Here is a 144179-nt window from a genome sequence, read left to right on the forward strand (position 1 = left end):
AGAGTGAAGACTAATTCCATCAATGTCAATGCCATTACAACATCATAAAATTGGCATAAGTTAGGAAAAAAAACCCTAGGCCTGCTGCACTGAGGTTCTTTCATCTCCTCTGCATGTTCCCTAATTTGTCATTACTAGAATAGTTGCTATAACTATCCTGGTGAAAATATAAAAGATAGACTTGCATGGCCCATAAACTCAATGAACCATTAAATAGGTGACAATAATCTTGATAGAAGTTTGGAATATTTAATTAGCACAAAAATGCACTTAGTGAGTGAGTTCAATTGCTACCACGGGTACTCCTCAAAATAATAGCCAAAGATTTTATGTGTCCATGAAATGCCTTAGAAGACATTTTAAAAAAGAAACAGACAATATTTCATGTATTAATTGAGGATCAGACGTATCTGTAAGTGCCCAGCCATAAACATTTCCAGGGAAAGTTAACCTAGGTCTCCTGGAATCCCAAAGGTGACTTCGTTATACACGAAGTCAAATAATTTGTTGGCAACTTTTCAGTAGCAGCAGCTCGTAAAGACACAACAGAAGAGCAAATATTTCACCTTTCCAACAAAGCAGAGCCAGCCTCACAGCCAAAGATTTTGGAAAGAAGAAAGGCAGGGGGGCGGGGGGGAGGAAAAAAATCATTGGAGATGATATAGTAATTTCCCATTTTAGGAACTTTCTTCCCACTTGAAATTGCTTAACAGAAGGTCTCTGTTCATGCAAACTCCGTACTCCATATAATTTTCAGTAGCTGGGAGCTGTTTATGTACATATTTTCTTCCCATGTGGCATTGCCTCCTTCATTGGTTATGATTGTAAAGACTCGTGTACATCTCGATTAAGGAGTAGAGAGTAGAAGCGTGTTTATAATAGCTCTCTCTTTGGCACTTGTGCTGCCACTCTTGAAATATCACATCCAGATTTTGGCATCCACAGCTGAGGTTGTGTCTGCGTTAAAAACTAGTTCACAGAAATCAGAGAGGATCTGTACAATGAAATGCTTAATGCACGGCACCCGGTGTAGCCTTAGCAGTTGGGGCTCGTTGGGGTTGGAGAACTGTTTCTCACTTAGTTTTGTCCAGAAAAGAAGTCTGCTTAGGTCCATCTGAGATAGCTGACAGGGTGAACTAAAGTGAGAACAAATGTGAGACTTCCTTCAGAAATACTCTCCCCATCTGAACAAAAGCGTTAGTATAGATGCACCCTGAAGGGACTGACGAATGAGGGGAGGTGCTGCTTTAGAGAATAGCCCATGAATGAACAAAGGACTGCAAAATGGTTTTGAGATAGAGACTCTCAAGGAGCTGTTGGAGACAAGATAAAAGCATTGACTTGCTCTCAGTCAAAAGGGAGTGGGTGTAAGTACTTTGTCAAGTACCAAATACTGCTACTTTGGCTGGAGAGTGAAGATAGACAAATTTAGACTAGAAACATGATACATACATATATATATATATGTATAAAAATATATTTATACATATACTTTTGCAATGAAGTTAAATTTTAAAGTGGAATAATGGGTTTTACTCCAATTATAGCCTCCATTGCCTATTACTAAATGAGATTTTCACATTAAATTGACCTCACTTCCATTCCCCTTCTGTCATAACCCTAAGTTAGCTTTAGCTGTTGGACTTGAAACAGGAAAAGAATTCAAGGAAATTTTATGACCTCTGGTAAGCCAACTAGCAGAAAAGAGAACTGCAGTGGGTTTTTTGTTGTTAACTTCTATGAATCTGTCATTCACAGGCTGCAAGCTGAAAGCTGATACCGCATACACTGCACTGACCATTCTAGGGCATCTCTCCTAACAGATGTTTCTATTCTTGTCCAAACACCTTCCTTCAAAGTTCTGTTCTTGCTGTGACCTTCATACCATGACTTGTTATCTTTCTGGCAATGTTTCCAGAGTAGTTTCATGGACCAAAGCTGCTAAAATGATTTAGATACAGGTCAGATAAAATATTCATAGATGTTTACCTGATTGTCAGTAATAGAACACTATCAAACTTCCTGATGATTTGCCTCCTCTTGTTGCAATAGATACAACATCTGGGCAAAATCTCTTATTTCCTCCATCTCCTCAGAACTGCATGGACTCTAGAAACCCAAAGTAATTTCTGTCACAGACTTCATGGTAAGGAGAGACATCTCACTGATGATTGACCTTAACTGATTATTTTTAACATGCTTTCTTGTTTCCCTGGGATAGTACTGAGAGCTTTTACTCTCCTTTTTCTCCTGTGCTTGCTGTCACTGTGCAACAGTGAACCTGAAGCTTTTGCCTGACATTTGGTGGTCCAGATGCTCATGTTGCTGCCTGACCTGTGGGTGTTCTTATCTTTGGAAATAAATGAGATACCATGCTAATGCGTGCGTCATCTTCCACATGGAGTTAGCAAAGGCTCCTCTCAATGTGTCCTAGTGAGCAGGAAAGGTCTGTCTTACAGGGAGTCTCGTGTGGCACAATTACGTCCCCAGCATGACTAGAGGGTAGCATGGTGGCTTTCAAACCTTGGTGATTTCCATCTGGCTTTTTGACTGTTGAAATTTAGACCACCAAGCATTTGTGTTAATGCAGTCAGACTTTATTTTGTGAGGGTTTTCTTAGATGCCAATGGATTTTTTTTCTCTGAAAAAAACAATCAAACAAAACAAAAATAAAACCGGGAAGAAGAGATGGAAAACAATTTTGACTTAGCAATAAAATACTGCTAGAGAAGCAAGAGCCTGTTTTAGTTAAGCTAGTCACACTTGTGTTGCTGATGTATTCATCTGAATTTACTTTTATTCAAGGGAAAAGAAAGTGCTTGACCATGCAGCTAAGAGGTCACAACCATACAGACCTAATCATAGCTTTTCATGATTGGAAAATGTTTGGCCTAGATTTAGCTTCTTAGAGTCATGTTCTTCCACAGGCCTTTGGTAGCCATCTATGCACCATGGATAAATACTTTAGGAAAGAGGAGTTGAACGGCTAACCCTGAAACGATCTTGAATCTCCGCTAATGGCCATGAGATCTGGAGAAAGAAATGGCCACACTTTATGTTCAAACCAGGAGCTGCAGCCGTGGGAACAAACAGCAAGTAATAAACACTTGAATCAAAGTTTGTGGGAGTTTCATTATTGACTTTGAAGTAAGTAACTCTAAGGACTTTACTGTGGAAGCTGTGATTCTATTTGTGGTGGTATTTTTAATAGCTAAAATATCCCACGGTCAGCTTGAGAGTAAGGATTTCATTCTTGGTGTTGAGAAGAAAGGCATGAGGGAGAATTCCATATTGTTGTGCAGCCTGGCTTTTATTTTGAAGGGCATTAAAAAAAGAAATGAAAAATGGTGTCAGTTGTGTGAAGAGTGCTGTGTTTAGGAAGAAAAAAATAAGGTCCAAAACCCCACGCATGATTGATCTGAAGCCTGCTTGCCCATCCAAAGACAACACAGCACGGCAGTCAAATATACATTTTATGGGCTTTTGTCTGGTTTGCAATAACAGTGGAAAGCATTCTTTAATTAAAATTTAAAACCGTAACTGATTAATTTTCTGTGTAAACAATCCCTGTAAACATGGAAAGTCAGCATTTTAAGGGCACGGCGGTATAAATTTTGCTTCCTCTCCCAGAGCGCTCAAGGGAAAGATGGCAAGAGGGGAGGGAGAGGGCAGGAAGAGACTCGGGAGGGGGAAAAAGTTCAAGGCCTTGGTGTTCTGTACTCGGAGTACACCAGCTGCAGGATCTCGCCTGCTGCCCATTTCTCTGTGCAGGAATGTTGGCATGGGCTCCCAGCTCTTGCTGGGCTATGATTTATCCTCACTCAGATGCCGGAGGCCCGTTTTCAGAGCACCCATTTCCCCACAATGCGACACTAGAGTGGCAGCGAGCTGTGCAGAAGGATGGGTGGCTCTTGCAAGACAGGAAGAAGACTCTTAGCGTGTTCTCTACAGCCATTTCCACTTCTCATAGTGACAGTCTTAAAACAAGATTAATTGCTGCTCCCTTCTTGCTTCTCTCAGCTTTCACTGGAACTTTGTTATTATCTTCCATAGGGCATTGGTGGAAAGCTTGACAAATGTTAAAGGCTAGGTTCTCAGAGAGATTTAAGTACCCACAACATAAGAATTTGGTTTAAGTTTTGAAATTCTTATGGGTAGGGTCAGCCCTGTCCCTCCCTGTGTGAGAAAAACAGGCCAGTAGCTAGCTGGTAGGAGTGGAGCGCTGAAAGCTAGGTTCTTCTGTTGGCACTGTGGGTAGGGGGTTTGTCCTTTGAGAAGAGATCTTGACAGACAGCAGAAGTGGAAGGTCTTCCATCAACAACAGAAGCATTAGATCTAACACTTAGAATCCACTTCACCACCTTCACAAAGTAAGATAATTCTTCATACAGCTTTAGCCATATCAGTGGCCAATGGCTTCAATGCTTCTCCTCTGGAGTAAGATAGCACTCCAGAAGCAGCGGTGGAGCAGTGAGGCTATGTTGATATTTTGGAATTTTTTTCACTTGTGGGTTTTTGGTTGTTTGGTTGGTTTGGTTTTGTTGGTTTTTTTGGTTGTTGTTTCAGGGGTTTTGGTGTGGGTTTTTTTGTTGTTGTTTTTTTCGGTTTTGTTGGTTTTTTCCTTCAGGGACTAAAACCCATGCATGAGCATATGTGTGAATATTTTATCTGTGTCTTTGCTCAGCTCTTGTTAAATGGGAGCACACTTGAAGCAATGATTCAAAAGGGTCAAGTGAAAGCTCTGTGGGTGAGATAAGTTGCAGGCTTTCTCTCTTTTGCACAAGTGCCTTCCCATATATTGTAACATAGATGCCTAGCAAAATTAATAAGCTGCTATAAATTCTCCTGCTGCTGCTACTGCTTTGTCTGTGGACTTAAAGGAATTTTATCAATTATTGCAGGTTGCATTGCTGTCTGAACAAAGTAAAAGTGAATTTGAACCAAAACACAGCTCTGATCTGACTGGAAGACTTTGCTGGCACACATGAAAATTATTCCATATAATGTATGAGCACTTGTCACCTTGGCCATCCCAACTCCCTTGCCACAGCTGAGCATGAAAGTGACTTTTCCTCACACTTTCTTTAGTTTTTGTCAATTTACAGAAATCAAAATGCAATATTCCTGCCTGATAACACTCTTTCCTGCCGCTCCCCAAACACAGATTCCCAAGAGACAAATTCCTCCGGAGGTGCAGCGCTGTGAAACATTCACGAGGATGACTCCCACCACTACAATCTTGGAGAGAATCCTGCCACCTCACACAGCCCCTGCGGTCGTTTGGTGAAATGGATCCAGCTAAAGTCAGTGGTAAAACATCTGCTGGAGTTTTACCCAGCAGCTTTAATGGAGCCAGGATATCAGCCACTGAATTTTGGCACTGTGCAGTAGACAAATATTGTGATCTGAGATTCTCAAGACAGCTGGCCTCTAACCTTTCTGTCTGCACACTAGAAATAATTTCAGAGTTTATCAGCCCTGTATCACAATCAGTTCATCCAACCATAAAACCTGTTGGCCTCCTTTTTTAACCATTTACCTACCACTAATATGGCTGTTAACTTCCTACTCCCATCAGTTATATTCTTACCCATATAGGCTGAGTATAAAGGAAGGACACTTCATGAGTTAAGTATTTGCCACCAAATAATTTTCCCCTAGAGTTTCTAAATCTTCTTTTCTTTACTACCGTTGGAAAAGGGTCAAAATGAAACTCGGGAGACATACGCAGAAGTTCTTTTGTTCACTGGGAATATAGATAATATTCAAGGTATTCTGGGGAGCAGTTCAGTTAAGTGTATACAGTGACATGTCCAAGTGCTCCATTGGCAATTTCTCTTGCTCATGATCACACTCCTGGCATTCAGAAATAATAGAAGAGCACACAGGCCAACGGGAGTGGGGGAGTGGGGGGGGGTGGGGGGGTGGGGGGGTGGAATATTGGAAAGTCCAAGGAAGAAATGGTGTCACTCTCAAGGTATGGCTTCTCCAGGCTGAAAGTGATTTACTGTAGCTGTTGTAAAGGCTGTTTGCTGAGAAGGAGAAGATTAAACAGGAGACCCTGTTCAGAGATTATGGTCGCTCAGATCTTGGAAGCATTCCTGGAGAAGGACCAGCCAGCTGAAGCTCAAACTTCACCTTTCAAAGCCATCCCCATCACACACAAAACCACCAGGATCTGTTCCCATTCTATACTCAATTCAGCACAAGTACTATTTTAAATGAAAGGAACATCAGCCAGCCACGGAACAAGGACAATTTCATTACAGTTTTGAACTAAGAAGCCAATCTTTTCGCATTGAAATGAAACCTGAAAGGCAGAAGCAAGGAGGGGAGGGAAAAAGACGGGGAAAAAGGTCTAGGGGGGGACAGGACTGAGATGTGAAAAAAGGAGACTTTAGAAGCTCCAGCATTTGCTCAAGAGCCCTTGTGCCTCTGAACGGTGCTATTTCTCTCATGCTACAGAGCCAAAAAGTTGTTTCCACCCCTACCCACCCCCCTTCCCCTGGCAAGACGAGCAAGATCATAAACGTCAGATGCAGCCTTGTCGCTTTAATGGTCTCATGGCTATGAATAAAAATGGCGCGGGAACAGATTTGTTAATTGACTTTATGTGCAACTGGCATACATTAGGCAGCTCCGTTAGCGCCGCTCGCGAAGCTGGATGTGTTGCTGCTCTCTCCCACCGCCGGCAAATTAAACTTTTAACAGTTGAGAGACCAGAGGGTTAAGCCTAGGAGGCTGGAGTGATATTTTCCCTGCCTTTGATGACACACTAAAATACAGAACGTCTCATTTTGCAGCAGAACATTGAGTCTGCGAAGCCGAGGTACATGTGGTTACTATTTGCAGAATTTGGCATTTTCTATGAATAGCATAAAGCAGGCAGTGGATCAGCTGTCATGTTTTGACAGGGTTGTCCTTTTTTCCTTTTTTTTTTTTTTTTTTGAATGCCATTCTTTTCTCCCCCCCCCCCCCTTCCTTTCTTTTTTTCCCCTCCCCTTTATACCATATATCCACCTTTATTTTTGGTTGTTTGGTATGGGTTTTTTTGTCCCCAAAGCAAACTGATGAACGATATATTAAAAGGACAGGCTGGCCATGAGTCCAAAGGTATGAGAAACCTTCTACCATGACAGATTGTGAACTCCAGGGTGAGGGGAGAAGGGAATAATGCTTGTGCATATGGACTGCTATAAGGGATTTGATCAGACATCAAGTTTTCAAATGCAGATTGCATCAGGACTCACATACACCTGAAAAGCATCATGCCATGAGGCATGAGTTGTCTTGAGATGTGCCTTGGGATCTCTGTTTCAGTCCTACTATTCTTCAGTCTCCTTATGCCAAATGGACTTGCCCCTTCCTTGAGATTAAGAATTCAAGACTATTTTTAACATAGAAATTTGTGAGTTCTTCCACAAACATTCCAGTTTTGATACTTTGCTTTCAAAATGATGAGATGTTTCTTCCCACAGCTCTACAGTGATTGTTGAGTTAAAAAAAATAAACATGCCACAACCAGACTTTATCCTGGAAATTATTATCAATGCATTTCTCCAGTCACAAAATATCAGGTTGACCTTTCTAACTTGCTTACTCCAGAGAGACATAAAGGGGTGGAAAGAGTGGCTAGAACATGCTCTGTGCACTTGGTTGTGCTCTGGGTAGACTTGGAGAGCTATTCACTTATCAGCAGAGACTCTGTGTGCACTTGCCCCACATTGCACACCCATGGTAGAGTAGGTCAGCTTTGCCAGCAGCCATGGCATTTCATGTGACAGGCCACCCGGTGTCACCATGTGATCAAGGGCTCCAGGAGAGCCAGGAAAGAGGGAAGGAGATGATCTAAACAATAGAGCTATTGCTTAAGCTCTAAGCACTCTCGCTCCCATCTGTTCGCTTTCACCTCCTAGGCATTGCCTTCACCTTCACGCACCGCAGAGGCTGGCTGGACTCATTCTCTCTTGAACACATTCATGTTTTGAGATGCCAGATCCAGACATTTGTTACAATTATTGGCAGTCTACATCACACCCAGAGACGAAGGTCCCTGCCTACTCACACTTTCCTCTTTCTTTGCTCGCTCTCATTCTTGAGACATCCTCAGGTTTGACCAGATTAAATCTCCCAGCATACAGATGTAAACAGGGAAATTGCTTTTTCTGTTTTGATAGTCAGCTACCACATCATGCTTTTTCATGCTTCAGGTAATCAATATTTGATAATCAATGGACTGACCAGGCTCTGCTGCCCTCAAGGCTATTTCTCAGCTCTGCTACTTCTCTTGGAAACTCCTGCTCACTGTGTCCTACAGTGGCTTCAGGAAGCAAAAGAATTTAAACTGGCAAATGGTGAGAGAAATATAAAAGGAAATAGTCGAATATGAAGTTACTTTTCCTAGTGGCACCTTTGAAAGCAAGACAGTTTCTTCCATACCAGGGACAGAGGCACCTTTAAGCTTGAAAACCATTGTGTAAAATGTCTGAAACTAGAACTGTGTTAGAAATGTTTCATTGCAGTCCACCCTTTCGCCCCACAATTTTTGATGCTTCCTTGTCACGTTTCTTTCTCTTTTAAATTTTCTAGATAGCTTGCCTTGATAAAAGCATATTTCAGGTCAGATACAGACTGATCATGGAAGCTTTTAAACTCTCTTGCTGACCCGGAATTAGTAGATTCATGCAGCTTTCCACCAAACCCAGTATACCATAAAATAAGTGTTTTACACTACAGTGGTATTGCTGGCAATGCATAAAATAAATGTCCTGTATGTGCAACACCATAACTTCAGTCTAAAATACTATCTACAGATTTAATAGATGGATAGATATTGCTTTAGTGTCTACATTTAGCATGTATCTAGTGCCAAGCTATAGCAGTTACTCTATCACTCCATTACACCTCCCCAGCAGAGAAGTGGGATCAAGAAAAGGAGAGAAGGCCTACAGGTTGAAATTAAAAGGGATTTAAAGAAACAGTCAAACTGACACCAATGTCAGTACAAAGTATATAAAGTTATATTCAGCCCAGAAAAACTACAGGAGTCACACTAAACAGGAATGCAGGGTGAGAGGAGGGGCCCAAGAAAGGAGTCTGAGAAGAAGGCTTTAACAGGAGACTCCCCTCTCTTCAGCAAACTTCCCCCTTTACACTGAGTGTGAGCTCAGTGTCTGGGATATACCTGAAGCCAAATCCTGTCAGATGTCCTGGCTGACTCACAACCGCTGATGGCCTGCAGCTCACGGCCAGCCTGGGATTCTCTCCCAGCACAGCCAGGACATTTGGTTGTACAGTGTCTAACACAGTACATTGTTTCTTCTTTCTTGTTCTTATGCATTATTGAGCTAAATAGATTTAAAGATAGTGAACAGACATCTACATGGATACATACACAGTGAAATTCCACAGCCCCATGACATCCCATTCATTCATCTCCCAAAGCCTCATAATGAGGCTTTATTTGTTTTCTGTAGGTAAGATATACACATAAGCAGCAAGTATCTCAGCTATCATGCCTACAATTATATTCCTCCTAAATCAGGTTTCTTCCCTTCCCAAATATGCTCAGCCCTTGTGGATGCTGCTGGTTTAGCCACAGATTATCAGGGTAATTTTATATATATGTATATAACTATGATATGACTATTATCAGCTCAAAATGTATTTCAGTACAGTTCAGTATTTCAGTTGTCCAACCTACAGTTGACCAACTGAGTAAAGTGAGTCAGCCCTTTGCAATTACATTTTACTGCAGCAGTTACGCCATTGCTCCATTGAGCAGTAAAAGCAAACCACTGGCTAGGAAGGGCTTCTCTCCTTCTTTCCCAAAGATATGGAAAAAGGTAGATGGCTGTTTGCAGGCTTATTGGAATGGAATGCTTCTGGAAGAGGAGACAGTTTTGCTGACGTTCTGATCCGTGTAGGAAGTGTTGTAATATTCCCTTTTAACATTCTTCCAGAATGAAACCTTTGGAAGTAAGGGGTTTCTTTGGATGTGTGGTTGATTCTGAAACTTTCATGCTTCAGATCATGTCTTTGATGGTACAGTTTTTGAATCTGAAAAGGTAATAAAATATTTCCATTTTCTCACTAGTTTTCATTTGAACCAGAGTGAGGTTTTTTTCCATACAAACAATAACAAAATATATCCCCAAAACCTAAACATGGAAAACATTCAACCTTATGGTTTTATTGAGGATCCAATGGAAATAAATTTGAAATCCTACATCAGTCTTTATTTTCCTCCTTACCACAAGCCTCCTTGTACCATAAATCAAAAGCTGAAAGTATCCCCCTTTTCAGTCTTTGATCTACAGCTCAGGGAAAGGCCAAACCAGGAGATTTTTTTTCTACCACACTGAGCATGCTTTGTTAAATGAAACTCTCTGTTGGCTTACTTCTTCAGCTGGAATTGGCCTTCTAAGCATAGCTGGATTAGTAGACTAAATAAGAATGTACCTGAAAACTAACTGCATGTATCCTGTGTTTAACAGAAATAAGAGCCGGTCTGTGTCCTTCTTTCTTCTGATGGGGAAAAGCAGAAGCCTGGCAAGCAAGAGCAAGAGAGGAAGGAGTTCATTCTACATAGAGACTGAGTTGAGCTTAGGTGGCATTTGCATTGTCCCTCTCCTGTGTATTCAAGTTTTGCTTTCTGCTCCCACTTGATATTACCATGCAAAGATTGTTGCCCTTTCTTGTCTGAAAAAAAAAGGCATACTTTTTGTTATGCTTTTAGGGGCTTTTTTCCTGCTTCACCTGGGGGTCCAACTCAGGCAGGAGTGGAAAAAGACATGGAGTGGGGAAGAATGCGATGATAATGAGGGAAAGGAAGAGAGCACATGGGTGTGGGGGGATGTGGTGTCTTCCAGAGAGGCAGTTCCTCTTAGGGAGATTACAATGGCTGTCATCTGAGTGATCAAAAAGGAGGGAAGCACTCTATAAAGGATGAGTTTCCACCACTGCCCTTGGTCTCTCACCGTTGTTACTCTCTCCAGAAAGAGAGCAGCAAAAATCCCTGCAGAAACTTGCACAACCTGGCTGCCCTTACCCAGGCACTGTGGGCACAGCGGGGCTGCCCAGGCCAAAGCACAGACAAAGACCACCCACCTCCCCCAGAAGCAAGAAGTTTTATCCTCCACATCTTTATTTATTTATTTATTTGCTTCTGCATCGCAATTATTCTTTTTAACAACAGAATATTTGGGAAAGGAACAAGTATTGCTGCAGAAACAATAAAAAAAAAACCAACAAACTCACCACCAACAACAACCAAAAAAAAAAAACACACCACAAACCACCAACAAAAAAAAAGTGTTTATGAATAATGGAACATTTCAAATCCATCTGGTTTCCGAGACATTTTTTAGTTTCTTGCTACAGCCAATTATATAGCATGCTTGAGTGATAACTGGTTTTATCCTCAGGCTCATTCTGCACACTAATTTCTACACTGATAGTTGCTACCAACCTCTGAGGTTAGTAGCCATATGGTAGTCCAATATGGCACTTAATACTACACTTGTTATACAGTAAGCAGTATTCCTGCAATCATAAATCCACATTGTAGTAGGCACTGTAAAAAAGCTGTGAGTCCTTTTCTGAGTTTTGGCAGTGATGGCTATTTTTAATTTAATTTCAAGGACATTATAGAATCATTTGTGACTCTTTTTATTTTTTTTTCCCCTTCTCTGTTTTATTGCTGATGAAAGTCAAATTGCTGGCACCAATCCTTCCTGTAAATGGCAAAGACAGTGGAGAGCGATAGTTCTTTTCCTAGCAGAGGATCTCCTGATACTGATGCTTCTGTCAAATTGATCCCATCCAGTAGGAATTGGAAAGCCTCCTCCAAATTGTGCTCTGTGTTGCTAAACAAATGCCAGTCACTAGAAATAGCAAAGTGGCATTTTGTGGGCTACCCATCTTGCAAAATAATAACCAACCTTAGCATTAATTCAAGGATTTTATCACGCTGCTTGTTAAGGCAGGGCTGGCCATTTTTGTACCTATCACAAGCATCAGAGGCACAGGAAGATAAACTGAATCACCAGAATAAATGTGAATCCCTTCCAAACTGGGGAAGGGAACGTAGGTGTTCTGGATCCTGTACCTCTCCAAGCGTTAAGTCAAAGACTTTTGCCTGAGGGAGGGGGGAAATACTCACATGCAAATGTACAGGAAATTGCATAGAAAACAAATCCATCCTTTCATCAACCCTATTCTCATTTCAGCACCATATTTCCTATGAGGTTGGAAAATCTGCTGCCTGAGAGCATATGTTTCTTCAAAACTCATTTCAGATGTAACTTTTTTTAGGTTTCACCTCCTCTTTGTGCTTTCTTTCCATAAATTACTTTCCAGGGCTGTTGTTTTTCCTATTTATTTGCTCAGCAGTTGTTAAGAACTATCTGACTCAAGGAGGGTTTTTCTCCAACTGTGTTGAATAGTGTAACAGGTAATCTGGTGTAAGAAACCAAGTTGTTATTTTCACCTCTATTAATAAACCACAAAACAAAACCAAAAAACAACTAACACAAAAGAGTTGTCCTATATTTATACCTCTACCTTCCTTCCCCAAACTAAGAAGATCTTGTCTATTACCTCGTGCTTCTAGTAATTAATCAGTAAATATTAACTTCTAAGGGAGTTTTATGGTGCATGGACTGCAATCTACTTGGAGGGAAAGTTATTCTACACAAAGCTCAACTGGAGGAGGCAGACTCTAAATTTTATCTGTGACAGACAAGTAGACTAAGGGGTTTAGGGAAATTGATATGATGGTTAGGGCCAGCCTGACCCAGTGGCCTGAAAGAGGATGGAGAATTAGCTGTTTCTTATCCCAGATAAAGTCTGAAAACAGAGGACACTCAGAACAGCTATGAAGTGGACCTGATTTCTTGATAGAATGATATTATGTTATCTTAACTGCTAGCTACAACCACAGAGTTGTTAGAGTGCTAAGAAATGTAGCTACCAAGTTAAAATTGTACTCACAGAAAGAAAGGAAAACTTAGAGGGTAAAGAGAACAATCATGTCCTCTTATGCTTTGTGCTTCATTATCTGAGGCTGAAGAACCTGTTGTCAGAAGTCTTGAGCATCTTTTCATGGGATCTTTATAGTGCAGTCTTGAAATGTAAAGTGGAAACAGTTCCTGTAATGATTACACTTGACTCAAGAAAGAGAAATAAAATCAACCCTATGGATACCCTTGGTTTGCTTGTAAGGGTGTTAGTGTCACAGCCCTGTTTGTAATTTTCTAGACCTCTTTTCATATCATGTGTACTAGGCACTCCACTATCAACTTACAACAACCTGAATTTGTAAACAGGCTACCTGGCCCTTATCTTAACACAGAAGTGTGCAAGTTATCTGACCACGAAAGTCAGCACAGAGATATGTATTTTGGCTGTGAAAACAGATCTTGACCTTTGAATTCAAGTCACTCATTTCCAGAGCTACATGCAGAGAAGAGGATAAATCAGGGATGTAGCTTCTTCCTTCAGTAAGTTACTGAACTCAAAAAGGTGTTGAGCAAAGCGTAGGTCACCTTGAGACAAAAGGGTTTGCTCTTATCTAAGAGTATCTATTGCTGAACAAACTGATGTTTAATTTTTACTTCATCTCTGCAGTAAAGACATTTTGCAGACTTCTCTCATGGCTACTTTGCTTGTGTTTCTCTGCCTGGATGGAAAAGGGAACTCAGACTTTTTCTTTTTCTCTTTTTCTTTTTCTTTTTCTTTTTCTTTTTCTTTTTCTTTTTCTTTTTCTTTTTCTTTTTCTTTTTCTTTTTCTTTTTCTTTTTCTTTTTCTTTTTCTTTTTCTTTTTCTTTTTCTTTTTCTTTTTCTTTTTCTTCTTCTTTTTCTTTTTCTTCTTCTTTTTCTTTTTCTTTTTCTTTTTCTTTTTCTTTTTCTTTTTCTTTTTCTTTTTCTTTTTCTTCTTCTTCTTTTTCTTCTTCTTTTTCTTCTTCTTTTTCTTCTTCTTTTTCTCTTTTTCTTCTTCTTTTCTTCTTTCTTTTTCTTTTTCTTTTTCTTTTCATTTTTCTTTTTCTTTTTCTTTTTCTTCTTCTTCTTCTTTTTCTTTTTCCTTTTTTTTTTTCTTCTTCTTCTTATTTTTCCCTTTCCCTTTCCTTTTCCCTTTCCCTTTCCCTTTCCCTTTTTCTGTTTCCACAAAACAGGAAATTCCTCTCTGGGTTCATCTATTTGGATGTTTATCAATAAGATTTTCCCCTTAGTTAGTTTATTCCACCTGCAAACTCAGCTGATTAAAAGGCAATCCATAATAAGAGTGTACATACAAATGAGAGGCAACTAGGATCTTCTAAATGCTCTAGAATCCCTGTTAGTACCTTTTCCAGTGTAAAGCAGCTTTCAGGAAAATCTAAAAGGAATGTTTTGTATTTCAGGAAAGCAAAATTCAGGACTTGAAAGCATTGTGGTAGCCTCAGCTGGTAGCATCTCCTTCTATTCTCAAACCTGTCCTCTTTTCCTGCCTGTCAAGTGCCACAGAATTATTGGGGTTTGTTTTTTTTTCATATACAGATACCTTCAGTAGTGACTTCTGGGATTCATTTAAGTAGTCATCAGCCAAGTAGCCTATACCCAAATCTGAAGACAACTTGAATGGATGAGCAGTTGGAATATTCCCCAAGAAACAAGACCCTGTGGGACCTCTTGCTGGGAAGAGGCTCTACTCTGTCTGACACCAGGAGGAAAGTTAAAAAAGGCACAAGGAATCTGAGTGAATGCATTTGAAAACTAAAAGGCAAAGAAAGAGAAAAAAAATAGAAAATGTTTAAAGAAAAAAAAAAAAAGGAGAAGAAGAAAAGAAGAGATATTGAGAGAAAAGAGCTTTCAGTATTCACCGGCTCTCCTCATCACTCCAGCCCAGGGCTTTGGAATGGACCCAGCGGAGGTCAGCCTCCTCTCCACATTTCTGACAGACAGGGCATGCTGCTCACCTTTCCTGCCATCTAGTTTGTGTTTTGACAATTCAGTATGGAAACTCCAGCAAATGTATGCAGGGAGCGAAGATCCTCGGCTCCCCTTCTCCTGCCGAGGAAGTTAGCCAGGCATTGCAGAAATGTGATGCGTGAATAACAGAGAGTCTAAGCAGAAAATGAGTATGTTTTAAACAAGTCCACTGGAAAAGAATTAGCAGTGAATCTGAAAAGAGCCATATGCCAATAAGGGGGAAAGTGACTCAAAGTGACACGCTGTAATAATATAATTGAGTTAGGATTAAATTGCAGAAGGATAAAAGCAAGGACAGAGCTAAAAAGGTAGAGACTGCGACATGTGCTGCCTTGTTAAGTGGGAGATGGTCAACAGGAGGGGATTCTCTTGCCGTTTTCCTTTCATTTATAATTAGGTAGTGAAAGTACCAGGGGCATGTCAAGCCATTTGAGGGTTTAAATAAAACAGCACTTCCCTGAACCATCATGGCTCAGTTTCAGCATCCTCCCATCCCCCACGACTCCTTGAAAGCAGTGGGAGTCTACAGCTATCTCCTCCTGTGGGAAACCCTCCCTAGCAGACAGCATCCGGACCTTCTCGGTCTCCCACCCTCAATCTTTATTGTTAAGGGAAAGGGGGAGGTGGGAAGGGTGTGAGGCACCCTTAAGAAATCCCCTGTTTATTTAAGTTTTTGCAGGCAGGGGTATGGGGGAGAGAGTCTTTTTTCCTCCTCTGAATTCTCCTCTATTAATATATTCCATTTAAATTGCTCACGGCACCATGTACTAATTAGGACTAGAATGACAGTTTGAGGAGAACAACTGAACCCACTTAAACTCTTGGAGTTCAGAGTTCATGCACATATGGGAAAAACATCTTCCCATTTATTTCTGCAAGTACTTTGCACGTACCATGGAAAACATAGGTGATATGGACAGAGCTGATCCTGAGGTCTCCTGTAGATCCTTCAGATTGTAGCCAGCCAGATCTGAAACACTCCTTTAAAGGCAACAAACTCTGAACTGGTTCCATTGATGATCACACAGAGTTGCACCGATTTAAATGAAAGTGTTAATCTGATACCAGTTTAAATCTAGCAGTACAAAAGCACAATGGATGTCCTAAGGCAGGTTTATTCCAGTTCACTATAAATCAATGAAGCAGAGTTTTTAGCTACACTAAAACAGGAGTGCTACATGGAGCTGTGCACCAAATAAATAAAACCAGAGCATTTTGGGGTGCAGACAAGGCCTTTGTGTTAGTTTAGCTCAGAGCAGACACCTCAGCACTTGCCTTCAGTCAAAAGTCAGTGATTTTTGCAACATTCGTGCAATAATAGCAATACTTAGTGGTTGTAAGCATATAACTTACAGCATTTTAGCCAGGTGTGTAAATTGTACCAGGTGCACACATTGATTTCACTTCCCAAAATCAATTTTCTTATTTTGATGACTCTTCTTTTGTCTGTTTAAAAACTAGACTTTAGGTGCTGGCTTTGAGCCACTTCCATTCCCAGTACAGAGCATCCAAATATTGACTTGTACCAGCTTAATGAAATTGATTTTGACTTCTCACCTTTTATTATTTTGGTGGGAGGTTGTGTGCAGACCAACTCTATAATGAAACTGGATGATTTACTCAATACCACACAGCAAATCAGTGCCACAGCTGGAGACAAGAGCAGACTTCTACAGAGAACCACCATACAAATTTGACTACTGGTCTTGAAAAGCAGCATGCTTAGATTACCTGAAAACTCCAGCTAAGGAGAGGTTTCTATGAGAATAACTTGCCTGAAATATCTGTCCCTGACCTATCCCTATCCTTATGCCTATCCTTATCCCTATCCCTATCCCTATTCCTATTCCTATCCCTGTCCCTATCCCTATCCCTATCCCTATCCCTATCCCTATCCCTATCCCTATCCCTATCCCTACCCCTATCTTATCCTATCTTTTCATTTTCACAGAATCACAGAATGAACCAGGTTGGAAAAAAACTTTGACATGTCCAAGTCCAACCTATCACCCAACACCATCTAATCAACTAAACCATGGCACTGAGTGCCTCATCCAGGCTGGTTTTAAACACCTCTGGGGACAGTGACTCCACCACCTCCCTGGGCAGCCCATCCCAGTGGCCATTTTCTATTATGCCTCGTAGTGACCACATCAATTTGGTATCTGTGTGTGACATAGTAAGGTAATTAGTTGTTATCTGTCCCACGTGGCTTATTTGCTCTTCTTTGCTCCCATATTCTCTCAGCCTGAGGAGTTTAGGAGAAATGCTAATAGTTTGGTGGAAGCTTGTTGAAGGTCTTTGGAGACACAAGCAATTCAAAGCCAATCAATGCATCTATAAATCCCTGTAAAACTCACATCCTGAATACCTGGTTACTCTTTCATTATGCATTGACCCAACAAATGAGGCTGGAGTATTCCTAAGACACTCTTCATTTTTCACTCTGCACTCTGTGTTATTTCTCCATGGCATGCAGAAAGGAAAAGAAAAGGGGGGGGGGAAAGAAGAAAAAATATCTTGTAAACATTGATCTACTTATTATTCTGCTTGCTCTGATAGCCTTAGAAATGAACATTTATCTATAGCTGAGGTGTCTTAACATAGACTGGATACATGACATGCATGGTTGTGGCCATGCAGAGACAATCTAAGATGACTGTTTCAGAAGCACTCCTCTCACCAGTTCCTAAACTTGACTTTTACCTCCCAAAGGAGCCTGCAATTTAGCGTAGCCGCATCGAGGGCACAGCTTTCTGCAAAGTCCACCCTGAGAAGCTACCTTTCTTCAGGTGTTAACAGTTGAGGCCAAGAGTTTTGTTTCCTTGAGGCTGGAAGTAGTAAACTATAAGGACTCCAGGCAACATATATGTAATGACTGACAGCCCAAATATAGAGACATAAAGAAATGGGTGTCAGGGCTAATGCAGTTCCGCACATCTCCATCACATATTTCAGACGTGGGCATTTTTCTTTTCCAGCCTCTGTGTTTTAAAACAAACTGGATTGGGGCCATTGCTGCCTGTAGATTATGGCCCTCAAAGTGATAAACATGCTGTTCCATTGCTATTTGCCCCATGAGATAAACATTTCTGATGGATTTTTCTGACAAAACTGAGAAATCTAATAATCGCAACGTCAGAAAAAAAGGGAAAACTGATTCAGTTTGATCCCCGAAGGACAGGAGAGGGAAAACAGCAATAGGAGATACAGTTCTGTAAGACTGAACTTGTCAAAGCTCTTTTAGCCTGCTTTGAGTAAGCACATCCGCTCGGCGGTATAAATACGGGCATGAGGCAGTAATTTGGGTGGATTAGGATCGTTAAGGTTTATCAATTGCTGGGTTTTAAAGAACTCCCAAATTCTTGATAGGAGTGTCTCTTTGTAGTGAAAGATTCATGGTGGGAGTGGGGGGAAAAAAAAAAAAACCCACAAAAAAAGCCTACCAGAAAAAAAAACCCAACTCAAACCCTGATGAATTTCAAGCTACAGATGAGAGAAAGCAAAGCCATCCAGATCTAAACTGAGATACCATTAGTGGTTCCCATAAATCAAATCATGTTTATAGCAGGGATACAGTTGAATTACCATCTGGACTTTTTAACCTCGGCATTTATTTCCGAACCCTCCTCCAATATTGAAAGTAAACTTAACCCTTCCTTTCATCTTCAGCACTTTGACCTGGTGCCAGTTCTTATTTTGAAGGAATGATCTGATTTTTGATGGGGACAGAATGTCACCTGTGGCATGAGGTTGGGAAGACTGGGATTTTCTTGCAGGAGACAAAGTCGTAAAAGAAATAAAATACACTCAGACTTAAATGAGATCAGCTGAATAGAGGGTCAGTGGGAATGAAGTCAGGGGGAGGATGAAGAAAGGAGAGTTCATTTTAATTCAGGTGGAGGACGCAGATGGGGTCCAAGGACGATGTAGCAAAGCATGTAACACTCAAAAGGAACCCATATTCTCTTAGGATCTGTGGGATTATTGGGAGGTAGATGAGTGATGAAGAGCTGGATCCTGTTTTCATTGGTGCTAATAACAAAACTGTCGTTGCCTTTAACAGTTACTTCTGTGCAAGTGAAAACTTTAACCCTTTACTGGCAAAAAACCCCAACAACCAGCATACATGAAGCAACTTCTAAAGCCTCAGGGAAAACAAATCAAATCAAACAAAACAAACCAAACAACAACAAACAATAAACCCCACAAAACCAGCAAGGTATCCTGATCCCAGTTATTTTGTTGGGGCTTTTTTTCCCTTCCTTTCAGTCTACCTTTGAACTTCCTGATGCAGTCAAGGAGCTGCCAAAGTAGTTAGCAAAGGATATTGTGCTATTTCCAGCTCAAAGTGAAAGAAGTGTCAGGAGCAACTAGAGGAGAGGCTGGCTCTGCTGCAAGCAACTGGCATCCTCTGCAGACCTGTGGCCAGTCAGGCCACAGGGCTTGGTCACAGGCAACTAGGAGACATTTCTGGGGATAGCTCTTTCCCATGTCATGAGTCTAAAATGTTTTTCTTTCTTCTACTTCATCCCTATGAACTACAGGGCACAAAGGCTTCAGGACTTGGCCAGCAGTACTCCAACTCCTCAGACTTCTTTCATGAGCAGGGCCTTCTTCTGTAACGTGGAGGAAAGCAGCATTTCATTCCATCACAGGGTGTTTGAAGGAGAAGCATGTCAACTTGGAGGTCTTCCAGTAACAGCTAACAGAGGTTATATAGATATATATCTGGACAGCATGAGGCACTCTAGTGAAACCTCGCTGCATATACATATGGCTGTGTGCTAAGCATATTTCTGATGCTAAGCAAGTGGCCATAGGGCCTGAAAAGTGGTTAAAGGGGTGAAGGGCAGGTGAGCCAACTCCTCCTGGGATCATGCCGTGTGACAGGGCGAGTCCTCTGGCCACCGTACCTGGCTGTGCCACCCTTGGATATTAAACAAGATGTTTCCCTTTGAAGCTAACTCCCCTGAAGAAAAACATGTTCCCACCTCCTCTCCAAAGCTGTTTCAGTAGCTGTCTTTGGTGTCACACGTTTCAAAGTGAGCTGAAGTTTTTCACTCAGTCCTTGTTAGAGACAACCTCATATTTCACACTCCGGCTGTTGCCAGGATCCTCTTAGTCTATTGGCGACATTACTGCCATTTCCTATCTCTCTCCTTCCTGAATTTACCTAACCCAGAGCTCCAGCCTTTTGTTGAAACGATCTTCTGCCTTCCGGCCCTGCGTGCCGTGTGTCAGATTATGTGCAAAAGGTCTAACCCACTTCCCCTGGCTTTAGACACAGGATGAGGAAATGAAGAGGAGTGAAGTTACTGATTTCATTTTGGAGGTCAGGGCGGGTCTTCTCGGGGTAAGATTGGAGCCTGAAGAGCAAATGTTGCCATTTATTATCCCTATTTTTTCAAACAAACAAGAACTCCCAGCAATTATTCATGCTGCTGGATCGGAAATGCTTCTCAAAACAGCTGACAAAATGAACAGGAGGACAATAGGTGGATGGTGAGGAGAGATTATACACAGACTCATATATATAGCCCAGACACGGACATCCAGTTTTGTTGGCAGCGAGCTGAAGATGCGAGGAGCAATCTGAGGATCACCTCTGAACCACCCAGGGGTGGACAAGCTGCTCTCTTTGCTGGGTAAATTCTCCTCTAGCATTGCGCTCTCTAATGACGTGCTAACCCACATTCAAAAACTGCAACCTCAAAAGGGTAAGTGTCTGAAATGCTGCCAGCAGAATGTTTTCCAGCACTGGGGAATCCCAAACTTTGCCCAGTAAAGGACTGCACTGGCTCTCAGCCAGCAGCCTGAGGCCATGCTGAAACCACATGCAGAAGAAAACGTCTCTGCCACTCTGCTCCTCTGTCAGAGAGTGGATGTATCCCCACACGTGCTGTTAGGACATGACCTGAGTGGCCTCCTCACGGGTGAAGATTCTGTGCTTTGGTCTGGGGCTGGTGAGGGCAGCCATCCCGTGCCACAGAGGGAGGGCCATGACACAGGGTGCAATCTCCATCTGCTGACGATTTGAGCAGCAAATAATTTGGGCTGGAGACAGAGCACATTGCCTACCCTTGCTCCCCATCAGCCACCCAGCTAGCAGCGTCGTGCTGACAAGTCTGGTGGCAGTTCAGGAACGTACAACCCAACCTGCACACTCCAAATCTGCTGGTTTCCCCCCAGATCTGTTGAACTGAGCCAGAGAAGGAGGAAAAACAAACAAAGAATCAGACAGACGGAAAGGCAAAAACCCAACAGCACTTCCTCTCTGCAGGTTGTTGGTTGTACCTAGAGCTCTGGCTGGTTTATGTATGCATTCAGAGTAAGTTCTCTGAGGAGTATCCTGCAGTCATTTCTCAGCGAGTGTGAACAAACTCATTAACAGCTCCTTTACTGGAATGATAAGTTGTTTCTTAATGAAGGGAAAAATAAATACCCTCGCTAACCCAGGCTCCATCACTAGAAGTCACACATCATTCTTAAAGACTCCTTATTTTCCACCAGAGACATTTGTGTACGGCCCTTAAACAAAATGAAAGAGCTTGTTGCTCCTTCTTTGGAGCTCTTTGGAGCTGCTTAAGTTGCACAGATTTTTTTTAGATGTTTTTTTCTGAGTTTTAGCCCAGATGTGAGAAGCTTAAGTTCAATAAAAGAAAATAAAATAAATAATCTGAATTTTCACCCATTTCAAGAAGGGAAGGTTTGTAGCACTTAGAACATGGGACCAGGGCCCAAGAGACTTGGGATCTATTCCAAGCTGTGCCATTGACCTGCTGTGTAGTTTTACTTGTAAGGAAGTCACTTAAGCTCATTGTGTTTCCACATGCCCATGTGTGAAATGGATATAATAATGCCAGGCTCACAAGGGGGTTGTAAAGGTTAATTAAATAGAGGGTTTAGGTGATTTCCCCTCTTTGGATGAAAAGTCTGACAGAAGTATTGTTTATTAATGAAGTTTGTGCAAAAATGACAATTCTGACTTTTTGCAGCAAAGAGGCAGGGTGATTTGTGCTTGTGTGTGAAAAATGGCCACGTGCCATTTAATTACTGTTTTTTTAAATGACTGTCTTTTAGTTCAAGCTTAAATTGATTCAGTCTGAGCTTCAAAAATCTGGGAGCATTTCTGCATATTATTTTTGGTGTCCATTTCAGCATGTATAGAATCATAGAATTGTTAGGGTTGGAAGGGACCTTTGAAGCAAGGATCATCTAGTTCTAACGCCCCTGCCATGGGCAGGGACATCTCACACTAGATCAGGTTGCTCAGAGCCACATCCAGCCTGACCTTAAAAACCTCCAGGGATGAGGCTTCCACCACCTCCCTGGGCAACCTGTGCCAGTGTCTTGCCACCCTCATGGGGAACAACTTCTTCTAACATCCGATCTGAATCTACTCACTTCTAGCTTTGCTCCATTCTCCCCAGTCCCATCACTCCCTGACACCCTAAAAAGTCTCTCCCCAGCTTTCTTGTAGGCCCTCTTCAGATACCAAAAGGCCACTGGATACTGGAAAGCTCCTCAGAGCTGTCTCTTCTCCAGACTGAACAGCCCCAACTCCCTCAGCATGTCCTCATAGGAGAGGTGTTCCAGCCCTCTGCTCATCATTGTGGCCCTTTTCTGGACACCTTCCAGCATTTCCAGATCCTTCCATCAGCATGTAACTGCATGCTGATATCTATACAAGCATCTAGAACAGGTAGGTATCACCATAAGAAGGTCTGTGAAAGACAAACAAACCAAAACCAAACTATCACAAAACTCACAATATTTAAATCATGTTTGAGATGCTCACATGTGTCAGAGTGCAAAGCTGCAGGACAGGAGTATGGCAGGGCCTTGCCAGCTGTCAGGCTTCACTGGAACCTGGGCTGACCCAGCAACCAAGCTGTTTGATTGTATGTGATGTGGGTTGGTGCATCAGTGCTCTGCAGGACTGGGTTGGATGTGCCCATGGTTTATTCTATGTATTCTACGTATTCTATCTGTGCTCACCTTAAGATAGGAACCTATGTTAAGTCTGTTTCCAGCATACAGCCACATGCTTCACAGAGACTAAACATGCTTCTGCCCGTCACCCACATCACCTGGTGAGAGCTTTCAGTTCCATGTCAGTTGTATGAATGTGGTGGATTAGTGTTTTTTTCATTACCATTGCAGCCCTCATATGTAAAGTGAAGAAATGTAAGTTTGGCTCCTGTGAAACTTGCTTACACTGGAACTTCAGTTGGGGCTGAAGATTTAAATGCTTTCCCTCTCTCACTGAACAAGGTGACCTACCCCATAACCAGACAAATTCCAAATGAGTAAGAGCTATTAAGTTATCTTGTCCACCTGCCCCCTCCAGCTCAAGATTGAGAGGGTGACATGGATTCTTGCAGTGGGCTGTGCACAACCCATGACAGAGGCTGCACACAATATGAATCATGTTGTACTTAAAAGGCCCAAATGAGTTTACTCTGGGCTTCCATGTAGCTGGTGGGAAGGGGGTCCTGGAGCTTAAACAGGTTGACAAAACAGAGATCGAAATCAATCCCTAAAAACAGTAGATTTAACCCTGTGAACTCCTCAGATGCTCTATTGGCTGCTAGTGTTTCTTGTGCCATTTTTACCACTGAGAGATTCCCCTAGGATGGTGCTGTTAAGAGAAACATATATAAAAACCATTCACTGTGTAAATCTAACACCAGTTAGTGGTTTCTCTATAGTATAGCTTGCGGGATGCCTGAGTTTGATGCAAAAACAGTTCACTGCAGTTTGAAGAATCCTGTAAATGGAAAAGAGAAGCTGGAAAGACAAAGTAAAATGAGTCTTTTCAATAGCATCAAGGGAAATAGCATCTTGATTTTTTTTTCTAGTTATATAAAGACTGCTTCTCACCCTCCCCCATTTCTTTCCAGCCACTCTGTGCCTGCCCACCTGGAAATATTCCCTTGGTATTAAAGACTGTGGCTTGTTCAAGCTGCATAAAAACACCTGACATGAGCTTTGGGCTCTCTGACAAACTCTTATAAAGCTAATTCACATATAAACAAACTCTGGCTGTTACCCCCTGGCAGCAATATGAATTGAACCAAAATGCAATAAACCCCACCAAGATGATCATGGTGAACCCCTTTGCCTTAGACATCTGTCAGGTCTCTGGAGATCAGGAAGAAAAAAAAAGTCTGCTACTAAGCCCATAAAGCTCACAGCTGTGAGCAGTCCTGGACCAAAGCAGGAAGAGGCTTTTGAAGGTAAGCACCTAGCTAACATCTCCTCTCTCTCATTCTAACTGAAATTGTCTCATCTGCTGACAGAGCCTGTAGTGATGTCACTGACAGTGTAGGGAGGAGGACAGCACCTCTCATGGCCCTAGTTTTCTGTGAATTCACCTGTGGGAAAGATTGCAGCATCTTAGCAGCTTCTTTCCTGCTCTCCTAGACTTCTCTTTAAACATTTCTCTCCTGGACAAGCAGCTGAATCCCACTTCTGGGACTGGCAGGGTTAGTTGTGTGTTCAAAAAAAGGGACAAACACCAGCAAAGATCAGAATCTGGGAGTCACTCAGCCTGGTGGAACGGACTCTGAATAGTTAGCTGCAGGGGTTGTGCTGTGCTTTCCATCTGGGGGTAAAACTTTTAACATTTCAAAATTTGAATTGAAATTGTCCACATTTTCTTGGAGTGTCACTGAAAGATCTTAGCCTACAGTCTCAAAAAATTACTTCAGTTTCACTCAATATTTGCTCCCCTGAATACCTTCACTAAAGGTTGTTGGCTGATCCCACTGAAGTCTTTGTCTATTAAATGTTGCTGGATCAGGATTTAAAGCATAATTCCACAATATTCTTCTTTTATCTTTAGCCCTTAAAGAAAGTGGGCAATTAAAATTTCCACTCTGAATATTGCCACACTTTCTGTGCTAAGGTAGCTTTTCTTGTGCTTGGGTTGGGCCAATTACACTCCAGGACTTCAGGTGAGTGCTCAGTTGATTGTTCTGGGGGAGTGGAAGAGGAATAGAACCCACAAGCAACAAATCTGCTACATTTGGTTGAGTTTTGGAGGGTGATGTGGATACAAGCAGCTTGCACAGGTAAGGCCAAAATGTTGGCTGCCTTTCATGTATGTCAGGTCATATGGGTTTGTGTAGACATGAGTTATTGTGGGCACCTTCTGTGTTTCTAAAGAGAAGTTTGTTGAGTGGCTGACAGGATTTTCTCTGAGTTGTGATCTGCAGAGCATCAGCTGGGAGACCATCTTCATTTGGAACTGAAACAGCACAGAATAAATACATTTAGTTGTTGAACTAAATTCTGGGGCTTAAAGCAGTTTTCCCCAGGAAGAATGGGAAGAAGCTGTGCTCATTCTGGCAGCAAAGGCTTAGAGAGAATGGCAATCAGTCTTGCTGGGGTTTGAGTGTGATGTTTATTAATCTGAATTTACATTTCTTCTGTTGAAATGGGAGGGGGTTTACAAAGCTATCTGAATTAACGTGAGCTGACAGTTGCTGTGCTTACAGACCTTCACCACGCTGTGTACAAGGGAAATAGTTTCCTTCTCAGTCTTTGACATTCTCTGTTCAGAAGATTTTTTATTTTAGCCCCAGTCCTAATTGCCCTTCAGTATCAAAATTAATTGTGTTTTCTGCTAAAAGGCCAGTGCAGTTTAAGGTTACTCCAGGGTCCCAGCAGCCGATGCATCTTCTGTAAATGGCTTGATTGCCGTCTGTGGAGAGGAGTGCTGGGAGAGATTTGCTTGACCGAGGCTATACATTACAGTCCAATTAGTGTGAAGATCACTACATGAGTCTTTAACTTTATCTAGTAACTGTCGGAATCTCTAATGCTGAGAGAGGAAGAGGGATGCAGACCCCACCTGGGCGGCCATACAGAGACCATGCAGCTTTCCCAGCTCTCCTCTAACTGTCTTGCAAGCAGCAGAGGGAGCAGTTGGAGGATGGAAATACTCGGTGAGCTGCACTTCTCATCCTAGAGATACTCAGACAAATATCCCTTCTCCCTCCACCCCCCTTCATTTCTTTGCTGCTTTACTGACATATCACTGCATGGGTTTGATTTTTTAATTTTTCTTTTCCTTCTTGAGACTTCTCATCTGAGGTCTGGATTCATTTAATGTAACCTGAAGCAGTGGGCTGAAGTGGATGGGAATCTATTAGCCCTGGGTCCTCTGGGCTAAAGGAGAAAGATGAACACATTCAGAAAATGAATGAAATTCCCACAATGATCTTCAGAGCTAGTTTCCTCCATGGCACTGTCCCTCTGTCCTACAGCTAGGTCTCCAAACTCATGTTTCATTTAAGTATTGAAAAGTGAGCAAGAGTTAGAGTTTTCACTGCTCTGTGCAAGAGCTCAGGAGCTCCTGTAACTCACAGTAAAGTCAAGTCAGCAGAAAATGACAATTCCAACATTAAGTGCGGATCATAGAATAGACCTAGAAGACAGACAGTAGAAGCAATCTCCTGTGACCTAGAAATTACTCCCTTTTTGATCTGCAAGGATGAGTATTGGTTATGATTTGCAAACTTAAGAGCAATGAATGGTCATCAGCTTTGCATTCCAAGAAAGGGGAAGGCAACTGTAGTCCACAGTCTATGTAATCTCAGCCTCTATAATATTGTCAACGGTTATTAAAAAAGCCCAAACAACCCCCCCCCAAAAAACCCAACCCAAAACTGATGAAACACCAGAATCTACCTTAGCAAAATCATCTGGAACATCTGGAATTAAATTCCAGTTGGTCTGTTCCCCAAGTCATCAGGCTTCTTGTCTGCAGTATGTAGGACTCAAGTCTTCCAAAATGTCTTCTAAAAGTAGCTAGAACAACCAGTATTAAATAAGATTATTAAGAAATGCTGGAAAAGTTTGAAAGCTCATAAAAAATAGAATGCAAAGTCCTTGACATTTTTCACATCTCCACCCTTTATTTTTCAGCTAATTTTAATGCTTAATGTCTTCTTTTCTGCGTCAGTCTCCAAACCAGGAAATGAAGAGGCAGCTGCAAAAGTGGGAAAAACATGGGGAGAAAAACTTGTTATTTGACACTATCTCACAGAAGTTCCAGAAACAGTGAACTTTCTTAACAACTCTACTTCTCATTACAATCTCATTTGACACTGGAGCAATTATGATTAAAACAACCACCACCACCAAATCTACATCAGTATTTCAGGACTTTGGAGACTGCATAGCACCATAGTAACTTAGACAGCATATCCCTTCTTTTTTTCTCTAAGTTAAATGTGTTAGTGGCATAAATGCAACTATGGTATCCATAATATTAGTTCTCTGCTCTTCTCCTTTCCATGCACTTGCAGAAGCAGTTGTCTTCTCATTCAGTATTTGAGACACAGCCATAGACCTGTACCATTATTTTCAGTCCTATTTTACCTGCTGGATTCACATACTCAGGATTCCACTCCCCAGCAGTTTTCCTACGTGGTTCAGAACAGAGCTTGCATCAACGTGCAGTGCTGTGTTTGCACAACTCAGAGATAAGGAAGCCTCTCTTTCTCAGAGACATTATAGATTAAATAAAGATGGTAATGGGATGAGAGCTGAGTCTCTCATCCACTGTTCTTCTAAAGGTTCTTTAACATGACAGTGAATTGAAACTCTACTTCAACTGGTTAGAGCAGAATAGCCCTACTGAACAGCAGGTTTTTGCCTGTGTTAAGCAAAGTTGTAGCTTGCTGATGGTAGAAGCAACTAACATTTACCTTGCTAGAACTTATGAAATTAAATATTCAAGAGTAAATAATACTGCATAGCATAATTACCTAATAGGGTTTCCCATTAATAAATAGTATGGGATGAATTAAGGGGAAAAAATTATTTGGGAGAGGAGTAACAGAAAATAATGAGGTGGATCTCTTACCTTTCAGATACATATGAACTGTGGCTAAGCTCTGCGGTATTCCCATTAATAGCAGGTAACTTCCTGCTGTTTGGGGTTTTCGTCTAGCCTTCATTACAGCTATATGTTGCAAAAATTAACTGTTACCAAAAAATAACAAAGAAACATGTTTCCAAGCTATATAAAATAGTATTTCTAGGAGCCAGGGTAAGCAGGAATGTAAGGCTGTAAAAGAAACTTCCCTAGTTGTTATTTCCTTTTAGAATTGGTCCCAAATGGATTGCTCCTTTTTGGAAGAGCCTGAACCAGCTAGTCTCAGACACAGGCCACTGAAGCTTGGGACTTTCAGAACGATTGCCTATGTGATGAGTGCATAAATAATAATTAAACATTGCTCTAATTTAACAGTGTGTGGCTGCAAGCATTTCCAGCCTCTCTGCCTTAACATCTTGGAAGGAATACAAAGGAAAATTCTGCATGTCAGAAAGTTATGAAACAAAGGCAAAGTGGAGAGGAGATGGAAATATAAAGTCAAAATGAAACCCTCCATCTTTCTGTCAAACTGAAACAATAAATAATAATGGCATCTTGGATTTATATAGTGGTTTTCATCCAGAGGCCTGGAAAGGTCTTTTGAAACTTTACCAACTACTGTGGAGGAATAGGAATGATTTCACACACTGATCCAGTGAAGGCTCCCACTCCTGTGAACAGCTGTAGTCTACAGCAACATTACATCTCAGACCAGGACAGGTAGAGACTGATCCTGAGAGATATTGGACAGATCTGTAGTTAGTCAGAGTAAATCTTCAAAGTCCTGTGGGAACTTACACTGCTGACAGTTATTGTTTCTCATGATCAGGCACTTGGTAAAGAAATAAAGTTACAGATAGATGAAATAGCTCCTGATCCTAGCCTGTGAAATGTGGCAACAGCAGCCAGAGCTGGGCAATTAAAATCCCTAGTAATGCATCAATTGTGGGGCGGTAAACAGACTCCCTTTAAGAGTCAGAGCCCCTGTCCAGCCATTCCTCATTGTTGTCATACAGCTGATACCCTTTCTTTCTTATTTTAACCTGTGTGTATACAGAAAAAAAGGTGTTTCAAGTTGAAAACAGCACCAACCTCCCAGATTTACATCCCTGCCACGTTCAATTGCCAGGCAAAGCACAGAAGTGACAACAAAGAATGAATCATTAGTAAGCTGAGGAAACTTGATGAAGCTTTCCATTTCTATCATATGTTTTGTGAAAAACAAAAGAATTAAAAAATAAATCACATCAGATACTTGAAAAGTCTGTTGGATATTAAGAGATGGCAGAGATCTGCAAATCCTCAATGGAGGAAAATTCTTGCTGATTTTCATGGTCTTTTTTGTTCCAAGAAGAATCACATCATTTTGGCTCTGGAAAAGTATTCCTGTAGCTAGCAGTCAGCTCAGGAATTCCCTGTGTGTGAATGTGTTTCTCTATCAGCCAGCACAATGAATCGCTGCATCACATTTAAAGGATCCATCCAGCATCTCCTAATGGTAGCAGAAAAAGGAAACTTAATTAAACAGGAAAACAAACAAACAAACAAACCCCAAACGGTTCCCAAACCAACAAAAATAAGCTATTGCCTTCAGATTTGTGTATCTTCATTTTACTGGCCTCTGACCAGGTATTTTGATTGGATCACATCATACTGCTGTGAGTACCTGGAGTACTGACTGTAAGTACTGGCCTGGCCACTTTTTATCGGTACATTTCAAGAGATACACTCCTCCTGTCAAATCTGAGTTCCTAGAGGCACAAAAAAAGGAAGTTTCTTTTTTCTTTATAATTTTTCTTGTCTCCTGAGACTTTCAACACCTTCCCATTTTCAGAAGGGGCAACACCAGCAACCAGTCTGGTTGTTGCCAGCCAGGGTACAATGCCTAGCCTTGCTGGCAGGAAGGGTACACAGTCTGGGCAGCTGTTCATGACAGCTTCAAACTGCAGCAGAGTAGGTTTAGACTGGACACTGGGAAGACTTTTTTTTCAGAGAAAGTCAGCTATTAGAACATGCTGCCCAGGGTTGAGTCACTGACCCTGGATGTGTTTAAAGGTCATTTAGATGTGGTGCTTGGGGATATGGTTTGGGATTGAACCTTGTAGGGCAGGGTTAATGGTTGGACTTGGTGATCCCAAGGATCTTTTCCAACCTGAGTGAATGATTCTGTGGGTCTATATGTGTAGCTATGGGTCCTCACCATTAGTAATGCCTGGGACACAGCTGGAGTTGCTGCTCCTCCTCAGCAGCCTCTGTAATCTCCTGTTCAGCATCCAGGATAGTGTCTGCAAAGTTCCCTTGCTTCCTTTCTGTCCCCTTCCATGCCTGTCCATCTGCCCTGAGATAAAAGCTTGTGGTGTCCAGCCAAATGGATATTTCTGAACACTGCCAAAGCTGCCAAGTAGGTCCATGATGGTCAGACTGCAGACCTTTTTACCCAGAGCACCCTTGACTAATACATTTTGGCCAGATGGGGCAAAGGAGAGAGAACATGCCCTGCCTTAACTAGTGATTAGAGCAATGATTAAACATGGTGAAGCTTTGGGCACCAACTTCTATCAGCATGGGGCAAAACAGCAGCATGAAAGCTATGCAGCCCAAGAAAGAAACATTTGTAGCCAAAGGCAGCTTCTCCAGATTGCTGCTAAGAAATAGTTATTCCCTCTGTAGAGGGAATTAGCAGCAAATGATGGTGAGACAGGGACAGTGTGTTTGCACTTATTTAAACTGTTTCCAGTGCTAAATATTTGGTAAGAATAGGAAATTGTGTAAAGAAGTCTGGAGGCTTCTCAATATCAGCTTTTAGGAATGTGTTTCTTTAGTATTGGTAGTCTCTTGAGATACTGAAACTTTAAAATCAGAGCTGGGAATTCAGTCTCTGGACCAGCAATTCCCATTTACATCACAAAACACTCAAGAAAATGCTTCACAGCAACCTTGTGTTAGGAACTTGAGCTATTTAGCCATCCTGATTGGCACCCTACATTTTGCCCATGAAATGATGGGGTCTCTGGTTTCACAGAGTAGTGTTTTTCCAAGAAGGTAGAAAGAGCACTGGACATTAAGAAAAACAAAACCAAAGCCCTCTCTGCCAAGTGAGTAATTTCAAGGTTAAATGACACGATTTTGGATTTCTCACTGGTGGTGTCACTGCTCTGCCAGGTGGTTGCTAGGGAAGCTCAGGTCATTCGTTATGCAAAAGCTGGTTTGCCCGTGGAATATAGGTTGATATGTTCAAAGGCACACAGGGTTGCCACAGGACAAAGTTCTGTGAAAAGTAAATGAAAATGGGATGCTTACTGCTTCTTCACGCTTTTGAAAGTCTCCTGCTGTTTTTATTTCTTGAACATGAGAAGGAGGTTGGCCTGAGCAGCTATTATGGGCTGCTTATAACGATTGCTTCATGTTGCTGGTAACTGGGAGCCCCCAAGAGTTCTCGTCCCACATTTTGCCTGGCAATTAAATAGGCTGAGATATAATTTGCTCCCCATATTCTCTGTGTTGAAAGCAGTAGGCTTCTTCATTTTTAGCCTAACTCTTCTGTCACCCTCACCAGTTTTACAATATTTATGTTAACTCCATGGCCTGGGGGTGGGAGGGAGAGGGGAATTATTCCTAATTTACTGAAAAGTGAGAGAAGAATCAGTCACTTCTTTCTTTAAATTTTTTGTGGAGGATTGTTAATCAAAGTTAAAACCAATCTGTGTTCCAACGCAGAGGTGGGCGAGGAAATGTGTGCCTAACACATATGCACTCTGGGGCTCCTGCAGAAGGAAACAGAGTTCTGGAAACTGTTGTGAGAAAAAACATTAAAGACACCAGATGAGATGCTATGCCACAGACTGAAAATGAGGCTTCAGACAATATCCAGCTATGTTTGAACCTACTCGAAGAGTTGCGTTTTATTCTCTGTCCTGGGATGCATGACATAAATTATCTCCCTTTCTTATTTGCCTCACGTTTGAGAAGAGCCTGCCTTGGAGTAGGACAATGACTTAGAGTAGGAGCCAGGCAGAGAATACATCAGGTATTCGACCTGCAGGCCTATGAAATGCAGTGTCATCATAACCCAAAGGGCGTATCATTAGTCACTGAAGGAAGGAAGTGCAAGCATGCCTGGAGAAATCAATAGAAGGTCCTTGTCTGGTAACACGAAGAGAACAGCACCGATGTTTATGTCTTTGCCCTTCACATACTTTGCTCTTCCTTCCTCTCCAGTCACCTTTTCACTTTATCCAGAATTTCATTTTCCTGATTCCTGAGTATAAACAGACAAACGTAGTAACCAAGACTCGGGCTGCAATCCAGTTTTTACTCAGGGAAGGGAGAAAAAAAAAAAGAAATATCCATCAGACCCTGTGTTTCTGTATGGTGGTTATCTGATTTGGCTCCTGCTAACTAAAAACATATGCAACTGGTTATCTCCATCAACACAGTTTAATTCAGCTCTGGTCCGTATTAGTGTGTTTTTCTGCAACTGATGTCTCTTAGTGCCATGGGTGAACCGTTGCTGTTAAAATCATGTTTAAATATGAAGATCAAACAAATGGTCCAAAGGTTTCTGGCATCTGAAGAATCATTAAGCAACACAAAAATACTTTGTCATGTTTTAATTAAATCTAGTCATTCTTCCTCAAAATGTCGTGCTTTCAGTAAATGAGGAACCAGACTAATCTGAGGGTTCAGAGTTTTGTTAGGATGTGGGGCAGCAATCCAAAATTGCCAAGACTCCTTTGAATTCCACAACCTTGCCCCGGACCTGTTCTTTTGCTTTTTGTGCCTCAGTTTACCCACCCATAAAATGAGCAGAACAGTACAGCATGCAATCCCAGGGAAGCTGCAAAGCACCACTCGTTTCTGTCAGGAAAAGGCTCTAAAATTATTCAGCTGTATTCATAGCAAAAAAAAAAAACAACACACACCCCACAACGAATTAACAGAATATGTTCAGGCAATGCACATTTGCTGGCTTCCATGAGAAAACTGTGAAGTGTTATGAATAATGTGGTTCATTGGTGGCTGTTTGTTCTAACAATCCCAATTTGTAAGTCTCATGAAGGCAAAGAAATCTTTTCATGCTCAGTTTGACCCTTTTTCACACTGCCCCTGATTTATTTCCATTCTGGCCTTTGACAGGAGTACAAAATACACATCAAGGACAAGAATAACTTTTTAGACTAAGATAACATTTGTATTATTAGAAGAGGTTAGGGTGTGCCTGGGAGGGCAGGAGGTAAATCTGCTGAACAGTCTAAAAGCTTTATTTATGGAAATGCCCTTTTTAAGAACAGGGGAAAGAAGGAATATCACCAATAATGTCACAATGATATCCAAAATTCCCAATCAGCCAAGCTGTACACGAGCATACACACGCATACGGACTCCAGAAAGGAGTTTGTCTCGCTGTACAAAGCTCAGACCCTGGCTCAGATTTCCAGCTAGAGTAAATCAGCTTAAATCTATGACACTCAGTGGAATAACATCAGTTTGCCCCAGCTGAGGACTGTGACAACGTCTCATTATTTCAACCAGGAAAATCAGAAGTGTGTTATACAGTACTGAACACGGCTGGCTCCAACGGGAAGAGCAAGGTATCTTTCCTGACAAGTTTAAGAGCTTCTGACACGTCTGTCTCTCTAGCCATTTACCTACCGACCCACTTGCCAGTGGAAAACTGAAATCAACCTTTTCAAGGTCAGCTGTACTCCCCAGTGCTTCCTCGAGGAAACCAAGAATCCCCTCAGCTGTTCTCAAAAATATGGAAAAAAAACCCCAAACAAACCCAAGCAACACAACAGTGGATACATTCTGAACCTACTGCTATGATTTAGGAACCTGCATCACTTCTTTTTTTTCTCTTTCTTTTTCCTTTTTCTTGCCTTTTTTTTTTTTTTTCCAGTCTTTACTTAGCTGTACACTTAACCTTGAATCTGCTAACCAGCTTTATGAGATTTTTCACAGTTTGTGAGTCTTGTCCCTTTGTAAGAGGGAATACAGGCTGCTAAACCCTTTTCTGTGAAGATTTCTGAGAATATTACTGCAACCCTATCAAAGCACAAACAGTGTGAAACTGTAGAATTGGCTGCTGTTCCCTATTTGGACTATAAGACTCCACTATATAGGGGCAAAGGCCAGGTTGAGAAGGGGAAAAAAAACCCCAAACCAACAAAACCCAACCAAACAAAAGAAACTAAACAAAAAAAAAACTCCTCCTGAAACACATTCAGAAAAGCCAGCCTTCAACTGCTCATCATCCTGTGCTTTAAACAGCCTTATGCCACATCTGTCAGTTTGGTAGGTGTTGGTCTATCCCCTAAAAGGAGTGAAGAGCTGAAATTCTAAAGAATGAAATGCAGGCCTGATCCTTCACCTGAGATCTGTCCTCTGAAAAGAGACTGAATTCAGTATGGGAAAAGCTGTCTAAGGGAATTTGACTGCATCTCTTTGCTGGCAGCTGAAAAAGCTAAATTAACAAACAAACAAGGCATCATTTGGGAGGGTTTTTCACACAGTATTTTATAGCCACATAAAAACATTACAGTGAAATATAACTTTGCTCTCACAACAGAGCGTTTGGGCTTGTCTCCTTTAAATATGCACTTCCAACGGAGAGCTTTGCTCTCTGTAAATATAATTTTATTTGGAATAATATTATTTTTTCATGTCACATGTGCCACCACCACAGGTTATTTTTAATGTGTTGATGTCACCACATCAGTGATATCACTTTGCAAAACGTCCTGCTGAGCGGTAGAGGTGAACTGGCTTCTCATAACAAATAGAAATGCAAACCCTCCTAACAGGACTATATGAATGCAAAACAGAGATGCTGTTTGACACCTGCAGGACAGAGGCAATGTACTTGGAAAGGAAAATGCTTGTGTGCCTCACATAGGAGAATAAATTCTTTATTCTAGTGACTCTTAAATTTCTCATGGCTATGTGGACAATGTGTATGTATCAAGACACATATTCTGCACACCGCCCAGCCTTTAAGGATAACAATGTCATAACTCTTCTCATATTTGACCATAACATAAAAGACTCTCATGCCTGTTGGAAATATGCAGCAAAATGTTTTGCTGGTATAGCACACGTTACCCACGTAGAAGGTATCTCCCCCATTTACATGTCAGTTTTATTAACAATTACACTTTGTTATGACATTTTGGGCACACTCTGAGCACATTAAAATACATAATCTTTGCCCCAAAGCATTTGCAGCTCAAAAGACAAATAGTGCACGGATTAACTGTTGAATCTCTTTGACCTCTGGAATTTTCAGTTCTTGAACAAGTCCAAGAAATACAAATGTTTTATGGAGAGAAAAATGTATCTATTATTTTTTTCAGAGTATCACAAAAGAAAACAAAGCCATTTCAAATCAAATGAGAGATTTCTCTAGTTCCATACCAAATCATGTTCCAGTTGTTGTTTCAGCATATTTGACTGGTCTGAACTGTAAAAAGGGAAAAAAAAAAAAGGAAGGAAGGAAAAGAAGTGGGAACATGCCATCTCTGAAAGATTAGTATTGGAATAATATGCATTATCTACTTCCACTTCAAAAATAAATATTTGACTTGGATTTTAGGCTTGAATGACTGAACCTAACTAGGATGAATTCCTCAAATGGCTTTTTTCGGTTCCCTTTTCAAAAGTTCCTGCTAACACTTCTCCAAACACTGTTATCAGTGGAAAAAAAGGGGAGAAGCCCAGAGCCAAGTGACGAGGCAGCTCTGAGATTCATAGTTCAATGTTATTTGTTTGGTTGGGGGCTTTCCTTTTCTTTTAATAAACTATCCCCAAAAGCCTATCTACCTAATGAGTATTATCTGCTTAATTTCCTGCAGGCTTCGATGCAGAAGCAGGTCAGTTGGTTTAATTATCAGCTATGGAGACGTGAAGGAACTTGAAATTCAATTGAAATATACAGTGTTGGTTTTTTTCCCCCTGGATTCCTCTGCTTTAACAAAAATACCTGTTCAAAGAACAGATTGACTCAGCTGTGACGTAGAGGAAGATAAGATTCTGTGGCAGGAAAGTAATAATACTATTATTGTCCACTGGACAGAGTATATTTGCATGGTGATTAGTGATGGCTAATAGAGTGAAATGCTACATAGAGAGAAACAGGCAGGAATTTACCTTCCAACTGTCAATTCTCTTTGGCTTCAAAATGCAGTCTCTCCCTATCACACTGTCGATTAAGTGCCAGACAGACCTAGAAATGCCTTATGAATTTTGGAGTCTTAAATCCATATGATGCTATTCAGACGAGGGACTCTCCGCTGCTGTGACAGAAAGGCACGCAACACTTACTCCAGTGATTGGATCCCTCGCTGGGAGTTTTTTGGCACAGGAGGGAAAAGCTTTTTTCTGTTAGAATAGGCTTTTTCTGTGTCCTAGATAAAGTGTGAGGAAGGCTAAATAAGCAATAGTAGGTTGCCATGCCTTCCAAGTTAACTTCTTTTCTTTTTCTTCTTTTTTTTTCTCTTTATATTTCTGGGAGTTATTATTGGCAAGTCTTTATTCAGAGATAGGCATGTAGAGGGAGCATTCATAAGGAAGGAAATCCAATTAATTTTGTTAGAAATCCAATAGTCTCCAGTGAACACAGACTTCCACCACAAATCTGCAAGTTTATAGAGCCGTAAAGGCACTTGGAGCATCCTCGCAGCTGAAAGGCAGGGCTTGGGCTCAGTATGGATAGAGTGATATCTGTAATATCCCATAGAAATCCACTGAGAACACTTAGGAAAGCACAATAACCTTTAAATGTAACCTTGATAATGAAAGGAAAGGGCTCCTGTTCCTAAATAAAAAACAACAAGCCCCGACAGGTCGGAACTGATACCGGCATTTGCTGCTGCCTGAAACTCCTGCCGTGCACTGAATGCTGCAAAAGTGTCTATTATTTTCAACTGTTGGGTTATTGTCCATCTTTAAGGATGGGGGGGTGGGGTGTGTGTTAGGAGTGACAATTAATAATAATACCGGGGGGGGTGGGGAGAGAGGAAAAGAAAGTTTAGTGTTATTGCAGGCCTCTAGATAAAATACCTAAGGGGCAGGGGTGAGCAAACAAAGGAAACCCGAAGAAAAAGGGCAGATATCTGAGGCTCACTTTGGAGAGAGCAGCTTAGAAACCCCCTGAACTGAGGCTTCCTTTATATATAGCACCACATTGAGTGACAAAATGGTAGCTGTCATAATGTGCCAGTTAACATGTCCAATATGAGCCGATCGTTTAGTGTCCCCTGGGATTAGAAGACAGAAACATGACAAAGAACAAAGAACTCGGATCAATAATGCTTGGGGAAATAAGACAGAGAAGGTTATTTACTCTGCATTGATCCGTTGCTGCAGTCGCGTAAACTTGGCCTGTTTTTCTTTTGTTAACCTTTAAGCTTGAGTATACTCACAAGCAACTAGGGAGCCAACTAACAGGTGTAGATTAAGGATCGAAGGAGGTCATCGTACCTCTGTCACCACTAGGCACCCATGTAACAACATCCCTGAAGAAATTTAAACATCAATAGCTATAATAAGGGCAAATTTATCAAGCTTGGCCTACTTTTGCTGGGAGCCTGGCTGTGTCCAGTCAGTTTGCCCTTGCTAAAGCTCAATTGATTTGGACATTCTTTTACTAGAGCTGATTATCAATTGTGACACAACAAATTTGTTAGCTTCCAAGCACTGGAGTTGTTGTTGCCATTGGAGCCTCTGAAGTGAAAACACCTGGCCATGCTCGAGTTTTACTCTTGCTGAGGAAAAGGGAAAAAGAAAAGGAAGGAAAAGAGAAAGGGAAGAAGAAGAGAAAAGCAGAGAAGCCCTTTGGTGATTTCTTCATAGATGCTGGTTGAGTTGGAGATGCCTGTACTGTGCATCTGGAACATCGGGACTGCCAGGTTTGGAAAATTAGGAGCACAAGGAAATATTAGCTTGAAGGAAAATGCAGCAGGAAAGTCCTGACAGCTGTTGGCTACTCATTTGTTGGCTTGTTTGTTTTTCATCATATTCTATGATTTGTCACCTAAGTCACAGGGAACCATTCCTGTTCCCTCTGTGGATGACCGAGTTTTGAAACCAAGAAGTAATAAATACCGTGTGATGGGCAGCAGCAGTCTTTAAGCATGACTATTCAAAAGAAATCATCATCCTTGCTGAACTCCACAGAACTTGTTCAATGTGACAATCCCTTCACTGAGGCTCAAGAGCTGCAGTTAATTAGACTAAGTGGGAATTTGGTGTAGAGACATGATGAGATGGAACTGGTTTTTGTTTGTTTTAAATACTGACTCTTGTTTTTTGCAGTTCAATAGCACATGTTTCATGTTGTGCCAGTAGTATTAGCAGTGCATTAAAAATTTAATTCTGGAAATGTTTATTGTGTTTAGTTTACTTCAAAACAACAACAACAACAAAATATATATATATATTATTCAGCATCATTATAGGTAGCTTTTCTGGGTTGATGCTTATCGGAGCGTATGCTGCTTGTCACGCTATAAAACATTTCGACCTGTGTCTCATAAAATAAAATAATGTTAAACAATCACATAATATAAAAAGGAAAGGCCTTATGCCTAAAACATAAAGCTCACTTTCAAAAACTCTGAAAAGAAAAAAGTGACTACTGTACAGTAGCTGTCCTGAAAGAGGGATTTTGAGATTCAAGAAGTGGCCAGACCGAAGCTTGTCCTTTGAGATAAATATTCTGCCTTTTGATCAACACATTGCAGTAGGTGTGCAGGATGAATGTCTATATATCCTAAGTGCAGGGGCAGAAAAATGATTCATTAGGAGTGTAGTTACTTGTAAATGAGTTGAATTTGGGTTTTTTTTGCTCATCAGCTATACAAGTCTTACTCAGGATCCTCACTTCCTGTTGCAACTGGATTTCATACAGCAGAGAGAGATGTGGTGGCTTGGGCTATCCTTTATCCTGTTAATAAAGCAATCAGAAAACTTTGTATTTAAGACAAGATGCTACTGCTGCTTTTTTTTTGATCTATGATTATGAGAGATAAGTCTGGAACCTACTGGCAAAAGAAATCAGATCCTGCTTCCCTCTTAGAGAGATGGGAATCTGTTGTCTGCATCTTTTGGCATGCAAAGATTCAGCTTGTGACCCTTGTTCCATCACCCATAAAAGTGTCACCACACTTTTTAAGAACATTTAAGGCATTTAAGAGCATGGGAGGGAGAAGGCAGCAGCTTTTAGGGCATCAGAAATGACAGTAATGTGCACTGGAACTGTCTGCACAAGCAGAGTGCGTTGAGGCAGTTGTATTAGATCAATCTGTGTCAGAAGAGAAGCCACTGACAGTTGATTTCTGTGTTGGAGAATGAGCTGCAAAGTGTACAGTCCTCATTAGGATAAATGGAGAACAGCTCAGTTTGGTCCTCACCAAAACTTTCTACCAGGAAATAGTTGCTCAGAACTCTGGGTGAAATGAGTTAGGGCTCTCTCAGCCCTGTTAGTGTAATAAAAACCAGCCCTTCGCTCAGCATCCTTGGCTGAGGTACTATGGATTGAGCCAGCATGGAGAATAAATTGGCATCATTCCACTAGATGTGGTCCCCCCAGGTGAGGGCTCAGGTGAGAGGAGAAAAAGTGTTATGGAACTGCTTTGATTTACAGCTGAGGACCTGTTCTTAATGGGGCTTTGAAGGTACTTACCTGTTCTGGGAGCCTGGGGAGCAGACTTGTCTTACAGATGCCAAGAGAGAGCCCATCTCATAGAAACGTCAAAGAGGCTTGAGGCTCTTTGCCCTGTCCTCTGCCCCAAGGGCCCTCTGGGAAGGGTAGTATCGTGGCATAGGACCTTGTGCCCCTCTCAGGCACATTACAGCCACTTGGAGTTCTCAGTTTGCAGCTCTGAAGTTTCTATCCCCCCATGTGATGCTGTGGAGCACTGTGCAGCATGGACTTGGGGAAGGAGGTCCTGATGCCAAAGGAGGGCTGATTCATTCCCCAGGCCTAGATGGGAAAACATTTGGGGTACTCTGAAGAAATTGCCTTGGTACTTGCCTCTGTGGTGGACTGCTCCAAAATACCAGGGAGTCAATGAATAGAGCTGGAAAGCATGTGGAATCAGGTCGTCTTGTAGCCAAAGAGGAAAAGCTCATTATATAAACAACATGAAGAAACTGTGGAATAGAACATAAAAAAAAAGAGAAGAAAAAGGAAAGGAAAGAGGGAGTGGCACACAAGCAATGCTCTATATGCTGAGAGACTCATTTAAAAAAGCTCAAATTCACCTTTCAGAAGCACTTAAACCCAAGTGTTAGTGTAGGCAGAAGAAGCCTTTTGAACTCAGCTGCGGAGCCAAAAGCCCAAAGCACATGACGGTGCATCAAGACACCACATTTCCTGGTTACATGCTTATGCTAGCATGCCTTCCTCACCCAGAGGCCTTGTCCACCCTGACCTGTTCCCTTGTAATGGCCAGTTGGCCGCTTGGCTCCTCTCCCAGTAGCCAGCACTCTCCAAGCGTGACATCGATCATTGCTGTAGTAAGGAAGATGGCACTTACCTGATGGGGTAGGCGGAAGCTCCCTCTCTTACCATATGCTGGGAATTGTCAGTGGCTGCTTGAAGCCAAGGCTGGCTTTTTCTCCTGCCAGGAAACAGGCCTTTTCCAGAGCCTGCCAAAAAGAAAAAAAAGAAAAAAAAAAGGGGGGGGGGGGGAAAAAAGAGGTGGGGGGGGTGGAGGGAAGAGGTTTTGCATCTTACGTTTCACACTGAGCAGTTTCACAGCAGGCTGGGCAGCACCGGGAATTATGGATTACCGTTTCCTTTGGCACTAGGGACAGACAGCAGACAATAATGAAACAAGAGGCACTACAATGGGTAAAAAGGGGAAAAAAAAAGACAAAAAAAGTGTTTATATTGATTCTCTCCAGAAATACAAGATCTGCTGCAGCCAAGCAGACTACTGAGTCATTAAAGCCAGCATCCTGACTCCAGGGATGCTTCAGAGGAAGAGGAGGGGAGGAGGCACACTGCCAGCTGTTCCATGTCCTTTGGAGAGAACCACCTTCCTCATCCCAGCCTGACCATGTCCTGGCACATAGCACTTGACTGCTCAGTAACCTTTCTCAGCTCCACACACTCCCTCCCATTTCCCTTTTCACTTTCCAGGTTGGAAGAAGTCTGGTGTCCAGGTGTGCTTGTGACACTGTCCCAGACACAGTGATGGTTGGACCAGTCCCCTGGTCCTTTTTGGCCCTGAGCACTGGAATAAAGCCAGCATGGACAAATGAGACATTGATCCTCTGCAAAGAAGACCTGAAAATTGGATTTGACCAGGGAAATCTTGGAAAACACTCCTAGTTAGGTGACTTGGATAAGCATGGCTGTGACTTTTCACACCGTAATGTGGGGTTTGTTTCCTGCAGGTGCCATCACTGGCACTGTGATAGTCCCCAAAATATCTGTTCCTCAAATGCTGAGACAATTCCCAAGCTTTCAGGAAAAAGCAGTTTGCTCAGTTGGGTCCAGGAGCTTTGGTAGACTCCTGCTGGCAGTGGGCAAAACTGAATCCAACAAAGGAAGGCGAACATCTCTGTAAAGCATCTAGAGACTGAAAAACAGGAGGAGTTTGAGAAAAGAAACAACCTCTGCTTGCATTTGTGGCACAAACACTGATGCTGTGTCAGAAGAAATGGGTTTTCATGGAATCATAGAATCATTTTGTTTGGCAAAGAGCTCTAACATCATTGAGTTCCACTGTTGACACCACCATGGCTGTTAAACCGTGTCCCAAAGTCAGACTCTTTCCTACTCTTACTTTCCTTCTTAGCATTTTGTTACAGAAAAGGGAGAAAAATAAGGCAGAAGAAATTGTTACCCAGGCAGTGAAGAGATCTCCTTTGAAACACAAACCACAACAACAACAACAAAAGTTTGTTCTTTCATTGAGGGGGTGGAGTTGGGTGTTAGTAATCCAGGCCAAGGGATTCCTTCACATTTTTTTTTTTCCCTCAGGAATGAAACCTTTAAAAAGAAAGAGAAAGGCCTATTTTGTATTACTCAGCAGTCCTTATCCTTCTCCTATGGGAAGTTGTTGGGTTGTTTTTTTTTCTTGCCCACTGCAGTGTTTGCTAGGCAGCCCTGCACACTCCCAGCCCCACACGTGCACACACGAACGCAGAGCTCCTAACAAAATCAGGCTGGCGCTGCAAAAGTGCAGAGAAGATCTTTCGCTAAAATGATCTCAAGGTCAGTTTTGGGGGTCTTTAGGTTTCTATATTCAGTCCAACCACGTTCCATGTCTCTGCTTTGCTTGCTTAACTTACAAGAAACTTGGGCACAATTTTGCTTGTGTTGGCAGTTTTTAGGTGTGGATTCATGCAGGCTATTTACAAGATGCCAAGGGATGTCAAATCCTGAACATGTGTTTTTGTCCTACAGTCATTCTCTGACAGCAGAAATAGTCTGCAGCTTATCAGATCCATTTGCTGATATTTAACATCTTTTTTTCCCGACAAAGGTTTGGGGTGAGATGAATTTTAATGTTTCTCTGCGCTGAAGCTGACAAAAAAAAAAAAAAAATCTTTATGCATCTAAGTCAGAAAGTGGAGCTTTACACTCTAAGGAGGGGGGAAAAGCCAATTCCCTTATTATTGACAGCATTTTAACTTTTCCTACATAGATGCAATCCTGCTTGTTGGTTTGTTGGGTTTGTTGTGGGTTGTTGTTTTTTTTTTTTCTTTAAATCACTCAAGATATTTATTAAACATTTTGTTCTTAAGAGGCACAGCCACATAACCATAGATTGAGACACACAGTTTTAGGGAAGGGAATGCATTTTAATGGCTGTTCCTGATATAATTGACAACATGCTAAGGAGCCATTATCATCTCGTAGAGGATTATATTTAAATAAACTTCAGCAGAATATACTTTTTTTTTTTTTTTCCTTTTTGGTTCCCCCACTTTTTATTAATGTCTTTATAATAATCACACACACCCCCAAATTTATGGGTTGGTGGTTTGTTTTTTTTCCATTGTAAATCTTTTGGTGAACATATGAAATTGAAACAACAATTTCTGAGCCTAGAAAATGTCAGCAAATAGCCAACCCCACCCCACCCCCCCCAAACGAGGGTTTATAAACACATAGAGTTTCTCAGATACTAGAAGAGATACCTGGGGGGGAAAAAAAGGATGGAAACTTAGATAAGCATTGATACAGCAGGAGAGGCAGCAATTTGGGGAAATATTTGCATATCCTGAGTACACACACAAATTTTTGAAGGCAAGAATTGCTGACGAAAAGGAGGCTTGGGTGTTTTTTTTTTTCTTCCCCCATGAATCTAAGTCATAATAAATACTTGAACTATGTCTGCTATCTGGGGCACCTTTTAGATTCACAATGCTATATACATATGTTTTCATATCACAGTAGATTTGTCATCCCTGCTTTCTGCAGATATTCTATTTAGAGCTGTTTTTCTCCACTAACCACCTTCACCAAGTTCTCTGTTTCAGCACAGCTTGTATGTTAAAACATGCCCAGCACTGTAACCTTATGCCTAGAGGTACTACTCAGAAGAAGAAGAAAAAAAAAAGTGCCTGATTTTATTTTATTTTTTTCTGGCAATGAACAGAGAAAGATAAAGTGGAAGTTAGAAGGCTTGGTGTCTTCTCAAAAATTATCCAGACTGCTTTTGTTTGCAGAAGTCAGACTGTGCAAGCTGTTGGTGCGTGGCTTGTCCCAGTAAGTTAAGAAGAACAATCTACTTGAGAGGTTTCCAATTATTCTTACTTCTGCTCAGGTTAGATACACAGTTCAGTCGGATCCCTGACAGTTATTTGGCTTCTTCAGTTTCAGACCAAGCCTTTATGAGTCCAAGCACATGCAGATGGAAATGATTTATTTTCTCTTAGATGTTACACGAATTTGATTGTCAACAAAATCTCTCTTGGCTTTCAGCAAAGTTTGGAGTCAGCCTGCATCTGAAGAGGGGTGTCCACCTCAACCAGATGAGTTGGGTTTGGCAGAGGCAGATCAGCTGATCAAAACTCTCAGAATTTAGGACCAAATAGTCTGTGCAAACCTCAGAAATTAGACATTTCATGGGAAAAGGATGTATGGGCAGAAGTGACTCCTGGGAGCCTTCCTGCCTGGGGTTTCCTCTTCTGCTGCTCTGCTGCCAGCTCTTCTCAATATATTGCTCTTCCACTGGGCCTTGTCCTTTACTTTGTTGGCAAATAAGGGAAATGACCCCTATTCTGGGTGCCCATATGCTGCCAACATCATTGGTTTTGTTTCTGCAAACTGCATGAGGATGGTATAGACAGATGCCAAAAAAGAGGGCCCCCATAAGCCCAACAGGCCCTGCTGTGAATCACCAAAGCAAGGGGGTGAGTGGCAGCCGGCATCTCCTTAGTTATTGAAGAGAGCAGCTGTGTCATGTTCTGTTAGTTTACATCATAATCTAAATCAACCATGAAGGATGAAGATGCATAGAAGGAAAGGGGGGAGGGGGGGGAATCAACAACCCAAACCACAACAATAAGGCGAAGGGAAGTGTTCAAACAAACTCCTGGACAAACTGCATTTGGGTTTGGTCCTAACTAAACAGAGTGTAAGGAAAGGGCTGGCTGGGTTGCCACCAATTCCTTACAAAGTGTCTGCATAACCTGAGAGACAGAGAGAGAGAGGGGAGCTTTGTCCTCTACACGCAGATGTTTGTGTTCTTATTCTTTCCTCTCTGCTTCCACGTCCTTGTCTTCCTCCTGTGGCCCTGACAATTCATTAGTTCTCACCTCAGGCTGGAAGCAGGTCCAGGGAGAACAGGCAAGTTCGTTACAGTTTGGCACACAGAGTGTGTTAATTGTGATACAGCTAAAGGCTGCTGCTGCAGATTAGAAATAGGACTGCGACACCTGTCTCCAAATCAGGGCTAGCTTCAGCTCAGGCTTTGGCTCCAGCAACATGCCTGGTCATGAAGTTTGGGGTTTTTTTTGACAAAGAAGTATGGTAAAACATGAAACTGATTTATTTCTTGAATGTAAGGGGTTAATTTTGTCAGGTGTTTTTTGTTTGTGGTGTTGTTTCCCTCCCCCCCCCTCCTTTTCTTCAGGTGAAGCTGTGATGTGATCTGATTGAGAGTAAAAAGGGGCAGGGAAAAGGGCTATAAAAGGATGACTCTGGGCTCTGAGAATCATTCTGCCTGAGGTCAGGAAGACTGAGGTATTCTGACACCTTCCCTCTTTGTGCTTAAATATGTAATGTAGGTGTGGATATTTAGGTGCTATGGAGGATGGTTAACAGCAGACTGAGAGGCTTGAGGCATTGTTTCTCTTTTATACAGTCATATATCCTGAGGATTAGGATTTTTTTGTCATGACCTCTGTGAAATTTCAGAGTAATAGGAAAAATGTTACCTAATGAGCTTTAAAATGGGCCTTAAAAAATTAGCTACATTGAGGAATCTTGGAAAATAGTGAGGATAGAGTGACCAGGCTACAACACACAGTCCTGAGCTGTCTGGTTTCTTTCCTAGAAAGAGAGGATACATTCCTTGGGAACTGCTGAGTAGAAGTCCATTTTTTTGAAACTGCAACAAGTCCTGGCTCATCACACCTCGTGGAGACTCTGTAAGTAAAGGTGAAACAAGCCATCACAGGGCTGATGGTCTGCTGGGTGGCCAGGGCACTGTGGCAGCCTTTAAAGGACAGAGAGTTTCAGTGGTTTGATTCTGATAGGAGCTTGAGCTGTAAGGTACATTTTAGATTAACTCTATCTCCTAGATGATAAATAATGAAGAGTAAGGAGTGAGAAGCAGTAGCAGCAAGGCAGTTCTGAGGAAGTGATGCCTCTGTGGCTTCAGGAGGTGTAAAGCAAGGCTGAAGCACTTCTCACTTTGTGAGAAGACTAATAAAGAAGTGAATGCTCCAATCAGTTGAGCATCCCCTTGCAGCTGCCACTGTTGAAAAAATCAAATGGAGGTCAGCAGCCGCTGAAGGTCTGTGTTGGCTGCTCCCATGATGAATCTGCCAGAGACTGTGCCAGGAGCCTCCAGAGAAGAGTATGGTTTGTCAGCTTGATTTTTTTAAACAGTTGGGAGGGGGGAATGACAAGTAGAAAGCACATGTCCTCTGCAGCATGGCATGGAGTAGAGAGGTTCTTAGTGCATATCTACCCCTAGCCCAGGTCTCTTCTGGGTGTGATACAGATAAATGCCTGCTGTGTGCCCTGTGTTAACTGTCTTGCAGAGTCTGGATGAGCTAAATGGGTTCTTGTCCACTCAGAAGGGTTTATTGCTTACAAAGGTTTCTCTGAGAGCTGTGTGATAGAAACATCTTGCTTCTCTAAGTGCCTAAGGGCAGGAAGCATGAGGTACAACAGCTCCCTGGGGCTGGAGTAGCAGGAAAGCAGCAGTGTGCAGGCACAAGTTCAGCTCGTTCAAAAAACTCTCTTAAAGAAAGTTAAAATATTAAAATCATGGGTTTCTGTTTGAAGTGATCCCTAGCTGAGGAGCTGGAAGGCTTTTTTTTTTAGGTCTTTGGGATGGGAACTCTAATGTCAGCTTCCCACAGCAGGTACTGTAGGTCTGTTTGCAGCAAATGTGCAATGGGAAGTTGAGTAACTGCTCTGCTCTTGTAAAAAAAAGTTTTCAGCTATGGAGACAAAGTATTTGAGTCAGATACCTCTCACTTTTCAAGCACAATGCATACTTTCCCTTCTTTCTTCAAATGCAGTTCCTTTTGCAAATCTCTGTGGAGAACAATACAATAATCAGCTCTTAACATCTAATTATGCCCTTCCCTTTACAAAAGAAACTCATATTCTTAAATAACACTTCCTGGCAGCAAAGAGCTCTGTGGCTCACTTTGAAAGAGAGAGGAAAACAATGCAACCCAACCCAAATATCTTCAGATCATTAATGTAAGGGGAATTGGGTGCAGAATCCTTTCTTAGCCTCATCACCAGATGAAAATAATACTTATCCTTGAGCACTTGGCTGTGTTCTTGTACTGCATGCCGACAATAATCTAATCAGCTAACAATTCTCATTCTGATGATCATTTTCCTGTGAATTGTTTCAAGGGTTGGGGGGGAAAAAAAAAATACAAATAAATGAGGCTCTTTTGCTGGGAAGATGATGGCTGACCAAAAGTCTACTCTTTCATGCTTGGCTCCCTGTAACAATTCAGATTCTTCTCCCTGCTGGGTGAAATGTCAACCTGCAGAGCAGTAAGCTAAAAAAGGCCCTTTACACTGAAATCTTACCCCTGCTTTGCCCAGAGGCGTTTCAGAGCATAAGCAAAGCACTTGAGGTCTGCAACTACTGGCCTACATGGCAACTTCCCTTTGTCTGTGCTTCAGGAATAGGGCTGGGTTTTGTTTTTTAATATAAAGGATGTTTGGGTGGTTTGGGTTTGTGGTTGGTTTTTTTCCCCCTTCTTGTGGAGTAAATTTCAACCCCGAAATGTATGATATGTGCTGCATTTGGTGCACTCTCCCTGAGGCAAACCAGGGGATCTGTAAGTGGTACTATTTTTCCTATCAGCCCTGGAGAGTAGTGTGGCAGCCCTGCGTGTTATTAATGGATAAAATCTGAGCAGCAGCCAACCCCAAGGTGAACCCTATGCATTTAAAACATTTCATCAGACAGCTAAGTATTTTTTTTTCCTTCACTACAGCGGATATCTCTACTGCCACCACTCAATAGATCCCGATAGAAGAGAGCAATAGCTGGACTCACTAATGTGAAAATTGATAGTATGAGCTCTCCAATGAAATATAAACAGCTCTGTGTTTCTTAAGTGTCAATATCATGGGGCTGGGCTGAGGAGGTGGTGTGGTGGATTAACCCTAGAATTATCTAGGAGGGGGGGAGAAGCTGGTAAATAGGAAATATTTGTCCAATCAGCCAGGGCTCATTTCTGAAGTGGATAAGATGGGCTGCTGTTGACTCCCAGCTGCTGTCAGCTAGAAACCCAGCAACAGCTTCCAGCTCCTGTAAACTGTTGTGTTTCTGGAGGTGGGAGGAAGGTCAGACTGGACGGTTTCTCTCTTTTCCCCCCTCCCTTTCTGTCTGCAATTTTGGGTAAAAGAGGGGACAAGGAAATAGTGTGAGAATTAAGGCTGCAACTTTGCAGATGCCCAGACAGGCAGGCTGCATTGGGAGCAGCTCCTGGCAGGCTGCAACACTGCTGTCAAAGCAGCGTTTATCAGGAGAGCAGCTTGTTCTGGAGGGAAAACCTGCAACACGCAGGACAAATATCCTGGCTTAGGAAGAACTCAGACCTTGCATGCCCATTCTCTTTTGCAGAAACACTTGGCATAGCCAGAAGGGTCCCTGTAAGGGAAGGCAGGTGGGCTGGCATTTGAATGTTTCCAGGGGTCAGATCATCTAAACTGCTTCACTGTTGCTTGTCCCCATGTGGGGTAAGGAAGGAATGTTACTTTGCACCTTCTGCCCTAAGGAACTGAAACCAGCAAAGACCGTTCCTTTGCTGGCATCAGAGTCACCTCCTGGTCCCCATACATGAGCCGGACACTGCTAGGTGGGGGCTACAAACAGCCCAGAGCAATGTTGTTCTTTTGACAAAGAAATGGTTTCCATGGAAACTTTTAAATATACTGAAGACTATGTAAGTTTATTTCCAATAGACCTCTGAACATTTGTGGTACTGGGTTGCAGAAACACGCTTTTTAAAAAGAATTTACTGACATTTCTTTGGCTTTTGTACTTATTTTTTTTCTTTTGAGAAAAACAAACAATTCTGTATACTGCTTCTCAGTATTTAACTGAGCTCCATGTGGACATGTGAAAACACCATCAAACCCAGCTTTGACTGGTGAGGATTGTAGGGGAATAAGAGGATAACAAAAAATACAAGCCACACATCCTATAAATCATCACAGAGTCACTGAAACCTCTTTGTAAGTATATGTTCTAGAAAGCAGCTGGATACTTGGACTCCTTTTCTTGAGTTTCTCTTCTTCAGCTTGTTTACTGAGTTTTCAATCTGCTTGCTGAGGCTTAAGGACTCTCCTACTTAGGAGTGAGCCCTGGAACCAAAGCATGTGGTGGAAGATCATGCCTAACTTGAGGGTCCTTAACCCTGAGTGAGCAGACTGAAACCAAAAGAAGACTTAACATGAGGTGGCTGAGCAACCCTTTGGGAGAAGAAGGGGAAAGGGAATGTCAGCAGGAGGGAGTTTCTCAGCTGCTCAGGAATAAATATGTGAGGAGGGCACTCTGGCCAAGCACTCTCAAATCACATTTTTTTTTCTTTTTATAAGTTAGGCCCCCATAGCTTTGGGTTTATGCCTTTGCAAAGGAGCTTAGAATTTATTTCTCAGTGCTGCAACTCAGAGCTTTGTTTCTGTTGGAAAGCAAGACCTAACTCAGAACCTCTTTCAAACCCTATTATTCCCCAGTCCTGTTTCCAAATTGCTGCTGGCCTCACAGGTGTACAACTTTTTTTCCCCAGCCCCAACTGTATTACTGAGCAATTGAGATGTTAGGGCATGGCAGATGTAAGAACACTGGGCAGCATCCTAGTGAGGGAGAGCTTCTATCACCCAGACAATCAAAACTGGCCTGGGAAGCTAAAGCTAGAAAGTGGAGCCTAAAGAGACAGCATGTCACTCAGCTTCACTGGGTTTGCTCCAATTTACAGGCAGAGCTGGTTAAGTCATGGGGTGCTTGGTGCCATGGGTTAGTTGTTTAGGTGGTGCTGGATTGGTTGATGGGCTGGACACAATGATCTTGAAGGTCTCTTCCGACCTGGTTTATTCTATGTATGTATGTATTCCTTGTTTGGCTTTCCTACTATCTTCAAAATACTATATGGTTTAAGGAGAAAAGTGGTAAAAACTAGAGGAGATAACAACATGCTTGCTGGATTTCCCCCATCATGTGATTAAGACCTTGAAATGCCAAGTAAAAATTAGGAGAGAAAAAAAAAAAGAGTAGATATTTGGAAAAGTTAGCTGGACTGGGGAAAATGAAGCTGTACCTTGAACAGAAACACAGAATTCAGAAGCTCATAAACTGATTGAATACAATGAGATTGTATAATGAAATAGTAGAGGAGGACTATGAGTGGTTTTCTCATTTGATGTTTAGATTTCAAGCCTCCATTTTCCTGTGTACAGACTAGAGACCTTTAATACAGTGTCTGAATTTCATGCAATGTTGTGTCCTCAGAAGCAGAGGAAAATGCAAGACATCAAAGAATCACTAGGGGAAAAAAATAGGACCAAGAGACTTTAAATCTGTGCTCATAGATCTTGTCAAGGGAACTCTGCAAAGTCCAAGGACTGATTGTCTGCTGTTGGTCTGCATGAACTTGAGATGTGGGAGAACTCCTTGCTTTGAGAGGTCTCCTTTCTGTTGGAAGGGCTGGAATTAATTGTTTGAAATGTAGAGAGTACAGATGAAAATATTTCAAGTCTGGGTTTTGTACTTTATCAGGAATCATTATTTTTTTACAGAAAACCATTCCCATTTCCTGACTAAGCCCATTGAGAGCTTAGTTTTCTGTTTATTATTAGTGAACCTGTCCAAGAGTTTTGCTGATGTGTTTATTATCAGTGCATCAAAGCCTGATTTGATAAAATAAACCAATGTGGTCAAGAGTTGAGCTATTGGAAAAGTTTTTCTGAATAAGTAAAGCAAAGCTGAAGAGAAAGACAGCCTATGCCAGCTTTCATCTCTTGGCTGGGTGGAAAAAGGCCATCAGTCAGTTAACTCCTCTTACTCTGAGGATGGCACTGAGAGATCATGCTGGACATCCAAACAGGAGAAAAGTCAGCATCAGTCTGTAAGGAACAGTGCTCCTATGTCCTCATGGAATGCATTCCTACAGTTTGTCTTCCTTTCTTTTCTCAGAGTTTTCCCATGAGCTGGTGTCTTATGTAATTATGGTGGGTATCTGCCTCTGAAACTGGCCTTGGCTGAGATTAAAAAAAGGCACTATAAAAGATGCTTTGATTTTTCCCCCTCCTTTATATGAAAACATAGTAAGCTAGAAAAGCCAAGAGAAAACAAGGTGGGAGAAGACATACTCATAGACTCATCACTGCCATTTCCCCTTGGACAATAGCTGCTCAGATACTGGTTGGATCTTGGAGGAAGAGCAGACAATGCAATCAGTGGAACCTTAATGAACAATGTAATAGTGTTTGAAGAAGCTTTAGCGGTGTGGGTTCTGCCTAGCTCCTTGGGTGGACACTGTGCTCTTGGTGACTGTGCACTCACTGACATAGCATGTGGTTTTGCTAGTTAAGTTTACTTTAGGGAAAGGCTGGTGCTTTCTGGAGTTGCAAATGTACAAATGACAAGTCCTCTCCATTTTCCCACTGAGCTTCCTCTACAAGTGCAAAAATGACTCCCTGCTTGGCACAGGCTCCCACACACTGAAAGAAAAGGAGAAGCTGGCAAAGTATTTTGACCACTGACATGAAAAGGATTTGCAAACTGTCACAGGTCCCCGAAAGGATCAGCCAAAAGCCAGTGTTACTCTCCTGGCTAATGATGGCAATGCAAACCTAGCAGGAGTGAGTGCCCAAGTGCCCAGACATTCATTAGTGGGTGACCTGATTAAACAAATGTTCCAAGAAAAGGTGAGATTTCTTGCCTGGCTTCTCTATGCCCCTGTAGAGTCTTTAAACCTGACAGGCTTCATCCTGGTACTTGATAAAAGGAATTAGTGGTGACATTACTTACTGGGAAGTCTGATTTATTATCGGTGCTCTGCACTGGGGAAGAGATGGTTTGAGGCACCAGAAACATCTTTTAGTTTGGTCCTAGTTAAGCCTTTCTGAAAGCTGCATTTAAGATGACTAGTAGACTTTAACTTAAGAACACTGTTGACTGCTCTCTACAAGGTGAGGTAAACTTCAACTGGATTTAAGGAGCACTTGAACAGAAAGAGGTCTAGTTTTACCCTTTCTGAGTCAGTATTATCCAAGGACTGAGAGGAGGCATGCTGTGGAAACTTTTCAGAACATTTCCCTTCCAACAAGTCTGTAAAAATGCTGAGCTGAAAGACTCGAAGCAGCTCACTCGAGACTCATTTTCAGTAGAGCTGAAGTTCTGAAACCTAGACTGCCAAATCTCAGGAAGCAGCTGGGTTCCTAATTAAAACAAATCGTTAATAGACTTAGCAGGCCAAATTTATGCTTTTCAGTGAAAGCTGCTGTTGGGCTGGGGCTCAGGCCACGTGCGTGCCCAGGCGTGCTGGGGGGAGCTGCGAGTTAGTGGGGACTGGGTCAAACCTCTTGTCCACAACACGCACTAATGGATTCAGAACATCTCAGTAACCAGAGTGTAACAACTTCCGAGCAGAAGAGCGTGTGTCGAGACAAATGCAGTGTCAAGGACACTTCATGCATTCCTTCACTGCCCACAGACTGTTTGTCCTTCTGCATGAAGGCAGCCAGGCGTTTTCCTCACGATAATTTGTTCTTATGTGAAAGCTACAAATGTTTTCCAGTCAGCGCGGTGGGTCCCAGATATTGATTGACTTGTGGTCACCCGGCAAGGATTTGTCCTTCAGTTAGCCCTGGGTTGGTTTGCCTTTTTTGTTCCCTCCATGTACTGCTGAATTTCACACTTCAGACCAGAGGATCCATTTGCTTCACTGGAGTGGCTCTTCCACAAGCCTTTCATTAAAGCTGGGCTAAACGCAATTTAGTTGTTGTTGTTTAAATAATTTTTATAGCGTGACAATAATTCTCATTACCCCAAATTTGATGAACTGATTTTATTTCCATTTTTTTCTCTACTGAGACAAAGATTGCATCTGTATGGTTTTGTTGTGGGTTTGTTGGGTTTTTTTTTTCATCTAAAGAAAGCAAGCCATGTGTTGCCTCAAAACATTAAGCTGCCTAAAAGTACTTTTTGTTGCTATCAAAATGAGGCTAGCATCTCATAGATCTGCTTTTGAACAAGAATAAGCTAAAAACTGCTGCAATTTTGTTAAAGCTAATTTCTCTTTTCAAGTTAAATGGAAGGCTACTTCTAGACAGAATTCCTTCCCCCTCTGAAAAAAAAAAGGGGTAGGGGGGAGGGGTAGGGGGGAGAAAAAGCTACAGTTTTGTGTTTTCAAAATGCTGATGAGAAGGGAAACTTTTCCCTGCAGTGGAATGTGAGGCAATTTTAAAATTAAATTGAAAAGGAAAAAAGACTGGAGACGATGTATCTCCCAGAGCCTGTCCTCAGCTGATCACGGGACTTTCACTGTGCCTGACCCCTGCACGGTGTTCAAATGAAAATAGAAGCTCCAGTCCCACTTCCAGTCCTCTGACTGTATAGATATTTATTCATTTGTGCTATAAATGGGGAACTTGGGGTTATGGGTTCACTGTAGCAGATTCCAATGCAAAACTGGGCTCCTCTCTATATACAAACATTTGTAACAGCAAAAGACTCTGTGGGCGCTACGGCTAAATGCAGGCTGCCTGCTCCATCTGCCTAAAGATTTGCTGCAATGCTCATATTTAGTACACTGCTTTGCAAAGTGCTTTCTGAGAGATCTCGATGGTGAGCAAATAAAAGTCTCCTCTATTGTATTCTAATGGGCAGCACTGACCTGATTTATCCTGGCTGGTAAGGCGTGGTGAGGGGTCAGCGTGTTTGCGTTTTCTGGAAGTGAGACAGTGCCAGGGATGCATTTGGGCTTGTCATGTTGGCAGCCCGGGGGGAGGTGGAAAGGGGAAAAGCTGGGTAAATTCCATGGTGCTGCATTTAAACTCTGGAAAGCTCATTTAGTCAGAGATTAAGCTCTGGAGCTAAATCTGAAAGTGAGAAAGGAGAGGAAAAGCTATTGAAAACTGAGATTCTGCTGCTGACTATGGAGGCCACATGACCCTGACACATAACTTTTACTGAGTTGACTATATCTCACTTCCTTTAAGTGCCTGTCCCTCCTGCTCACTCTCAAGGACTTGGCCAATCTCCTTTTGTAAATAGAACAATGCTTTATATTTCTCTATTACTCTGGAGTGACTATATCAATAATGCAGGAAAGGCATCTGTCCAGCACAATGAGATTATTTTTCTGATTTCGGTTGACAGTTATGGTAATGGTTTGGCAAACAATCTACTCCACCATCAATGGCCACAGATTACAGCTGTTTTTAAAAATCTCAGCTGCTCCTAGAAACTTAGAAGATTGATTACATGGACAGAAAGAGAGAGGAAGATGTGTCAAAAGCTTTTATGGCTGAAACTTTTAACTCTGTCTTGCTCCCTTTCCTTCCCTCGCCTCCTCTCCCCGCCCCCCCCCACCTCAAGTCCTGTAGTCATCTTACGTGAGTGTAGACCGTAATGAGTAGAGCAAGCACACAAATAATTGTGCTTCAAAGAGAGCAGCTCGGCACCAAAGCCTTCAGAAACTGGGATGGCAGCTATAATGCTGGGGTAAAGGTGCTTGTGTGACTCTCCTGACTGGGGTGACTGGAGCTGAGGAGGGTAACCAGGGCTGCTCACCTTGACTTGTATGTTCAGATGTGTTTCATCCCTTGTGCCTATTGTCCCTCTGTGTTTGCTGGGGCAGGAGAGTCCTTGGTTATGGGAACCTGGTGGCAGCTGTATAGGCAGTGCCTAAATGTCTTCTATATAGCTTGAGCTTGTTCCCTTTCACTTGTAGGTTTCCTGAGATCTCATGGGGCAGCTAGTGGATTTAACAGAGGGGCATCTGCAGGCTAATGAGAAAATCCCTGGAAAAATAGGGTTGTTTCCTCTCATTATACCTATTATTTATCTCTCATGAATCAAAACCAGAGCCTTGCAATCACATACACACCTTGTAGAGCTTGACATGGCACTAAAGGACTTTCAACTGCCAACAGCCAGAGTGGAAAACACTATTTTGAATGTATGCCCCTTTATGCGAAGAACAGGAACAACACTGTGAGGTCCACCTGTCTAGCTAACACTAGGATTTCAGATGCCAAATGTTCACAGCAAACTGCTTAGGGACAAATTTGCAGAACAAGAATTACCCTCAGAAATTATTCAGCAGATATTTTCAATTTGAGTAACAATGGAGGAGAGAGAATCAGAGGCTGCTTGCGGACAGGGCCATGAACGGCAGGGGTGGGGGGAAAGGAGGTCAATTCATCAAATAAATTATTCCCTATGAATTATTCACACAGGTCTAACTTAACTGTTATTCCTACTTTCCTAGCCTCACTACAGGGGTTGACAATAATACAGCTTTGTCAGTTCCTGGACTTTGATATTAACAGGAATAAAATCTCAGAGTGCAGTTAGGTCTACCAGAGTCAGTCAGGAGGTGAATTTGGTCCTACAAGTTGATTTTTCTCATTGGCCACGACATTGGTATCTTAACAGCCATCATGAACCCAGAAGATGCAGTCAAGAAGGTTAGTCATAAAAAGCTGACAATTACAGCAATCTCCTGATATTTCTTTCCCTTCTTAGTTAAAGAGCAAAACTACTCAAAGCAGTAGTTATGAATATGGGTTAAGGATTCAGTTGTTCAAACTCTCAAAATTCAGGTGGGTTCGTCTGCTTTATGAACTCTTCACCCAAAGTCCCAATTAGTATTATATTAACCTCCTTAAATATGGCATTGCTGTGATCTTACAACACTCCAAAATGGTCTATTAGCTACCCCATTTCCTGGCTTTGTCAAATGGAAGTGTCTGCAGTAGGTCACCTGAAAGTATTACTCAATTAATTCAGTGAGCTGCAGTGGGTACCCAGGATGTCTACGAGGCACAGGGAGCTTAGAGATCTTCTGTCACACAACCTCACTTTTTCACATTGTTAGTGCATGTAAACATGATCTGAGGTTTCATGCACCTGCTTTCTCAGAAAGAACTGAACCCTGAGCTCCTGCTGAAACTGATAAAAATTAGGTACTTAAATCCCATGAAGAAACAGGGCCGTGGTATCATCAGTGGCCTTGGATTAAGTCCCAGGCAAATGAGAGCATTAATTCTGGATGGTGTGAAGAGCACCTTGCACCATCAACTCTTTGGTGAGTTATGCAGCTTACAAGTAAGGAACAATGGATTTCAGAGTTCCAGAGCATGCAGAGGACTTTTCAGGTGGGGGGCTGAGGAGAAATTTCATTTTGTTTTTCTTTTTTTAACATATCAGATCATCTCCTGCTGAAAGTTACTCACAAGGCTGATTTGAAAAAGCCCTCTGGGTAACTGGCCATCTTTTTCCCAACCTGACTTTCACTAGCTTTTGAAAATGCAAGTGAAGTTTCCAAGCCAGCAAGGCAGTTTGAAGGTTTTACCTGAGGTGCCTGTTATCTAATTCTGTGACACCACATAAAACCTACTGCTATTTGTGGAGTCATAGCATTGCTTCCCCTGAATCCTTGCTAAATCAATCCAGAGTGCCATTTCCCATCGCCTTCCCCAATCATGGCTCATTAAGCATCATGCAGAATGTAATCTATTAGCAGCGACCTCCTCGGCTGGGGAGAAAATCAGTTATGAGTCGCTACCCTTTTATAAAACAAACAAACAAACAAAATAATAAATAAAAACAACATTATAAGGCCTGCCACTATTAAAGAGATTGAATGCAGGAGGTGTGTATTTATGCCATTGAGCCAACTTAAATGTTCATAAAGACGATGAAACTTCAGTATCCTGAGTCGTTGATTTCAAGCTTCAGGTCAGAGACAGATGACTTCATGCTGAGATTTATTACTGAGAGGCGAAGCTTTGGAGTTTGTGTCAAGGTGGGCTCATCCATCACGGGAAGAATTCTGCCATAATATTCTGCTGTCAGATCCCATCTACCCTTGATCAATCTATCAGTCGGGCTGCTTAGGATATTGTACATAAACCCAATATAATCTCATTAGACATCCAAACCCCCCCGTCAATGGTTAATCATGCAGGTAAATTTGAGTGTGCTAAATAGGACTCCTCTCCCGGTGCCTGCACATGGTGTTAGACACGGCAGGGGAAAGTCCCCAGCTAGCTGCCTGCCTGAGGTATCTCTCAGTCTTCTGCGCCTGGGGAATTAGTGTTAGTGCTGTGTCCCTCTTAAAAATTCAAATGCTTTTGAAATCATCTGCTGCTTGTGTGTCTGCAGAGAGGTAATAGAGTTTATACTTGTACTGGATGTCAATTTTTAGTACCTTTTGCAGAGGAAAATATGGGTGTTTAGCAGGAGATATGGGTGACAGGCTGTTTCCAGTGAGTAGGGTAATGTTATTAACACTTAGAAGTATCGATGCCCAAGGACAGCAGAGGGGGCAATGGGTGGAAGTTGAGGCATAGGAAGTTCCATGGAAACAGAAGGAAGAATTATTTCACTGTGAGGGTGACAGAACACTGGAACAGGCTGGCCAGGGGGATTGTGGAGTCTCCCTCTCTGGAGATATTCAAGACTTGCCCAGATGAGTTCCTGTGTGACCTGGTACAGGTGATCCTGCTTTGGCAGGGGGGTTGGACTAGATGATCTCTCGAGGTCCTTTCCAGCCCCTGACATTCTCTGATTCTGTGATCTATTTGTAAACTTTGTGATATAAACACCTGGACTCTGATTCGGGAAGGTGAAATAGCTGGCATCACACGGTCAGCCTGTTTTCTGCAAGTGCCTGAGGTTCACACAAGCAGGGACACCCCTGTCCATTCAGTCAATCAATAAATCATCCCAGCTCTGAGGCTAGAACTATATGAAACAATCTGAAGGCTTTGATAACAAGAACATCTCCCATAAGAAGTCAATGGCCCAGGATTATCTGGATGCAGGCTGCTCTGAGCATGTGCACACCTCACCGGCATGGCTCTTTAAGAGGTACCATTGACATGGAGAAATTGCTATAGCAGGGAAGCTGGTGCTTTCTAGGCACTAGCAAGCAGGCTCTGTGGTGGTGAAAAGAGCCAAACTTAAGCAGGTAGATTTCTGAACCATAAGCAACTTTCAGTCAAAGCAATCACTGTGAAATCCTGAGACTCACTTGCTGTGTTAGAACAGCTCCTCACAGTAAGGTGATCATTTAAATGTCTTTATGTTGAGCACGCTTGTGAGTCCTGTTGCACAAGAGCATGCACTCAGTGAAAGCAGGAGGTGGTAATTTCCCTCTGATTTCAGTCGGGTCACTTCCCAGCGAAAGCCTCAGCTCACACACTCCAGACCAGACCCAGGCCCTGTTGTGCCAGTTTTAGTTTTGGGTTCTTTCAGGGCATAGCTGAGATTTTAGACTGCAAAGCTGAGCTCCCACAGGTGAGCAACTGATGCTGAGCTTCAGTATGGCCTAGACATTAAAAGAGATGAATTTTCCAAAATGAGGCAGACCAGTGAACTGTGCTGGCAATGTAATTCCATTATTTTCAGAGGACTTGAGTCTGTTACAGCCAGTCAAGTGGAACAATGTGGTACCTTAAAGAAAAAAAGAAGTTGGATTTTTATTATTATCATTGTCATCATTATTTTATTGCAACTGTTATTATTGGTTTAATAATTGTAATTAAATATTATTGTTGTTACTCCTTTGGTGTAAGAACACTAAAGAAATGGAGAAGCATGTAGAGTTCAATAGCAAACACAACTCTGAAGGGAAAGCACATTAGTTCATTGGAGGTGTAGAATAAACCTGCTCACAGCTGAAAAAGTAGCTGCCAGTGATTCCCAGATAAATTGCTCTGAAATGGAGTTAGGAAACACTTCACCCTCCAATGCTTTTGCCATACAGGGTATCCTCCATGCCAAGTGTAAACTTGAAAGTTTCCATTAATTAAGGGTTCAAACCCAAAGAAATATCCAAACAGGAGGCGGCTGAGGTCAAGGTGAGACTTGAAGAGATACTGAAAGGGAACAGAAGCTCATCCCAAAGCCTTTTTGCTTCGAGTGTCTCTGACTTGCCTGTTTGGATAAGGAAAACTATGCAGATTGTCTAGACATGCAGACTGTTGGCCACATCCATCAGCTTTATCTGAATTTCCCTCTGAAAGGTGGCATAGATTCAGGACACTGGCAGTGCTGTGATGAGAGAGGACATTTCTCATCCCTGCCTTCTATCCATTTGGCATTCTGAATTCCAGATATATGGAAGGTCTTGTAAAAGAAGATTCAAGGGGAGTTATTCAGAGATGGGTTAAGAGAAAGGCTGTGCAAGAACAAATGAGAAAGGAAGAGAAAGTGGAACTCAGCAGAATGTAAGAATGTGGTCTTTATGAAATGTATCTGCCTAGCTTCAGGGTAAACCAGACACTGTGTACCTGCCAGGAACATCACTGGCCTTAGATTTTATTTTGTTGTTGTTGTTTGCTTGTTTGGGTTTTGTGGCTTTGTTTTGTTTGGGTTGTTTGGCTTTAGGTTTTTCTTTGGGTTTGGTTTGGTTGGGTTTGGTTTGGTTTTGTTCTTGTTTGGGTTCTGGTTTTGTTTGTTTCTTGGTTTGGTTTGTTTGGCTTCATGGTTGGTTTGCAGGTGGGGGTTTTTTGGTTGGTTGGTTGTTTTGCTCTGTTTTCTCATGAATTAATTCATATCAGGCTAATGTTGTCCCATGGCTCCTGGTCAGCTTGGGCACCATACCAACATTTCACGTAGGCCTTCCGCTTGCATGAAAAGGAAAACCAAAACACCACAAGGTTTATTTGCACCAAACATGCCTACTTCACAGGGAAGGCACTAACACACAATATCTAAGGAAGAATAGGCAAATAGAAGTCCAAAGTGGATGGTGAGAAATACCCCAATAGGGTGCTCTAATCATTAAGCAACACTTTTCTCAGGGAGAGATCTGTGCTTGGAGTTTGCTGGAATGCAAAATTTACTAACCCAGCTCTTTCCGTCTGACTACAAGCAGCGTGTTGCACAATACAAGCAACAAAAAGGCCTGAAACAGCATGCAGTTAGGGGGGAAAAAAAAAGAGAGAGAGAGAGAAATGCCAATATTTATAATATCCTGAAGCCTGTAATACACTGGGGTGTTTGAAAATCCAGCAGGAAGGTGCACTGAAGCTTAGCATCTACATTTCGATGTACAGGAGGGAAGGCACAGAGAGCCAGGGACATTTTCCCTGGAGCCCAGCTCTGAAATGCCAGGCTTTAATGATTTGGAAAGAAACACATTTCAGCACTAGCGTGGCACAGAGTCAGAAGCACGAGCAGGGCTTTCTCCTAAGCACCTGCGGGGAAGTTTGTAACTGCTCCGACCCACTCGTGTGTCTCCCAGGGGCAAAGTGTTAACAGTGGAGTGGCCTTGTTGGGGTCGGGTGGTGCCATGTATTACACCACCAAAACTGTACCAAAGTAGCTGAGGGGAGATTAGCCAAAGATATTTGACAGCTGCTGTTAGGATGAACTTTACTTTTACTACTCTGAACTGAAAATGAGTGCCAAGTCAAAAAAGTATTGTTATGTGAAACCATTGCCTCAGTTCTGGGTTGCTGACCTAACAGGCCCTCCTTTGTTAGCAGTCATTTGGACTTTTTTTTTTCCCCCCCCTTCAATGGTTCCACTAAATCAGTGTTGTGGTTGCTGCTTTTAACTGTCTTGCTAATTGGTTATTCCCCCAGGACATTTAAAAAGATTTCCCTGTACATCTTTAGCCAAAGTAAGTAGAGCTCATGGTGAAGTATTGCCTGGGCATGTGATTTTTTATTTTATAGATTTATTTATTTTTTTTACTTTTTAATTTATTTTACTGTGGTAGATGATTATCTGCCCCTGGACTGTTTAAAACAGCCCAAGAAACAGGCAGACTCATGATCAAATGAATAGTGTAGAAGAGCTTGAACCTCCAGGACATTCGCAAAGGCTGGACACACCATTCTTGAAAGGAATTTTGATTTCTTCAAGTAGAGTCTGTGCCTTTGCAGGCAAACTGATTTATTCTCCAACTGCTACCCAACCCTTGCCAGCATCAGGAAATAACATGAAGGTTACATTCCAGTAGCAGGACTAGGTGTCTCCAAGACGTGCCTTGTGTGAAAGAATTCATATATATCTTTCCTCTCCCCACCACTCACTTCTGGCTATTTGTTTAGAGGTTTCTCAAGAGACCAGTTGCCTGGAAAATATGATGGATGAACAAATAAGCAGGTTTTGGGGTTTGGTTTGCCTTTTTTGTTGTTGTTTTTTCTCTCCTTAAGAGCTTCTGTCTTCTGTATATGCTTTTCAAACATGGGAAAGGATTTGTTCTCCACTGAATGAATGGCAAAACCCAAATGACTGTGCTACATCATACATGGTTTGGATCTGTACCACATTTCTGTGCCATGCAAACTGTTATTTTTGGAGTATTGTGGAGTGATGCAAATAACTCTGAATAATTCCATTGCAAGCATCCCTAGACTTGGACACACCACTGACCATCTCTTAGCTGTGTTTGTGGACAGTCAGCATTAGATTTTATTAGTATGTGTTCCCAGCACTGCCTTACACTGTGCTTTGCCACTCCTTAAAAAACCCTACAAAGTTATATAGTTCCTTATGAATTTTAGGGGTGGGTGTAGAACAGAGGTGCTACTGCTGTTCCTTTGTCACAGAAAAATGAAACTGCTATGTGGGGAAATCATGACCAGTATAATCCAACTAAATGTCTTACAGAGGTCAATAGAAATGACAGAGTGTCACTGGTCCCAAAGTTTGACATTAGGATGCAATAGTCCAGAATTAACGACAGGTAACTAACTTCAGGTGAAAAGTTAGTAGCAGAAAGTGAAAGGGCCTTTTGCTTTCTAATTAGCATCAGTCATTGGATCCAGCCCTAGCTATTAAATTGAATTTAAGGAACTTGTCCAGGATCACAAAGGCAGCAAGAGTACTTCACGGCAAGAATTGGCTCCCAGTTCTTGGCCCCAACCTTTTCCCCTTCCTCCACCCTAGTCTTCCCTTTTGTACTTGTATTACTTTTGTCTGTGCAAGTGACTATCTGGCATCAGGATTTGTACATGTCTGCAGATCATGAAGCCAGTTGAGTTTTGCATTAAAAGAAAACAAAAGAAACGGTTAGATTTTTCCATCCCTGACACCCCCAATACATGTCCTGTGCTGTGTTGTGGCATGCTGAATTAATTTGTCTTTATTAACCAAACTTTGAATCAGTAGGAAAGCTAAAGGGGAGGAGGCAGTTATCAATAGATAATCAGGCTGCTGAGGATTAGAGACACTTAGCTATGTATTGTACCTTTGCTCTCCCAAGGGTCTGATTATATCCCTTGGCTACGCTTTAGATGATGTTAAAAACATACTGAAGCAACTGATATCCCTTCCAAACCCCAAACACATGCTAAAAGGGGAGATTAATCTCTTTTGGCAGCTGATCACCTACATGGTGGTGAGCCACTTTCATTAGAAGAGGAAGGGCAGGGCTGTGTTATATATACTTGCTGCTAACTACACAAGGATGGGAGGCATATGGCTCGACTGGCTCTGTGCTGGCCCTTGCAGACTCACTCATGGATAATTTTGTCTATTTATTAAGAGATGCTTAGAGGCAGGAGAGAGAGAAGCACAGCAGGCAAGTATGATGTGGGATAGCTAAAAACCCAAAGTGTCCTGGCCATCTACCAGATTCCTCTACAGTCATAAAAATCCATCTTGTAGACATGTTCATGTGAGTGTGGTGAAAGGCCTTTGTCAGTGCAATAGATGCAGAGGAGAGATGCAGAACAATCTGATGTTTTCCCCACAGACAGGGTAGTCAGGAGCTCCTTGATCTCATCTCAGTTTCAACTCCTTCTGCGGCCTTTAGAAGGTCACTTCACCATTTTTTCTCCAGCTGGAAAATAGGCATAAAAATAAATCACATGCTTATCTAACTATCTCCTGGGGCCAGTGTGAAGTTGTTCATAAAACACTTTAAACATTGAGCACGCTCTGTAGGGCCTGCCTTTATTATGAACTTCGTAAGTGTGTCCCAGATGAACCACCGCTGATGGGAGGATATTACTCCCACAAATTTCTCTGCCTGTGGAATCTGGCAATGTAAGGGGACAAGAAAGGCTAAATGATGAAAATACGAGGTAAAAACAATACTTATGAATATGCTCAGAATAATTCCAGATGATCTGGTGTGCAGGTCTGCCTGACTCATTGCAGTTGGCTTCCTTTCATGCTCTCATTACGTGCCAGGATCACCAGCCTCTTCTCCATCTCCATCACCTGAACATTCCTGTCCTCACAGTCTTTACTGGTATGTTTCCAGTGACAACAGCTCCCCAGGCAATCTGGCAGCCACATAACCTTCCCTACTAGACAAGATGCACAAAATACTTCCTGTCTTCCAGTTGTGAATGCCTTCTGTACCCAACAGCTGCTCCTCTGGGCACTTTTAATGCACAAAACAGCATCAAAGCCACAAGTGCCATGTTCTAAACACAACTGTTCCGGCTGCACAGTTTTTGTGCTCTTCTTCCACCCATTGATAATTAACTGCCTCACAACTTTGACTCCTACACATAAAATGTCACCTTGCATTGACAACGTGCGGCCTACATTCACTGAGGCCAAGTAATTTTCCTCTTTGATTGTCCTAAGAGAAGTCCTTAAACAAAAAGAGTAGAACATTGGCTTCCTTTATCTGGCCTCTTCTATGTATTTCCTATCTTCAAACTCTGAAATTTAACTCCTTTCCCTTTTAATTCAAGCACAGAACTTGAGTCCAAGGATTTTACTCCTTGAAGGTAATAATCAATAACACTCTTTAGTTTTTGGTTTGTTGGTTGTTGGGTTTTTTTCATTCTTCTTGTTTTCCACACATCCACCCCCCTTTTCACTTTCACTGGAGAGAACCAAACCTTTTAATACCCAGAATCCTTCTGACCCATCACTAATTGTTCCTATTTTTTTAGAGAGCTTGGCAGGTCTGGTGACATTATAGAAAAAGTCCTCCCTAAAGAGCACTGCCAATTTCAGCTTTAATTCCATCAGTAAACAACTTTGACTGTGTTGGGAAAATTCCATTAATCATTCATGTTCTGTGAAGAATGATACACAAAGGAGCTGTCAAAATCAAGCAGCTACTCTCCATTTGTTTGGTAATTAAGAAACTCCAGGCCATTCTGATGGTGCAGGGATGCAAATTCCAAGCCCAGCTAGAACCACTTTAAATGAAACAATACAGAATCACCTGCACTCTAATTCTAGAGGCCAGACTTTAAAGCCCTCTCTCCATTTTTGTCCTCTCGGTGGGTGTATTTCAGGTCACTTGCACACCTAAGTGCCCTATCATTGATGTCTAAATGGTGTCAGCTTCCCTTACAATTATTTGTGGGAATCCACAATAAAGTGCCAAAGACTGAGCAAATACTATGATTTAAAAAAAAATGGAATGAAAAAGAAAAAACCCCAAAGCAGGTAAAACTTCAGAATGTGGAATTCCTTCCTGAGATTTTACTACAGTGAGATCAGTTTTCCTAAGACCCAATCTTTGTTTCTTCCTCTTCAGTTTGTGCCTTTCCTCTCACAGAGCATCTGCTCCTTGGTAGCCCTACTGAATTCAGCTTATTTCTTCTGGAGTAATAATGCACAGTGGTAAAAGAATCCACCTCTCAAACATGAAATGTGGTTGGCTTTCAAAATATAGTTGAGAACTTCCTTCACAATGTTTCTAAACCTTTGGTGTGAAGCCCTTTGTTCAGGTTGTAACCAAGGCAGAAGATACTTATGTAAAAATATCTTCAGAATATATCAGACTTGTCAGGATAAGTACCTGAAACTCCATCTTGTCTGAACTGAAAGGCTTTAAAAAGCAGGGCAGTTTCTGCCTGGATACTCCTGAAAATAGGTGCAGTGCTCCTCTATGAATTGTGGGTGAGGGTCCAACCTGTGTTCTCATGTAAGTCTGCTCCAGCAGACAAGCAGTGCCACAGCAAAGACTTCAATAAGCTGAGCCTAACTTACTGATGCTATTTAGCCACTCTATATTTTCACTGAAACTTTTTTCCTGCTAAAGCACGGACTAAAAGTGGCAGGGTGGAGAGTTAATGTAAGGCAACAAACTATGTTTGCACTTAGATTTGCTCCCCGCAGAGCTTGCATGTAGACTAAAAGGATAAACATGAAATGGTGAATTTAGAAATGGGCTGAATGGTGATCTGTCTCAGGCTTGATGGAGGTCTAAGCAACCTGATCTAGTTGGGGATGTCCCTGCTTACTGCAGGACGGTTGGACTGGATGACCTCTAGAAGTCCCTTCCAACCCAATGCATTCTATGGTTCTATGGTTGACTGACTGATTTAATCAAAGCCCTCCTAATCAAACTAGAACTAGAGGTTTAGACTTTGTTAAACCTTCATGCTATAGGAAATGACTTCTGGTTTTGTTGGCTTAAGCCAATAAATATTACATGCTTTTCTGGACAACAAATCATTATATGCAATATTTAACACATCATGCAGAATATTTATTTTCTTATAGGAATAACCTGTCTACTACAGATGTAAAAGTATTCTGTGCCACCTCATGTCTAACTGCTATCTAGATAGCTACCTGGAAACTGCAAATCAGGCAATTAAGGGCTGAGAGAGCCACACACTTTTAACTGATGGTACAAGCTCAACTGAGGCCCTTCAGAAGCAATCTGTGCCTCTGGGGTTAGTACTACTTCATGCTGCCGACTTGGCTGCCTGAAGCTGAGGGCAATGTATTATTTATAAGATTATTATTAGATCAGTAATGGTGATCAGTAATTCACTGGTGGTGCTTGATTCTGGGCAGATGTTCTGGAATCAAAGACGTTCAGAGAGATGTGTTCAATGGCCTAATTTTGATGCTGAGGTCAGACTTTCCAAGTTGTTCTCTCCAGGCTGACCTGAGGGTTGTGATGGGATTTCCTTAGGAAATGCCCTGGGACTATCACCCTCCTCCCTCTCTGCTCTCCTCTCCCTAGTCCCACGGTGCTCCATCTACATGTCACCTGGAGATTCCCCAGCAAGGGGGGAAAGTCTCCTTCCAGGTGGGACCAGACTGGCGAAAGACTGGAGTTGCTTTTTAGCAGAAAGATTCAATGCTTCCACTCATTTGTTATGAACACAGTACCATAACCATGACCTCTTTATGACATTTAAATGTGATCTTTCCTTAAAACCACAATGTACTCCCTTGCTTACATGATACTGGCTTTGACATTCCAGCTATATCAGACCAGTGCAGTTGAAGAGAACTTAGCAAACAGCATCATAGCAAACAGCACTTTAAGAGTTTTCCCTATTATGTTTTTTTCTTCTAGAATCTGGGGCCACCTCAGTTCTCTGAGGTTCTCATAAGCACTACTTTAGTTCTGTCAAGAAGGACTATAAAACTTCCAATGCTTTGGAACAACACATGGTCATTCAGGCTCATTGGCTAACTGGGTATTTCTTCTTTCTTGTCCTAGTATTGATTTCTCAGAAAATCATTCTGAAACCATGAGTTAGTTGGATTTTAGGGGTGGGAAACAAAGATAACCAGCTGATTAGTTCTTAATCTAAATTAAAAAATCAATCAATCAATCAGCATGTCCTTCCCTTAATGGGCCTTATTTATTTAGGATTAATTAGGGTGGTGTTTTCCAACTATACATCATGTCTGCCACGAGGTTAGGAATGCATCATTCCTACCTGCTACTAGGGAACTGTAGCAAGTTAGGATGTCAGCTGGGTTGCAGCAGTTTCCTGCAAGTACATCCTTCTGCCTGGAGCCTTGTGCAAAATGATACACTTCACTTTGTCCTCCCTCATGGCAGGCTGAGCTGTACCATGTAAGTTATACCAGGCAAAAGCATTCCCAGGGATGGTTGCTGCAGTTTAGCTGACTCATGATAATCTGTTGAACTGTTGTGATTGGATCATCTCTACTCTTTCTCTAATGAAAGCTGAATCTTTTTTTTTTTCATGCCCCTCATTCTCTGAAGCTGCTACTTTGGATAAAAATACCATCCATCATGAAGCTAGTGACACAGCCATGGGAGGGGGCAAAACTGCTCTTCTGCAAATTCTTGTAGCTTATGGAAGGCCTTTAATAAATTCCTTAAGATCTGATGGTTTTAATCTACCAGGCTAGTAATTGAGATGGCTACTTGGCATGCATTTATCCTGCATCTCATCACTTTCTCCTATGTATATCACATCATATCTTAATTAGAAAAGTGAGTAGGTCTGCCTTGAAATACACTAGAAACATGCCTCTTGAGGAAAAAAAAGCAAAGTCTTGTTTCATGCTCCATCTTTTTTTGTGTGACTGCAAAAGGAAGATCAGAAGTTATAGAACGTACCACATAGCCAGGAACTTTTCTACCTGGTGATATTGGATGTTCATTCGTGAAAGAATGATCAGTCTTTTTATTACCTGACTAGCAACTTGTTGAAATGACTGAGGAGCTGAGGTTTTCTTATAGACCAGCAAGTCTGGAACTGTATTAACTGTATTTGGAGGATGAGTCAGCTGAGCTGTCCAATGCAGAGAATCAGATGAAATCAGATGTGTGTTCACAGCCTCAGACCCAAACCCTAGGAAATTACAGGCCCACAAGGAGATCTCAGCATAGCAACAGGGCACAAACAAAAGAATTCCAAAACAAAAATAAAACCTTCTTCCTGTTGAAATGCTTTAGCCAGACTTTATTTACCAACTCTATAGACAAAATTATTACAGGTGATTAGATTCCATATACTTCCATAAAGGGAAATGCAAACACAGCATTTCAGTCCAGGACCTTGAGTAGCAACCAGGAATAAAGCTGAAGGAAAGTGTTGGTCAGAATGAGTAAGGATTAGTGAGTCTGTCCTTGAAGGACAGCTGCAACCTTGAGTAGCCATCATCAGGGAGTGTAATCTGGGAGGAGATATCTGTCTAGCTCTGGCATTTGGGGGTTGCTTCCTCTCTTTTGGCTCAATTTAGGAGAACCTGGATGGTCTCAGTGCAATCAAGTGATTTCCAAGGATCACTTAGTTGTGTCTGCAGAGGGCCAACATAAAGACTTCTGCACCACCAAAGCTCTATTTGGATGGCTTAGATGGTTGTAAATAGCCTTGTGCTGGCATTCCACACAGCAATGGATTTCCCTTGGGGATGGAAAAGCCTTGTCTGGGATGACTCTTGGAACCACTGCTGAGCTGCCAATTATACATTGTATGCTTAAGCCGATAGCAGCAAATAATCTTACCCTGGCATATTACCTCATAGTTATCTCATGGACTAGAGTAACATTCAGTCACAAAAGGTTTCTCATTTTTGAGGGGGAGAAAGAAGGGGATGTTAGACATTCTGAACCATTTACACTAGGTGTCTTGAAAACTTTGGAGTAAGGGGGTAATGGTTGATAGAAAAAGCAAACTCTACACTGGGACAAAGTGCAAAATATGCTAGGATTGACTTATAAAGTTGAGGATGCTTTATAAACATTTTATTGGTGAGTTTTAGCTATGATATTTGGAACTTAGCACTTTCCTGCTATCACCCTTCTGTCCTGCACTGGACATCCCCAGTCCCTTAAAGCTTCATAGCTGCTAGCAGGTCTGATATTCTCATTCAGAGCACTCATCCCTTGGTCTCTTTTCCACCACCCTTACCTTTTCTTAGGCATGCAGAGAAGCTCTGTGATTTTGTATTTTTTTAATGCATTTTTTTTTGATGCCCTGTTTTCAGCAGGGCACCTTAAAGGTCAAGTAAGACATTTGATATATTTTAACTCGGGCAGCTTTGGAGATGAACAGATTTGACATATTTAAATAAAACATCCTAATAGCATGTTCTGGCCTTGAAGGCCTCAGGCAGCATACATTGTATTTGTTAGACACTATGGCTTAATTACTCTCATAAATGAATTATACCCATTTCAATTTAAAACCATAAGTGTTGCATTTGAACTAGGGTCAAATTAAACTTTCTGTCAATTATGCAGATTACTTAAGCAATTATGTAAATTGTTAATAAATTCTTAAATGGAAGGAATTTTTTTTTTCCCCTTTTCCTTGCAAAAATATATATTTTATGCATTTACCGAGCTTAAACGCTTCCAGAGAATGAAAGTATGGGAGATAAAGAGAGTGTGGCTTTAAATAGCTCTCTTGGGATTTGCTGCACTGGCTATCACCACCTTATACATGGATGGATAAGGGTCATCTGCTCTCGAGCTGGATCAGGAGAAGGGGGCCAGCAAGTTAATGCCAGGTGATGGCTCTCCTTCCTCCCATGGTGTGAGAAGTGCTAGTGGGCTTAATGCTGTACTGGTGTCAACCAGTACTGCCAAAGGTTGTTCACAGTCTGAGGGATGGCAGGGTAAGCTCCCATACTTTGTAATGCATTTCCATAGATAGGAAGCTTTTGGAAGCAGTGAGTTCTCCTTTGATTTCCACTTGCTTTACTCTTTGAAGTCTGTCTCCCTCAGTGAGAGAGAAGCAGGAGCTTTGCTATTTATCTAAATACGTGCTGGTTAGAGTCAAGAATGAGGAAGATAATAATAACAATATAAGGGAATAAACCCCATTCCCTTCTCTGGACTTGTATTTCCTTCTGGACTGCACCCACTGACAGTAAAATCTTGATCTTGCTTCTGTGAGGAAGAGGGTGGAATTGCAGAGTTATGACCAAGGAACAATCCTGCAGAATTTAGGCCACTGCTCACTGGATGTATTTTGATGCAATTACGCTGAATTTATTTCGGTGCAAGAGTGATTGGAATTTTCAGGGTCCAATTTTACTCCTGTCATTAGGGGGCTCAAGTCTCCCAAGACCTGCTAGTCCTCTCACATACACCAGTTTTATGCCCCTGTATTTCTATTGACTTAATTAGAATGACTCCCTGCAATGTGAAGAGAATTAGGTCCATTAACTTCAATGGGAACTTTCATTAGGACTCAATTCAGTCTCCAGGGACTTCTAAATGAATTAAAGTGACATCTATTTTGTGCCCCCATGGATCAGAAAGGTGCAAGTTACATTTCTGTGTTGCCTCCACCCATTTTACGCTGACTTGCACGTTGCTGTTATTGCATCTTGCTGATTTGTGTTCCTCCCAGACCAATTTTTGCTTGTCAAAAAACCAGAGAGGTTTCCAAGTTTCTACAAAGACATGTCTGTGATTTATCCGAGCCTGGCACTCGACTCATGGCTAGTCTTGTTCCTACCCTGATGCAAGTTGTTCCAGTGCCGGGTGGGGTGAGAACTGGAAATCCCACCAGGAAAAACAGGAAAGCAGACCAGTGGTTGGGTCTAGGAGTTCAGGAGCTTTTGCATCTCAGTTTTGGCAAGGGTGGTGCTCAAATCCAGAACCTGGGCGTTCCCAGCTTGGCCCGTGACTAATTGAAATCCTAATAAAGAAAAGGCCTCTGCCCTCAATCCTCCAGGCCACTTACCTTGTGCAAATTAACATTTTAACATCAGTTATAAAATGTGATACATCTCTGGGTGGAGGGAGGGGGGGGGGTGGGGAGGGGGGTGGGAAGGGAGGCATGAGGGAGGGGGAAGCATCTAATGCAATGAAATATGCATATCAAAGCCTAAAAAGAAATGGGAAAATTCAATGAATGCTAAATTATGGACCTACAGAGGGCCTTCTTTGTTAAAATCTACATGGCAGTATCTTTAAACTCCAGAGTATTAACCAAAGGCATAGGGGCAAACATACCTGGCAACCCTTTACTTTTTATCCTTTGTGACACAGAGCAAATACTTTATAAAATATTAGATGAAAGGGCCCTTTCAAAGCTACTCTGCTTTTATGGTGCCTTTCTCTCGAGCTGTTCTGCATACTTAAAAGTCAGAGCCACCTTGAGTGGATTACATTTAGGGTTTTTTTTACAGTGCATTATAGCTTTTTTTCACAGCAGACGACGTAACAAGCCACCCGACCTGCGTTCCCAGTGCCTTGTTGTCATCATGATAAGCATTTGCTGTGATAGGAAGGCAAAGAGAATCAACCTTTTTAAAACACACACAAAACCCTCGCTGCTTTGTTGAAGCAAGCGGCAGCCCCGGCTCACAGGGATACGCAGGGGCTGTAGACAGAAAGCTATTTAGAGCATTGAAAACAGGCTTATTACCCTGCTATTTTTTTTTTGTGCACAGGATTTTATTTTTTTTTCCTCCCCTCCTTCCCTCTCTCTCTCTCCTTTTTTTTTTTTTTCCTTTCTTTTTTTTTTTTCCCTGTGACATTAGAGAGTCCGAAGTGACATACATTTTTTATAGCTTCATAAAGTCGTCTCCTGACCGGGTCACCCTTCTCATAACTAGGGAGCAGAACGCTTGAAAAAAGCCATTCATCAACGTGAAAGGAGCCGCTGTCTACTGGCTCCAATATGCACACAGTCTGGCAAGATTCAGCTCAGTGCAAATGCTAAGTTACTCCTTTGCTAATGCCAAATGACCCGCTCACTTCTATTAGCACACAGAAGGGGACAAGAAGGGCATGGCTGCTGTCCGTGCCTGCATAAATGCCTCTCAAGATGCAGCCTGGGATCAACACTTCTTGCTAAATGTACTGAACACATTAAAAAAAAAAAAGGGAAACAAAAATAGTTTCATATTTATACTAATTAAATATTCAATTAAACAAAGATAAAATTATGGCAAGAAAATTTGTTCTTGCCTAATGGGCTATGTCCCGTTTATTACTTCACACATATACCATTAAAATCTCTGCTAAGGGATGTAGGATTGTTACTCCTGGTTTATGTCTTCCCTTTGCCTTCCCCCCCACCCCTCCCCACAGCTCTTTGTTCTGATCTGAGCTTGTAGGACTGGGTAGGTAAAATCAAACAGAAGGACAAACAGACTTCCCTTTCTGCTGTGGGAAAGCTCCCCGCTTTAGAAGCATTCTGTGCAACACAGACGTTTGCAAAGGGCTTGCATGCGGGAATACACCGACACACAGGGAAAAGGGAATGATTATCCTGGATAAGGCCTCTCTTTGCTATTAATGATGACCAGGACCAGATGCCTTCAAGGAACACCCTCGAGACCCTCTAGTGGGCAACTCAGGGATGACCTGCCAAAAGAAGAAGTTTCTTCCTGACCCTAAATAATTAGTTTAGACTTCTGCCAGGAAGCCTGAGGGTTTACCCCAACCTCTTGGAAGGAAAAAAAAAACCAGTCTGTTAGCGATGTTCAAAAGGAGCAGTGGTTTTTGTGTGTTATCAAAATAGATATTAAATGGCTTTTTCAATCTTGTCTTTGGCTCCAAAAAGAGTTTGTGGCAATGAATCTCCTAAGTTAGTAAGTCACTGGGTTAAGAATCATCAAAAGCAACACCAAGGAAACAGTTTACTCTCTCAAATTTAAATGTGCTTCATTGTTCCTCTGTTCTGGAAGAGTGATAAATAATTCCTTGATTTAACTTCTCTATGTTGTTTGTTATTTTTTTAAATCTCTTCCACTCATCTTCCCTCTGGCTCATCTTTTCCCAATGCCGAAGGCCTCTCATGATTTTCACTTGTGATGTTAAGAAAATAATTAACTACCCCTTTGTAATTTTTGTGACAATCCTGTGAACTCCTGTAGCTATTTGGTATGTTTGCTGCATATAAAGTGCTTATTCATACAATGAAGTGATACCACTTGCTTAACAGGTTAGTTCCTAACTTTGCTCAGTCTTCTGCTGTTGCCACTGTGGCTGTACATTTAACCACGGCTTTATTTACCTTTACCAATGCCCAAACCTTTGGGTTCTTCCCCCTCCCCCTTTAAAAATTATATATACCATGGAGTTCCTGCAAACTGTGGGTCCCTGCAATTAAATCTGTCTGCTTATATGGGACTTCTCCTTTATAAACCCTGAAGGTTTACAACAGCCACAGTCTTGGTCTGCCTTTGAAAGCAGAAAGCTTTTGCAGGATGAACGCAGTGAAGCTCTTCACCTAAGGAAACCTCAGTTCACCATAGAATTTCGTTTGTACAAATAGCTTCTTGAGTGCTTTTCTCGTTATTAGTCAGAGCTAATTGTCTTCATCTTTCTCCTAAACAGGGCACTAAGTTTTAAAATACTGTTTATCAGAAAACAGTTTTCTCAGAAACGGGTTGGGAGGGTGTCAGTGGGGCAAGTCGGTCCAGAAATAAATTAAAGTGCATTGTTAGTACTTCCTGGATAATTTGCTTTCCAGAATCCACCTAAGCAGACATCAGATGTTAAGTGGAGGAGGCAGGCTTGTCAAAAAAACATTTTAAAGCTTTTTTTTTTCTTTTTTTTGAGGCAACCATTATAGTGTCTTATGTGGGTGGGCCTTACAAGAACTGCCAGTCAGAAGTACCTTCCCAAACTGAATGGATGCAGAGAATGTTAAAATAAATCCATGGAATTCAGAGGAAAAAAAACCAAACAACAAAACAAAACACCAAAAAAAACCCCAAAACCACCAAACCCCCAAGCTTTCATCTTCCCAAGATTTGGGTCAAAAGTCCAAATGGAAAATTTTGAAGGCCTTATTAACATTTCTTCTTTGGTCATTGCTGTTTAGGACCCTTCTCCAACGAACAGTACTTCATTCTTTCAAGAGCCATTTTCCAGTTAGACACATAAAGGTCACAAAAACAGGCAATAAATGTGGGGGAAATTCAGTATGGAGTCAGTGGCTAAACCTAAACTGGTGACCCCATTCCTTCAGGCAGGTATGGTTCTGCCTGCTTTAAGATGCCTTTGTAGGAGACAGAGAATAACACTTATGAAGATAGCTGGGTGTCAAGGCAGGCAGGCTGTAATTGCCAATTATAAAAGGAGACGGTGAGGCTGCAATATTGATTGAGTTTTTGGAAGAGAAACTAAAGTAAACATAGTACATTCTGCAAGCATCACATCTTTGTTGTGCCAAGTTAGATAAAACATGGCCAGAGGATTTGTGCTATAGAAGTTTGTCAAATGCTCCCGTTGACAACTGAAAGTCTTTCCCAAAATGGTGTCTCCAGAGAGTTTGCTTCTTTTCTGTACCGCTTGCCGTGAAGAAACAAGCTCTCAAAACCAGAAATTAAAAGTCCTGATTGGTTTTGAAGCAGAGATTCTCTGTGAAATCCCAAATGGTTTCCAACTGTTTCACATTCAAAGTACTTCCAAGTATATGTGGAACTTAAAGCACAGGAACAATTGGGCAGTAGGAGTGGATGGAGATTAAGCATCCCTCGTTTCTTTTCTGCCATCATCCTAGTGAATGCAATGTGACACTGAAACTATGAAGATGGACACTACCAGGTTTTAACAAAGGTCAAATGTCTGCTTGGATCAGCTGGGTTCAAATTCACCTGCAGGCTGCTTAGGCTATTCCTATGCTTCCCCATCCTATAGCGTTCCCACATGACTCCCTGTCTGTTTCTGGGCACATTAAAATCACAGCAGAAATCAGCAGGCAACAGAGGCACTCAGTCCCTCAATCTATTCTTAAAATACAAACCATAAAGAATTATGTGAGAAGCAGGAAGGAATTTGAAGTTTCTTGTTCAGTGCCGAGGAGCTCGTCGGAAGCTTCAAACACCCATTTTCCATAAGGAATGGAGATGCATCCTCCTTTGCTGGTCCCCATGTTTTCTTGGAGAGATTTTGTTTTGCAGGATGTATTTTCTTGTAAGATTTGCTAAACAGTCTAGTTACAGGCAGTTTCATAGCCACAATTTCCTTCGCTTTCTCACTGTGACTTGTATATGAATTTGTGGGCAGAACTGGATGGCTAAGTAATTTATGGAGAAGGTCAATACCAGATTTGTGTGAATAATTGATTTTTCAGCTTGTTTGTGATTTTTTTTTTTTTAAAAAACAGACTGTTTAGAGTGCAGCTGAAAAAGAGCCTTTGTTAATGTCCTGAATGCCTCACTCAGTTGAAGGGGGAAAAAAAAAACCCAACAACAATCCACACTGAAATATTTTATTCTCTGGAAGTCTTAATTGTAATCAACCTAAAGTGCACTGAGAACAGAGCAACTCAAGTTGAAAAAGAAAATTAACAAAGCAAAGTTTGAGCTTTTCTTAGGCCTCTTCAAAAGGAATAATTTGGTCAGTTCGACTTTTTCTTTTCTCTGCTCTTAAAGCAAAAAAAGGCATTTTGAAAGAAGCTTTTACAACCAAAACATTTGTCTGGCTTTAAGTATTGCTGAAAATGACTGCCAAGCGTGGAAAAAATTGAGTTTTGTCTTTTCTGTGATTTCTGTTATTCTTAAAGCCTTTGGTTTTGTCTATCAGATCTTGAGCTCTTCATTTAAATGTGAAAATATACTGAAATTAAAAGGGAGTTGAAAGAAAACATTGATTGGGTTCTGAACAACCTCAGGGACACCAAGGGGAATTATTTTTGTTTGGTTTAACACAATCCTTCATGAACAACTTGAAACTCTGTTAGCTAGCAAACAAAAAGCTTTGCAAGTAGGAAAAGAAGCATTATTTGCAGCTAACCGTTTTTCTTTTAAACTGAGGTACGCTCTCTCTTCAGCATACACTGAAATACTCCCACTGACTCCAGGTTTCTATTTCCCACGTCCCACCTAAGTTATGCTGAGGGGTGGGTGTCAAGATGAAGGTGCCAGTCTCTTTTCAGTGGTGCCTAGTGACAGAACAAGGAACAATGGGTACAAACTAGAACACAGGAGGTTCCACCTCAACATGAGGAGCCACTTTATGGTGAGGGCACTGGAGCAGGCTGCCCAGAGAGGTTGTGGAGTCTCCGTCTCTGGAGACTTTTAACACCTATCTGGATGCATTCCTGTGCAGCCTGCCCTAGGTGATCCTGCTTTGGTTGAACTCAGTGATCTCTGCAGGTCCCTTGCAACCCCTAACCTTCTGTGATTCTCTGATTCTGTGCTATTGTCACCTCCAACCTCTCTATAATTTTCTGGCCATGCTCTCCCAACAGCTCGCCCATCTCTCAGTACTGCATCCTTCTATATCTTATAACAGCTTTGCCCCAATCTCGCGTTTCCATTCCTTCACAACCTGCTACTTTTCTCTCTTTCCCTGACACATTGTCCTATCTTTTGCCTCCCTATCACATCTTGCTGTTGGATCACTTCATGCTGCATTCCATTAGCATACTGAATACCAGCAGAGACAAGGTACCAATGTCGTGGGACATGACCCGCAACATTTAGATTGAGACGCACATTTTTGGATCACTCACCCTAATCCCAATTGAGATGAAATGCATCTGAGCCACAACTTTGGCAGATGGCTCACAAATCAGGTGTTTGCAAAATGCCCCCCCAAAAGTAGGAAGCATTTGTGTATGCTTTGTGAACTCCAACATTCCCTTGGTGACAAAGAGCCTGGTCCTCTCCTTGGGCACTCAGGAGGGGCTTAGTTTTCAGGAGATTTCCCCCCCAAAAAACATAGATGGCATTTTCTGACTCAACTAGTGAGAGTTAGTTTTTTGCAAGGATTTTTGCAAGGCTTTTTGGGAGAGTGATTTTTTCTTTTGGTCTGGTTGTTGTTTGTTGTTTTGGTTTTTTTTTTTTCTTTTTCCTAGTTAATTTTTGGAGCTCACCTAAACCTCTTGCTCAGTCTCCTGTAGATAATTAGCTTGAATGCCATTTCCATCCGTCGTGCTAATGTGAAATCAGACAATGTCAGGAACTGGTAGAATGGGTTTTGAAATGAGATTGCTTACTTTGTGGGTGTGCAGAGGGGATTTTTAGTTTGATTTTTTTTCTGGGACTTGGGGAGCCGCTGGGGACATTGTTTCACATATCTTTTCACTTGCTTTTATTAACTGCATTGCACAGAATTTGCATTAAGTCAAGAGCAATGCACAAACAGCTGCAAGAGGGAGAAAAAAAAATACCCTGCTCGCTCCCTTCACTTGAAGCAAACATCAGTAAGAGGGTTACAAAGGGTAGTTATGAATCATTTGGAAACCCTTGTTTTGCAACCCTCTTTTAATAGTTGCTTGTCCCTGGACAGTTACTGCCTGCCCTCTTCCTGGTGGTATATGTATCAGGCAGAGATGTGTTAATCAGCTTTATGAAGTCTGACCGTAGCAAGCCTCCTGCCTATAGTCAGTCAATCAGTGTTCAGCCTGATGGTGCAGTTCTCCTCTTCGCTGTTCCACTGGTTGAGTTCATTGTTCAAATATCCTTGGTGGAGTCACCCGGGAAGGGATTCTGCACGAGGTCAGGGTGCCTCTGTTTCATCCTTCTCGTAAAGTTTGAATGAAACTCAGCTGAATGATGCTTCTTAAATAGAGTGGCTGGGTTTTGTTGTGTTTGGGGTTTTTTTTCTGATTTGCCTCCAGAGTCCTGGGAACAAGGGGCTTAAGTTTTGCTTGGTGTTGTAAGTCAGGAAGAACAGCAAGAGAGTTACAGATTTACACAGACATAAAGCAAGTGGAAGTGAAACCAGAGTCCCCACTTCTTTCATCCTGAACACAATGCCCTTTTGCTTTTTCTCTGCCTTCCACTGAAAAGAAAGATCCCTACACCCACCACCACATTGCTTTCCTACCACCTCATTACTCCTCTGTGAATGCTTCTTGCTTTACCATTTCAATGAGGAACGGATTCGAAAAGTTTACAACAACCCTCTTGTCTCCAAGGGAGGAGAGGAACCCCATAAGGTGCTGGGTAAGCTCGATAGCCCTCTGAGCCTTCCCATTTCCTAGAGAATGTGCTTCATATCTTCCAGGCTGAACTCTATCCTCGAGCTGTGATCCTACAGTGACATGTGTGGGTCCCTGCCCCTACACTTGTTTGAAGCTCTGTACCGGAGCGTGTCAGTGCCTGTCCCCTGCTTGTATCAAGGCTGCAGACATCCAACAAGTGTAAACCAATCTTCACAGGCACATGATGCATGCACAGCAATTTGTTAAATTTCTATATATGACACTTCCTTCCCCCGGCACCCCTCCCCACCTCTCCTCTCAGTGTAGTTGAACTTTAAAGGGCCCAGGAGGAAAAAAAAAAAAAAAAAAAAAAAGAAATAAGACTTTAAATAATTTATTTTGGAGAAACAGTCAGTGAAGAGGAACAAATAATGTTTCACTAAAAGAAGTGGGACCTTTGACACTCCCCTTTTCGCTCGGGTACCTGAAGGCCTAGCCGGATTGCATTAGTGAAATTTTCGTTTGATGGCATTTTAATATTCTGCCTTGATGACTTTTTAGCAACATTTACTTTCAGAGGTCTTGAGTGCTCCCTCGGAGGAAATGAAACATGTCAAAGCCCATTACAAAAATCAAAATTTAAATACCTCGGCCACGTTGGGGCTCACACACAATCCCATCAGCGCTTAAACTGCGGCTCACAACTACTCATTCACTTGCTCAGTTGGTAATGAGTACATTTGATGAAGCATTCTGGGGTCACGGAACATACGTTAGTGATCTAAACTTAACCCTTTGATTGCTTCTCCACACAGGAGCAGGGGAGGGGGCTCTTTATTGAAATGTTATGTTAGAATCATTTCTGGCAGTGCTGAAATAACTTTTTTCTTTCCTTTTTTTTTCTTTTCCTTTTTTTCTTCCCCTTGTTTTTTTTTAATTTCCTTTTTCCTTTTTCCTTTTTCCTTTTTCCTTTTTCCTTTTTTCCCTTTCCCTTTCCCTTTCCCTTTCCCTTTCCCTTTCCCTTTCCCTTTCCCTTTCCCTTTCCCTTTCCCTTTCCCTTTCCCTTTCCCTTTCCCTTTCCCTTTCCCTTTCCCTTTCCCTTTCCCTTTCCCTTTCCCTTTCCCTTTCCCTTTCCCTTTCCCTTTCCCTTTCCCTTTCCCTTTTTGTTCAACAATTGCTTTGATGAATTGGAATGTTAATAAGCATGATGGGAAGACTTTATTGAAGGTAGGGAATGAGCTGGGCTGGGAATACAGAGCAGTTAGCTGAGCTCCTCAGCCACTGAAAGACAAGTGCAATACTGGAGCTCTCTTCTTATGAAACCTGCTTTTGGGCTTCACTGGAAATCTTCCCTGTATTAATCGACTTTCTTTTCTTGTTGATATATTGACTGGCATGGTAGACACAAATGGGGATGTCCAGTGCAGGACAGAAGATAGCAAGAAAGTACTAAGTTCTAAATATCATAGTACTGTGTAGTAAGTTCTAAATATCATAGCTAAAATTAATCAATAAAATGTTTATAAAGCATCCCCACTTTATAAGTCAATCCTAACATATTTTGCACTTTGTTCCAGTGCAGAGGTTGCTTTTTCTACCAACCATTACCCCCTTTCTCCTTATTTTTCAAGACACCTAGTGTGAACGGTTCAGAGTGTCTAACATCCCCTTCTTACTCTTCTTCCCCTCAAAAATGAGAAACCTTTTGTGACTGAATGTTACTCTAGTCCATGAGATAACTATGAGGTAATATGCCAGGGTAGGATTATTCGCTGCTATCAATTTAACCATACAATGTATAACTGGCAGCTCAGCAGTGGTTCCAAGAGTCAGACAAGGCTTTTCCATCCTCAAAGACCGGCTCCCAGCTGCTCTTTAGCATCCTAGTGCAATCAGCAGAAGTCTGCTTGGTTTGTCCAGCAATAGGTGTCCCTTCAGTCAGACAGCTTTTCTCCATCATCTTCCTTTCCATCGCAGTGGTAAAATGAGCATCCAGAAAGCAAGTGTGATGCAGAACCCAGAAGTTCATTAGGATCCAGAATAACATCCTGTGCAGGAAAGGCCAGGTATCATAACATTGTTAGAGGTAACTTTGTATCCATGTAAACCACTTTCTTCCAGAAACTTATGTTTCAGAACTGAAGCTCACATTTCAGAACTACATTTACTCTTCTGTTCTCATGTTAAATTTGTCTCTGGAGCAGTCCTGTAAAGATGATCTACCGTTAATTTTGAGGGGTTCAGTCTTCAGCACCAGGGTTACAGGAGAGGCAAAACTTGTCTTAATTGCATAATTTACTGAAACAACCATTAGTAAGCTGCAAATTGCTCCAAGTTAAGGTCAGCTAAAAATCTTAAACCTGAGGAAGTTTGCAAATACAGTGAGAAAAATTTGGACCCACGCTACAGCTCACAAAGGACAATCACCCTTAAAGCTGATCTCACATGTGAGTGATAAGATGCCAAACAGCCCCTGAAGATGGAGGAATGATCAAACTTTGGCAAAGAGCTTGGATCTCACCTGAATATCAATGACCCTTTGAGCTGATGGGAGACTTTCTCCCTCACACACAATTAGATAGAGATTAGACTGGGCTAGAAATTCCCAAAGGCAAAATACAATAAAAACATTGTACATGGGGAAGGTTGTAACCCTTTCTTTTGTTGATGAAAGGGTAGCATAGCTCTAAGGATTCATAACATTAAACAGTTGCAGGTATTGTGAGGAGACCACTATTAAATTGAATCAGGCCCCACCACTATTTTGTTGTGGGCCTTTATTGCTAGGAGGAACACAGAATGCAGGAAGCATCTCGAGTGTAAAAGCTCTTTCTGGGATTATGAAGGACAAGTGGTTCAGTGCAATTTATACACGCTATAAATGTTGTCAAAAGTCCAGTTGCAGCCTCTTACCAATTGCTGTGCGTGGCACTAACCATGATGAGGAGGGTAAAATGCTGGTTGTTATAAGCAAACTTCAGGAGCTCCACTTATTCCACCTTGGCTTCTCTTAGGATATGACACAATTCATTGTGGCCAATCTAACTGTAAATTATTTTGACCTGGAATTACTTTAATCATCTTCTGGAAATGTGCTTGCAATCAATTTTTACAAGTAAGAATAGCTAACAGGAGCCAGTTTTAACCACATATATTCAGCTGATGTCAAATACCAAGGCAGGCAGTTAGCAAACCGGGGGAATTTTGCAGTGAATTTGTGCAATGAATAATTTTGATGCTCTGTGATGAGAAAAAGGAGGCAAACCCACAGAACTTGTTACAGATTCTTCGCTCACCTCTGTTAGTAACTAGGTAAAATCAATACAATATGAATGAGGGATCCTGAAATCAGGTAAACGAGACAAATATAAGGAGGCTTCTGCAATTCTTATTCTTAGCGAGCAGCATCAAACTTTCTTGCTTTGGCAGAATTTGTCAGAAGCTCCATTTCAGAAACAGGGAGCAGAAATTGATCTGTGAGAGCTGTCCTCATCACACAGTAAGAATGCAAAGCAGAGGACCTCGTGTGCACTCCAGACTTTGACGTCTTCATACTCAAACCCACAGAAAACAGCAGCCAAGCAATTTGACTGTTATATGATAGATAGTCACTGAGATAACATCAGCACTGAAAGGCAGCCTGGTTGCATTTGCCCTGGTTCTGCCAATCTGACTCCAGACCTGTCTATGAATTTGTTGACCCATTTCTCCCTCATTCTGGTGCCCGTCCTGTGCACCACGTACGCTATAAATCCATCGTGCGGTATGCTGTGCTGCTCTTCTGTAACATGAATTTATGCTAATGGCTGTCTGCATATGCTTATATCACATATCTATATTAAACTTAATAGTCTGTTACATTGCTTCTTAACCCTGTGTCCACACATGATTAACTTTTCTGATTTCTTTCAAAACCGTTATTAACACAGTGTAGCATTTCACTCAACATGTCACTAACTTTCCCTGCCTGATGGGGGAGTTGGGGTAATTATACAGCCCTACAGCTCTTCCAAGCAGCACTCCACACAAAGAGGTATGAGTTTATTCAGAGGTTCAGGGAGCTCTGTGGATGTGTGTTTGTGTACACTTGCTTTTGTTTAAAGATGTGCAGAAGTAAAGGACGATTCTTCAAAGGCTGTTTTACAGTGTAATGATTCTTAACTAAGTTCAGTCCTCTTGGGTCCAGATGTCAAGTTTAGAGGAAAGATCATTGACATCCTTGCATTTGTAGTGGCATTCATGAAAGTCACTTTAAACATGAAGCTGGAGTTTAAAGGGTAGTTCAGACGATATGGAACTTATTTGCAAAACTTTCTGGAGACCTACAGAGAGCCAGACTTGAACCACTCTGATAACGCAAGGATGGCAATCAGAAATATTCTTTCTATGCAAATATCATTGCAATATAAATTAATTAATTTATGGCATAAAATACTGGGCTTGCTTACAGATGTACAGTTGCATTAGTACAGACACAGACTTCTCAACTTTCTGCTCAAGGGAGCACCAACACATTTTCGTACCTCAGTCACGGCTCTGATTGTGGCTGCTAAAAGCAAAGCTGTTTGAGCTGGGAGGTTCTGCCATGCAGCACACTTTCTTCAGTCAGAATGGCATATCAAATTCTCCTGTTTCATTTTCATGACATGTTTTAAGGTTAAAATGCTACTCTCATTTATACATCTCTAAAACCATGAAGTCATGCTGGAATACAACAGCCTTTGGAAAATTCTGCCCCCTGCAATTCACATTTAAAAGGTTAATTCTTTATTCCCCTTCTATTTTACCTGTGGCTTTTGACTTTCACTTAGTTAGGAGATGGGACAGCGAAGAGAAGAATTGCAACAAATTGTATGTCAGCTATAGCTTCATGCCATGTACTTGCCCTAAATAATGGGAGTAACAGGGACACAGCCACCAGTTTTGCTGGATGAAGATGGTTATTTCTAAGGAAGGTGAAACAGTGGTCTCCAAATCAGCAAGTAAACCAGCAGGATCAGCATTCAGGAGCTTCTAGCTGCAACCTTGACACCACTGGCTTTCAGTGACTCTAGACAGCACAGGCACCTTACCATGGAATTTCAATGTAAAAGTGACTTTCCATGAAATTTTCCAAATCTGAGCATGATGAAAAGTACTATCAGATGTGAGTGAATAGGATATCCTTACTTCATGTACCATTATTCTGCAATGCTCTGTTGAAAACTGTCATCACTCTCTAGTGTAAGGACACAACTGAACCCATAGAGCACGTTTGTGTGTTAGTGTTGATGGCTAATGAGGACAGACATGGGCATGGATTACTTTTTGATTATCAATATAAAGACATGGTCCATACACTCAAGAGCTTTCTTGATAGACTATATGTGAAGGAAAGGAAAAATACAAGCTATGGCAAAAGTAGCTCAAATAAACTGTCATCCAATTTCTTATTCTCCTGTTTAGTTCAGTTTGCACAAACCTTTTCTGAAGCTTATTGATGACTGTGTATTTATTCAGCCCAATTTTGAATTCAGAAACACAGATCTTTCTTTAAAAAAAATGAGAGCCCACTAAGAAAAGTCTATGTTAGTTTTGCTGTGCAGAGTCTTGAGAGGTCAGTTGTAGTAGCCCTTGCCAAATACAGTTTTCAGGTTGTGTTCAAATAAAGCTTTCAGGTACCGTGTTTTGTGTTTGGTTCTGGGCCCCTCACTACAAGAAGGTTCTGGAGTATGTTCAGAGAAGGTCAATGAGGCTCATGAAGGGCCTGAAGCACATGGCCTATAAGGAGCATTTGAGGCAGCTGGGGCTGTTCAGGCTGGAGGAGGCTGAGGGGACACCTCATTGCTCTCTACAGCTCTCTAAAGGGAGGTTGGAGCGAGGAGGGGGCAGCCTCTTCTCCTTGGTAGCCAGTGACAGGACCGGAGGAAATGGTTTCAAGCTGTGCCAGGGGACGTTCAGGCTGGATGCTAGGAGATAGTTCTTCACAGAGAGGGTTCAGGCTGGATGCTGGGAGATACTTCTTCACAGAGAGGGTTATCAGACATTGGAATGGTCTGCCCAGGGCAGTGGTGGAGTCACCATCCTTGGAGGTGTTTAAGCAGCATGTGGAGCTGGCACTTAGGGACATGGTTTAGTGTAGACCCTTCAGTGCTGGTTGGGAGGTTGTACTGGATGAGCTTTGAGATCTCACCCAACTGGATGTTTTCTGATCTGTTCATGGGAAGGTAGGAAAGAGAAGGGCTCCTCAGCTGCTCTGAAGGAAATGACTCTTGCCTGGTTGCAACACACTCTCTTCTTGCTGAGTGGGCTGGCATTTTTTACACTTACTGAGTGGACAAATACACAATTTACTACTTTATGTGCATATGTACTTCTGGCTTCTGCTGGATCAGTTCTGGCTCACAAACTTCTGCTCCACTACTTGAATTTTCTTTATCCTTCAGTCTCTGGCCAATAATTTTTATGTTTACTGGATGACAGCTCGACCGACAGAACAATTTCTCTAGCATCGTATTATGCGTGGCTTAACTGGCAGCCAAGAAGCTATGAAATCGTCGTAATCATGAAGCAAAATCACTGTGTATGCTGATTTGGACACCCATTTTCTAAACAAAAGCACTTGCCAATAGAGATTGAACTGTTGAGGTCATGGACCCTGACCACCCCAAAGCTGGGAATGTATATGATCCAGCTCAGTGCCATATTTAAACATAAACCAAGTGGCAGCCAAGTCTATAGGAGCTCTATAAAACATTGAGCTTTCCCTGGTGTAATACACGTAGCCATCATGAAACAGATTGGGCACCAAGGGGGCAAAAATAGAGTGAAATACCAGAGTGCTCTTGGGATTGATTGTATCACATGAGCAGGGAAAAGGAAAGGACTTTTGCTAGTGGAAAAAAATGACTTGGCAACTCAGGGATATGTTGTAACAAGAACTTGAATAAAATAAATAGGGACCATTTTCAGGCTGTGGGGGCTGAATGAACACAATCAATCTTCCCTGGGCTGGAACTGCATCACTCTCACCCACAGCTCCCTCTACTGAATTAAAATCTCATGGTAACTTAAGTTACAGAGTGAGACTCAAACAAGGGACTTTGACTGAGGACTCTATGATGAGTATAATCGTATCTGGGATTTCTGAATGCAAGGTCTTGGGGAGTTACAGCCTCCCATTGGTACCAACTTGTAGAGCAAGTCTTGCTGATGGATTGATGTGGCCATGTTCAAGAAATCCAACAGTCTCTCTGTTCAGACTGGGTCTGCATGACAGAATAAATTGGTCCTCAAGCTAATGCTGTACCGTAATTTTTCATGACTCCTGTAGGCATGCCTTACCTACCACTTCTTTATCAGTCTTCCAAGTTCTCCTTACTTTCAGGTTCATGCTTTTCTTGCCCTTTTCAGGATGCCTTTGCCTTTCCTATTTTTGAGGAACTATGAAGGAAATAACAGAATCTTTGTTGTGGTGCCACTAATCCTGTGTTTGTTTGTGTTGTCACTTAACAATGGTTTCAAGGGTCCTGAACTTTGGCTGGAGGAAAAGCTTTCCTCACGAGTTTAGGGCTTAGTAGGTAGATCCTAAGCAGAGGAGATGTGGCCAGGTCTCTTAGGTGCTTCTTCACCCAAGTGGTAGAGAAGTTATGCCACTATGGTTTAGGGAGGTGCTGTGCCCTACTATGTGCATTAACTAGTGTCATGTGGCTCTTTGGGTTTTTAATTATTATTATTGTGGAAATACTTAATATGAACCAAGTTCATGTGAGACTCTTGAATAAAAGATTTCATTAAAAACCTTTGTCTGGCTATTTATTATGCTGCTGATCCCTGAAAATATAAAATGTCATGTGCAGGAGTCAGACCTTCAGCTCTGTAGAGTTTCTGCTAATTAAATTGCTAAGTGTGTCTGTTATTAGGAAAACCACCAGAAATGCAACAAGGGGAGGGAGAGAAGTGCCCATCTTGTCCTTTCTCTGCTGAGCAGTGTTTGGATCACTCTGACCTCAGGGTCTCGTAGAGTGAGTGTCTATCCCATCTTACCCAAGGAGAGAAAGCAGGGACAGGCAAAGAATCAGAGCTGGTGGAAGCGCGTGGCCAGCAGTTCAGATGGAGACGTTCAGGCAAAACGTGCCCTCCTTAGGCACTCTCTTCACCCTCTCCTCCCCCAGCAGCCCTGTGCATCTGACATGTCTGTCAAAAGATACCCCGAGTCGCCTCTCCTCCCTCCCCTTCCTTTCTCATCCCTCTGCCCCTTTTTTCCTCCCCCCCTTCTTTCCCCTTATATGTGAATAGTGAGAAAATGACTGGAAACAATGTGCCAGTTTGCAGCACTTTACACTGAGGCCCTTTTCTCCTCACCCCTGACTCGCGAATGACTGAGAGTTGTTTTATTGTACAAAGATTCTCAGAGAAAAGAACTTTTATTTTACCCAATAACACAAGAATGGGCAACGGGCAAACAGTTAGTGCCTTGTTCCCAGCTGCCACTCAGACCGCGGCGGGGGAATCGCTAATGGGGTCTCTGTGCCGCCTCTCTCCTCTTCTCCGTCTCTCTCTGTCTAGTTTGGCTCGCGCCTCACTTGGCTGCCTGTGAGTGAGGGTAAAATGCTCCCGGGATAAGCAGCTCCACTGTGCTCAGTAACTCCACCTTTAGATTTTTTCAGGCCAAAAAGATTTGGAATTTTTTTATCATCAAGGTTTGGAAGGCGATCCAGACAACGGGGGAAGCCATGGGTGTAGTGACACAACCTGTAACTTGCCCCCTTGCACCTTGCAAAAGTGGAGTATGAGAAGAGCTGCAGCAGCAGGAGACATCATAGGGGGAAAAACAAATTAAAATAATTTCCACTAATACTTTAGCTGTTGACTCATAGCTGATATCTAAATGTCAGCCTTTTACAGCTTTATCGTGGCTTTATTAACCCCTCTTCTTCTTAGCTGAAAGGCAGGCTGGCTAGAAGGAAAGAATAATAAAGATTGGAGGATGGGGAGGCTGAAATGTGAAGAGTGAATTAGACTTGTTTAGAAAAGAAAAGACTAGACAAGAAAAGACAAGCTGGGAAAGAAGGGTGTGAAAAAAAACCTAAGAGAAAACATCACGCCATTGGCTGTCCAAGTGTTTCATATTCTCAGCAGCAAAGTACGAAGCATAGTTGTTGGAGACATTGAGAATTCAGGGGGAAAAACAAAAAAAAAAAAAAAAAAGAAGCTTCTACTTAATTTCATCCATAATTCTCAAAGCTCATCTGTCATTTAAAATCCTTCCAACCTGTTATACACTAAGTCTGCGATTATGGATAGGGTTTTTCAGATTCTGATGAAGTTAGGTACTTAGACTCAATGAGCTAGGAATCATCACATCTCTCTTGAAAATCCCCCACTTTGGGGTCTGTTAGGATTTGTGTGATCGGGCAGGATGCCATTAGGTGTGCAGTGACATCAGGGTCTACCGAAGTTTTCATGATGGACTAAGATGTTTTCCTGAGAACTTCCAGTCATACATGACATAAGACAAAAACCCCCAAACCTGTGGGGCAGGCTTTGTTTCTTTATTACAATACTTCATTTTTATTGCTTGCAAACACTTCCTAAGCTTTCTCAGTATATCTTAGGTTTGAGGTATTCATTTTCATTACTTATATTTTTCAGCAAAAAACAAATTGTTCAGTTGTTTTGGGAGACTGTAAGAAGTTCCATTCCTTGCTCTAATCAAAGAATGGGTGCCATTCATATTCCACTTAGACACATGGGAAAGAAGAAACTTCTTTTGGATGCATCTCCAATTATGATTTTTTTTGTTGTCATGTATTTGGGCTTCTCTCTCTGGCAGGAAGAAAACCTTAGTGTGTTTTCTTATAGTCAGAGGCACAAACATGAACTTCTGCATTTCTGAGGGTCCTCTGCCTTCTCTGAAACAGGCAAGAAAATATCATGAATATTGTGCCAAGGAGGATAAAATACTTCAGATAATTATGTCTAATAAAGAACCACAATATCTTTTATATATTAAGTTAAAAAAATAATTGGCATGCATCTACTGTAGAGGATTTTAAAAATCACAAATAGGAAATTTAATAAGGTTATATCTGTCTGAATCTCTTCTCTAAATCCTGGAAAAGCTGAGATATTTTATCACTAAGAAAAATCCATGCACATTGGAATCAAACTTGCTTTAGAGACCGGGTGAGGCTTGCTTTATAGATGAAAACACGTTTAAATATCTTAATCCATTTTGGAAACACAAAGTAGAGCTGCTCCAGTTTCACTAAAGCCTTGTGTGCTCTGTGCTTCAGAAGGTTTATTTCCATGAGTGTTTTAGGTGCCAAGTATGAAACGTTGCATTTATCTTTCATCCCATTTAATCTCATTCTCCCTCCTATTATGGATAGGAAACATTTTTGAAATTGAGGAGATGCAGGCTGATGTCTTTCAATTCAAAGTTGTCTTTGCTAAGGAAAATGAAGATTTTACTCAATAAACAGCCTGAATCTGGTTGTATTGATCCTACCTCATTTTTCTTGGCATTGCAGAAAAGGGAAATACATTTGCTGTCATTCATGTTGGAATTTCTGAAGTGGGATCCCAGCTTTCAGTGCAAATTTTCCACAGAAAGAACTTAATGGAGGGATTATGTAGGGATTTCAAGAAGGCCTTAGAGAAGTACTGGGAAAATTTCAGAGCAACACCTATACATCTGCATTTCCAAAATTCCTGAATTGGTGTGCCAGAATATATTATTTGGTTGCACCTTGGTCACAACAGAATGATCAAAGGTACAGTCAGCCAGTTCAGACATAGGCAAGGTCGTTTCTTTACATCACTCACTTCAGGAATGCAGATCTGTGGGAACAAATTAATTTGAATCCTAGTCCACATGAGAAAATAAAGATGTGGCCACAGCTCTGTACAGAGCTACTAAAGCCTGTGGAAGCCCTAAATTGAAATGAAACTTTGATGTTTTGCCCACAGATTTCTCCAGGTGAATGCCGCCCTTTGGCTTAGCATCTCTTCCTTTCCTGCTCACGTGTGTGACAATCTCCACAGCGAGTGTGCTGTTAGTTAACTGTTGCTCAGGTTGTAACTCAGAGAGGCAATTCAGAAGCAATTGCAACATTTCAATTATACGAATAATCAAATTCAAAATGTTATTTGAATAATTTGAGTTCTTAAATTAAGCAAGCACTTTTTTTGCAAGTACTCTATAAATTACATTTTCCGCTACATTGGCAGTAAACGGGTAATTAATATCTCAACTTTTCCTTCTTAATGTTGATTTAAGAAAAATAAAATAAGCTTAGAACATAAATGAGCTTTGCTTTCATAGCTCAAACATTACTGCTCCTGCTTGGTTAGCTGTGGAGCTCTGCTGTCTTTCTCTTTTCCATATCTGGACAGATATGTAAGCGTATGAGGAACGCTAAAACTAAAGAAAGTCATTTTTCTGTTGACTTCAGAGCAAACCTATCTTCCTCTTCAAAACTGATTTATTTCATTTGTACCATCAGGCATTTTGGTTCACTTGCCTAACATCAAATGAATGCCTCCTCCCTGGGGGTGTTCAAGGCCAGTTGAATGATGCCTTGAGCAGCTGAGTCTAGTTGAGAGGTGTCCCTGCCCATGGTGGGGAGGTTGGAGGAGATGATCTTTAAAGTCCCTTCCCACCTAAGCCATTCTGTGATTCTTTGAATGTAAATTTGACTGCTTACCTGATAGAACAAATTTACTATGTGAAAACATTGTAGCATTGAAAGTCTGCAGTGTCATCGTGGGCTCTTCCTCCTACTAACAAGAGAGAGGACAAGAGATAGGACAAATGGCCTCAGGTTGCACCAGGGAAGGTCTTGACTGGATATTAGAAGGAACTTCACTCACAGGGTTATCAAACAGTGGCATAAACTCCTCAGGGAGGTGGCTGAATCTCCATCCCCAGAGATGTTTAAAAGATGCAGAGATGTGGTGTTAAGGGATATGGTTTATCAACAGGGGAAAAAAAACCCAAAACCAAACAAAAGAAAATAACCTGCTGGCTGCTTTAAACAGTGCTAAATTCAGTATTTGCCCCACTGTATCCCACAAGGTATTGGAGGTCAGAACCTGCAAAGACCTTCACCACTACCATATTTTAAAGCCCGGCACAATGTCCTGCAAGTCCAGTGAGTGATCTACTGTGTGCTTCCAGCTGATATGCACTTCCAACCCTCCAGGTCTTGTGGAATACTCAAAAGAATGTAATTAGATGACTTTCTACCTGCTTCATCAACCTAAAGAGATATGAGGCAGGAATGTGTTTTGTTATTTGGGAAGATGAATACATGATCAGAAATAATAGCTCCGTCGTTTCCTACTGGTCAGAATCTGTAGTTGGTTAATTATTCAACAGGCTCTGTTGTTGCTGCCAGACCCATGCTTTCTTCTCAGAGAATAACAGACAAGCTTGTTAGAGCAGCTTTCTTTGGACTGTCACTTTAGTGTTGATATGGGGTTTATTGAGCTGCTGGCACTTTAATTTTATTCTTTTATTCTCTTATTTCCATCATTAAAAGTGTACAACTTTCCCTGCATGCTTGTGCTGTCAAGCTAAACTCTATTAATATTACTTTTGTTACACCTTTTGCAGAAATTATATGCATTATTTAATGCCTTTGCTGAATTTTGGAATTAATCTGTACCTCTTCCCTGGTACCATGTGTTGCTGTTTTCCAGTGGTATGGAAATGCAGGTAGTCTTACACCCCCCCTGACACGGGCAACTGCTTTACAGAAAAGCATCTTTGACTGTTATCTTTTATATTTTAACACAACCAAAGAGTCAGGCTCTTAACCACTAGGCCTCGTGCTACTTTGGGATTGGACAAAAGGCAGAAGTCTTGTGATAGCAGTATCCATTTATGAGTCTGCATTATCATTTCATAAGGCAAAACAGAAGGTGATATAAGCCCACTGCCATTCCTTAGTTTTTGACGGAACATATTCATCAAAAAAGCATGCAGTCCCCTGAGCTTGCAGCCATATGCTACAGGAAAATGTCACCAGTTAAAGATGTATTCATTTGCTGTTTTGAAAACTCTGTTTGATATTCATGCATTCCAAGTGTTTTGACCTAGATTTCTGTAGAGGCATTAGATCCAGCACTGAACAGGAAGCTAGACAGCTGTTGCTTGTGTAGTCAAAGGAAGAATTTAAAGTAAGGGGGGGTGGGGGGGGGGGGAAGGAAAAAAGAGAATAAAAAAATGAAAACATTTATTAATGCATGCCAACATTTTGCACAGCCAATATGTTTAATACTAGATTAACTAATATAAGCATATGGAGATGCATTTGTTGTGAAGCTTTAAAGAAAAGAACAAAGAAAAAAAAGTTGGATGTATCTAAAGTTCACATGGAATAGAATTTGCACTTTCTCCTATAAATGAAAGCCTGGTGAAATGGCAACATACTTTAATTATAAGCTACTTGCTAATGTCACAACATTTAAGTTTGGGGGGCTATATTGTAGTACAAACCTCTCAGCATATGCCTTGCCTAATCCAGAAACCTACAGGTAATAAAATTCCTTATTGAGTTTTGCAGCCTTTGCAGTCTATTTTGCCCTGAAGTCATAGAAACAGTTTGTTTGTTGTAATTGTAGATTCTTTTCTAGTAAATCCAGATACAAGCCAGATATGTAAATATGCACATCTCATTATTAAATGCTGGCATTCATTCTACAGCTATGGCAGAGATGCTGCTTCTTGTTGTTACTGGGTTTATGCACAGTATACTGATGTGCAGAAGTCCTTTGGTAGTTGACTGAAACAACTGTAAATAACCTAAGAAACTAATGTTATATTGGTTTGATAGGACAGCAAAGGAGCACCCATCTAATCCACCTTTAACCAACCAAAAGTTAGATCTCAAAGCTACTTCTCCAGGTTGTTCCTCCATGGCTGTTCTGCATCTACTGCATCTACTGCAGATGACTTTCTTGGGTTGGAAAGGAGCCTGTTTCTTTCCTTTGGCTGTCAAGAGGATTTGGCTTATTTGTCCAGAGCAGGTGCCAAACCTTAAGACAGTCCCCTTTAAGAGTAATAAATGTCAAACTCATTTTTAGCATTAGTGGGGGAAAAAAATTAACCATTAAGTTCAAGCAGTAATCTGTTATCAATTTCAACATTTGCTGTTAATGGATTTTATACTCAATCAGCCTAAAAATAGAGGGAAAAGATGCAAACATTTCTCCCCTCCCCCAAAAACGGTTTTCATTTTTGCAGTGAAAAATATGAAGATGGTTTTTTTCTTTTCCCAATAGCTCTTTTCCTAAGTGTTTATCAAATAGTTTATGCAAACACATTTCAGCTTATGGTTTATTTATAAACAGTTCAATTTCATCCTCCACAAAGGTGTGGAATTGGTTACCCAAGCCACGTGCTGGTTATTTATTTATTTACTTACTTATTTATGACTGGGTGAATGAAACTTTTTAAACAAGGGGGGAAAATGAATGAAGAATAGTGAAGAAACCATGCTGCAGTTCAGAATTAATAAATCAACAGGTCTAAAAGTCATGAAACTGAATTCTCCAGTATCTTCATGAATAGTCAGTCAGGGTACTCATCTTCTTGCCTGTTGACAACTAAAAACCTGCTCATGGTGTGGTTGGAATACACACAGATACACAAATATATGTAGGCATGCAATCTAGAATGATGTCCCACAGAAATGTCCAGTCCTTCTCTCCAGATGTTGTAAGTCCTGTAAACTCTCATCTATATGGATAAATAGGCACAGGTAAGTGTGCATGCAGCAATACTCACGCTTCCCAAATCACACTGTTTGCACTTGAGATAGAAGGACTTTGAATGTAATGCCCAATCTCAGAAATCTAATGAAGTTTGCCTATTTCAATTCCTTAGAGATGCAGGCCTCCAGCACGAGAAGTGATTCTCTGCAGGTGGCTCCTTCTTGAACTCTCAGAAGCCAGTTAGGGGTACAAGGTTTTTTGGAATCCACAGGCATGGCAGAAACATCATGCTACAAACCCGAGAAATGGAATAGCACTTAATGAAGGGTCATGGAATTATCATGGCTGGGAGGGGAGCGATGGGGCAGAGATGAGAAAAATATCCCTTTGACGGGTTGGGGTTATAGCAGTTTGCAACTAGAATAAAAAGAAGTCATAAATATTTGCTTTCCTGATGAGTTATGAAAAATAGCTAAAAGTTGTCCTGGCTGCTAGAGAACATTCTTCCAATGCATCAAGAATGAAATAACGGACTTTTTGTCAGCACATGGCCTTTATTTCCACAGAAGTATCATGCAGATATATTTGACATAATTCTCTTCAGTGGTGATTACTGTTGAAGTTTGATACATCTGATATTTCCCTTTCCTAAAGTAATCAACAGCCAGAGGTCTTTCTAAGCCTAGTTGATGCATGGGGCTTGGTTGGGTGCGCAAAAGAAACTTGTGGCTAGTCTGGTTAGCTCTAACACCCACCCAACTGTCCGTACATTCATTTATGTCTGGATTATCTGGGCACAAGACCAGGATGAAGCTTGAGCTCATTTGTCTGGTAATAAGATGTCTGAAACCCTCCACCCTTGCTTTTCCAGTCAGAAGACTCTTTGCATCTTCAACTGACATAACTTCAAATTTTATGGTCTATTTTTGTGAGACACTTCCATATGGTTGAAGTTAAAATTCACAGAGGCTATAGATAGCTGGGTCAGTCTTTGTATTAATCCAAAATGTGCAGGCTGGGTTAGGACAGTAGCTCTGTACAACAAAAAAAATGAACTAAGAATGGTTGAGTTCTTTGTTAATAGCTCACCTGAAGCAGCACATCTCAGCCTGAACTATTTAGGAATTAGCAGTAGCAGACTGTACTATAGCCAGTTTGAACAGATGGATTTAGAACTGGAGAGTCAAATATATCCCTTTTTGGAATTTGTCTGCCTAATTTACTCACGTTACTGTTCAGAGATACCAAGATAGCTGATGAGGCTGCTCTGCACTGTATTTACTCGGCTGCACTGCCACACTGAAATGTGATTCATAGACTCCCAGGAATTGCAGATGGAAGAGCCATATTAGATCATTCAATCCATCTCCCTGCTGATGCAGAATTGCTCACTACAGCTACAGTACATTTTCTAGTGTTTTGTCTGGTCTAGTTGTAAAAGTCCCCTGACATGGGACTTCCACTCTTCCCTTGGGAAACTACGCCACAGTTCATCTTTCAAAATTGGTATTGTCAGCAACAGGCTAGAGAACTGCTGGGTCCATTGACCTGTACTCTGTTGGGAATTCCTCCCTTCCCAAGCACTAGGTGACCCTGTACTGTCAAAATCACGTGGTGCTTGTGGACATATCACAGATTTCCAGACATGGGCATTTTTTTCTTCCCATTTACAAGATACATTTTGCTTTTTCAAACCTACTAACTCCTGTTGCCTTTTCATCCCAACCCCTCTGGTGCATCTCCTAGTCCCTAGCATGGTCTAAGCAAAGACTTGACACTAAAACATCCAAGCAATCCAAGCTCCTCTCTGTATCTTTGCACTTCTGAGTATCTCAGTTCAAATTTCCCATTCTCAGAGTCCTGACCTGATCAGCGCCAGACTCTTCCCTCCTGTCTTTCCGGAGGATTCTGGTTGCTTGTTTACTGCTACAGTAACCTTTGTTTTATTCCATAAGATAAAGGAATTTTCGGTTTTCTGTTGGTTCAGAATAAACCTGGTAAAAGAGGTGGGAACTGTTGTTAACCAACACCCAGAAACAATATCCCAAAATGTCAGCATGCCAAGAAGTGAGAAAGAAACAAAACAATAAAAATACTTGTTTGGCTGAAGGAAACATTACACCTAAAAATCTGAGTACACTGTAAATGTTTCAATAATCAAGGGAAACATTTAGAAATGGAATTGCTGTGGGCATCTTTTGAACAGCATACTTCATCTGACTTCTTTTAACAAGGCAAAAAACAACAGAGTCAAAGTTCAGGCAGACAGTTCCAGTTAGCTGCATGTCTAGTGGCTTTTCATTCAACCATGGGACCATTCTGCCACCCTTCCTGATCACCTAGTTTTACTATGACTCTCACCAAAACAATGTTAAATGATTGCACTGGAATCAGAGGACTGTCTCCTGAAAAGCTTCAAATTTCTCTGCAGTTCAGGAACAACTGGAGACAAGAAAAATAGCAACAACAAAAAAATGCAGATCATTTCAAATTTGTGCAATAGAAAATGCAGGGTTTTGGTTTTTTGGTCGCCTATACTTTTTTTCCCAAAGCTTTGAGCCAGAATTGGATACACCAAATACCAAGTGAAAGGGCAGTTATGTCAGTAACTCTTGCCCATCTGGAAGCAATAACTACAGTCAATTACAGAGTAAATCCTTATCTGATGAGATTTCCAGCCCAATTCTTTTAGACACGAGAGGTTCAGATAGTTCAGATAAGGTTTGGCAGCTGAATTGGTATTTGTCCCAAGCAAACCTCCAGAGGTTCACCAGTCACTAGTAATAAATGAAAGTCTTTATAAGGTGATGGTTATTTTGTGGTCAACATGAGATAAATTGGTGGTGCCATCTCAGGTCCTAGGAGACATCTGTCTATCTCTGAATGCCATCAGCAGCTTGCTAGACATCTCTGCAAAGGCACTGATGATACCTGGAGGTTTTAATGAGCCTTCTTCCAAGAAGGGTAGCTCTAACTTCTACCTGGAGGTAGAGTGGGAACTCAGCTGTCTTCAAGGGCAGTAGATCTAGCATATTCATTCAATGGAGCAAAAAGCTCTTTGAAGGAGGCATCAATAGAGAAAACAAAACGCTTGTGATGCAATACACACTGTAAGATCCACATCCATTCCCTCTCTTTCCCATTAGCTTGTTTGCCTGCTATGCCAGGTGTTCTCATTAGCCATATGTATAAATATTTGTCTAACTTTGTTGTTGTTGTTGTTGTTATTCTGCTACTGTATGTATAGAAGGAAGTGGAGCCAATCTCTGTGTGAAAATCAATGTTTGAAGATTTCCTTTGCCTGATGATAGCTGGGACCTCTTTTAAGAGCCCCTGTTGCAGCTGGCTGCTGTCTCACAGCCACTTTTCCAACTACTAGGAACCAAATCAGGAAAAAAAAAGAGGTATAGATGAGATATTGACTTCCCACATGTTGTACGTTTTACCAATAAGTATTAATGACAATGACACTAAGGAGTGTAATCTCCCATCAATGAATCAATACAAATCCCATTAACACTCGATGAGGGGATAAGACAGCCTTCAAGAGTTTCACACTTGCTCTTTGTATAGGAGTCCCTCTAAAGCTCTGGAAGTTCTTTTTGCCTCAGAACCATCACTATATCCTGACTTTAATGAGATGAAGATGTTTCAAGAGACAAGGAGACTGGGCAGATGAGTGCACCTTACAGATTCCAAATCTGGTTCATTCTAAAATTAAATGCTTACTTGATGTGCATCAGTTCTGATAGGATCTGGAAACTGAGAAGTCCTTAACATCAGCCATTCAGGTTGTCAGCAAGATCAGTGGAAAACAGAGACACTCAGTTTCAGAGTTTCTAGAAATTACAGGCTATCAGTTTTTAGTCAGCTGTCTCCCCTCTTAGTCACTTCTCTGTTTTAACTCGTCCCTGCAGTTTCAGAAGTGATACCAAATACCCACCCTTGACCTCTTCCCTTGTAGATCTACAATCATCTGCAATAGTGATTTAACTCTCAGTCCTTGCACTATGCAATTTCTGCTTCCACTGAAGCAAAAAAAAACAAACAAAGCTAAACTTCATGGGATCTTAGAAGCAGCTTTAGGACACAGATGTAAATCACTGAAGATAGCTAAGGATAAACTAGCTAAAGAACACACCAATATTACTCAGGGTAAGTGGTTCAAGCTAACCATTAGACCTTCTGGGCAACTTTATCTAGTTCTTGAAATGCTTTTGAAAGCAACAGTGTGTTGGGAATAAGAGGAAAATTGCTAACATATATCTAAATCCTCTGGGCAAAATTTTCATACCAAACAATCCTAATTTAGGCTCATAAATCAGAGGGGAGGGGAATCAGATTCTGAGTTGTCTGTTTTGTTTTGGAGGGGTTTTGTTTGTTTGTTTTCTTTTCAGCAGTACATGGTGGGGAGATGTCCAAAGCCTCTGAGAGCAATTTGTACTGACTGTTAAATGGGAGGAGCAGGGATGTTTAGCTCCTTTCTGCTCTTCTGAAAATCTTTCCATAAATCTAGAATAAATGTGGGCACAACAGTATCAGTGAACTGAATAAAATCTTCTTCCTTAGTCTTCTATTTTCCTTTCTTCTTCTACTCTCCTGTATTTACAGCTCTCTGAAAATCAGGGGTGGGGGCAAGCAAAATCCCTGCCTGCAATTCCATTCTTTATGCACTGCTTTTGCAATTAGATGTGGTCTGTGTTACCAGTATCATGGGAAGACAACTGGGCCGTCTGCCTCCTTCCTGGTCACTTCTGAATTGCTTCAGCCTGCAAAGAAAACATTGTGGGACTTTGTTCAGAACAGTAAGAAACTAAATATTTATCTTCCCTCTTATAATTTATGCAGTTTGGGATTAATATAGAAACTACCAAGATTTAAAGGTCAAGTGAGTTTCCAAACAGTGTTCCACAATCATATATCATTACACTCTTGCTATGGACTGCTATCTTGAAAACGAAGCACCAGCAGCAATGATGTACCTAAAAAAAAGTCACCTTAGCTGTGCTATGGCTTGATTTTCTGTTATGTGTTTGCAAGTTTCATTTACATTTCCTGCAGGGATCATTATCTCTGCTGGAAATTTTAAATCAATGTTAGTATCAGAAAAAAAAAAAAAAGGAAAAAAAAAGAGAAAAAGAAACTACCTACATCTGTGGGTTACCCTCTGATTGTTTGCAGGCACCTGCTGATGTTTTAATTATTCAATGGACTGGCTATAGCATGAACACAGTGTAGGTGTGGGATTCTCCGGTGTTGGACCAAGTCATTCCTAGCGCCTGTCTGGAGCAGACCAGGGAGTGAAATATCTTGTTGAGAGGATCTGGGCTTCCTCTCAGCATGGAGGTCACAGAGCAGGAAAATCACGCTGTGCTTTCTCATGGAAGACCTTTTGGATAGGTAACTTCTCTTCCTCCAAGACGATGGAGGCACGGCCCTCACATTTCAGGTAATTAAGAACCTTTCCTTATCAGCCTTCAATTGCCTTTATGATTTTACTAAAGTTGAATGGATTTATAGAGTTGATGCACGTCTGGATTTAGTTTAATAATCATGGTCGTGGGGTTACAGTTGGACTCGGTGATCTCGAAGGGCTTTTCCGACCTTATTGATTCTGTGATTCATGCCCAAAGGACCTTTCTAGTCCCTGGGATTTTGCAAATACCTTTTACCTTTGCGTGACTCTTATTGTAGGGACTTCATGTGAGGCTAGTGCAAGCCTACAGGCACACTTTACACCACAAAAGAAGGAGGTGTCTTTGTAACTGCAGCTTTCATTGGTTTTAAGTTGGTTGAATACAGTAATGTGATTCGTTACTACTCCTTTACACATCTGCTCAGTAAAGCCTAATCACTTAACTCTGCTCTTCTTCTGAAGCTGGAACAGGCCTTACCATAAGATCGCATCACGAATGAGATTAGCACACCAGTTTCTACTCAGAAGATATTTTAAGTGCTTTGCTAAAGTTGAATGACCCAAGCTACTAGCGGATATGGTGGGTTCTCCACCTCCTGAAGTCTTCAAATCAGGAGCAGATGCCTTTCTGAAAGATATCATTTAGCTGAAAGTGATTTATGAGGCTCACTAGAGTGGGAAATGGGTGAAATACTAAGACTGGAAATACAGAGCAGCTTAGCATAGGTGACCTGATGACCCCTTCTGGCTTTAAAAATCTAAGGGCTTAGCCAAAGATCCAAGAAGTGAATACAGCTTTTTTATAGGCGTGATGTAAACAAGTCTATGTGGATGTGTGTGTGAACCAGGTTTTGTAAGGTCAGGTTTGTAGCACTTTAGAGCAGAAGTCCAGTTCTTCATGAGTACAGAAGCCATAACTTAATAATTAAAAAAGAAAATCATAGGTAAGAGGTAAATAAAGGTATGGTGCTGTTTTTCCTTAAATGCCACTTCCTTTGGCAGAAAAAGAGGAGTGGAACATTATAGGTATCTGGCCAGAAAAAGGGAGGGGGCATGGGGCAGGAGAAATATCAGCCATCACGATCTCCTGGTTTGTAGATAAGAGGGGAATGAAAGACTTCCTGCACACAGGGAACAGAGGCCAGGGGGGCTGAGGCCGGCTGGGAAATGCCCAGCACTGTATTTAGAAACCCTTGCAAACAAACAGCTCCCTCCCGGCACAAGAGTGAAGAAAGGCAAAGCGGCAAGCGGGGGCCGGAGAGGGGTGATGCTCCCGACCCCGCCGCAGCCCATCGAGCCTGACGGATTTAACGAGTCCAGCAGCCACATCAAAAACACCCTCAGCCTTTAGATGAATGAGCTGTTTGTTTTTCTTCCCGATGGCTTGATAAGAGGTCACAGGATGTGTTCAATTTATTTTTTTTCTCTCACTTTTTTTTTTAATGTAATGAAACAATAGGTTAAGAGAGAAAAGCCCCAGCCCAGTCCCAGAAGGGCTCTCTGTCCCCCTGTGCCGCTTCATTTCCTGCCTTTTTGAAGCAGACATCCCCCTTTTGTTTTGCTCCAGCCCGGCCAGCGCGTGTCGGTGCGGCGGCCACCCAACAAATAGGTTTTGGCCACCGTTCACCTCCTCGCCCCCGCCTGCCCTCCCGCCGCCGCTCGCTCATGGCCGACAGCTTCCTGAGCCCCGGCGACTGCTTGCCGACCCGCCGCCGGCCTCGCAGGAAGAGATGGAGAAGCCTGCGGCCGCCGGGGCGGAAGCGACGGGAAATCCCTGCAGCTGCCCGATTGCGCTGCCGCGGCTGGCGGGACGCGGCTGGGGCGTGCGGCCGCACGGCCAGAGAGCCTTCCTGTTGGCCTGGCCGCGGTTCTCTCCCCCACCCCCCTCCGCCCCCGATGCTGGAAATTCGTGGCACGCCGGCTCCCACACGCACGCCCGGGGAAGTGCTGAGTGCTGGAGATAAGCCCTGCCGCTGCTTCGGCTGCCACCCAGCTCTGACGCCAGCAAAGCCCAGGGGGCTCCCTCTGCTCTCTTAGGACCTCTCCTACCTGGAAGGGGACACTCGGTGTCTCCAGTCCTGGTGGATGAGGACAGGGACCATATATCCCACTGGAGGGGAGCAAGTGAGTGTGCTGGGAACCCCCAGCCTCTGGGGAGATGCATGGAGGAAGGAAGGATGCTCAAAGCTGGGCTCAGGTATTGAAACAATCACAAAACCAGCGATGTTGGAAAAGACCTCAGAGATCATCAAGTCCAATCTATTACCTAATACCTGACACCTCATAGCAAACTAAACCATGGCTTCAAGTACCATATCCATATTCACACCCTGTCCCAGTCCATCAGCTCATCCTTAAACCGCTGTGTAAATGGTTTTCTCCAGACATCCATGAAATCCAGGGCATTCTAGGGGTTTGCTTCCTGCTTCTGTCCAGGCACCAGTGCAACAGCAGGCTGCTTCCAAAGAAGTATGTCCCTGATCACAAAAAACCAGGGTTGATATTCAAACAGCCACCACTAACTTCTTTAAAAGTTCATAGACACCCTGTCTGTGCTCAGCAGGAGTTGAGCAACACTGGAAAAAATCAATTTTCCCTTCTGGCTGGAGCTGTCCAGACAGAAGGATGATGGTGTGTGCAGGCTCCAGCAACCCCCAGGTTCTGTACCTCTGCCTGTGGAAGAGATGGGGAGGTGGTATCTTCGGGGACCTTCCTGGGTGACCATGGTTGTTAGCAGCCATGCTGTAACTGTGTAGTTTACAGGACAAGAATGTGATTTGTAAATCTGTTCCATACCAGCCAAGTTTCAAATTTTAGCTTAAAATTGTGAAAATTGGGATGTGTGTGTGTGTGAATCTTTAAACTGCTCATTAAGGTTCTCAGTTTTCAACCTTCCATTTGATGACCTCTCTTTGTAATTCCCTTCACACAGATGACTTACTTTTGCACAGAGACTGAAGTGCTCATCCATAAGGCAATGCAGGAGTTAAAAATATATTCATACAGGCAAATTTGAACACTAAAATAAAATTGTCTTCCTGAGGTCATTGTCTCTGTAGACCAAAGAGGAGGAGGAAGTGCAGGAATGTGATGCTGATTAAGATACCACATGCTGGGCAGGTATCAGTTTAAACACTTTAGACTGTTACCTGCTCAGCAGGGAAGACCTGAATCCACATTTGATGATTAGGCCATATTTATGTCTCAGCTCAGCAAGTCTCTATACATTGGCCCGATGAGCAGAGTGTATAAAACTCCCACCAGAGTCTCCATATTAATCAGAGGGGTGAAAAAAGTTTCACAGGTAGGTCAGATTTCTAAATACATGGGTGTCCAGGGCCTATTTACCCCAGGCTGCATTATGGATAAATGATAATCCACCCACTCAGCCCCTTCCACACACATCATGCAGCAAGCTGAGTCTCATCCAGTTAATACACATGGCACAGGCAGCAACACTGGTAATGTGCTGCCTGAAGAAGGGACCTTCTACTATGTGGAAAACTGTGCCTGTGTGCATGCACACACACATATATTTATAAATCCTAGATACATATATATAGACCTCTGAAGGCATGTTTTGCAACTTCACATTCAAAGCTACAGCTATGTCTCATCCTAAAGTGTTTGAAGGTCTCACATTCTGATTAGCATTCTTGCTGGGTTCTTTCAGCATGGTTTACTCAGGAAACAAGGCTCATGCAATCACAGTCTGTGCATGTGTGCATGCGTCTGTCACCATTAGGCATCAGATAATTTACACAGGAGAGAGGAATTATGAATGTCCCTAGACCAGGAAAAGCTTCCTGGAGAAGTAGCTTCTGTAAGTATTTTTAGCTTTAAAACAACCCCACAGAAATTACCCAATTACAAGACAATCTTCATTAGACTTTGATAAAAACCTATCCTGGTGAAAGAGCTTGCTCAATATCTAAAGGCTACCACCAAAGAAGGGCAAACTTTATTCATATTTAATATTAATCTACTACATTTTTTCACTGCAAGATACAGATGTTTTTAAGGGTTGTCTTTTTCAGTCTACAAAGGTCTCCTCTTGGCTACACGCAAGTAGGTTTGCAGCTCTGAGCAGAGCTCAGATTTCAGGACATGACATTCCCATATGACCAAAACCATCTCACAAGACACAAGGACTGATACTACTATTTGAAAGTTAAAGCTCCTATCCAAATGGTCATGAATGAGGCATGAGAGAAGTCTTCAGCCTGTCTGCTCTGCAAAATAGTATTCCAGAACGAGGTCTGATAAGCACAACTTTTGCTGATGTTGCTGGGTGTTCCTTCAGCTTTAGAACGTGAAAATGAAACACTGTAAGATCCACATAGGAACATATGATTGAGTATAGGATTAAATATAAGACAGTAACTTAATTATTTTCTCCTTGTGTTTTGTTGCTTTGGAAATTCTATTTTATTTATAGATATAGATATGGATATGGATATAGATATACATATAGATATACACATAGATATAGATATACACATAGATATATATATGCATCTGCATATACATAGCCTTGGCACAGAGCTTCATACAAAGAATGAGGAAGTGGGCTGTACAAAAAAAATCCAACTCAAGACAGCTGTGACTACACCTGAGAAGCCTTTGGTCCTGCCAAAATCCACTTTGTGACTTGCAGAGCTACTCTACTGTTCCATTAGATGTCTGTACCCTGGTACACAATATTCCATTGCCTTGTCTCTGTGATACAGTGGAAGTGCAGACAATTTACTGGAGTTCTTTTGGGGACAAATAATCCAGGAATATGGAGAAGCCAGGAAGGGAAAGGAAATGATTGAATTGTTGATCTTTCTAAGGGAAAACCACCAGTTGCCATGACAATAAAAATGTGAAATATCCAAAGGGGTCAAAATTAAAATCTATGATTTACTCTTCTTGAAGAAAATACTATGCACACACCCCTCATGGATTGTAGGCTTTTTAGATTCAGTTATTTGGTTTTTGTAAATTCAGGGCCATCTTTTAGAGCATCCCTCACTCTTTCTACAGCCTTCCAACTGACCTCTGCTGTGGAGCCTGTTGCTGAAATAGAGTCCTTGTGCTTTCTAGGCTTGCCTGGAAAATTAGAATAAAAATTTAAAGAATAGCCCATCTTTGTGTCTGTGACTAAATGGGGAGGAAGAGGCCCAAAGAGATGGAGAATCCCCATCTGGGAAAAGATGAGAGCACTTGCTTCTGGCAAACAGAGGTGCTTTGGGAAGGACAGACCCACAATGAGCACTTTCCCAGTTCTCTGGAGAGCAAAGGCTGTTTTGTTTTGGTTTATAGTTTATTTTGGTTTTAGCCTCCCTGTGGCATACTTCCAGTTGCAATATAGCCACCTTGGCACCTCTGTTTGCCTTCACTGAATGCTGTCATAAGGAAGACTGCCCTTGCCAGAACCTTGTTTTGGTATCTACATGATAAAACTCTCTGGAGGCTCCATCCACAGAATTTCAAATTTGCTAAAAAAAAATGCACTACTCTCTTAAACCCTCAACATATAAACCTCCAACATTTATTTTTTTCCCACCTCCTGGTAGCCTACCAAAATGAGAGAAGAGGATTGCTATCAAAAAATTATTTTAAAAGTCTCTCCATCCTCCTACCAGGATGGGATTGATCTGTTTTCCTCAGGAGAACCTGCCATCTGACCATGACATATGCCAAGTGTTGCAGACTTATTCTTGCAACCATGTCCTTGTGCTGTAATTTACTTTCCACCGAGCAGGGATGCATCCAGAAGGATCAGTGAGGAATAAACCTTGAAGTGTATAAAGCCTCTTTTGTTCTGAACTAATTAGGTTGTTACTCATGCATGCTAGGTTGAAGGTGTCCAAGGAGGAGCCACCAAGAAGTCTCTACTGCTCCGAGCCAAAAGCGATGTTGCTGTCTTTGTCTTCAGGGCCATTTAAAACAGGAACAGCAAAGCAGTACGTGGGGGGGAGATGGGGGAAGAGGGAAGAAGAAGGGTCAGCAGAGGGACTTTGCAGCCTCCCTAATGTCTGGATCTTGCCCAGCGTGGTGTGGGTGGAGAGGGGAGGGGGCAACATTTTCTCAGAAGCTCTCGATTTACTGAAATAGATTGAAGAGGTTGAGCATTTAAAATTAGGTTACCTTTATCAACTGTTCTTTTGCTGTGCTTGCCTAGGAAAGGTCGGCAGTGAGCACCCTACCCATACCAGAATTTGAGGAGGGCAGATTCTGCTCTTTGTTGTGCTGCTCTAAATCCTGACGGCATTAACTGTGATGGAATCCCTTCATTCAGATCCTTAGGAAACTGTGTATGTAGCTTGTCCATTAACACAGGTTAAAACAGTTAGATTAATACACAATGACTTTGGAGTTTCAGCCTTTTCTTTTTCCTAGTCCTGCAGAAGGCTGGTTCCTCCCCATTCATCCCGCACAGCATACAGACATACCTAAAATGTCCTGAGAGAGTCAGCATCCTCATGGAGAAGGACTGATCTGTGACTTCACTAGGCTATGGAACAAGCCATTAAAGAAGACATTTTATTAGGAAAAGTAACTATTTACCCTCAGAAGTCTTTGAACCATACATTTAAATTCTTGAATTTGGGGCAAAATATTATTTGCACAACAGACTCGGCTCTCCTTATCTCCATAGCCTGAAGTATTCCTAGTGTTGCCAGCTGTACAGTGCATATCTCATTGCAGTACACGGTGCTCTGAAGTGTGCCAAGTAATAAGCTATAAAGAGAGAAGCAGGACTCAAGCAACACAAGGATGCAAAGCAATATTTTCCCTTGACACCCAAGGTCATGGCATAAAGAAACGTGGAACAAGGGAGCGTCAATTTTCATTGAGGATGCAGGGTGCAGTGCTGCTGTACCAAGCTAACAAATAAATTAACGTGATGGCAAACTTAAGAGTGTCCTCTTCAAATGTGGTTGTAAGTGTGTGAGTCTGGGGGGAGGGAGGGGGAGGGGGTGCTGCTGCTTTGCTCTGTATATTTTCATGGCTAGCAAAAAAAAAGAGGCATCACAGACTTAAAAAGAAACACTTTTTAAAGATCATCTACTCTGTATATACTATAAATACCGACACACAGTTTTGCAGGGAGCTCTGGGTTAAAGAGCTGAGAGGAATGAGTATAGTTTGTTGCCCAATCAATTGCTCATCAATACAGTCTTACCTCATTACCAATTCCTAACCTAAACATATCTCCAAGATGACTCTTCAGGATTGATTATGTTTGTTCCTCTATAAATCTGTTGCATTCTTCTGTTCTCTCACCTCCATGCTAAGAACTATGTATTTACAGGAAAACAGAAGAAACCTTGTTTATCTGTTTTGCTTTTGCAATGGTGTTTACACAGTGTAAATGAGGAATAAATGTAGGAGAAGAGTTGGGTTTCTGACTGCTCTCTGCCCAATTTGGAGTCTTGTGAAGTCGGTGGCAAATCCTCGGTTGACATAGACGGGCTCTGTTTCAGTCTTTATTGAAAATGATCAAGCCAGCAAGAAGGATTCATAGCATTCACCATATGGCTCCAACTTCTTTTAATTCTTTACCTAACATTTGTGAAATGCAGGCTGTAAGGGAGCATTCCTTTATAGTTGGGAAAGCACAGGGTGCTTAATTTTAATGGAAAACTCTTTTTTAAACACAGACGGATCCTGCTGTGTTTGACAAATATGTTCCAGAAAGAAGCTCAATCTAGATGTTATGTGTAACTTTATCTTATTCCCTTTTGAGCACTACTGTTCTTGCAAAGTGATCTCTCAACTGCCCAAAGTCATTACACTTTTTCCCTTTCACATTGTACCTCTGTAAATGTCAGGCATAACTACATTTTTATTTGCAGAGATACCACTGCTATGAATGAGTAAAAATTTCCTGCTCCCCCGCCTCCTTCTCTTTACCCTGTGCGCTTTCTGCTAATATGATTTGTTGAACAAATTGTTCCATTAATCTGGGACTGTTTGACAGAGTGAGAAAATAAGTGCCAAAGTGAGAAGATTCACAAGAATCGGAAATCTCAGTCCCTCTTTCTCAAGGTAAATAGTTATTATATCAGGGTGTCAGACTGGTGAAATGGATGTACTTTCATTCTCAGTTTGTAAATGTCACTTTTCCTCAGCCCATCAGGGTGACAAATGAGGTGTGGGTTACAGTAAGAGTTCATTCCTTGACAAAGTTCTTGCTGGCTTATTTCAACAAGAAGGTAACCTCCCCTTTCTGCCCCCCTCCCCTACCCAAAAGCAGCGGGAGGGGGACACATCTTTAGTCAGAGAGAAACAAGGCGACTGGGGCTTGAATAATGCCCAAATTGTTTCCATTTGCTGCTCAAACCTGGCAGAGGTTTCTTCAAACAACAAGTCGTGATACACTTTGTTTGCCTTTCTCCTCTTTTCTTGCTTGTTGTTTTTAGCAAAGACCCATATGACAGACTTTTACTGCTGTCTGTGTCAATATTTATTGAACAAGTGGTCAAGAGAGGCCACTTTTTAAGCCCTGTGCTATCTGGTTGTTAATTACCACATTACCACACTGCAATGTGTTAATGAAGAAGAACAGCCTCTTCTTTTGGCAGGTAATTGATAAGAGATCAGGAGGCCCGGTGCCTGACAAGGAACATGAAATGGCTTCTTTGATTGTCTTGCAGATCGCTGCATTTGGGCAGTCGTAGGACTGGCCACATAGCTCACAGTGAAACGCAGTCCCAGGGTGAAGGCTGCAGTAAGACAGTAAGAAATGACCAAAGGATGATCTGAGCAATCTGAGCAGAGAGCCTTCTTTGATTTCTGAGTCTCTGATAACCCTGTGGTCTCTCAGGAAAATAAGATTTACAGTAGCTCATGAAACGTCTTTACCAAGGCTGAACTATCACCTTCATAGACTTGTGGTTTGGGTATTTTTTGGTTAATGGTCTAGTAACCATGAAAGAAAGCTGCTCCTGCCTGACTTCACCATAGTAGTTATTCAGTTATTTGTTTGGTGGCTTTAACTCTTTTCTTTCAGCTTCTAGCAGCTCTTCCTGTTTGAGTCTATCTGATAATTTGTATTCTTACCCTGAGAATGGTTTGTGAGGTGACCGGTGCTCATGAGTAAATGTTATGAGTTGAGCAGATGTGGTTTTGCTAGAAATCTGGAGAAAAGGCAAGAAGAAAGTAACTGTGGAAGGATTTTGTTTGGTTTGTGGTTTTTGTTTGTTTGCTTGTTTGTTTTTCCCATTTTCAGAATGAATTGGCCATTGGAATGTGCTGCCCAGGGAGCTGGTGCAGTCACCATCCCTGGAGGTGTTCAAAAGAGGATTGGACGTGGCACTTGAAGTCATGGTTTAGTTAGTCATGAGGTGTTAGGTATTAGGTAATAGGTTGGACTTGATCTCTGAGGTCTTTTCCAACCAGGTTGATTCTATGATTCTAATGAAATATACTCTTCTACAAAAAGTAGGAATAAAAGCAAAATCTCATAGTAAAATTGAACTCAGAAGCCAAGTCCTCAAATTAGCTCTGTACAGGCTTCTCCAAGTTTTCTAAGTCTGCAAGGATCTGAATCATGAATGAGAATTTTCAGGCATTGCTCCCTTCTTGAAGGGAGGCAGCTGGGGCTGGATCTCACAAATAATGAGCTCACAAGTCCAGAAAGCAGAGCATTTGAAGATCCTCAAGCAGGTTCTCTCATTGCTCTCAAGCAATGTGAATGGCGAACCCATGACCATTGAGCAGTGCCCGCCTGTATATTCTTGGGAGCTCATCAGAGGCAATATGTTTCCATGTAAAACATTGCTGTTGGTGAATCAGCATTTTCTGAAGAAAATACATTTCTTTCCAAAGAGTCTGCCCCATTGGCACATAACCTGGCATGTGTCATAAGAAACACAAAGGGTTGAGGGTCAAAGGGAACAGGGACCTCTAGCTCTGGATCTGCTGCTTGAAGAAAGGCTGCTAAACGCCTGTATGTGTGAACCCTCAGAGGGAGCTATTAATTAAATGCATGTTCCATGTTTCTTTGCCACACAGATGAAATGGCAGGCTTTGAGTTTGCTTGACAATGACAATGCTGATGATTCAGAAATGGAAATTTGCTTTTCATTATTAAGAAAACCACTGTTTTCCAACACTGGCTTGAAAGTAGCTATTTCTACTAACACGCCTGTCATTAAATTCCCATGCTAGAATATTTGTGAGAAATTATCATTTTAAAGGAGTCTACACATAATCAAAGCAAATCTTTCTCATTTTCTCTCTCTGTTTGCATTTCCAATGTATTTATGGAATCCAGGCAGCAGATACTGCTGAATTTTCTATGACATCATACCAATTTCAGACAGGTCACAATCTCTTAAGGGTATGATTTTGCATTACCTAACAGATCAGGCCTTGCTGAAAGAGTGCAGCAAGGAGGAAGACCAAATCATCTCATACTGCAATTAAAAAATTATGAAAATATTCTTCCCTTGTCTCATCAAGCTTGCTCCTTCTGTAAATTGTTCTTTGAAGACCTATTTTCTCCAGTACTGGCTAAAATAAGCAGAACAGTTCCAGTCAACAATATTCTATCCACTTTGCCAGAGCCTTCATAATTTATGTCTAACCTGGATAGGAAAAGCCCTTATAAATTTCAACAAATGTCTCATTAATTAACACCCCATCTCCCTAAGCCACAGAGCAGCTGGTGAAAAGAATTGTGTAGGTTGATTCTGTAGATATAAACTAGGTCAACAAGAGGGATCCATACTCACTATTGCAAGCTGATATTTCTCTGGAGGGTATTAATAGTTTCTGGGGTCTTTCAGCTTACTCTCAAAACTATTCAAAGTCAACTGTCTAAAGCTGCTCAGCCTATGTAGTTAAATTTAAGACATGTTCAAAACCAAACAAAGGAACAAACAAAACCAACAGCACATTACAAGTTTTCTGTGACATGTGATGCAATGGGTCAAATCCTGAAATCCTTTCCTAGGCCTCTATGGAAGACAGCCAGAGACCTTCTGTTGCTTTAAATGAAGTTTGCATTCTGACCTTCTTCTGCTTAGTGCTTGATCATGCAAACTCTTTCCTGATTACACTATGTATTCATGGAGAGTCTGAAGTCCTTAGTCAGGCAAACTCTTTCATATTGCCTGCATGATAAAATTATCTGCAAAGCATTTTTCTCCGCTCATTTCTAAATACTCCTTAGCCCATTCAACATGCTAATTTTAGTTGTTGGGTTTTTTCCTACAACTGTGCATAACTCTAATAAAATTAAATCAGAAATCTAAGGCGGGACAGCGAGGAATGGATATTGCAGGTCTGTCAAATGCAAGGACTGTGTACAAGGTGGGAAATGAGAGGGGAAAAAATGCCTGGGAAGCATCTCCCTTACTATAGATGCCTCGCATGCGAAGACCTTGTCTGAAGTCATCTGAAGAGGTAGGCAGGCAGTTTTCACCTATTCTTGCAGTTTTAGTATATCCTACATCATGATCAGATGTGGGGAAAGAGAGGAGAAAACCTGAACAGTGACTAGCAGTGAAAGATTAGTGATACAGAATTTAAGCAGGATCTGATACGAGGAGGAGGGAGTCTCTGGGCAGGCAGGGAGAGGAAGACTTTTCCATGCTGGTAGACTCATTTCCAAAAGGTGCAGAATTAGGAGTGCAGGACCAAAAGAAATGAGAGAGCAAGGGTGAGCGTTTATCAGTAAAGAGGGAGAGCAAGTAGGGGTACAGCAGGATGTGAAAACAGAAAAACAGTCAGGAGCAAAGCCATAAAGCTCCATGTAGGAGATAATCCTGACTAGTGAAGTCAATGGGAGTTTTGCCATTGACTTCAACAGGGTCAGGATTTCACCCAGGGAGTGTTAATGTGATGTGGAAAGAGATAGGAAGACAATGAAGATACACAGAGAGGGAGAGCAACGTGGCCATAGCATAGAACATTAGCATATTAATGGCTATGGCTGTTTTATTTTACAGCTCTGTATGAAACACTGAGACTATAGGAACTTCAAGCATACTAATATGTCCCTCATTATTAACTAATGCAATGGCAGGAATCCTCAAAATAGAAATTTCCCTCCTGCCCCTATCTTCCCCTCCAGTATCTCATGAGGGATGGTGATTCAGATGAGTATTGGTATTAAAGGAGAAAAAAAGAAAAATTCAGAACAAATATCATCATGTCCAGTAAACTCAATGTATTGATTGAATCCAAGCTGGCCACAAAATGTAATTGCAGGTCCATAATTATTTGAGGTTAGGAAAAGTTACATTATATTTTCTGAGTTAAGCTAAATAGATCAAGATTATTTATCTTGAGAAAGACCAACATAGGTGGAGGAAGAGAAGGTCAGATACAGGTCTTGAACGTTCTGGCTGGTCTAGAAATGGCAAATAGAAAGGGCTGACTGTCTCTAGTAATCTAAATCTTTACCAGTCATCAAATGAAACTACAAAGGACCATATTCAAATGAAACAACACTCCTTGTAGCACAAAAGCAACTTGCAGAATTCCTTGTTACAAGATCTAGGGGTGGTTGCTTGATTTCAAAAACAATCTGTGGAAAATTTAATGGGGAAAAAATAACACATTGGGAGCTATTCACTGCATGCAGATCTCATTCAGGAAGATTCTAAAGCACAGGTCACTGGTAAACAGCACAATATTTGTTCTAAAGTACCCTTGTATTGTTCCTGAGATACCTGCTCTTAGCTGAAATCAGAGAGCACACTAAATTTCGTGGGCAGTAAGTCCATCATGGTTCAGCAGGCTTCTATGCTATGGCAAGAGAAATTCATTCATTTGAATAAAGCATACATTTTTAAACCAAAATTCCCTGTGGGAAGTCCTGTAATATATTTACTTGTTTCTTCAAACCTTTTTGCAAGCATCCTGGATGCTCCAGGTAAGAGGTAACAGTGGTCTTTGTCTGAATAATTCCAGTGGACAGCACTGCAAAGTTTAGCTGTGCCACTGCTCACTAAAAGGAGAGGAAAGTGCCAAGAAATCGACAGGTTTTTTGGCTGGGTTTTTGCCTTCTACTGGAAATTCACTTAGGAGCTAATCCAAAGCCAACTAAGTCAATGAAAAACTCCCATTAAGTTTAATGGGTTTGGGATCAGGCCCTTAAATCATATGTAGGCAGCTAAATCTGCCAGTTCTTTAAAGATGCATAAATTTACCTGCTATTCCCCAAAGCACAACTGCATCTCTCCAACACCTGTCTGACAGAACCATTGAATGTAATAAGAAAACCTCACAGAATCGCAAGTAAGCTGTGAACACCAGACTGCCACCAATCTCTTCTGATGCTCAGGCAGTACCTGGGACTACTAAAAAGCTGTAATCAGGGACGGTGCTGAGATATGAAATACAAGTATTCCATCTGTTTGAGCCGAGCAGCTCGCAAAACATTCGCCAACTGCTAAGTTGCTGCTTTTCCACAGACTGAGTCATCCTCATCACACATTCCGCTGGGTTTTAAATGATTGACAGGGAAGGCAAAAAAAGCTAAGAGAAGCAGCTATTTCTTTGCATTTAGCTGGTTTGTCAGGGCATTTGAAAACTTCTGGATTAAGGTGAAAATGCTTAAGGATTAAGTGAGGAGTGAAGGGAAAGGGAATGAAAACATTTTAGTGCTGTGAATTTAGAAGTCGAGCAGACATGCTCAGGAGAGTAGCAAGACCTTTACCAATATCTCATCAACAATATCATTTAGAGTTTTCCACTTTATGGAGGATAAAAAAAGTAATGTTTGAAGGTTTCTCCTGCCAGTGCTGTATCTCATCAAGGCCTTAATGTACTCAGCATGTGTTTTGCAAAATGAGTTTTTGCAAAAACCAGGGTCACCCCTCGCAGCTGGGCAAAAGGCATTAAAAGATATCCATCTTTACAAAGAGGGTCCTGGAATGATGGAAATGAATATAAACCTCCACAACTTTTGAGAGAGCTACCGGGGGCTCGATCGCACCAGAGAGTTGTGAATCATAACAAGGGATGTCTAGGAATGTAATGTTCCAAAGGAAGCACTGATACTGAGAGTATTTACATTTAAAGCTGTTGTGAATTGTTGCAGTCTTGTTAATTACATGAAAGGAGGTGGCTCCAGATTTCTCTGCACTGTGGCAAGGCAAAAGGTTACTTGAGGGGGGCCAGGAAATGGTGATTCAATTCCTTGGCCTGTTGCAGGTGCCTTGCAGTGCGTTGGGCACTTGGTTTGTTTCCTCCTGCTAATATTTTTGTGCAGAGGAGGGGGAAAAAATAGGAAACAAACAAACAAAAAGGAGCAGCAAACCCAGATGTTATCAACTTTGCAGAGAACAGCAGAAAGTGCTGTCAGGTAGCAGGAGATTAAAATGTCTTCAACAAACTGGGGAAGCTTGGTTTGGAATATTATAGGCAAAATGCAGGAAGTTTCTCAAATACTTACAGTTAGTTTAAAGACCCCATGGAGGAAAAAGGCAAGTAGGAGGAACAGGAAGATTTCATATTATCGCTTGTAGGAAGATGTTTCTTTTGCAGAGACCCCTAGAGCTGAAAAAAAACAACCCCACAGAAATAGTGAGTCATTAATTCTCAGCTCAGTTGTTTTCTTTGATGTTTGCTATTCAAAGTAAGTAGTTTATGCCCATTCTGGGACTGTGGAAGTGTTTATATACACAGCAGCAGCAGCATCATAGCTGAATAATTTATATTTTCAAAAACCCCATGCTCACCTCATAAAATAGTTTGCAGGCATTGCTGCATTACTCATGGAAAGGGCCACACCAACTCTCTTCCTTAAATTCACTCCTTTGAAAAAGTCCCAAAACTTAGGGGGGGAATATGTAAATAGCTAGGATAATTACCACCTATTAAAAAAAATACAGGAAGAAGGTTGGAGTATTTTCAGTTTGGTTGGTAAGGATTGATTCATGTAACACCCCAGTGTAGCACCCATGATTCAGGCATCTATCTACCTATCTCAGCTGAACTTTCTGCTTGGGGCAGTATCTAAAAACTCCCAGGCAGGGATGTGGGTGATGGCACTGCAGACACTTCAGCACAATGCTAAAGATTTTCAGGACCTGCTCTGATTTCTTCTCAGTGCTCCTCATAGCTTTGTGTGGCCTGTCCCCCACCTGTTTCAAAGGTCTCACCCTAAATTCATCTGTTCTCATCAACTAATATATTGAGTAGTCCTGGTCCCAGTACTGACACCTGAGAAGCTCCATTAGGCACAGGCCTCCAACTAGACTCTGTCCCACTGACCACAACTCTCAGACTTCTTTCCTTCGACCAATTCTCAGTCTTCCTCACTACACCGAACAGCTGGGGGGATGGTTTGGCTCTGGCCATTGATCTTGGAGGCTAATCTCTGTGATCCCATGTCAATGAGTTGGTTAGTGGGTGTACCTTTGTCATGTACTCCAGACACATGCTCTAAAAGGAAAAAAACACCAAAACATTAGAAGTTGAAATTAGGGGCTTGAAATTTCACACAAGCCTGATACAGCCAGCCTGTACCCTTCCAAGTCCCTTGAAATACATGGAGCTTAATATCGTTAAATGCCACTTAAAAAGAGGTTTGTTTTGCTAAGTGTGCATGTTTTCTACTGAGTATTCTACCCTGGCTGCAATCTGGACCTTAAAAACATGTGTAGGTACACAGAATGTCACTTGCTGCTGTAACTACCTGGCTGCAACCACCTCTCAGGTTCTTAGCCATTTCCACTTACAAGTACAAAGGATATTTTTTCCTTCTCTTTTCTTTCAGTCTGCATTTAATTTTCCATGCAGAAGTGCATGCCTAATTAGGCAGAGTGGCACTGAAAACGTTCACATTCAGAAATGTCCTGCCCAGACCCCTACAATTTGGTGGCCCATATGATAGGAAGGTTTTCTTACCTGCGATAGTCCATTCACCAGCAGTATTGAATCTCTTCTGTTAAATGCCTTGTTTCAGTTAGGAGCTGCACAGTAGGAAATTAAAACATGTTGATGGATTGCAAAGTTATTAAGCTTCCTTGCAGTGTTAAACAAGAATTTACAAGAATTCGCTCTCCAGATTTATCAGGGATATATTTACAGTACTTGAGTAAGTGTGAATATTACTCAGTGGAGATATTTAGTCACATACTGTAGCTCTTTGAAGGGAGACCATATTGCATTAAATGTCTCCACCATGTTCTGTAATTTGAAAGATAAATCCTTGAGTGCTGATTAGTCATATATTGATACAGGACATCTATTATTTTGGGTCTATAAGAAGATTTTCATCTCTGTGATATTAATTTCTTGGCTATCATCGTGGGTTTTCTTAGCAACCATCTTTCATTATCATAACTCAGGCCACTCGATATTGTTAAATTTCCCCGTGTACAGTGCCAGAAATGACACTGCAAGGTGGGGGAGGTAAGTCTTACTTAAATTAAATGGTGTGGGCTTAAAACAAATGCAGACATTGCTAAGGCTTTGTGTGAAGTTTTTCCAGTGACACATTTTGTGGTGTTAAGGAAAGAGCTCAGACTCACAGGGGCTCCTTTTCCACCTTGGAAAAAAATGGGTTGGAGTGTAACTCTTCCCAGTGACATGCTAAGTTCCTATCGTTATTCCCAAATTATTATTCAATATTTTAGCTAAAATAGAATCCAATAGCTGAGATCAAAAATGGTATTTAGTAGCTCTCCTCCCACTGAACTCAAGTACCTGGCTTCCCTTGGGTGTCTAGTACAGGAAACAACTACTTTCTCTGGTTTGGGTGCATATTCTGGTCTGGTTATGGAGTGCAGTCAGCAGTGGTGACCGGAATGAAATCTCAATTTAACAACAAGGTGAAAGAATTGGGATCATTTCATAGATAGTGAAAAATATAAGCTATATCAGATACACATGAGCTTTACTCAATACTCAAAGGCAAAATAACGTCCTATAGATCAAAGCTGAAGGTAGGAGCAATTTTTAAGCATTGATTTTTGACTAACCATCAAGGCAGCACTAGATTTTCCTGTCTTTAAATCACAGCTGGGAATGGTATTCTCAAAATACTGTGGTTGAATAAGATTTGAAGTTCCATGGAAAGTTACTTTTCACAATTCAATATTGTTCCTATATATTAGAGAAATATCAGTTCTCCTCTTCTGTCTTCAGCCTACTTATCAGGAGAAAAACTGTCATGGTTTCACTTTTTTCCTCTTCCCTCCCCTCCTCCCCATTAAAAATCAAACAAACAAAACCCCAGTAAAATAACTCTGCCCACGAAGAGGGAAAGTCTGCAGAGGGACCGTTAATTTACTTCTCTCCAATGTAAAAGTTGTTTCAGTGTTTCAGGATGAGGAAGATTTTTTTTTTCTAGAGAACAGATACAGCAAAGGCATTCAGTGCCAGATGCCCTGATACTGCCCTCCTAACATCTCTCAGCTGTGAGACAGAGCGAGTCAGACCAAGGGATGACACAGTATCTCACTCCTCTGCCTTTTCAGCCCTCATGTCTCTGAGGTGGTAGTGATCACTGGGAAGCAGGCAGCTCACTGTCTTTTGTGATCAGCTGTGTTAGAGAAACCATTCTAACACCAGCAATTAATTTCTCCTATTGGGACATCAGAGGCTTCCAACAGTTCACATGCCCAGTGAAATAAATGGCAAGACTCCAATTTTCTTCCATGAACTTTTGAGGGCAGAAATCAGGTTCTAAGGGCAAGAGAGATTATACCATCTGACTTGCAGTGTAATTCTGGACAGAAGAGCTGTCCTAGGCTGACCACTTTGTGACTTGAGGCCACTGTGCTTTTTTCAGTAGGTCTTGATTCTAACAGTCTTTTCTTCAGGCTTAGAAAGAAAATAGGGGCAAAAAAATAAAAGGGAAGGAGAAGGGAAAGGGGAGAGGGGAAAGGGAAAGAGGGAGGAAAGGGGAAGGGGGAAGGGAAGGGAAAAGGGAAGGGAGAAAGGGAAAGGGGAAAGGGAAAGAGAAAGAGGGGAAAAGGGAAAGAAAAGGGGAAAGGGAAAAGAAAAAGAAAAAAAAAAGAAGAGAAAGGGAAGGGGAAAAGGGAAAGGGAAAAGAAAAGGGAAAGGGAAGGGGAAAAGGGAAAGGGAAAAGAAAAGGGAAAGGGAAGGAAGGCAAAAGGGAAAAGAAGTACTTCAGCATTAAACTCATCTGGATATAAACCTGCCATAATTTCACACACAAATCTTAACCTTTCCTCCCTCAGCTCAACCCAACTGCTGCTTGGTTGTAGTTCACAAAATGTTATCACAGCCGGGCTGAGCTGGCTGCACACTCAGGACCCTCTGAGCACTCAGACCGGTATGAGACAAACCAGATGTGCCAAATCCTGAACTGAAGCATTGCCATGAGGTTCATCTGCTTTAGATCAAAGGGCTGCAAGATGGCTCTCCTTGGAAAGTGCTGGGAATAGGAGGCCTTCCACCTTTTGATTCCTGCATTCCCTCAACCTCCAGATGAATTAAAATATTTAATCAAAAATCTAATGGCAGTGATCTTGTTTGTGCAAACACTTTCTTACCCTGTGCATTTTAACCACAATCTGCCTGGTTCCTAATGCGACCTGAAGAACCAGTCGGCATTTATTACAAATGCAAGGCAGAAAGCTTCTGCCTCAGCAATTAATCACTGACATAGAGGAATTTCTTCTCTCCAGGTGGGGAACCCATCCAAAAACTAAGAAAAATAATCGGGCTAATTAATTCTTATCTGCAAAGAGCAATTAGATAAATGACCTAAAAACAAGCCTGTCACCCCTAGTGAGGTGCTCGGCTTCTAAATAGAATAATGTCTCTTTGCCAGGCCGTCTCTGCAGCAAAATGGAGATCACAGAGAGGAAGGGGAAAAGACAGCATGTGGGGAGGGAATGGACTGATAGGGGAGTAGGTTAATTAGAGCTGAGACCAGCCATTGATATAAAAAAAAAATTAAACCAAAGCTCTGCACTTGGGTAGATTGGATATGATCCCATCACCTTCACAGCTATGCCTTTGTGCAGCCAGAGGTCCTAAAGAGAGTGAAGCTGTGTCTCCAAGCTACTTTTGAAGAAGAAAACCACTCGCCAGGCCTGTCCACCATTGTGTTGCATTTTGCCTCGGTGAGTGGCATCCCTGACACAGCACTCTATTAACTTTGAACCATGTGGCTCCAGCACGGAATGCTGGTGCCAGAGAGAGATGCAAAGTACTGTGTTTCAATTACTTTGCTCTGTCAGACTGCTACGGTTTTAGTCGGGAAACATGCAATGAATAAAGTTCCATGAGTGAGCCAAATTAATCTGAGCAGCACAAGTGAGAAGGCAACAAAAGACCTTTGGTCGACTGCATAGCCCTGGGAAAAGTCCTACTGTCCTTTCAGAAGTCCCCTAGCCAGTCAAAAGCCAGAAGGGTGATCAAAAGAATAGAGAAAGGCCTTTGGGGTACTCTAAGGTTCAGAATAATGTTGATTTTTCAACCTTTCCTGGTTCTAAGGTTTGCTTTTTGAGAGACTAAGGGAGAATGTGAAACATCCTTCACGTATGAGAAGCCGTCATCCAAGGAGATGTCTTTCTCTTGTGTTAACACACATCTTCCTTGCTCTGTGTGCACAAGGTATCATTTCCCTGAGCCTGCTGTTCTGCCTACTTATATCATGACACCATGCCATTTCTGATGGTAGGAGACAAAGGGAGACATTGAAGTAATAGATTCAAGCTTATCTAAGTATTTACAGAAATAAGCCTAAATGACTAGATGTAAAATACTACAGCAACCAGATTAAGACAATCCACTCCAGTTATAGTTAATCAGGGCTTTAGCCTCCAAGGAGCTGATTTGAGACTAACAAAGTGGTTTCCAGCTTCCAACTGCCATGTCAATCATGTTCCTTCTGCCTTGGAGCCATTAGCACAATACCAAATAGAAATACAAATAGCAAGTCTGCAGGTAGTCCCTAGATTTGCTGTGACTGCTTCCAAAAGCCTCTTGAAATAAAAAACCCCAAACAAACCAAAAAACCCACAACAAACAAACCCACAACAAAACCCCAAACCAAAATAAAACAACAAGAAGCCCCAAACCAAAGCCCACTAACCTAGAAGCTACAGATGTTGGTAAAAGACCTCTGCTTCTCTCTGCAAGCTTGTGTGACCCAGGTTCCTGTAATTTATACAAAGCAGATGCCTGCTTAAATGCTTTACTCCAAGCTGTCATGACTCCTATATCCAAGCAGTTAACAATGAATTACAAAGACTAATGGATTGGATCAAGATGCATAAAAACACTTTACATATTCTTAAGGAGGACATACTTCACCTACAAAAAACCTGTGAAAAGTGTGGAGAGGAGAAGAGAAGAGAGACATTCCAGCGAAGTACTTTGCTGCTTGCATTGGCTGAAATGCCTCAGCACAACAGAAGCAGCCATCTGTGTTTGAACACAAAGGAAGAGACAAGCAAGTCTGTGTCAGTTGAAATTTGTGTTTCTCCTCGATGATGTTAACACCAGGTTTAAGGCAGACCAGAGAAGGCTACAAGAAGGCTAAGGACCCTTCTGTAAGGTGGATGCCTGTGTTGAAGATAGGACAGTTCAGACTCAAGCCTGAGCTTCTGCAGAGCTGGAGATGTTCTGGAGAGAAAGCTTGCTGCAGAAGCAGGCTTCATTGTGTCTAATCTGTAGACTCTGCCAGAGTTTGGAGCATAAAGACAAATGGCTTCAGTCTGGACTTTGTGTTGCACATATCACAATGGGCAAGTCTCCACACACAGACTATCGAGGGTGGCTGATTGGAAGTTTGCTCTGATAAATATCCTCTCTTCTCTTACTGCTAAGATGCAGGAAAGTTCTCAAGAACAAGAATGCAGTCCAGAGTGGATACTGGCTAATAATGCTGCACCACAGAGATTCTGGGAGACTCTGAAAATAGCACTGGAAAAACTAAAAACCAAAATGTGAAGTCTGCAGTCACCTCAGGGTCTTCCAACAGTGTGGTGGTGGTTTTTTGACTAAATGCCGGTGGCATGTTCTTCAAAATTCCAGATAGAAGGCTTGGATGATGAAAATCAACCATATAATGCCAAAACCAATTTCACCAATAATTTAGTTGCATTTAATAAAGAACAAAAATAAAGGGAGAAAACATCAGAACTGCAGTTTTTCTGCCAAAGGTCTTCCCTTCAGTTCCTGAGTCTACTCGAAGAGTAGCAAGAAGCAGCGAACAGAGGCCCATTCCTATCTTACCTAAAGTCCATTACCTGCAAAACACTGGGATTTTTGTGCCCACAATAGAATTTGTCATTCAGAGGTACTTGGAATTGCAAGCTGGGGGCAGCTGGTATGGAAGAGCTAGTCCCCAGTCCTCTGCTGATGTCTGCAGGGGTTCTGTTTCCAATGCATGCATGCTGTAGAGTGATTTGGACTTAGGAGAAATAACTTCTTCTTTTTTTCTCTCTCCTTGCAACCAACTCACTCATGTTTAATTTATACAGAAGTAGGTACAGCCTCCTTCAGCACCAGAGCGTTAGGGTGTTTTTAATGAATAACTTATAAGAAACAGTCACCTGCTAACAGGTCAGCCTCCCTTTTGTGTTTCATTCCAGTTTCATTAGTAAAGAAAAAAGGCTTTTGATTGGATTAATGGAAATAAAACCACAGGGACTAAATTATAAAGTATCCAGTGGTTATTTCTAGTGGCTCCTGCTTTCAAGCAGGATCGCGATTTTTATCGTCCCAGGCTCAAAGCTTTGGTGTGTGTAAGCAGGACTGACTCGCTTGGATTGCAACATGGAAGAGGTTTTGCTTTAGCACAAATCATGTCTCACCCTTTTCTTTTCAGGGATGCAGCTAAACAGCCTCTGCTTTTAAGGACATCACCCCCACTTGATTCCTGAGCTGCTGAGATTGCTCTCAACAGAAACTTCCAAGGGGACTCCCTTTGGCTGTTTGCTTTCTTCTCCCTTCCACCTTTCTCCTCCTCGTAGCCCTTCACCAGCACCTTCCAGCGAGGGGCTATTTTTATTTATGCATTTATTTCTTTTCATACAAACTGCACTATCTGGAGGTGGCTACAGGCAGGGCACAGAGCCATATGCTCTGCCTAACTTGTATAAACAGAGCCTGGGTGACAGCCTTTCCTAGCCCATCTGCAGCTGCGAGGGAATCCATTATTTTTCCGGTCCCTGGGGAGGAAAAAGTTCTTGAGCATCATTACTCCTAGGCAAATGTAACTGACTCTACCATGCACCCTAATTTGCTTGCCATAATTATAGGTCGCTCACCCCCCTTTGCTATTTATAAGCCCTTTTTATTTATTTTTTTGTACTTATCAATAATGAATGGAGGCTAGTGAATCATAGGGCTGGAATATTTGAATATTATGGAAATGCTAATGGCAAGGTATAGGCAGCAGCACCCAGGTCTTATCAGCTGGTCAGATGCTCTATTAAGCAGCCAGTGAGGAGTTCAAGCAAATTGGTTATGTTAATGTCCTGTAGTACTTGGGGAAGATGAGGGGTTAGCAATTAATTATTTTTTTCCCCCTCCTTCTTCCCAGGCTGCAAGCCAACAGGGCAAATTTATATTCTTCCTATTCTATGGGACCCCAGCTCAGAAGGGGGGCAAGGGGAAAATGCAAGAGGCTACCAAGAGCTTTCTGAGATCTAATTGAACGGTGCGACCGAAGGAAACGGTGAGAGGGCGAGGGGGATGAGCAAAGAACAAATAAATAAATATATAGGTAAGCAAGCAAGCCCCAAAACAATGGGACCACAGCATTCTCCCCCATTCATTCAGCTGACAGTGCTTTTGCAACTTAAACCTGTTTTATTAATTATGTTTGACATTTCCTTAATTAGTTTCATTTACATCCCATCAGCCCCTACCAGACGATTGCCCCATACATCATTTCACCAGAGGACTGAGATGCCTACAGAATTATAAAAACATCCCCCCCACCCCCCTCAATAACTCAGCACTGTGTGTTGCACAGGTTTGGAAAATTAGGCTGCTCACCTCCTATTTTTCTTTTAAAAATGCACAGATATTTCATCATCTTTTTAAAATGCTCATGACACGTTCAAAGGAACTTGCTGCTGCACAAAATTCCTATTTTGCTTCCATGTACACGGCTTGCTTTGTTTTACAGCTCCTGTGGAGCTTGACATTGACAAAATAAGGACTATAGGGAAGGATCCTTTTCCATGGACCCTGTCCCAGCTCCACTGAGCCCTGCTAGTCAGCCCCAGTTCTTTCCCCAGACAGCCCTGCATACTCACAGTAGCTTTCTGTAATTCATAGGCAGGTTCCTGTTGTCCTCACAGTTGCTGTGCAGTTTTCCACATATTGCTCATTTTCCACAGAAGCCAGACAGACTTTTTACAACTTCAGAAAGAATGAAAGGATCATTTGATTATTCATGCCAACTTGCTCTCTTGTGTATTTGTCCCACCTCTCCCTCCATCCCTTCCATGGGCTGTTGTGTGCGCTGCCACTTTGCACCTTGAGTACTCAGGGACAGGGCTACCATCAGAGCCAGGCATTGGAAAGTATATAATAGTTGAGACTCAGCTCAATATCTTGTACACTGCTGTAAAGAGCAGTGGAATCAGCAGAGACAGAGCCCTGTGCCTTACAGTTGGGCTGGTCAGAGGTCTCCAGGCTAATGCAGGCTGTAGTTCAGCACAAGGAGGACTGAGTGCTTCCAGCCTGGAAGCTGCCAGGCCAAAATCACACAGGGCTGCATCAGAAAATCGAGTGCCCTGCCGAAGCAGCTAGCCCTGCACACCCAACCTGAGAAGCCACCTGGCAGGAGGCTGGAGCTGCTTCACGCTTCGGCTGTCAGTGCAGAACGGCTGGTGCAGAGCCCTGCTCTTCCGTCCAGCACTCCACACAGAGTGACTGACTGTTCCTGACTGGGGTAAAGTGACAACCTGTTTTTTGCTAATCCCAGAACGTGCTACTGGGAGCTGTCATTTCAGAGCCATCACACTCTCTGTTGGTATCACTGAAGTTAATCATGCAGAAAGAAAAAGCTTGTATTAAAACAGATAATTATTCCCCCGTTCCTTAATAACACATGCCAAAAGAAAGTGACTCTCATTGTCTGGGCAAACTATGTATTTCACCTTAGTTTTGATGCCCAGGCATCCTTTCTCCTTTATGCTTCCTCGACCAGCGTCATGCCCATCCGGCACACACAAAGAGAGAGGTTTCTGCATTGTGGACTGCCGTGCTTCAGGTCCAGGGCCCATACTCACTTTGCAACATAAAAATGGCACTGTGGGAGCAAGTAACTCGGCTGCCTTGACCAATTTCAGAAGTTCATCCAATTAAAAAGAGAGCTGAGGAGAAGTTGTCTCTCTTCAACCAGCTACCCATCCTTGTAAGAGCGGTCCAGGTCTCTGTGTACCAGCACAGGAGGGTTCTGCCAGCTGCAGCCCTCCCAATGCAAGTACCAGATGGACTTGCAAGCCCAAATAAAAGAAATATTCATGCAGCATATGGAAATATATTAACTAAAGGAAACACACTCAAAGAAATACTGATGTGCTTGCTTTCTCACTGGGACTTATTTGCTAGGGCAAAGCCTACTTCAGTGCCTTTTAACCACATTTCTCAGCTCTTTTGGCTCTGGGACCAGGTCATGCAATCCAGGTAGGTATTTCTGTGCTTGCAACAGGATCCAGATGTTACAGATGCTCCTGGTCCTCTGTCCTCTCTAATCCTCATGTGGCTGGATCTAGCCTCAGTTATAACCAACTCTCACCTTTACTGAAGTTTGCCCAGAACTTTAACCCTTCACTTCAATAAAACTCTCCCAGCCCCTGACCCTCAAAGGAGAGGCAGAGGGTAGAAGATGGGAGAATAGCATTCTCAGTTCACCTTAGGGGTTATTACATCTGCACTTTGGGAACCAGCAGACATTAAGGCTAAAGTTCCATAGCTGGACTAGACATAGAGAAAAAAAAATCTTGCAATTTGTTCTGAAACTAGAGAGATTTCATCCTGTTTTGGAAGCCTTCCAGGTAGAAGCCATGTCTGGGACCTTATCCAGATTTTCTGCAAAGCAATGGCTGTTTCATTTCCAGATCATTTCAATCCTCAAGATCAAAGAGATCCTGATTTTAAAAGCAGAAATTAAGTACTGGCGAAGAAGAAGGCAATTTTAGCTTTGCTGTAATCGTGCCCATGATTCACAGAGGAGTTGAGTCAAAAAGTTTGGGGGGGGGGGGTGGTGGTTTTGTTTTGTTGTTTGTCTCTAGCTTCATTCTTTTCCTTGTTCTCTCTTATCTTTGATCCAAGCATTTCCCCAAGACACTGTGAGAACATGGGTGTGAGAGGAATACGAAGCAGATTGCAAGGAAAAGGTTGATAAGGCACATTCAATAGTTGGTGGTGTTTTTCCTTTTCAAGAATGCAGCTCAGAAGCAGTTCAGAGGAAATTTGGAGAGATGAAGACAGGGGATGAAATACATATCCCTGTGGGATCACAAACAGCCCTGGGTGTTGTTCTGTGGGCTCTTGCTTTACACAGTGGTTCTTTTTGAGCAAGGTTGGCTGCTTTTTAATAATGTCCTCTTCGGTCGTTGATGCTCTTTCATGGCATGTTAACCTCAAAGGGTTTAGATCATTTCCCAGCTTTCCTGTTTGGATTCCACTACAGATGTACGAACGCAAACCCCAGACCCTCCAGGTCAATTAGGCACATTTAAAAACCTCCACTAAAAGAGTCTGGTAGATTTAGCACATGCTGATGGGCTGGGGGTGTGTGTGTGCTCAGATTTATCTGAAACAGCATCAAATGGCCAAAAAAGAAAATCAAAATATTTTTCTGTCACATGCTGTCATGCATTGTCAGGGAACCTTGTGCTGTAGCTGCACTGAAGTTGAATCTGATTAAAAGATCAGCAAACAAGGCAGGTTGAGGGGAATTTGATCTCATCATTGCTATGCCTGGAAATACCTGTCATCTTCTTGGTTGTCCTGCACGGTGACACTCTTGCTTATCCAGTTTGCCAATGGACATTCATGGTGACATTCTGTGCAAGAGGGGGAAGAAAAAGCCCAAACCAACCAACCAAACAAAAGGGATCTGATCCATTCCAACGCTGTTTTCAAGTCCTGTATTTTTATCCCTTCGAGATGAAGCCTAAACATAAACACCAATTATCAGGGCTGCAGACAAATGAATAATTTGATGTACAACAATCCTGCTTTATTCAAATGAGAGTAGAGGTGAAATTGGAGCTACGTAGGATATGATGTTAAAAAGCACACACAGACACACACACACAGAGGGAAAGCAAGCACAATGTCTAATTTTAACATAGTGTTGTTATCTGTGATTAATGATTTCCGTGGGTGTATAACTCTTATGCAAAACTGCCATGTAATCATGTACATATTTGATTAAATAGCTTAATTTGTGTTCATTTAAAAAAAAAAAATTAAAAAAAAAAAAAAAAGAAATAAATAAAGGCAAGCCAAATAAGCTAGATAATGAGTGGGCGTGTTGTAGGAAAAGCAGATGGGATTTGAGGCACTAGCTGTGTTCAAAGGAAGCCTCCAATTTCACTTCAAGAATATTTGCGTATGAAAGCTGATATTTTCTAGAAACATTCATGAGTAGAACACAGAGGGAAATTTTGCCAAATTCTGCTGTTTTTTAATGAAGGCAGAGAGTGGGGGGTGGAGGGGGGGAGGAAATGGTTCAGCTGAGCCTGGTTGAATTCCCACTCCTTGGGAAGAGCATCTTTCTTTATTTATTTTCCTATATTTACCGGGAATGTTTTCTTTCTGCCAGTCAATTATACCTCAAGCATCCTTTTGTTTACTTCTGAGCCTCTGACAACAAGCTCCCCTTTCTCTGCCTTCACCTGTGGAATTAAACACTTATTTTTCATCACACAATAAAAAAAAAGGACACCTCTCCAGACTGGATATAATGGGATTCTTTTGTGAGTAAAGCTGTGTAAATCAGGGTGTCAAATGAATGGACAAAGCTTTAATGGGGCTAATAAACACGTCCCTCTGTATTGAGCTGGGGGAATTTTTATGAAAATGATCAAATAAAGTAATAAAAAAGAAGGGGCTTCCCCTCTGGGTTTATGAGCTCTCTTGTTACACATCATGTATGACACACTGACTGGCAGAATATATGATGGACTGTCATACATTGCAGAATGACTTCAATTAGGATGATAAGATGACAAGTTCCCATAGTTCATATCTGGGTTGGCTGTGGTTTTTTTTTTCCAGCAGGGCTCTTGCTTTGACCTCTTTCTTTCTAATGTTTGGTATGAAATTTAAAGGGCCGGTTGAGGTCGTAGGAGACAAAATATGACTTATGTCAGGGGAGGGAGAGGAAGGCCATTTGTTTCTTTGTTTGCTCTTCAATCCATGGGTGTATCTATAGATCCTGTAATTCAATGTCTGGCTCACTATTAAAAATAATTAATGCCAACAGTTCAACCCACATGCACAACTGCAGAATAACAAAGCAGCAAATGCAGCCTGCTGCTCATCACCAACTGCAAAAAAAATCAAGCAAAAATGCAGGCACGTCAACCAACACAATGCCTAAGCCACCTTCCACAAGTGTCAGCATCAATGGCTTTATACCATCTAGATGTGCACACAGGATCACAGGGCCTGAAATGTCTTTAATTCCACAAGAACTGACTGCAAGGCTGTAAGGCCAATGCTGGGAGAAGCAGAATACCAGTGCAATTTGCAGTTATTTCTGTGATTATCCAACTAAAAACCCTGATTTGTGTCTCTCTGAGTATTCAGCAGCTAAAAGCTGCAAAGCCTTTGTTTGAGACAGGTAGGCATCTGTGGTTGAAGAAGGAGTTACCCCTGAGATGGAATGTGAGGCGGTGCTGTCAGCACTTTGAACCTCAGGGAAGAAAAGAAGGTACAAATTAGGAAGTATTTAGAACTTACTGATGGTTTGGGAAACTTCACATGTTAAAACTAAAACCAAAAAGCCTGTGCACAAGGCCTTCTTTTAGGGGTATTTTAGAGTTCTTTAAATGAGTATGTTCCAATGGCCAGCAAGAGCAAATATTGCTCTTGTAGGACCTACATATAATACTATTGGGTCAGGATCAATCTCAGACTGCTTCTCCTGTGGCAGCTATAAAATAGACAGAATGAAGATGGAAAGCTATTCATCCTCTGCAGGACTAAGCTGGCTCTGTGATATTGCTGATCCCTGAGGCCATCATCAGTCTGACCCCAGGTATACTCTCTGGCTGGACAGCATTGCCTCATCGACTCAGAATCCGACCCAGGCATTTTACATTGTCGCATGATTTCAGACGGTCTACCAGCCTGGAAAAGGGGAATGTTTTCCAACAGAAGAGCAAATATTTTCCACGTGGTCTGTTCTGCAGACTCAGCATTCTTGCAAACTCAAGTCAAAAAACCTGCTTGTGCATGAGCCTCAGAAGCAAATCGGTAAGTGGAAGGAGTGGGATAATGGAGGCACTTAGAGCTGAGCAAAGCCTTAGGTTTGGCTTGCATACATTCAGGTGGGAATGGCTCTGACTTTGAAGAATGACACATGTCACAGTATAGCCAGAGAAAAGAATGCAGCTCAACCATGATGAAAAAGAAAAGCCTCACTAGGTAGAAACTGAATAACAAAACTTACTTCGCTTTGCCTTAACTCAGGTAAGCTACAAATATGGATAACTACATGCAACATTTCTACTTCTTGGAATAAACTGAGGTCTAAATCTAGACTAATGTGCCCAGAATCTATTGTTGGAGGAAAAAAGGAAAGAAAAAAAAAAAAGAGAGAGAGAGAAGAATAAAGGGGAAAAATTCAGCTGAGTTTAATCTGAAGGGTGAGTGTATCCATCACCAAAAATGATACAAATCAGCTATTACTGGATCATGCAAAAGCAACTCCACTACCTGTGATCCTTCCTTTGCTTTCTAAATCTCTTTTCAGCCCAGCCTAATGAATTGTCAGAACTGTCAGACAGCTCCAAGGAATGACAAATGTCTATGATTTGCTGCTGCTACTTTGCTGAAAACACCTGATGTATATAGTCTTGAAATCCTCTGTTTTGTATTAAAGGCAAGGGTAAGCTGAAGGAATTGGTGTACATGCAGAGTTGTTTTCCTTCATTTTACATCTGTGTACCCTAATGAGAAGAATATGATAAAAGAAAGTTTGAGCTGAATATTAAAGCACTCCTAAACCAGGAAATGACCAAAAGGCTGCAGAAGACACAACCTCGACTGTGGCCCATTTTGACCATTTTACAATCCTGTATTTATTTAGTTATAGAATTTCCTATTAGGTATAATAGCTGGCTATGACCTGGCATAAAACTTGCAGTGATGTATCTCCATACTTACATGGTGTTTTCTGAATCAAAATTACAGATAATAAAACACAAAGCATTCAAGTTCCACCAAGAAATTATTTGACACACAATAAGATCAATCAAATAATTAATCTGACAAATATCAGAGTTGGAGCTATACAGGCTCCAAACATTTATTAACTTGCAGCCAGATTCTGTGAACATTTGTCATTGACTTAAATGGGTCTAAGATTTCACTTCTTGACGAGTGACAGGCCCTGATGGGTATTTAGTCATTTCTGCTGTACCAGATTGGCACTGTACTTAATACATTTGCTAATTCTGTCATAGAACTTACTGTCTATAACATTTCCCTTCACCTTCCCTAAAGAAACTCTTGTGAAGCTGTCCCTTCAACAACACAAACAGAGTGGGGGGGCGGGGAAAACAACAGGTTTGGAAAACAGACATTATGACTCTTGCCTAATTAGTCACTTGTCCAGCACTGTAATGCATTTAAAAAGGTTCCTATTGATTGGCAAATATCATAGAATCAACCAGGTTGGAAAAGACTGCAGAGATCATCAAGTCCAACCTATTACCTAATACCTAACACCTTCTGACAACTAAACCATGGCTTCAAGTGCCACATCCAATCCTTTTTTGACCACCTCCAGGCCTGGTGACTCCACCACCTCCCTGGGCTGCACATTCCAATGGCCAATTACTCTTTCTGGGAAGAACTTTCTCCTCACCTCAAGCCTAAACTTCCCCTGGCACAGCTTGAGACTGTGTCCTCTTGTTCTGCTGGTGGTTGCCTGGGAGAAGAGACCAACCCCCACCTGGCTGCAACCTCCTTTTATGTTTTGCTGCTTTGGTTCTTGTTGGATGATATTTTCAAAACAGCTGCCAGACATTCAGGTTGTTTGTAGGACTTTCTAGGAAATAAAGACCTGCATTATCTAAGTACCATCAGAGAAGAGATAGGCATGACCATGGTATTGTCCTTGAAAGCAATGGGCACTCAGAACCTGATCTGTTTAAGATTGGAAGTGTCACAAATTGAGCTCCTGGGCTAAAAGACTGGAGGCACAGAACAGGGTGGTGGAAAGCTGAGCCAGTTGTGTCAACGAACAAGGAACAAAGTGGAGCTGATCATTCCTCTTATTATTACAGCGTGAGGTCTACCTTTGTGGAGTGAGCTACCTGGGGAGCCAGTCCACATCCAAAGGGCTGCTAGAAGTAAGAACCTTAATAAGAACCATGAGGACATTTTGTCATATTTCTTGTAGACCAACTCATTTCCACCTTGGGGTTAAAAAAAAAACCAAAACCCACTGTTTGTAGATCAAAAGACACTCCCAGCTGCTCTTCTCCAAGTGTGCACAGTGATCTCCATGGATGGTAGAGCCAAGGGCAATGCTTCGAAGATGGGAAATGAGGTTGAGCTAGGTCTCAATGTTTTATCAATTTCATTAAATGCTTCAGGCTTTCTTCAAGCCAAGAGCATCAGCAAAACTTATTTCCCAGTGAATCAGGCCTAGTTCAACAAGAAAGTACTTGCCTAGCCCTTGTGAGTCTGATTAAAGTGAGGGATAGGAGAATAAAGGGGGGGGGGGAAAGGCCTATAAAATTTAAGTGATTAATTGAGTTGCATGAAAGACTGCAAAATGGAAGGTCCCTGTGCTGTGTGTCTAACAGCAAAACACCACTGGCACACATTAGTGCAGCTTCTGCACTGGTGTAACATGTCTGCAGGTGACATGTTGTCATCTCTCCAGATACCATTGCAATGAACACATTCCCCCTCCAAGCTCTCCTGTGAGTGTTCCCATTTTACAGACAAGGAGCTGAGGCTCAGAGAAGACAGGAACCCCAAGGCATCAGTTTGCTGGCACCTACTGTAATTAAGAGCAATCAAACCTCCAAACAGGGGTTAAACACTAAGTAACCTGGAGAATCTGATCTAGAAGGTTTTGCCCTCAGGGGTCAGTTGCAATAAACCAGGGGGTGGAAAAGAGGTCCCCACAAGAAGTGCCTGGCTCAGTGCTGGAATCATGCATCCCCTTCCTTATAAACAGATGTGGGTTTGGGCCAAAGTGCCTGCCTGAGTGAAGATATTGGGTTATCATCACCCGCTGTGTGATGTCAAGAGCACGCTGATGGAACTATCTGAGGATCTCACAGAGCATCTGTGCTGGTGGATAACAGAAGGGGCCTGCTGGTGCTCGCTCAGCAGCAAGAGCTGATCCCCTACAAATAGCCACAGCAAAGGGCAGGAGGAAGCTCTGAAATGCCTTGTTGGTCCCACAGATGCACAGCAAATGAAGATGTGTATATCCAGACTGGAGGAATAATGAGAAATAAATGCCAGAGAGATTACTGGGTTCCTCTCTTAGATTAACTCCAGTTTGACAGTGGTTGGGGTTTGGGAAGTCCTCTATGATTTAAGAATAAGAATTCCTCTCTAAGTGGCCTAAAACTCGCTGCTATATCATCACTTGCTGTTGTCAAATAAATAATCATGCGAAATCATCTGCAGAGAAAAGTCTCCTGTAGAACAGAGTTCATGCATGACATATGATATATCTTTTCAAAGGGACAGATACATCTTTCTTACAGCCAGCACGCAGCTTCCTTCACCGCACCTTCCCTCCCATCCAAATCACCTCAAATAAATGTGAGTTCTGCTGTGTTCACAGTAATTCCTTCATTTTTAAACACATAATGGAAATGTATAACTAGTCCTCATAAAAATTTATATCTCAATTCGTCCCTTTAATTTATAACAGGCCCTCCAGGCAGTTATTATTCAAACATTAATAAAATGCCTATGGATCACCAAAAGCATCAATTTTCACGTTCACCTCCTCTCCTATTTGTACATATATAAAGCCAGATTAGAGTTAATGCCACTTCTGTGTCTAACAACAATTATGCCTTTAATAAGATAGGAACAAATGATATATTGTCTTAATCATGTAAGGAATTTGAGTCCTTCTCATGAAACAAAGTTGAATTTTTTATGCCCTTTGTGACAATTGTTACTTAACAGCCTATATGTTTGGCTATTGCAGTTTATGCAAATGTTCATGTTCTATAAATTTTAGATTTATCTCCATTTATCATTCTACATGTTCTAATATACTGACATTATGGTTCAGCCTGTGACTCTGCACACAGCCTAAAATATGATTAGGACACCTTTCATTTATTTATACCATGGAGAAAAGGAGGGAAGTGGGGAAAGAATAGGGGCCAGATTCTCAGCTTCCATGAAACCATGTGCGGTGCAGAGCTGCATCTCACAATGCTGATATAAATTCAGCGAAAATTTGGTCTTTCATTTGCTAACAGTTAAAAGATTAAAGTTTATAAAGTTAAAAAGGAACTCTCCCTTCTGTGTCCATGGTATAGCACTGTGAAAACTCATGAGGGTAATTATTGCTCATATGAGCACTCCCATAGAGAGAGACAAGGGGACAGCTTGCATGCACCACGGTTTTTGGGTTGAAGCTCATTTAAGAGGAGCAATGATTATTAGGGCCATAAGGATTTGCAGGAAAGAATCCCCTGGGAGTTGTTTTTTTTCTTTTTGGAAATTTAAAGCCTCTGGAATTTGGAGAAGAGAGTGGGAGAGTGGAGAGCAGATCCTAGGCACAAATTATTACAGTCAGGTTGACATCAGAGAAACTACAGCAGTCTGTGTCGTCGGAGAAGCTGGCCCTCTGCATAGGCATAACCCCACACCAAAATAAAACCCCAAACAAACAAAAAACCCACCCAGATCACTGGTGTCTAAAGGAGGTTAGATTTCTCTTTAGACTTCACTCATGGGAGCTAGCACTGATGTTCCAAATGGGTGCTGAGTTACGGGGAAATTACCAGGAATGGAGATGTCATTATGGGTTCTTCACAGAGGTAAAGACAGCATTCGGGCGGGAATTCAGTTCCACCACTTGCCTTCCTTATGGAAACTGCATTTGTTGCAGCATTGCAACGAGGCATTAGCTGTCCAGGAAATCTGCCTCTAAGGAGTTTGCAGCATTGATCTGTAAGATTTTATGATGGTGGCTTCCACCCATGCCAGTGGGAAGTTCCCGTTCATTCGCTAAGGTGCCTCCTCCATTTCCTGGTGCAATGCAGAAAATGCTGATGAAGGCTCTGGGAGGGACCAAAACTAAAGTGAACCCCATTAAGAGAGGAGCTGCCTTCCTATGTGTTTCATTATTAATACTGAGTTCAATTACTCTGATTTTTCTGTTGATGAATTAGTAGCACCAGAACCAAGTCCCTGGCTGATACCAATTTGTCTTTGCTTATAAGTGCTAATGTGATCCTGTTCCTTTAAAATCAAACTCCTGCTTCAGTCACTTTACATCTTTGCAACACTAACTGTCTTTTCACTAATTGGTTCTGTGTAAATGAAACAAGCTGAAAAACACTGTGGCACCAATAAATATTAATAAGTTATTGTTTGTTTTCTTTACCTTGCTTATGAATTCATACAAAGACAGTGCTAAGACATTAACTCCAGTCTATTAATTGCCACCTGATAATTGCCACCTGATACTTTTCTCCTGGATAATTAGGTACCCATTAGTTCTAATCAAGTAGTTACTTAATTATTGCAGTAATTAGTCTAATGGACTAGCAAATTGAAGCTTTATCACTTTTGGATACTTAATGTTCCTGACAGAGTACTTCACAAGTGTCAGGGTTCCTGATTCAGCAACCTGCCATCGATGGACCCCCTGCTGCCATTTCCACCCCACCCACACTGCTCCCCAGCCCCTTGCAGCACAACTCTGATGGGGGAAGTCAGAGGCAACATGAATTTGAGTCCCTTTTCCTCCTGGTTCCTCTTCTCATCCCCATCTATGCCTCCCCTCCTGTGCTCTTACTGCTCAGCTCATTCCAAGCCAAAAGAACTTTATTGGGAAATTAAATAACATCTTGGCATGGAGATCATATGCATTAGGCTGTACAGCAGCGTGATTCAAAGGAAGGAGCTAATGTTGGCAGGTGTGGGAAGAAAAAAGCAACTGTGAGGGGAGAAATAAAGAGTGTTCATGAATACTCACACACAGACCGGTTTGGAAAGAACAAGGGAGGGCAGCAAAGCCAACTGGTGGTAAATGAAGGCATGGCTCCAAGGTCTGGGACTGCTAATAGGTCTCTCTTTTGCCTCTGAATTGGAGGTGCAAAGCTAACAGAGATTTTTTTTAGTGAACAAAAACCATGGTAAGACTTTTTCTCTGCCAATGAACTCTCTGAACCACAGAGTTGGTGGACAACAGGCCATTAGCATTTCTCTGCCTCGTGGTTTTATAACTAATATCATAGTTAATTCTAAGGGGCTGTCAATCCCCCACTTCCACAACATTCACTTCAGAAAGGGCATGTGAGATGCCATCCTCACCCCTGCACTCTGTCCATGTACTAGCCCATATGTCACCCTTGTGCATTGGGCTTGCTTTTGGATACTAATGTGTTTGAGGTGGATACAACACACACAGACATTCAGGAGCATTAAATGTGGATTTATCTCTCCCATTGATCATCTTATCCAGATTCTCTCAAGTCTCTTCATGTCAGATTTGTATCAGAATTGATCATCAAGCCCTTTGGCAAGTGTCATCTGCCCCAGGCGCTGCAATGTGTAACGTATACGCAAGCGCTCATTGTACTGGGAAAGGGAAAAAAAGATTGATCCTGACCTAAAGAGGCTAATTCCATTCAATAATACTTGACAACTTGCTAATGGTTAAACTACTTCACATATGTGGTAAGATTATGTATTCTGAAATAGATGTTTTTATCTTCCTTGATCAGAGAACTCATGTTTCCATTGCTAAGGCTGTAGTGCAGTCTGAGACTCTGAAACATGCCTTGAGTGGGTCCTGCTGGAAGGTGCTGGGTTTCCAAACAGCTGGGTACCTTGAGTTTGGTTTATTTATGGATGGCAAGGTACCAGCTGTTGGCAGTGAGGAGAAACGACTGCTATGCACTTGGGTTTTGACCTACTCTGGAACTGGAACAAGGCCAAGTTTTGGGTCAGAGGTCTCTTACGTGTCAAAAGTTGTGTGATTTTGGCTACCGTGCAGACACCAGAGTCCCCTAGTCTGCCATGTAATGCATATTCATAGACCAAAATAAATCCCACACCCCAGTATCCTTGCAAACACTGGAATTTATTGAGCTGCCCTTGGTATGTTCATATCATCAGAGCTGAGAAGCCAACCATTTTCTGGGAAAACACAACTAAATTAGTAATGCCATTTCTCCTAATGCTTCTTATTGCATGAAAATCTGTGTCCTTTCTCAGTTACTTCACACTCTTACCCAAAATACAAGAGACAGTGACAGAGAGGTCACTGGCTCCTGAGTGCATCCCTAGCTCCATGTGCATCCACCACAACCAGCTGTGAATGCTCGTTCCTTTCCTCCAAAGTTACTCTTTAGGTAACAGGCAATAAAACCTTATGTTGCTCCTGAAAAATCATGCTACAAAACTGCTTAAACACCTGTGTGAGGCCACTGAGCAATAACAATCCCATGCACTGAAAGCAAAATTAGGCAAAGCTTACTTGCCCCATTAAGAAAACATTTTGTTTGAAATTACAGTGCCTCAGGATGCCTACATCTTGCTTCTGGTGCGGCTCCGTAGGAGAGGGCTGCCAGCTCTCTTCAGCATGGGACCTATATTCACCTCAATTCAAGTGTCTGAAGCCACTGTCTCTGTTGAAGGCTCCCAGTGGCAGGAATCTAGTAGAGAAAGCTTTTGATGGTGAGAAACAGTTATATTCTTGTCCATCAATAAGCCATAAATTGTAACTGATACTAAAAAGTAAGCAAAGCCACCTGAGAAAGGCAGAAAACCTTGGGAAAATCAGTGTCTGCTGGATCCACCTGAGTTCCTGAATAGTTTTGCTACTGCAGGCACCTGAGCTCATACCTTTGTCCCTCAGCATGCAGCTGAGAGAAAGCAAACACTGCATAGCCTTGTCTGATCTCACCAAACTGCTCCGATTTCTCTGTCCTGCTGTGAGAGAATTTGTTTTGGAGCTGCTGTTCTGAGAGTTCTCCCCACACACTTGAGCTGGCACTTGGGGGGGAGAGGGCAGAGAAGCAGGAGGTTAGGAGGACCCATGGAGGGGGTCTCATGCATACTGTGCCTGCATCTAGGCTAAGCAGAGACCGTCTGTCTCCAGTGCTATCGACCCAGCACAAGCATTAAATTCATTTCAAGGATGCTAAGAGAGAGCAAACTATACGTGACAGATGTTAGTCACGTTGCTTAATGTACTACTTGAAGGTGTTCAGATGCTCTGCTGATGAGGGTGCAAATAAAACCAATGCAGAATAAAGTGGAATAGGCTAAGAAAGGATTTTTAGTTTTAAGAAGCTAGAAAGGCTTTCTTAGCTTGAGGGGGAGTAAATATCATAGCGTGCACGCCATCGGTTTTCCCTCTGGATTTGACTTTGAAGCACTTCTACAGTTTTTCAGAAATGACACTGCAACAAGCAAATTAGGAGACAAACTGAGAATACCTTTCATGTTGGATGTACCAGGAGAGGCTGTCCAATGATTACTGAGAGAGAAAGAGAGATGCAGAACTCATTAAGGCAAGATTGCCTGAAAAGCTTATGGTGGTGTTGCATGCAAAAGAAAAGCATTTAAGAAAAAAGAAAGAAGAAAAAAAAAAAAGAAGGGAAAAAAAGAAAAGGAACATAAAGAAGGAAAATCCTTAGCACCTTCTCACCACTTCTTTCTAGCTCTTCAGTTCACAGGCTCAGTTGCAATCAATTTTAGCTTGTAACAATTCAGCAGGTTAAGATCTCCATAGCAGTTTAGCCCACCGCTGTTCAATGGGCTGCACAGCTTCTGCATGTTGTGCTGGAGAGGGGTGTGAGTGCAAAGGGAAGCAAGAATCAGGGAGGCAAGCTGCTTCCAATTTGTCTCTCCAAATCAAAGATCTTTTTATGGGGTGTGGGTTATTGTTGGAAAGATCTCAGTCTTCACCTCTTTGAGGAGTTCTCTGAGTACTTCTTTTTTGCTGTTCGCCATTTTCTTGCTTTTGCACACATGGAACAGATGTCAGCCCACAGGATACAGGGGATAAGACAAGATCAAAGACAATCATTCAGCCTTTTGCCACGGAATAAAGCATGGTTGTTTGCCTGGATGGGAAAGTTAGTAGCAAAACATCTACAGGGTGACATGAGGAACACTGTGTGGTTCCTCCTGAGCACTTCTGGTGAACATTAAGTGTAAGATACCTTATGGAAAGGTAAGAGGAATTTTGCCTAAGAGAAGCCCCCTGAAATGTTAGCAAGGGTTTGCTAAGTCATGGTTAGTCCTGGCCCTTGCTCCCATGTCCTGACTGCCATGAGCAGCTGAGTCCTGCATCCTGCTGATGAGAAGAGTTCAGCACCCAGAAATTCAGTGGCAAAACTACGCTTGAAAAGCAGTGGCTGGCAAGTGGTGTCTGAGGAAACCAGAGTAATAATTAGTTTGGGAAGACACTCAAAGCCACAATTTCATCCTTCTGGTACAACCCATGCGAGAGCTGAGTGTGTGACAGGGTAGTTACAGTACTTCTGGTCCTTAGGAGATGCACCACTGTCCAGAGGGAGAAGGGTGGAATGGCTGGGCCACCTTCCATTGCTGTATCATGTAGAGGAGTAGACTGTGCCAGCTTCTCTTGCCCTCTCTTGCTGATCTTTGCTAAAGCTTAGGGGCATGGAAATGGGAAAATGATGTCTCATTCTGGTATTCAGGTGAAAGCAGGTGATGTAAACACTTAATGCTCAGATGTAGTTCACCCTGCTTGACATTTGTCTTCTGCCACCCTGGTGTGGAAAACCTGGCTAGATGCCACCTTTCCTGTCAGTTGCTGCAAGGGACTTGAGCTTTCTCCCCTTAGAAGCACACACAGCACAGGCATCCCAGTCTGTACCAGCCCCCTACCCGCCAACAGTCTTGGGAGGGTGTTGGATGTTCTTTCATGTGTCCTCTTAAAGCAGCAAGTATTCTGCTTTCCTGCTAGGCCTGCATTCTTCTTCCTATTTAGATCATCCTAGCGTAGGTCCAGCATCAAGATGATCCCAGTGTACAAGCGAAGCGGCAGGAGGACCAATCACTCTGCAGTTTGGGGTGCACAAATAACTCCTGGATTTGGGGATCTATGCTTTTCATTGTGTTCTGGGCTGTTGGGTTGGTATTTTTTGCAGGGTGTTCTCATCTGCCTGTCAGACTGGGCCACGATGAAGCCCAACATCTTGCAGAGCCATAAAACGGAAAACAGGCAACTCATCAGAAAAGTAGCAGCTGTTTTACACCATCACAAACCCAAATCATCATACACTAAAAACTAGATTTAGCAGTTTAAGGGAGCTGCTAACACAAAATTAGCTGGAGACAAGAGCGTGGTTTTGTAACTGACAGTGCTTCACTCAAAAGCCCTAATTCATGTAAAAACAACTTAGGCAGCATTAAACGTCTGATGCGCTTGGAAAGGGGGAGAGCAGTCAGACTTCCAAGGGCTGCTTAGGAGGAACATGCAGACTTATTACTTCAGCTTTTGATTTTGATTTTTGGGTTGGTTTTGGGTTTGATTTTTTTTTTGGTTTTTGGTTACAAATTTTAAATAAGCACTGTGTCAAAACTGCCATCTCTTAAATAACAATGATGCTCCAGTCCTCCTGATGGAAGGAGACATCAGCTTTTATCGGCGAGCCATTTGTGTTTACTGCAGGCTGCAAACCAGGGGGAAAAAAAGGCTGTACGAAAACTTTAACAGCGAATGAGATGGAATAAAAAGGCCTTGAGCACTTTGGATCATCAAATACTTCAATAACTGCATATGGCTCTTCATACAACCATAAATTCATACACATGGAGAGGATATAAAGACCCAACTGCCATACGAATGGACTTTCTGTTGTCTTCTGGAATCTCGTCTGCATGCTCAATCAGGTGCAAGGCAAGCTTGCCTTTGGGCCAGCTGGATTTCCCACTGAGGACAAAAATTCCTGTGTGTTGTAGACACATCCTGCCCTTAAACAACATGTCTTAGAATCACAGAATTGTTTCAGCTGGAAAAGCCCTCTACGATCACTGAGTTCAACCATCAACAACACCATGGCCATTAAACCGTGGCCAGAAGTGCCATTTCTACATGTTTTTTTAACAGCTCCAGAAATGGTTACTCCACTGCCTCCCTGGGCAGCCTGTTCCAATGCCTGATCACTTTCTCAGTAAAGAAACTTTTCCTGATATCCAATCTGACCCTACCCTGCCACAACTTGAGGCCATTTGCTCTTATTCTATCACTTCATAGTAGGAAGAAGAGACCGACCCCCATCTTACTACAACCTCCTTTCAGGCAGCTGTAGAGAGCACTGAGGTCTCCCCTCTGCCTCCTCTTCTCCAGACTACACAATTCCAGTTCTCTCAGCTGCTCTTTATAAGCCTTGTTGTCCAGACCCTTCACCAGCTTTATTGCCCTTCTCCAGACACATTGCAGTAACTCAATGCCTTTACGGTAGTGAAGGGCCCAAAACTGAATCTGATATTCCAAGTCTGGCCTCACCAGGACTAGGTACAGGGGAACCATCACTTCTCTACTCCTGATGGCCGCACCATTTCTGATCCAGGCCAGGATGCCATTGGCCTTCTTAGCCTCCTGGACATGCACTGGTTCATGTTCAGCCAGCTGTTGATCAGAACCCCCAGATCCTTTTCTGCTGGGCAGCTTTCCAACCGCTCTTCCCCAAGCCTTCAGCGTTGCATGGGGTTGTTGTGACCCAAGTGCAGGACCCAGCATGTGGCCTTATTAAACTTCATACAACTGACCTTGGCCCAACCTGTCCAGATCCCTCCACAGAGCCTTCCTACCAACAGTCCCACCCAACCTGGTGTTATCTGCAAACTTACTGAGGGTGCACTCGGTCCAGATCACTCATCCAGATCATTGGTAAAGATATTAAACAAGACTGGCCCCAAAACTGAGCCCTGTGGAACACCACTAGTGACTGGCCACCAGCTGGAGGGACTGCCCTCTTCTGATTGTTAGGCATTTGCCTGGAAAGAAATTCAGCTAATCATTTTACTACCAAAGGGTATGTGGCTTAGCCAGAGGTCTGTCATCTTGTAACAAAGGGGTGATTCCTGACTGCCTGGGAGTAGATTTAATTTGTCCATACAATTACAAAGATAAGAACTTGGTTTATTTTTCCTGTGAAGCAGTTGCCCTGCTCTGGTTGAGGTGCTTCGATATCTCCCATGGTGGCAAGTCCCTTCATCTGTGTGATCTGACCCTGCCTGTCTCAGGGAATCCTTCCATTGAGCCCCATCAAACCCCTGTCTGAGGAAAAAAAATCAGGGCTGGATACAGAGTAAAGGAGGAGTGAAGTTTAAGCTGAGGTCTGGCTATTTGTTCTGTGTAGGCAAGTTGTGGCCCTGAAAAAGTCTTTTTTCTCCTAACAAATTGTGTGGGTGGGAGCATAAAAAATGCCCTCTTCTTCAAGGGTATTTTTATTTAGATCCTGGTTTGCAAAAGATTGTCTATAGAAGGAAGAGTCTAGTTGCAATCCAAAGTTTGAAAAGTTGCAGACTCTTACAGTCAGTCTCTGATGGATCTGAATTTTTCAGCTAAACAACATCTATGCTCTTGACCTGAGACCTAGATTTCACATTTCAGGAATTAAATGAGCATCATTTTCTAAAAGACATTAGACCAAGGCTGGGCTATCCAAAGGACAGCTTCAGGATTTAGATGAAGACATTGTCATGTCAAGGAGACTTAAAACCTGACATATCTTGTTTCTGTTGAAAAGCCAGACCCAGTTTGTTACACTATATTGTGTCTTGTTATGTGCAAGAGACAAAGGAAAAGTGGAGGTTGATCTGGATTTAACATCTCTTACAGGATTGTCTGCAGTAACAGGGTGTATGTCTCAGTGACCCAGATGATCTGGCCTTGTCTTATATTATTCTGTTCCCAATTTATCCTAAGATTGTGCCAAAAACCTGCCAAAATGTATGGGAAATATTCGTGACCTCTGCCAAACTGTGAAGCCTCTGGGTCTGAGCTACCTCAGGTGTTTTGATTAGACTGAAGGATTTGAGCTTGAAAAAAGGGCAGTGAGAAAGGAAAGGAAAAGAAAAGAAAGCTATTCCCTACCTGCTGCTGCAAAGCTGGGGCATGTGTCTGAGTGCTCATCCTCCTTCATACTGAAATCCTGGGGATTCCCTCGGGATGTTCAACCTGCTCTAAAAAGGAGGGGAAAATATAATTAAAAAATGAAAATCAAAAGGGGAAATTGTTATGAGGCAGGGAGAGGAGAGCCTTCTTCCTTGGAAGGAATGTGTGCAGCCTCAATGGGTTGGAGCCTTCAGCCCTTCTCTTGCTGCAGATGTTGACGTTCAGGTTGTGTCTGAAAAAGAGGGGTCCTTAGGAGCTGGGAGGCCACTGCAGCCACCCAGACACAGCACTGCTGCAGACCTGGGGGGATGAACAGAGAACCTCGTGGCAGGCACAGCGCAGAGCCAGAGCAGAGATTGACTGATCTCGTTTCAGATCAGATGGATGGCTCTAAATGACCTGTAAAGACACTCCCTGAGCCCTGAGCCACAACATTAAGAGCCAAGACACCACTAGCACTACTGAAGTAGTTATTAGTGACTGAAGTAGCACTTGTCAACTGCGACTTCAGTTTCAAGTAATAGTTTAACAGCATCAACTTGAAGAAAGGTTATATCTCAGTGTGTCTGGTGTGCTGCTGACACTTAAAGGAAATAATTGGTAGACTTAGAGCAGGGGCAGACACCAGTGGTAGAACAGGAGAGGAGGTTGGATACTCGAAACAAAACTTCAACAATACGGTGTGAAACAAGAACCAGGAATCCATCCTAAGCTCTGGTATAAAAAGCATGAGAAAAAGCTCTGTTCTCCACACCATGAGCTGTGCTGCTGTGACATTTAAAGGCTCATCTACAGTTGCACTTTGCAGCCCTTTCCTTACAAGATGACAAAGCCATGTTGCCCCTTGCAATTCTTGGCCAGCTTTTTGGAAGCCACACATAATGCAATCTCCAGCTGATCTTTGGCTTCGGGACAGTAAAGCCCAGGAGAAAGCATGTGTGTGTGTGTGCTGTAGAGAAGGCGGCAGGAAATCATCTGGAATGAAGTGTACAGTCTCATTGTACCTTTAGTTTGCCTGTGTGATGCTAAAAGAGAGGGATCAGCAGGCAAATCCAGCAGTCTTCAGGTTGTTGTCACTTTCCAATTAGCTGCATCTGATTTCAGTGGGTGCTGATGGATTGTGTCAGCAGGAGAAGTAGGATGTCTGAGAGGTGCTCTGGCTGCCATGAGCAGGAGAGGGCTGTGTGCGTGCATGCTTTTTCCCCCCTGGTTGCTGGAATTATGCTGGCCTGCCAAAATGAAAGCACTGCTGTCACTCACTGGTCAGAGGAACTGATTCTGATCTTGGTGAGCCTACATTTCTGCAAACAATGGTGTAACAGCCAGAGTGGCTGAAGTCAGGTAGGCTGATCCCCCAGTTATCAAGGTCAAAGGGTGAGTTTCTCAAACACATGATTTGGAGCAGTGTTGCTGTTCCCCTACTGCTGTTTCAAAGCCCTTTTCTAATTTGTATTATTTATCAAGAGCATTCCACGAGGCAGCTCACAGTCCCCCTCCACAGAGCTTAGGGAGCCTCTGTGCTTGGTGCTGTGAAAAATAGAAGAGCTTGCTCTTGTCCCAGGAAATGTACAAGGAAGACCAAAGGAAGAGGAAATTCTGGTCTCGAGAGGTCCCTTCCAACTCCCAGCATTCTGTGACTCTGTGTGCTGAAAGAGAAGAAGAAATAGCATGGTGACCTGCACCACTCTAAAATACAGCTGCAGCCAGGGGAGGGGAGCTTTGCAAGCATGCTTCTTGCTCTCATAAGGAGACAGTGTGTATGCTCTAGCCAGCCAGCCTGAGAAGGTGGACAGGGCTCTAGTTCCTTGGCTGCCTCTAAGCCCTGCTCCTGACTGTGACCAGCAATGTTTCAGCAGATCAAGCTAAAATGGTTGTGTGAAAGCGAGCCAGAAGGGTGTCTGGAGTGAAAAGCTGGTGTTTGTTGAAACAGGAAAACTGCCACAGAAAAAGATCTTCCCTTCAGAGGACAGAAGCCAAGACAGCAACAACTTGGTCACACCAGTAAGCTACAGAAATTGCATTTACAGAACAATTTTGTAAACCAGGCTTGTGATCCAATTTGTCTAGAGAGAAAAAAAAGCAGCAGCACATTTCCACAGATGAAATGCAAGTCATTCTGAGCCTCTGGGAGAGTTTCAGTTGTGAGGAGGAGGGCCAGGAAAGCATCTTGTCTCTTTGTTTTACATAAACCTCACAAAGACATAGGCACATTCTCCACGTACTAAATCACAGGGTGAGCAAATCTGAGAATTTGATTACCTTAGAAGTCTTATGTGGGCCTCAGGTCGTGATAGAAGAAAAAGGAGAGAGAGAAAGAGATGGGATCCTTCGTGGTCAGCTTAAGAGGGTGGCTCACAATGGGTCCGTAAATGTCAAAGACACTGCAGGAAATTTTCCTTTTGGACTAAAGCAAAGTCTGGAGTTGACTTGTGAGTCACTGTCATAGCAGTGATACTTGAGTTTGTATATGGTGACCAAGTTGCCTAAAGTATGAGAGAGGAAGAGAAAGGGATTAAGGATTGGTATCTGTGAAGCTAACACATAATTGGAGGGTGGGGAGATGATGATGAGCTCTCAGCCAAAAAGAGCAGCATCAATAGAGGACTGAGTCACAGATGCTCGGAATGGATTTCAAAAGGTAAGCAATAATGACAAAAATTGCTGAAGTGTCAAGAGGCTGGGGCTGGAATACTGGTGTTAGGGTTTGTCCAAAAAAAAAAGCAGAAATGTTTTGCTGAGAGCAACATCAGTGGGATGCAAGGTAGGGTACATAAGACAGGGAAGGTGGAGAAAACATCCAGCCAGCCTAGATTGGAAAAGGAGCCAGGGTATCCAGAGAGGCAAACAGACAAAGGGAAATAGTTAAAAATGGAAGGGATAAAGCATTGCATTATTACAGGTGGAGAAGAGAGAACAGTGAAAGGTTCAGGAGTATGAGAAAGCAAATGAGAGGGGAAACTAAAGATCAAGAGATGAAATTAGACTTCTGGGTTATAAGGGTAAGAGAAGAAGAAAAATGTTTGTGACTGTGATGGGAGAGGGAGGAAGAAAGGAAAACCATCCTGATTTGATTTTCTCTTCAGAGAAATCAGAAGGAGCCTGTACACTGCTAGAAACAAAGAGAAAAGGGGGAGCATTGAGGAAGGAGTAAAAAATGCAGTTGGAAGAAGATGTGAGAGATGGGGACCAAGGGCTGGAGGAGAGGAAGAGAGCAAGTGAGTGGAAGTGGATGAGAAGCTAGAGTAGACCTGATAAATACCAATGGAGGGCCAGGATGGGACAACCCTGAGGATAATCCAGGGAGCAGAATAGATTCCAGCTCCAGCTTGATCTGCAAAAAAACATCATTGAATTTATTCTAAAAGCAAGGAGCAATAAGAGAAGAATTTAAGCTACTGTTAGTAACAACATGCTATTTAACAACAATCCTGATGGTACTCTGAGCCATACATCATCTGTTTCTACTACTCTCTTAAAAGAGAGCATGCCAGAGAAGCTTAAAAGAGCACTGCCACCTTTGGCACCTACCCCAGATCAGGTCTGCAAATCCACCCTGTGTCTCGCTCAGATTGAGAGCTTCTGTCCTTGAAATGTTAAACTCATTATCTAGGAGGTGTGGACAGTCTTGTGTCTCACAGAGCCAGGAAGAAATTTGACATGAGTATGTCAGGGTGGGGGGAGGAAAAAAAAACAACTCCTGAGAAATGTTGAGAGCGTGTGTATTTTTGGCAGAGGATACCAGCCAGACATGTCAGCTGATAGCATCCATAGAGCTGGAAGACTGAAAATGAACTGCATTACAACAAACAGAGATTTCACAACTGAAAGCAGCACACTGACATTTATATTAGCTCCGTTTGACATGACCTGACGGGTTGGGCCGGGCTGGAGCAGAGCCCATCACAGCGTCAACCTGCTTCCTGCCCCAGCCCACCAGCACCTCTGCCCTGTGCCTTTCTCATCATCCTGGGGAGGAAGCAGCTCATGCACACTCTGATGCTCTTTGCTACAGGAAGGCCAGTTCCTGGGCCAAATGCTCAGCTAAGTGGAGGCAGAGTTTTTACCTTGCCCTAGCTGAGTGGATGACCAGGCCATGGCCATCAATGCAAGTCGGGAAGGCTTGAGAGACTTCATGTAGAGAAGAAATGTAATGAGATCAGGAAAAGTTCCCCTCCTCTAGGCTATTCTGCACTTTGACACAGAACCAGAGTGACTCCTTTGATCTCAATGGAGTTACCCTGATTTGCCTGATGGTAATAGGGAGCAGAATACAGCCCAAAAAATTATATCAGTTTTATGGGGTTTGTCTATGAGAGAAAGGGAGGTCTGGACCCTCAGTCCCTAGGGCTACTTTGGGGGCTGACTGTCAAGGTGTGTTTTTTATTGTGTGTACTGCCTGTCTGATGATAGGAACTAAATTGAGAAGAGGCTCATTTCTCACAGGCCACTGAGCAACCAGAATGTGCTAACTGTCATAGGCAGGAAGCACTCAGGTGTCGGGATTGTCAGGAGAGAAAGTGCAGCGCTTTTTATTAACTGCAAGAGCAATCAGCTCTGTCTGGGTCTGCTCAGTCTTGTGGAAACACATAGTTCACACTGGGCAGTGCTCAGAGGCTTAACACAGGTATCAACGCTGTGCCTCTGGTAATAACTTCACATTAGAGCTGTTGCATTACAGACCATTGCATAGTCACCACTCCGCTTGTGCTGCTTTGCTACTCTGAGGCTCTTGAAGGCATTTGCTGAGTTTGTGTAAGGTTGAACGTCACATCATTCAATTGGGTCTTTAAGCTGTATTTTGTCTTGTCCCCTGAGGTCTTGCATGATCTATGCAAAAACTTGGGGCACTCCTTGGCCTGGCAGTTTGCTGTGCTCAGAGCCTGGGTGTGCTGGGTCAGGCTTAAGAGTGAGGAAACGTGGCTGCTTTAGGGCTCTGGGCCAGAGAGATACAGGCAGGTGGCATGGTGCATAGCAGGTGAACCCTATAAAGAAAGGGGATGATGGAGATGATTTCAAGACACCAGTAGTCTATTCCTTAAGTTAAGAACAGGTCCACTGAGCCCTCCCCAAAACCTGTGAAAATACCCTCAAATTCCTTCCCTTTCTATTTTTCTTCCCCTTTGTCTTTTTCTTTCCCTTTGTCTTTCCCTTTCCTTTTTTCTTTGCCTTTCCCTTTCCTTTTTTTTTTCTTTGCCTTTTTCTCCTTTTTCTTTTCCTTTCCTTTTTTCTTTGCCTTTTTTTTCCCTTTCCCTTTTTCTTTCCCTTTCCCTTCTTCCCCTTTCCCTGTCTTTGTAGAGGATGTAGATCTGATTTTGATTTGAATTTGACTAGCTT

This window comes from Dryobates pubescens, chromosome 17 (genome assembly GCF_014839835.1).
Source record: "Dryobates pubescens isolate bDryPub1 chromosome 17, bDryPub1.pri, whole genome shotgun sequence".
NCBI classification, from domain to species: Eukaryota; Metazoa; Chordata; class Aves; order Piciformes; family Picidae; genus Dryobates; species Dryobates pubescens.